Source organism: Cololabis saira, chromosome 1, assembly GCF_033807715.1.
Source record: "Cololabis saira isolate AMF1-May2022 chromosome 1, fColSai1.1, whole genome shotgun sequence".
NCBI lineage: Eukaryota > Metazoa > Chordata > Actinopteri > Beloniformes > Belonidae > Cololabis > Cololabis saira.
The window spans coordinates 10,614,191-10,758,369 of NC_084587.1; the positions used below are offsets into that span (position 1 = coordinate 10,614,191).

The following is a 144,179-nucleotide window of genomic DNA, read 5'->3' on the forward strand; positions in this document are numbered from 1 at the left end:
TGTCCTGCAACGACGCACATTACTTTTCTCATTTAAAAGCGTTACCGCGGCAACGCTAGACACCAAAAAGTGCGCCCACCCTTCATCTGATTGGTTCAGAGGGAAAAAACTTTGAGCCTCAAGCCCCATACTACGGTTTGACGTACATGAACGAAAATCGGTACACACCTGTATTATATCGCAACTTAAAGAAAAGTCTCTTGGCGCCATGGCCGAAATTGAACAGGAAGTCGGCCATTTTGAATTAATTGTGTAATTTTGGCGCAATTAATGCCATTCCTTCGGCAATTAATACGGCCCGAACCGTAACGTGCATCCAGGTGACTTATACCTCAAAATGTGCGTCTCCATCTTGCGACTACGCGCATTACTTTTCTCTTTCAAAAGTGTTACCGTGGCGATGCTAGACGCCAAAAAGCGTGCCCCCTTAATCTGATTGGTCCATATTTGATAGTTCTCCAAAAGTCACCAAATTTTGCATGCAAGCCAGGCCTGGTGATAAATTTGATATTTCATGGTTTGCATTAATGGGCGTGGCAAAATGGCTCAACAGCACCCCCCGGAAAACTTTTCTCTGCCATAACTTTTGAATGGTTTGACATAAAGAGTCATGGGTGGTGTCATGGGACTCGGTATTGAGTCCTTGACCATAATTGGTGAAAATTAGCCCCGCCCCTTCTTTTGATTGGTTGTCCCTATTTCCTGCTATAACTTTTGAATGGTTTGACATGGAGAGTCGTGGGTGGTGTCATCAGACTCTGTATGGAATCCTTGACCTTCATTGGCCTGAATTAGCCCCGCCCCTTCTTGTGATTGGTTGTCCCTTTTTTCTGCTATAACTTTTGAATGGTTTGACATAGGAAGTCGTGGGTGGTGTCATTTCTGATATGCTTATGGGGGGCGGCGGCCGTGAGTGCGAGGGCCCGTTCATCGCTGCTTGCAGCTTTAATTATCTTTGTTTTTGAAGAACGGTCCTGGTAGTGGGTGGAGCTTATGAAACACACCTACAGATGTATTTTTACTTTAGCAGCTCATAGCCACTGAAATACCGCCTCAGTTTTTACTTATATATATACTGTATATATATATATATATATATATATATATATATATATATATATATATATACACACACACACACACACACACACACACACACACACACACACACACACACACATATATATATATATTAGATGTGATTGGTCTCAAATACTCAGTGCAAAGGCAGCGAGTTGAAGAAGTCGACCCGCTCCATCCTCTCTTTCATTCATAGAGAGAACTGAGCCCATAGCCATCCCTTTGAATGTCTATGGTTTCTGGACTGTTAGTTGGATATAAAACAAACACATTTAACAGAGTCATTCTGTAATCTGGTTCATACTTCTGGCTCTTTCCCAACCACTCACTGTATGTTGGCAGAGGAAGGGGAGTCCTTTTTATAGGCTTTCTGTACGTATGCAAAGATAAAATTACTCCAGCTTGTCTGCAGGGACCTTATCTACACTATAGCTGGAGTGGAATGACATTTTTGAGTCTTGTTGGAGGCTTGAAATAGCTATTTATTTTGACGAAGGAAGATAAGTAAACTGTCCAAACAAGTCCCAACATTAACTGTCATTTTTCCTCAAACGGATTCTTTGTTCTCTTTCAAATTCGCTTCAATTTATGTCATTTTGGCACCTTATTAACACTCCTTACCATCTAATAATACATTTAGTTTTCTTTTACTGATCGACTAAATAAAAGCAGATTGATCAATAATAACAATAATCATGAGTTCCTTGTGTTTGGTTTCTTTCGTGACGGCTCTAACGGAGCTACTGTACCAGGGTGTGATGTTTGCATGAACATTTCTACACGGGTATTTCTGTGTGGGAACATGAGTGTGTGTGTTTCAGGGGGAGGTGCGGGGGGCAGCACATGTAGGTGCTCAGCTAAGCCTTGGGAAAATTGTCAGCGGGTATCTGCATGTGTAGAGTTTTAATCCTGTTTGACAGTGAAATGAATTATTCATTCAACAAATTTTATTATTCTGACTCTCAAAGCAGCATCACTATGATACTGATGGCACGCAGAACAACACGGGGACCGCTCGCATAAAACAAATAAATAAGGTTTGCCTCCTTGATTTGTTTAGTTCCATGGATATGAACCAGCAGGCTTTCAGGCTGGTTTCTAAAATGACTTCTGTAAACACAAAAATTTCGCTTTCTCTTTTCTTTTTTCTCAGTCATCATCTTTTTTTTTCTTTTTTTTTTTTTTAAGTAAAGAGGCTGTTGTTTTATTAAAGTGTTAAATAAGTCCTCCTTTGAGCATAAATCCTTCATTAGCCTGAAACTCAAGAGGTGAGCAGGCCCTTTTAAAAGTACTCAGTGTGGGAACTTCTCACCATTCTTTGGAAAGATGCCTTAAATCATTCAGACTCTTTCAGCTTTAAGACGTTGAGGGAACATCAACTTGAAGCCTTTTAAGAGGAAACCACAAAATATTTTGCTCAAAGAGGTAAAATATGGAAAAGGATTAAAGCTTGACTCAAAAACTTTGCACATCTTGTTGTGACTAGTTGTGCATGTGAAGCACATTGAAGAGAATACCATTACAATTAATTAATTGATACTCACATTGTCATCCACCGATTTGACTGCATTTGAAATATAAATTACTGTACTTGTTGGCAGGTGGATTCAGAATTAGACCACTTCGGCTACGTTCACACTACAGCATAAATCCAGATGTTACTATGTACTACTGGATTTTATCATCCGTCTATGGACTGTTGGTGTCATTAAGACAAAAACAGATTTAACCTTTTTTGTCATGGTTTTTGTTTGTTTTTTACAGGTTTTGGTATTTAGGTTCCTGTTTTATTTTGAAACCCTGTGTGTTTCAGATTTGTCTTGACTTCTCTTGTTCCGATCTTCCCTGATTGTTTGCACCTGTGTCTCCTCAAGCCTTCTGCGTATATCTTGTCTTGTCTTGTCTTTCTGTTCCTCCCTGCTGGTTCGTACCGTTTCTAACCTCGATGTGTCCCGTCCGGATTTTGATTTTTCTTGTAAATCCTGCTCAGCAGCGCCCTGGCTTTGTTTGTTTTGAAAATAAATCACGTTTGTTGGGAACTCCTGCCTCCTCATCTCTCCTGCAGCTCGGTCCGACTCAGCCTCAACGGGACATTTTTAAGCCGTTACTTCCTAGCCTGCCCAGCCAAGTGCATTGACTTCTTGAAATCTCTTACTCGTCAAATGGATCCAGTACCCCTTCAACTTACGCCCATGTCCACAATTACACAACAAACTGAAACCAATCATCCATGAGCAACTATTCTAAACAGCCCCAAAAAACTGCAAAATTTCTAACACAGCAAAGCTGGAATCTCCTCCAGTTCTTACTCCACAACACGCCATATTGCTTGTTGCATGTTGATGCTAGTCTGGTTGTTGCTCTGCCTACGTCACATGCTCCATTTCTGATCGGTTGCATGTACATCCAGAGGCAGCTTCTTCTGCAGGCATCGGTTCTGTCCTCGAAAATAACGGTCTAATCCAGGGAAACTAGACTAGTTCTTCATATCAAAGAGGAAAAGAATTGGGATGATTGGCCAGGTGAGTTACCTCCATCACTGTGGTAGACGTAGGGTTGCCACCTTTCGGAAATAGAAATAAGGGACGCCCTGATTTCAGCAGCGCAGGTGCCAAAAGAAAAAAGCCCCCAAACTTCTAAACTGAATAAAAATGTGTTTATTTTTATATAAAATTTTTATATAAAAAAACAAAATGCTTTGATTTCAAGTTTAAAGTGCTTTAATAGCATTGAACTTGCATGACTGTACAGACAGCCAACCATACTAGCAACTGAAATATCCTCCTATGCTACTGTATGTCCACATCAGCCCAGATGTATAACATAGCCTACAGGTGAAGAATATGGTGTAAAAGTTAATTTATTTCAATAATTCAACTAGAATATGGTGTAAAAGTTAATTTATTTCAATAATTCAACTAGACTATGGTGTAAAAGTTAACTTATTTCAATAATTCAACTAGACTATGGTGTAAAAGTTAACTTATTTCAATAATTCAACTAGAATATGGTGTAAAGGTTAATTTATTTCAATAATTCAACTAGAATATGGTGTAAAAGTTAATGAAAATACGGTACAAATCGCGTCCCGTATTAGTTCAATACGGGACGCAACATTTTTTTCTCAAATAAAGGACAATTCCGTATTTTAAGGGACGGGTGGCAACCCTAGGTAGACGGCATCGTTTTGTCGCTGCAAATGACTCAAAAGACTAATTGAAATCCTATTTGAGCAGTGAGACCACTTAGACTGAGATGTGAAAATGTGATTGTAATATCGTGGTCAGAAAAAACTGCATCTCAATGCTGCTGTTGGCTGTTGGAACGCTTGACAAATCCATCTTGACAGGATCTTGATCCAACCGTTTGGATCATTTACTGGATAAACCAGTAAATATTAGCTCACCCATTGGTTTCCTGAAGAGTATTTTGAAGCCTCTTTGTCCTCTTACTGCACGCCGCCACGTTGGCGGGAACTGACGCAGAGCAATCCTGGTCAATCCAATTATCGGTAGAAGGAATGACATTTCAGCAGGAACACACTAAATTCAGCTTAGCTACCACAAATGAGCTAACATAGCTACACTGGCTACACTCATGCTAACCTATGACTCATACTATGTCACCTTACATTTTTTTTGTTTAAATATCTCCCAATTAACCTATAAAATAACCAAATTTTTCCTGTTGCTACCAAAACGACATCCAACAGTCACCAGGTTTATGCAATCGAGAAAGAGGGAGTCCCGTGTAGACGAGGAAAGTCATGTTCATGTTTAACACCATAGACTGTCACTCAAAACTCCCACACCCCTAATTATACATCACTTTATATAACTTTACCTGATAAAAAGTATGAGAAAAAACTACCCTTGGTACAGGTGTCAAGGGTGTGGACTCAAAACTGTTCCTTGAACCGGTTTGTAAATAGGTTTGAAACCGTAACAAGAGGGTCAGTGGATGCAATTGTCTTTACTTCCATAATTGAGCCAGATTAGTAAACTGGATGCAGCTGCTTGATTCTGGATCCTGGCCAGCAGTCTGAACACAGCCTTAGATCTCGTACCCTCTGCCCTCTGAGGCCAGATGCCGACGACGTTCATTAAATACTCATTAAGCTCACACTGGAAAGTCGAGTACACCCAAGCCTCGTTAGACTTCTGCTTCATTTAAGGAGATTTATTCACATTATTTTCCAAAGATCTACTGCAGATTCATCGAGGCAGAAAAGGAAAAGTGATGGAGGAGGAAATAATCAGAGCATTGAGAGGATCCAAACAGCTCAGCTCATATAAGCACAATAAGGGCGGGAACCAAAGTGAACTGAGGTTAATACATGCACCTGAACACAGCACTGGACTAATGGTACGAGTCAACTTATGTAAGCTGACAGAGAAAGATTTAGCCAAATTCACTGAGTATTTGAGGCTGGTTTCTGCCGTGAATTATAAATAGTCCTTGAGTGAGAAGTCCCTCTTGCTCCACAACACCACTGTGCAAACTGATAAATGACAAATGCACACAATTCATAGAAATACAATGGTAAATATGTATAAAAAATGGGGGAAAAGACCGGAGGGACGGTCTGGTGAGCAAATCGGTCACAGCAGAGTGGAGAAATGTTTCACCGTGAAGGCAAATGTGGCAGAAAAAACACAAAAATAACCTTCCCAGGGAACCTGCTATTGGAAGTTTCATGCACGATACATGCCCATCATGCAGGCAGACACGTGCACGCTCTCTCGCCCCGGTCAGCTGTGCGCTGCCTTCGTCATGCATGTGCATACACTGACCAGCGGAGAAGTAGTTGGTAAGCCGGATCAATTCACTACTCACCTAATTAACTCGTTTCTGTAACACATAATTTATGGACTGTGGTGGAGACGTTTTTTACAGAGGAGCAGAGCTGAGACACAAAAGCAAAGACAGAGCAAAGCGAGTGGTCCTTCATATTCCTTCATGACGACACCCCCACCACCCACCCCTCTCTCTCTCAGAACAATCAAGAGCGAGGGCTTCGTTAAGCCCCTTCAGCGGCTCGTAAGAAGCGGGCGGGTGTGGAGAATAAAGTAGCTGGTGTTGGGCCTAAGCTGCTCGGCTACCTGAGGGCTGAGGGCAAGTTAACGTCCACATAAATACCAACTCATTCAGAGCGGAGTACTCTAGCAGTGTCAGTGCTTGAAAACAGTGCTCACCAAAAAAAAAAAAAAAAGGTGTGGCAGAGAGAAAACAGTCGAAGCATCGAACAAAACCGGAGAAAAGGAGGAGGAAAATGTGACAGAGAGGAAAGAGAGGAGGGTAGAGATGAAATGGGATGTGATAACTTCTGTCTTTTTTTTGTTTAATCCCTCTATTTAATCTACAACCTGCACATGCCGTCTATCACAGATCAAACCCACAGCGATGCTACGTCCACAGATCGAACCCCAACTAACGGCTAACGGGTCTCTCTTGCACGAGAGAGGAGGAAAATGGAAAAAAAAAAAAAGGGGATGGAGAAAATAATTTAGGATTAAAAGAAACTGCGAGGGGGTATAAACAGAATCAGTGAGTGTTTGATTCCTGGGGGGGGGCGGAAAAAAAAGCTGTAAGATTGTGTGATGTGATGTGTGGGATGGGAAGGAGCAGAGGCAGCAACAGAAGCGATGGCTGCTGAGCGACTCGCAGGAAGAAAATAAGCACAAATCGAGCATGAAATGGGCTGCACTTTTAATGACTTCAGATGGCCCTTTGTTCAAAAGTGCGGCAAACTGAATTGGTATCGTCAGAACATGCCCCCCCCCTTCCCAAATTACACAAATTTGGGCCAAAATACTAAAAAGAAGCAAAACCAGTGTTACTGTCAGGGCTTAAACCGCTGCAAAGACCTCTTCGCTAAACGGAAAGGGTGGATGAAATGATAAAATAAAATCAGAGACGACAATTAAAAATGTGTGCACTTGATGAGGATGAGAACGACGGGTGAGAAGTGAAACCGTTCCGAGAGGAGACCGAAACGGACTTTCTGGCGGCGCGTCTCTGAGGGCTAGTTTAGTGTGCGAGTGCATGTGTGTGTTAATGTGTGTTTTATGTATACGTAAAGCACACACAAATACACACAGACAGACAGACAGACACTAAACGATAGTTAACCTACCTAGAGTAACATTTAAGAATCCCGCAAGAGTGTGATGCAAAGAAAATGGGTGTGGAGGGACCAAAAAAAGAAGGAGAAGAAGAGGGGGGAAAAAAAGAGTCATTCATGAGGAGTTTCTGTTTAGTTCTCGTTGAAGAAAATTCATCCAAGTTTATAAAAACATCAGACTTTTAGGACAGAGAGAAGTGGAGGATGGAGAAGGAGGAGGAGGAGGAATCGATGAGCGGCAGCTGAGATGAGAAGCGGCGAGGAAAGACGGACAGGAGCGACGTGGCGGGGGTGAGAGGAGGCGGCGAAAAAGAGTGAAAAAGGGAGACGCAAATTAAAAGAAAACTCCCTTCTCCTCTTTTCTCCCAGTCATGAATATATGAAGTTGTTCACCACGTAGATGGAGAAATAGATGAGAAGGCAGATGGCAGAGAGAGAGACTATGTGAAAAGATGAAGCACCTCCCAGCACCGCGATGAGGAATAAGAAAAATATAAAACGAAAGAAAAAATTGAATACTCCGAAGCCTTCCGTTTTTGCTCTGTTAAGTGAAGCGAGGAGGAGGAGGAGGATGGGGGGGCGGGATGGGGAGGGGGGGCAACGCTCAGCTGTACCCCCCTCTCTCTGCAACTGGTCAGTCTTCTTTAATCTCCTGCTCTCCTGCGGACGAGCTGCTGGCGTTTGGCCCGACGCGGCTGTCAGATATCAGGCGGGCGGCATGGCCGGTTGTGCCGCTCTGCAGCGACGCTCGGCGCGGATCCCAGTCACACTTCTGGCTGGCGGAGCGCAACTCCGACGGCACTCGCTCGCTCTCCTCCCTCCGCTCGAGAGAGGAGGGGAGGGAGGTGTGGAGGTGGGTCCCACCGCGGCTCTGTGAGGCGCAACAATAAAGACGGGCTGCTGCAACAATTGTGAGGAAAAAGAGTTTCTTTAAAAACCAATGGCTCCCTCTGTTGTTGCGCCGCGCTCAGAGATGGGAATGAAAACAGGAATCTGCAGGACTTAACGGGAGATTAGTTACTTGGCAGGAGGGATGGGCGGTATGGACTGAAAAAAATGAGGAATTTATCTTTCTTTCTTTCTTTCTTTCTTTCTTTCAGGCTCATATCTTTCTTTCTTTCTTTCTTTCTTTCTTTCTTTCTTTCTTTCTTTCAGGTTCATATATTTCTTTCTTTCTTTCTTTCTTTCAGGTTCATATATTTCTTTCTTTCTTTCTTTCTTTCTTTCTTTCTTTCTTTCTTTCAGGTTCATATATTTCTTTCTTTCTTTCTTTCTTTCAGGTTCATATATTTCTTTCTTTCTTTCTTTCTTTCAGGCTCATATCTTTCTTTCTTTCTTTCTTTCTTTCTTTCTTTCTTTCTTTCTTTCAGGTTCATATATTTCTTTCTTTCTTTCTTTCTTTCAGGTTCATATATTTCTTTCTTTCTTTCTTTCTTTCAGGCTCATATCTTTCTTTCTTTCTTTCTTTCTTTCTTTCTTTCTTTCTTTCTTTCTTTCAGGCTCATATCTTTCTTTCTTTCTTTCTTTCTTTCTTTCTTTCTTTCAGGTTCATATATTTCTTTCTTTCTTTCTTTCTTTCTTTCTTTCAGGCTCATATCTTTCTTTCTTTCTTTCTTTCTTTCTTTCTTTCTTTCTTTCTTTCTTTCAGGCTCATATCTTTCTTTCTTTCTTTCTTTCTTTCTTTCTTTCTTTCTTTCTTTCAGGCTCATATCTTTCTTTCTTTCTTTCTTTCAGGCTCATATCTTTCTTTCTTTCAGGCTCCTTCCTTCCTTCCTTCCTTCCTTCCTTCCTTCCTTCCTTCCTTCCTTCCTTCCTTCCTTCCTTCCTTCCTTCCTTCCTTCCTTCCTTCCTTCCTTCCTTCCTTCCTTCCTTCCTTCCTTCCTTCCTTCCTTCCTTCCTTCCTTCCTTCCTTCCTTCCTTCCTTCCTTCCCACGTACATTGTGCGTCGATTTAACCATAGAACCATAAATCAGTTTTACACAAAAACGTCATCAACGAGAATTTATCGTTTTTTCCACGAAATGACAAATTCTTACTGTGGGGAATTTTTTTGACGGTATATCGTGAACGGTAAAATATCACCCATTCCTACTTGGCAGGAGAGCAGGAGGAGAGGGAGCATTCCACGCACGGAGATTATATCACAATGAGAAGAAGAAAAATCTTTCATTTACTTTTTGAAATTGTGTGAATATTATTAGAAACGTTAGCATGAAGCATATTTTATTCTAAGTAGTAGGCCTATCAATAATGCTCCACTAAGGTGGTGAGTATTAGTGGAAACAGATATTGTGGCATAGAATTGTCAAATTGGTTTAATTCACCGTACGAATTGTCACAGATTACTTTTGTAATACTGTATTTGATCCGGTCTTTGTACGTTTTGACCGTATAGAAACTTAATTCTTGCCATTGTAAGATGATTTTTGAAAACCGTGCAAAGTTACACTAGTGATGGATAAGCCCTGAATGCAGGCATTGTGATGTAGAATTGTCAAATTGGTCTGATTCACCGCACCAATCGGCACAGATTACTTTTGTATACTGTATTTGACCCGGTCTTTGTACGTTTTGAACGTATAGAAACGTAATTCTCGTCAGTTGTGTGAAATAAGACCTGGAAACAGGCATTGTGGCATGGAATTGTCAAATTGGTTTAATTCACCGTACGAATTGTCACAGATTACTTTTGTAATACTGTCTTTGACCCGGTCTTTGTACGTTTTGACGTATAGAAACGTAATTCTTGCCATTTTAATAATGAGATGTACCTGCTGTACTCTACTGCCCTTACTTTTTAACAACTTGTGCTTTCAATTATTTTCCCTCTTTTCTTATCATTTGAGCCTTTGAGCTAGGATAGGCTCCAGCAGACCCCCGTGACCCTGCAAGGGATAAAGCGGGTATAGATAATGGATGGATGGATGGATTCTTATCATTTTATTTGTTATTTACTGTTTAATTGTGTCTTGCCGCTTTTAATGTTGATATAAAGCACTTTGAATTACTTTGTGTTGAATTGTGCTATACAAATAAACTTGCCTTGCCTTATCTAGTGTTTTTTTTGTCAGCCTTTTCAATTTTAGTTTAAGTCTAGTCTTTGGGTGAAGCTATCATTTTAGTTTTTATTAGTTTTAGTCACGTTCATTCTCCTTGTAGTCGTGTCAAGTTTCAGTCGACTAAAAGTCTGACATTTCAGTCTTATTTTAGTCAGAATTGTCCAGGACCATTTTTGTTTAGTTTTAGTTAAAGATTGTATTTAGCCAAACCCCATTTTACAATTCAAACAAGGTTATCTTATTATTATTATTATTATTATTATTATTATATTATTGTTACTTTATAGACTCAAGAATACATTCATCCAGATACAGAAGACTGTAATTTGAGTTCAACATATTTTTCCGCATTTCTCCCCATTTTTTTTTTCTTTTTCGACGACACATTGGGATTTCTTTTCCACGTCTATGTAGCAGAACTAAACCAGAGGAAACTGCTTCAAACATGGAGATTAAGAATCTTTGTTAGAACATTTCGTCTCGTCTTGGTCAACGAAAATGAACACTTGTTTTTATTCCTCTACGATATTGCATTTATATATTTAATTATCGTTATCGTCACATGACCAGCATTTTCGTTGCGTCTCGTTTTCCTCAGGTGATAAAGGTTCGTTGACGACCTTATTATTTATAAAACTGATGGGTTTTGTTGTGTAATTGAACATTTCGAACCACAATTTAGTTTTAGTCTAGTAGAAAACTAAATTTCCATATATTACATACAGTATATATTATACACACACACACACACACACACACACACACACACACACACACACACGCACACAAATGCAGTTTAATTCTTGTTAATTTAACTGTTGTTTATCTTGTTAATCCAAAAGATTTAACACAAATCTAATTGGCATCAGGTCTAATCTCAGATATTTAATTTTTTTCCTGAAAAATATTACTTCAATCTGAATGTGATTGCAGCCACACATTTCAAAAAACGTCCAGACATGGACAACGGAGGGCTTTAAAACTGTGTCACAACCTGCACTCTGCTTCCCCAGTCACTCACTCATTCATCGACTCTGCCACGCCCACACTCCACTCCTCCCTCTGCAATCAGGACTGATCACACACACCTGCTCCTCACCTGCACACACCTGCTGCTCATTAACTCTGCCACTATTTAGTAGAGTGGGGTGCAATTCATCGATGTGTCGATGCATCATGTGACGATTTGGAATCGATTCATTATTTTTTTTTTATTTTTTTTTTTTTAGTTATCCTATCCAGATTCCAGACTGAATAAGCTGCTGAATCATTTCATTTTCAAGAATGCACATTTCTTATTGTTCACTTGAAATATGGCAGATATGTTTACACTAAATACATTTGATGGAAATCTAGTTTACTTGAATTAATGAACTCATTAAATCCAGGGCTTGACCGTTTTCAGGGTTTTCCGCCAATAGAGGGCGCTCTCATGCAAGTGCAGCTTCCCCTGGTCAAAGTTAAGTAAGTCAAAGAGCAAATGTTTACATAGTCATAAAATAAATTATTTTGTGTCTTTGAAAAATACATGTCAAATGTTCAAAAAACCTTGTTATTTACTTAATGAGTGTTGTTAGAGGAACTGAGTTAATTGATTGGCTATTCATTTACAAATGTAGCCACAGATGAAGACAAAATCAATCTTGTATGGAAAAAAGCATTAAAAATCACAATAATCGAAGAATCGTGGCACCAATAATCGAATCGAAAATCGTTATAATCGAAGAATCGAAGCTCCAATAATCGAAATCAAATCGAATCGTGAGGTACCCTTGTTTGCACACCCCTACTATTTAGTCCCCTTTTCCACTCACTCTCATTTTCGGACTGTTCTTAGCCATCTCGATACGAGACTCTCCAGCGTTCTCCGTTCTGACTTCCGTCTGTTTTTGGACTCCTGTTCCCCGGTACCCGACTTTTTCCTCCGAACCTGACGCTGATTACTGCCTGGTCCTGGATTCCTGCCTGCTATTCGCCTCTGATGTGGCAAATAAAAGTGAACCAGATAAACTACCACTGTGCTCTGTCTGTTGCATTTAGATTCTCTGCCGGGCCGTTACAACCTGCTTGCAATTAACCAGGTAAATTGGTAACAGGTGCCAAAACTGGATGATGATATTAGGTTTGGAGTTGAGGTCCTTTCTTGGGAGTGTATAACAAGCCATGATGTTGTTAGGGTCGATCTTTATATCTCTATTATAATATATTATATAGTCTAACAGGTCTTTGTGCCAACTACAAATGCAGGTTAAAGTTCTGCTAAACCGCAGACACATTTGGGCCTAATCTGGGCTACTTTTGGCACTTTTGGCTCAGTTATGGCAGGTGTGTCCCAGAGTTCATAACCTGGGCCAGACATGAGGGCAAAACACTTTCATAAGCAAGTGTTTTGGGGGTTTTTGTTGTTTTAAAGATTTCTTGCCTTTTTATTGACAGTCCATGACAGGAATAAGGAGAAGAGAGGGAAGGAGAAGACAACAAAGCTAGGGATGTAACAATATATCGTGCCACGAAATTTCGCGATACAAAAATGTCACGAAACGTGTCGTGGAGGTGACAAACTGTATCGCGATATTGGATTATTAATATTAATCCATTGTGTTGACTAGAAACGCGCATCCGACCGCGCCTCGACCCGCGGACCAAAATCTTACTCCGCTCAGAAGAAACTAGTACAATTTTGCAGTCCCGTTTTGAGCTCTGAACCTTTACTTATGTAAGGCTGGTGTAGAGTTAAGCCTTACCTTATTAAATTAAACCTTTTTCAGGTCGTGAGTAGGATAAACACGTGGACAACTTCTGCGTGAGTTCGAGTGTACTTTAATGTCCGCTCAACAGCGTAGGATTTTAGAACATCAACACAGCACCTAGTGCCGTACTGTGGCGTATCACTCCGCCCAATCTAAAACAGACTAATCACTACAGATAAACTGACTAGTGTCATTATAGTCCCTGATTTACAGGATATAAAGAATATATTTATAAAATAATGAACCCTGAATTAGCTAAATAACCTTCTTAACAAAAATAAATCTCCTCTTACACTTATAAGGTGAGCATGAATCAATCTTTTTTATGATGTAAAATTGTATTTTTTTATTTAATTTTAGTTGTTAAATTTCTGGAAAAGAAAAAAAGTCAAATCATACATGAGAGAAACTATTCAGTTTGTGGCAAAATATTTTTACTTGTATGAAACTGAAGATGCATAATGCAAACCTGACATTTACTTTTAGTTCAGTTTGTGGAAAATGGTTGGCCTGGCTTTCTCTTTAAAACTTAAACAGTTATAAAGCATTACAAACTGTAACAATAGGGCAAACGTACAGTATTGTTTTGTATTTTGTGTCTTTCAAATAAAAGACTAATTTTTTCCAGTCATATGTTCCTCATTCAAGGTTGTTAAAAAAAAAATACTGCTATAATATCGTATCGTTATCGTGACCTCAATATCGTGTATCGTACCGTATCGTGAGATTAGTGTATTGTTACACCCCTACACAAAGCCAATGTCCATAGGCCAGTACACCGCGAGGACTGCAGCCTCCCTACATGAGGCACCTGCTCAGGTGAATTATCGGGCACTCTGGCACACCCTGGTTCTGACATGTGATGCAGCAAGTGTTGTGAGGTACAAAGGCCCAAAGAAAATGAATCAGGCCATGTCAGGTGGAAATGTGGCCGTGTTTAGGCAGCCACATTCGTCTTGAGGTAATGCCGTCAATCAAAGCCAAATGTGGGCCCAAAACAAATCCCAAAACAGATGTGGGCCAAGTCTGAGTCAAGCATTCTTTACGATCGTCTATCATGCTAAGAAGAAACTCAAGCAAAACTCCAGCAGCTGGTCTCCATATTTCCCAGATGTATACGGACTGTTAAATGAAGTGATGCTTCTCCGTGACGAACATCGCCCTCTTCCAACAGTTTTGACACGCTGCTGCCATTAAATTAAAAATGAGGTAGGTTTTATTGAGAAATGTCTCACTTTTCTGCAGCTGATGTACTTTCTTTATTCTCTTGTGAATAAAATATGAGTTTATGAGCACTGCAAATTATGGCTGTTCTATTTTATTGGCATTTTACAAGTCCAAACTTTTTTTTTAGGTTAGAATAAATAAATATGGTCATTTAAACTTCTTATTGCAATGAGATTATTAGAATTTTTAGCAAAGTATGAAGGCTACAAACATGTCTCACGGTTTCCTACTACATGTGTGAAAACATTTGTGATGTGGACTTTCAACAAATTCATAATCATTTAAATTACTGATTAATTTATAGTTTTCTGTCATAGTGTAAAATGTCACTGGCAGCATTCATTTATTGACTTTGCCCAACCCTTTCTCGAATCCCTGATCCATTAAACTGAGTAATCGTGAGCACTTGAGAGAAAGAAAACAACCTGGCTTCCAAAATAGTCAAATCATTTCAACTCTGGACTGTATTTCACTGAAATCTGCATAAAAAACACATTCAAATACTGAAAGTGAGAAATACTTGTTCGGTGAAAAATATATCCACTGAAATTGGGAAAGAAGTGGTTGTAATGCCAGTAGACACATGCGAACACATACCTCTGATGTCCCCAGTAATGAGGCTGCTGGCAGCAGGTCAGCGGCTTTGCCGAGGGAGTAAGATGACTCAGTAAGATATCTGTTGAGATATGATGGTGCAAAGATGCTCTCGTTACTGGGGACAAAATATTGTTAAAGCTTCTCGTATCCATAAATATATTGCTTTAGACTCTGTTTTCTATTTTCTCTTTTCTTCCAATGTTGACTTTTTCCTAAACACCTGGGTTATCCCATGACATCTCGGTTGACTATTGATCTTTATACTCAACTGCATAACATGTCTGGAAGAAAAAGAGCATCATTCTTCATTCCCATGAACAAAAGTATTTAAAGAGGCAACAGTAACATATGTACCTGAGATGAGGAGATGTGCACAAGCATGTAATCACTTTATAAACCTTGTTTTGTTTTACTTGTGGAAACCTTCTGGAGTTAAAACAATCATTGGTCTCAGTCATCATTCATTAAACTTTCATTAAACTTTCCATTAGGGACAGAACGAAGTGAATCGAAGAACAGATGTCTATGGAAGCCCATTTCTGGCAGTAAAAGAAAAAAATAAGATGAAATCTTAGCCTTAAAAATGAAAATACCCCCACGGTAAGTTTTTTTTTTTTTTTGCCTTTATTTAACCAGGTCGGTCCGTTGAAACACAATGACCTCTTTTCCAAGGGAAGCCTGGCCAAGACAGCAGCATAAAATAAATTACAATTGCAGACACAAGTCACACAACAAAACAACAATTACAAGACATAGAAATGACAACACACAGATAAAATAAGTCATAATTATGACATAAAAAGTCATAATTTTAACTTTTTATCTCATAATTATGACTTTCTATCTCATAATTTCGACTTTTTATCGCAGTGTTTCCCAACCCTGGTCCTCAAGGCATGTTACCCTGCTTCAGCACACCGTGATACAAGTGGCTGTGCCATCAACAGAATTGTGCAGACCTTGATGACAAGCTAATTAGGACCATTAATTAGAATCAGGTGTGATGATGAAGGGAAATATCTAAAACATGCAGGACAGTGGGCCTCGAGGACCAGGGTTGGGAAACACTGAATTTCGACTTTCTATCTCATAATTATGACTTATCGTGGGGATATTTTTATTTTCAAGGCTAAGTTTTCATCTTATGTTTTTTTCTTTTACTGGTGGAAATGGGCTTCCATAGATGTCGGATTCAATACAGCCGAGTAGCACAATTCAGACACGTGTTCAACCTACACGACAGACTACAATGTGCGACGACATGTATTTAACACAATGACCAGCAGACACGGCGGTCAAACAGCTACAAACATTAGGAAAGGCCATATATTCAGCATTATGACAATGTTATCAGAAATAATTAATATTATGACAGCTTACCAATGATGGTTTCATCCAGCGATGGGCAGAAAATCACAAAAAAGGGGGGGGAGTAGCACATTGAACGGTCCAAAATGCAAAAACTTTCATTTTAAAACTTTTTTTTTTAATTATTTCCGAACTATCAGCCGGGTCTTCGTCGCCGCAAACCTTTCAATCACTTTGCTCTTATCAACGGCGAAGTCCCTCTCGATTGAGAGCAAGGAGAGGTTTGATAGTCTGGCCTTATCCATGCTGCCTCATCCTTAAAAAGTCTCAAATTCGATTTTTTGTTAAAATAAGACATTTAAATGTCTTAATTTGTCTTAAATCTCAATCCAAGGGTCTTCATTGTATTCATTAAAGAGTTTATTTCATCGTTTTGAGGAGAATCTCCTGCGGATGTTCTAAATCTGTGTTGCCAGGTTGGGCGGATTTCAGCCCAATTAGGCTGAAAAATATATATATATTTGGGCTGGTTTTTACTAAATATTTAGGAGAAATTATTAACAAAAAAGTTTCCATTATGGCAGAGAAAAGTAGAAACTTACACAATAAACTCACTAATATATTTGCTTTAATCTACTCAATTTTATTGTAGTTTTTGTTTGGAGCCTGAACTTTTTTTGGGCTATTTAGTAATGTGAAGATGAAATGTATTACGCATTTAATAATGTATGGTTTTAACAGAGAATGTAAGATTCGGGCTGGTTTTTCATTATTTCGGTGGGTTTTACGTTGCATTTGGGCTGGAACCTGTCAGATCTGGCAACCTCGACCTCTAGTTCTTATTTTACATTTGCAGAACACACTCCGCCACCTCTAGTTCTAATCTGTGGAGATAATTTACATGGAAGAACACACTCACGTACTTTATAACTGCTAAAATCAAGAGTTCACAGACTAACAACCAAGAATACGGACAGTGTTGGAGAGAATGTGGAAATAGTCTGCTGGCCATTACCATATATTTTGGGAGTGCCCCAACATCTCCACCTACTGGGTTGATGCAGTAACAGCAATTAGAATAATAATTTATTTACAGCTGGACTTTAGTTTCGAAATTATTTACTTAGGGAACAGACCAATTGGGCTGGACAAACAAGATAAGTACTTACTGAAAATACTGCTAACAAGAAGTAAAAAGGCAATAACCAGGAAATGGCTTTGCCGGGAGCGTCCAACAATTTCAGAATGGATAGAAATTGTTAAATTTGTAATTTGTAATAATAGCTTTCTTGACACTACAGCATTATTCTTTTAAGCAATTGGGTTGTTGAATTTTTCTGTCTGTTGCTGACTTGCTGTTTATGTATCCCAGCACAAACATGAAACCTTGGATTAGGTTTGGGTTAGGTTGGGTAGGTTGGGGTTCATTATTATGACGATGTGCCACTGAGGCAGTTGATTCTACATGACATGGCTATTTATGTATAGCTCTAACCTTGACACTATTTTTTATATAAAACCTTTATTCTCTTCGATTAACCCTTGTGTTGTCTTTGGGTCAAGGGAGGGTGAAGGGAGAAAAGAAGGAATGAAGGAAGGGAGAAAAGATGGAAGGAAGGAAAGAAGGAAGAAAGGAGAAAAGAAGGAAGGAAGTAGGAAAGTGAGTAAGGAAGGGAGGAAAGATGGAAGGGAGGAAAGATGGAAGGAAGGAAAGAAGAGAGGAAGGAAAAAAGGGAGAAAAGGAAAGAAGGGAGGGAAGAAGGAAGGAATGGAGAAAATAAGGAAAGAAGGAAGGAAAAGCAAAGTAGGCAATAAAGGAACGAATGACGAAAGGGAGGTAGGAAGAAAAAGGAGTAAAGGAGGGTAAAAAAGGAGGAAAGGAAGAAGGAAAGAGAGAGCATGGCAGGAAGAAAGAAGGATAGAAGAAGTGGGTCATTTTGACCCAAAGACAGCACAAGGGTTAAAGTAGTACCATCACAAATACAGCAGTAAAGTTACTGTATATCACAGTAGGTCCCATATTTGGACTTCTTTGGTGGGTCAACACCTCCACAGTTGAGTCCTGGCATGAAAATGTCCTTGTGACATTAGGGTGAGTGTTTTAGTGGCTATTGTTCTTATATTGGAGTGCATTTTGTTTTAAATCAGCCAAAAACATACTAGTGTGGGCAAGGCCAAGGTGGCCCGGTTACATGACTGACTCCTGGCCTGAAAAAGTTTCCCAGTCTGGCCTTGAACTGAGGGTTTCACCCACTTTTAAACCCAAGGCTGCGTCCGAAATCGCATACTTCCACCGTAATGAGTATGCAAAATGAGTATGCAAGATTTTTTAGTGCGTCCGAAACATTAGAACGTACTCAATAGTAGCTCTATCCATATTCATTCTGGATAAATGTATTAGTGTGGATTGATGGACACTAGCTAAGCAGAAACTTCCCACAATGCAATGCTAAGTGATACGTATATGTCATAAGTATAATAAGTATAATAATATTATTATATAATATTATTATAATATTCGTATATAATAATATTATATAATGTCATCTTGTTTCGGCCAGAATAAACGGGAAAGAGCAGAGCTGCTACTGCTGGTGTGACACGTCACTTCCTCCCAACGGCAGGAAGTGACGTATGCGCTCCTTATAGTACGTCCGAATTAATGCACACTACTGATATTTACTCAAAAGTGTGCCGAATTTAAGTATACTTTTTAGTATATACTTTTTAGTAAGGCATTTCGGACGCACCGCAAGTCTTCTCCAAGACTCCACCCACCCGGCATAAACCATTACAGTTTTTAAAACTTAAACAAACATCATGTGTACCTTTAATCAGGGTCCTCCCCTCTTTTAACAAATCAATCATTCCAACCTGTTTTTTATAATGTTATTTTTTTCGCAGCATTTATTCCCAATAGCACCCAAAAAGGAACATTTAACTTCGTTTACTCCACCTGAACTCCTCCCTGATGCAGGTGGACTCAATCAGCAGCAATCAAGGGTATTTACCAGCTCAGTAAAACCACACTGCTCCATGTGTCCTCTGGCTGGTTGTTGGAGGTTTATTGTCTATACGTGAGGGCTACAGTGGCCATGGGCTCCCCATGGTCACACACTGAGACGGATATGCACATTCATGACAGAGGAAACTACTTTTGTCTCGTCATTTAGGATTTTGTGGGACGACTGGACACAAATAAAAAATCCTGGATTGGTTTGAAAGCTGAATGGTTGACATGGAAACGGGAATATGAATGGAAATGGGTGCACGGATCACCACTGACAACGTAAGACTGTTTGTTTTATAATTTCATCAAATTCATTGTTTCAAATTGTTAACAGGTAAAACAGCAGAACATGTTAACTGTATAATCATTATTTCTGTAACACATTAATTTAATGAACAGCTGTGTGAACTCTTCATCTGCAGTCTGCGAGGAATTTATTTCATAAAAACTCGAACGAAGGTTTGAAGTCTCTTTCATCAGACTTCTTAACAGTTTTTAAATAGTGTATTTAGTTTGTGTTCTGTATTTTTGACCTGTCAGAACAACAGCAGAAAGAATTCTGGTCTTTTCCTCTTTGGTGACTTTAAGAACATTAAACGTGAAACATGTGAACATTAGTATCTGGGATGAAATAAAAGAGCAGCTTCACCACAGAGTTTTCCTGCAGACTAACTGGTTACACCAACATCAACAGACAACCGTTTAAGGTTTTGTCTGCAAAAGTGCTGCACAAACTGGTAAAACAACAGCTCAACTATGACTCCTTCATTCCCAATGAAACATGAAGATTTAGAGACTGAAAACCTTGACAGTGTCTGTGAGGATTCACAGTAGGAATACACTAATGAGCATGTGCAGGGAGATGAAGAACCAGGAAGCAGATCAGCAGGAGAGAAGAGGTTTGTGGAAGATGTGCAGACGGAGCTGCTTTTACTGGAATAAATGAATGGATACCATGTTAGAGTATTTAATGAAGACCTCCTCCAACATTTGGAATCAGACCACAAGTTCCTTGTGATTGTTAAAAAGTGAACATTTCATGAAATTCTTTAAAAGTGTGTAAAACAATTAACGAAGGTGTCAGTTTTATCAGAAAATGAAAATAATCTTGATTTTCATCTCAGTTGAACATGTTTTAATACTTCACAGGTTCTGGGCTGCAGGATGGTCTCAACATCAGTATAGCCTACAAGAACATGCTGCAGTGTGTTGTACTAATGAAGGGAAATGGACACCTTCATATCACACTTTAATAACTGGATCTGTGAGAAGAAAAATTAAGATTTCATTGTTGGATCCTGATGAACTTCAGATAACATTTGGTCACTTGTATTTATTGTGTTTCATGTGTCATTTATAAATGTGGTTATTCTGAACTTCATGTGTACAGGGTAGTGAAGCTGTCATCAGAACTACAGGAGAAGTTGATAACGCTGAAGTAAAATATAATTATTGTAAATAAGTATAAATGCAGCTTTTCTTATCTTTGTTTACTTGTTTAATTTGACGTTTAAGGAATGAAGGGTTGCCAGTTAAAATAATATTCTGTATTCTGCTACATTCACATAAACATTTGTCCTCTTGCTTCATTTTCCCAAAAACCATCAGAAATGATATGAACAGAATGCAAAGTGTATTTCAGGAACAGTGGAAAACGCATCAATAAACAAGGAAACTTGACAACAGTTGTTGGATTCAATGTTTCTGCAGGACACAAAGTCTGAAGTTATAATTTTGTTTGACTCTTGAAATGAGGCAGATTTCCAGCATTGTATCTGTCTTCACTTTAAACATCTGTCCTGGAGCAAGACTCGCCTGCACCAGAGAGGACATGTATGGACTGAGTAAAAATGGAAAAACAGTGAGAAGCTGACACTGGTCCAAATACGATCTGGAAACAGGCAAAAAGAAAAAAAACGACTTAGATGGTGCATCCTCTGTGACTGAAGACTGGAGGGAACTTTGTTAAATGGCTTTATTGGATGAGAAGATAATATTTTATATCCTCTTACAGTCTAGGACTGATGGCAGATTTATGTGATGGAAATCTGAAAATAAAGACTGACAAAATAACCAAATGGTCTTTATGTCATGAAAACCTTGCAGGGGATCAGCATACAATCACAACAAAGTATAACTGTACACTGATGGTTTGCTCCAAGGTGTTGGTGTGTTATATAGACAAAGATTGTGTAAGTAAATGTATAATAATCTATAGGTGGGGTGTAATGCCAAATGTCATCAAGTCTGTAAACAGTCAAGGAAAAAGTTACAATGGCTAGGTGATCAGTAGTTCCTTCCTGGATCCAGATAAAGTTGAACAACAAACAAATGAGCATAAGATAAGATGATTGCATTTCCAACACTCAGACAGTGAGTTCATTCAAAGTACAAATCTGGAATCAAAATGCATCATATAAAGTATTACCATGTATCCGAAATGTAGAATATCTGAAATGTAAATACATTGTTATTTTTCCTAAACTGATTTCCTTAACTAATTCCTAAACAGTTGGTATATCCCTTTAATCCGGCTTTAAACCCGTACAGATGTAATGAACTTATGTGACCTCTTGTACTCCGTTTAACTTGAAATTATTTGCGTCTGAGGTTTAACCTGCAGCTGAAAGTTCGCTTCATCTCACTTGCTGCATCCTCAAAAAATAAAAAATGAATCTTCTTGGAGCTGGTAGGTCTGTGCTCAGGGAAACTGCTGGTAAAACAATCCCTCAGGATGCAACATCCTGATGGGTTCATGGAGTCTTCGTGTGTAAAACAATCATATGTAGAAGGAGTTTGCAGCTCTAGTCATCTGCATGTGTAATTCAGATAAAACATTTGGTAGATTTTCTGATGTGTGATTGATTTCATGACTGTGGGTGTGGGATCATGTGTAGTTTTTGAGCCTTTGGTGATGTCAGTTTTAGGTTAACTACATTATTGGAGGTGACTCTTGAGTTTTGGTTAAATAATATCATACAACAAATTTCAGTCGCTCAACTAGCCTGTTGAAATTCTTTCAAGTTCATGTTCGCATAAACTTATCAGTAATAAATAACTTAAAGTTTCAGCATCTCAATAGTTATAATTTCAAATATTTTAATGATGACAGGATTCAATAGTTGTCCTTTATTTGTTATTGTGAATACATTTTTATTTTTAGGTGGGTGTAAAGTAAGTGTTGTAATTAAATTAATTTTATAAAGTCTGAACTGACTCTGCTGGTTAATGATGACGTTGTAGTGTATTTCCAGTTTCCTGCCATCTTAACTGTGGCTCAGTACAACAAGTAAAACTGTGTTATTATCACGTTGAACTTTGACCTAAATACCCACTTACCATTATTAAAATAATTAAAACAAACAAGAAAAGTAAAAAAAAACACAACACAAATTAATGCCGCAGTTAATACAAGTTCTTCAATTATAATCAAAACTATATCTAGAATTAAATATAATTCTAATAAGATAATACACTTATTTGAAATATATTTCCGAACATGCATCAGTTACCTTCAAGCAGAGATGCAAGATAGATAAAATATAATAACGTCAAAATGCTTAAAACTGAAATTGAAGTGAGATTTCCATTTTTACTTTTGTTCCACCATAATCTTTTATGATGACGTTGGTTGCACAAAATGTGATGATAGACAAATCATGAAATCATGAAAGCTGAACAAATCAGTAAAAAAATGAACATAAAAACAATCTCATTTCCCTTTTTGTGCTACACCACTTCAACCACCAGGTGGCAGCATTTAGTCACTTTCAGAAACCAATCGTTTCACTAGTGGTTTCATCCAAAATCCACTTTATCAGAAAATGAAAATAATCTGGATTTTCAGCCCAGTTTAACGTGTTATTTTAGTTCTGGGCTGCAGGGCGGCTTCAACATCAGTACCACCTGTACTTTGCTGTTTGTTGTAATAATGAAGGGAAATGGACAGAATCACATTACAGTGATAAGAAGAACTGCATCTCTGAGAAGTAAAATCTGTGCTTTCATTGTTGTATCCGGATAAACTTCAGATCTTTAAGGGATCTCAACGTATCGCAAAAATATTTAAATAAATCTTCTCTCTGTCTGATATGATTGCAGCCACAAGATAGCAGCATTTAGTCTCTTTCACAGCGGATTGCAGCACATTTACAAAGGTTTCTTTTTTTAAATTTCGGCAGCTCTGTTAAATGTCTGAAAAGAGCCAAAGTGAAGAGAACAAATGATGTCAGACAAAAGAAAATTCTCCCAGTGAAGAAATGTTGATGTAAATGTCTTGAATTCTTCCTTTATGAAGTTTAAGCTGTAGTCTCTTCTCATTATGACAAACTCTCCATTATTAACCACAGGTTCTGTAACCAGGCATCTCGTTAAGAAGAAAAAACACAGTATGTTTCCACAGTAATAACATAATAATTTACAATAATTTATTGCCTGTATCACTCTGTCCTTGTATGATGATGAGGGACGATGGAGAATGTCCTCTCAAATGGAATTAAAGGAGGCAGGATTTATGAAAAAAATGCGTATACATTTTAAGTTTAAGTTAATAATAATTAGTGATGCACCGAAATGAAAATTTGTGGCCGAAACTGAAACCGAAAATAATAATAAACACTTGGCCGAATACCGAACAATACCGAACATGGTTCTTCGCAGTTTTTCATTTATTTTGCCAATTTTTTCACCATTGCATAAATCAAATAAATTTGATTTAGGCATGCTTCTAAAAGAAAAAAATCTTTTACAAAATTACAAGGTAGAAAACATTTGTTGAACATAAAAAACTGAACATTTTTTAATTTCCCAGCATTTCTTAAATATTCCAGCAGACATTATACCAGCAAAGAACAATAACTTAAAATAAAAATGCATTAAAGCGCTCAGGGTTTTTTATCATTTCAAATGATGAATCAAACTTGTAGTGCTGAAAGACTTTGCAGATGTGCCCCCTCTAGATATTTGAGCAGAACATTCATTGCAAACAGCCATTCTTGTATTATTCTTTGCCACTCTAAAATACTTCCACACTGCTGACATGTTTGCACCGCACCACTTCACTCCACGCTCTTCCACGTTTGATTTCGTCATCTAAACGCACCTGTAATAGATTGATTTATGTTGTTTTGGTTCCACCTGCTGGTGAATGTAAGTTAAATTCTTATGTGGTTAGTTTTTGGTTGGCCAACGCTTTATGTGGTGCGCAACCATTACGGGAGCGTTATGTGGTTAGTTTTTGGTTGGCCAACGATTTATGTGGTGCGCAACAGTTACGGAGCGGCCAGTCTATTTCCTTATATTACAACGCCGTTATTAATTGTTCAGTTTTTTTCCCACTTATTCCACTGAACACCGAAAGTGTTTTTTTGCCATTTTCGGCCGAACAATTTCGGTTACTGAACAATCGGTGCATCACTAGTAATAATGTCAGATGAAGCGTTCCAAACCAAAAAGAATGAGCCCTCTAGTGTATTTCTCCGTTGCCTTGAACAGGCTGTGTGCTGCAAAATGTGCTGCAATTCTGGGCCCGAATTTCCCGCGCTGTCCTGCGGATGTGACGTCACATGACGCTGCATGCGCGTTCTCCCCGTTCTCCCGTGCCGGCTTCACTGTTGGCTGCAGTACCCCCGACGGCCGTCGTGGCGCTAATGAGTCTCATTTCTTATTCTTGCCTCATGCTCCTTTAAAGGCATGTGGACCTGTTTACATTTTCAAAGGGAGGAAAGGGAGGGATCATCCCTCATTTTGATGCGATCAGGTTTCAGGAATCTGTGATGTAAAGAGATGAAAAAAGAGGAAAAGGTCCATGTTCTGATGCCTGTGTGGTCTGTTATTCACTCCGTGTCTTGCTCTCTCTGTGGTGACGATTTGTGATGAATACCTGAAGTTTACCGTTGTGAACCACTAACAAGTTTGAACATGTTACTGCAACATCAATGATTTCTTCACAGTGTCAGCATTACCAGTGTGGCCCTGCTCCAACAGTCTTCACATCGGAGAGATAAGAAGAACATAGAACCTGTGTTATGTGTGGCAGGTATGGGTTTCTCCACACCTAGGTGTGTGTGTGTGTGTGTTAATGCTGCTGTCTTCTCCCCCTCTCCTTCCTCTTGGTTCCTCCTCCACAGGCCGGCAGTCAGTTAGCAATCAGGAGGTTGGGGATAAAGAGGAGGAGGAATATCCTCGTTCTCGCTCACTCTGGGGGCAGCAGTAGCAGGGGAAGGTTTGTTTTGTTTCCTTTATGGGAAAAGGTAACCCTTATTTTTCTTCTGGCCATAATGGCAGAGTTTTCTTATTTTAGTTTATTTTAAAATAAACTAAATGCATGTAAAAAACTAAATCCCGGTGCATGTTGGACTCCGGCATGGCTGCCCTTTGTCACCGGTCCTGTTCATAATTTTTATGGACAGGATTTCTAGGCGCAGCCAGGGGCCGGAGGGGATCCGGTTTGGGAACCTCAGGATTTCATCTCTGCTTTTTGCGGATGACGTTGTCCTGTTGGCTTCATCGGACCGGGACCTCCAGCATGTGCTGGGGCGGTTTGAGGCCGAGTGCGACGCGGCAGGGATGAGAATCAGCACCTCCAAAACCGAGGCCATGATTCTCCACCGGGAAAGGGTGGCGCGCCTTCTCCGGGTGGGTGGAGAAGTCCTGCCTCAGGTGGAGGAGTTCAAGTATCTCGGGGTCTTGTTCACGAGTGAGGGAACGATGGAGCGGGAGATTGACAGATGGATCGGTGCAGCGTCCGCAGTAATGCGGTCGGTGTACCGGACCGTCATGGTGAAGAAGGAGCTGAGTTGAAAGGCGAAGCTCACGATTTACCGGTCAATCCATCTGTACCGGATCCTCCTGGATGCCTCCCTAGGGAGGTGTTCCAGGCATGTCCCTCCTCCCTAGGGAGGTGTTCCAGGCATGTCCCTCCTCCCTAGGGAGGTGTTCCAGGCATGTCCCTCCTCCCTAGGGAGGTGTTCCAGGCATGTCCCCCCTCCCTAGGGAGGTGTTCCAGACATGTCCCTCCTCCCTAGGGAGGTGTTCCAGACATGTCCCTCCTCCCTAGGGAGGTGTTCCAGACATGTCCCTCCTCCCTAGGGAGGTGTTCCAGGCATGTCCCTCCTCCCTAGGGAGGTGTTCCAGGCATGTCCCCCCTCCCTAGGGAGGTGTTCCAGGCATGTCCCTCCGGGAGGAGACCCCGGGGAAGACCCAGTACATACTGGAGAGACTATGGGCCAAATCCACAAACAATAGATTGCACCCGCAAATAGCGCTGTGAATTGCGCCGCATTTGCGCCCGCAATTTGCCCCACTTTAAGGTCCTATTCACAATAGATTTTGCTCTGATGATATGCGGGCGCAAACACGCCCATAAAGTTTTGCAGCTGAGTGCAATTTGTGCCTGTGATCGCAATCAGCCAGGTGGCAAATTATATAAATGTTGCCTTTGCGTCAAGAACACAGTAGACACGAGAATGGCAGAGAGAAAGCGAAAAATGAAATTCACAGACCACGAGTTAAATGTCCTTACCAATGAGGTGCAGAGGCATTCCTCCAAACTTCAGACAAGAAATTTAACTCCAACAGAGAGAAACCATATCTGGGAATCAATATCCCAGTCTGTCAGTGCTGTTGGCTTTTACAAACGCACACCTTCAGACTGCAAAAGAAGGTGGCATGATCTGAAAAGGAAGACTAAAGAAAAAATATCATTCAACAACTCACAAGCATCTGCAACTGGCGGAGGTCCACCACAGGAGCAACAGTTAACCGACATCGAAAAAATAGTGCAGCAAACCCTCCAGCCTGAACAAGTTCTTGGCCTGGAGGGAATTGACACAGGCAACCTTCAAGAATTTGAAGGTGTGTATAGGCTATAGGCCACTATGTTCCCAAAAATGCCTTTTTCTGTATGCAACATATGTCATATGTTCAACTGGGATTATTTTGTTTAAAAATATAACATATTTAATTGTGCCACCCCTTTTTAGATCAGCCTATGCCTGGCCCTTCCTGTACCAACACAGTGGTCACCCAAACTCAGGAGGGCACCCCCCCATCCCACCTCACACCATCCACCTCGGTGCCCAGACAAAATCTGGTCGACAGTCCACCCCCCTCAGTGCCTGTCGATTATGAGGACATCGACAAACTCCTCTGTGCTGAACAACAAAAACAAACTTCTGCACAGGAACAATATGCCAACCCTAAAGGGAGTAAAATTTGAATTGAGAGGCTTGCGACGTGTACTTGAGCCAGTAGCCAATAGCTCACGTCAGCTGGTCGGGGCTCTGGCAGGCCTGACCCAAAACATCTCGGGCTTAAGAGCACAAATGCAGGCCAGCCACAATGAAATGATGGGGTCCATGGGTCGGATAGCTGCTGCGCTTGAGGCCAATGCGTCGGTTATGAGGGGTGAGCCTGAGCCAAAGGTCATGTCAGGAGGGGCCTGCCAGAGTGCCGCGTCCGTCCAAACAACCCGGTGGCAATTAAGAAACAGGAAAGAGAAAAAATAAGAGTGTCATGAAGTTACTAAATAATTTGTTTATTCATTTATATAATGACCTTATTTGTCATTCACTTTGTGTTCTCGTTTTCATTCTCAATAAAAGAGTTTGAGCGGAGCTGTCCATGGTCCTGAATCTTATGTGCTGATTTATAACCTATATAAGTTAGAGCGGAGCCATCCATGGTCCTGACTCTGAAGGCCGAAATACAGCCCAGTGTGACCTTATAATGTGGCTAGTGAATTGCTATTTTCATTGTGTGAAGTTCAATTGGATTGATTGTTTGTTTGTGTTGGCCTTACTGCTAAATTTGCTTTTGTTTGTGAAACACTGCGGTTAGTGGACGACCCGCTTAACTCCTGAGCCACAGCCACCCCGAAACTACTAACAGACTATATTTAACAGACAATTCCACCTTGCTTAAGTCAAACAAGGTGGAATTGTTGCAGAGACGAGATCGTTTGCAACTGAAAACATAGCATATCACTGGAAGTGTTAAGAAATGGAAAACACAGCACAGTACTGGATAGTCAAGTTTTATTTTTATATAATTTTATTTAGCGCCAAATCACAGCAGCAGTTTTCTCAAGGCACTTTTCAAATAGAGCAGGTGTAAACCATTCTCTTTAATTTACAGAGACCCACCATTTCCCAAACATAACGTTGAAATACGGAATACAGCATTTTACTGGAAATAACGTTGAATGATAGTTTGTCTGACATGCCTGCCCTCTTCTGCTCGCACATCAGGCAGTGGGGCAGGTGGCTCCTCTTCATCAGGGTCAGAGTTGTGCTCATCCTCGCGCTCCACAAAGCGCAGACCGGCTCTCATGGCTACGTTGTGGAGGATGCAGCACACAACCATGATCTGGCATACCTTGGGGGGACTGTACAGCATAGCCCCACCGCTACGATCCAGGCATCTGAATCGGCTTTTCAGGATGCCAAAGGTGCGCTCAATCACACAACGTGTCCTGATGTGTGCCTGGTTGTAGGCCGCTTCCCCGTCAGTTGATGGACTGCGCACTGGAGTCATTATCCACGGTTGCAGCTGGTAGCCGCTGTCACCTATTATACAGAAGCACATATTTTTCCCACATTTGCAATCAATATTAAAAGACAAATGTTTTCTATAAACAAACGTTCTTACCCAGTAACCAGCAGTTGTCATCCATGTTCTGCACCATTCTGTGGACACTGCTGTTTCTAAAGATGTAGCTGTCATGCACTGACCCAGGGAATTTGGCAACCACATTCGTTATGACGCTATTTGCGTCGCACACTACCTGGACGTTGATAGAATGAGTGTGTTTTCTATTTCTAAACACATTCTCGTTGTCCCCTGGTGGTACTAGAAGGATGTGCGTACAGTCAATAGCCCCCACAACATTCGGGAAGCCGGCATCATTAAAGAATGTTTGTTTTGTCTCAGCAATGTCCTGTCGGTTTTGGGGGAATGTAATAAATATGCCCACTCTTCGAATAATAGCTTTACGACATCCCACATGGCCCTGCTGACAGATGATTGTGAGAGGCCAGAGACTCCTGCGATGGGTGTCTGGAAGGACCCAGACGCAAGAACCTGAAGTGTGGACACCAGTTTCACAATGCAAGGTACGGCATGACATCTTTGGGTGGCAGGCTCAATGTCATCCTTGATATCGAGTAGAGCAAGGATTGTATGACTTGGCAACCTGTATCTGCAAATGATGTCGCTCTCACTTAATGCAAAAAGTGATATTCTCATTCGAAATATCCGCCCTCTAGCACGCCTGGCATGACGATGCCTTCTCCTGGCTACAATCACTGCTGCCATGATCACTGGGCAATCCGGGCGTGGCAGCCCTTATATACACGCTTCACTTACCACCAGCCGAGTGCAATTTTCCCTTGTCTGTGAGTGAGCAGAGCTGTTTCCAGTGTTCTCCATATTTCACCACACAGATTGGTCCATAATGAAAACTCCAGAGAGCACAACAGCCTCAACTTTCATGTATTTGTACTTCTCTAGTATTTCGCATGTATGACATAAGCTAATGAAATGTCAAATGTTAAGAGGCTGTGCGCATTTACGCACAAGGCACAGCACCAGTAACTTAATTAACACCGGATCGGGATCAGATCAGGATCTGACGGTTATTCATGTTCTGTGTTTTGCTACACACACCTACAGGTCAGCTGTTAAACACACACATTCTAGATTTATATGTTTATATGGTGGAATTGTTTGTAATAAAGCAGCCCCTTACTGTATGGATGAATCCTGAGCTCCGTCCTGTTCTTATTTTTAAATCCGAGATAAGTCCACAACCCCACTTGATCTGACTGTCTACAGTCATGTCTGACTGTAGATTTCACCCTTAATATCATTCAGTATCACACAGGCTTGAATGATATTGAAGAGAGAGAGAAACGGAGACAGAGGGGGAGTGAGGAGTGAGTTTGCGCGCAGTTAATACACGCTTCGAAAAGACGGTATTTGCTCCACTATTTTTGCGTGTGGCAAATAGCGCTGGCCTTTGTGAATTAGACGGTTTTTGCAATGGGGCTTATTTCCATAGAAAGGGGGCAATTTTGCGTTGAATGTATGAATATTACCTAATTTACATGCATACAAATGGCACAGGCGCACCATCATACTATTTGCTTGGCAGCGCAGTTTGTGGTGCAATTCACCCTTTGCGGGTGCTTTGTGAATTAGACGCTCTCTTTTTGTCTCATTTGCACCGGTTTGCGCGGCCGCAAAAGCCGCGCAATCCTTTTGTGGATTTGGCCCTATGTCTCTCTGCTGGCCTGGGAACGCCTCGGACTCCCCTCGGAAGAGCTGGAGGAAGAGTCTAGGGTGAAGGAAGTCTGGGCATCCCTGCTGAGGCTGCTGCCCCCGCGACCCAGGAACGGATAAGCGGCGGACGATGGATGGATGGATGGATAGTTTATTTTAGTTTGAGTTGGAGATTACCAGTAGTCTTGTTTTGTCAGTCGGTTTTAAGTGATAGGTCTACCTGTTTTTTCTTATTTAGTGGGGAAAGTGCATGGTTCGACGGCCCATCGCGTGGCTGGCCCTGTGCTTACCCCTCTTTTGTTCTTTTTGGCCGGGATCTCCATCTCCTTTTGCTTCATTACTTTTGGGTTAACCATGTTCCTTCGCCCTCGTTCCCTCGCCGGCCTGGGATGGGTGGGTCGGGATACCCCGACCCTTGCAGGCGGTGGGTTGCCTCCCTCCTACTTCTCCCCTCTGTGGGGTTGCTGGTGGCCTGGGTTCCGGGTTCTTCCGTGTCGGCCTCTGGTCTCGCGGGTGGCGGGGTTGCTCGCCCCCCTCCCCCACTATAGATACACTTCAGGTGGAGCTTTGTTTGGTTTATTACACACACACACACACACACACACACACACACACACACACACACACACACACACACACACACACACACACACGCATGATCATATACATACACTGGGTTTGTATGTGTATATTTATGTATGTGTACGCATATGTATGCGTATATATATGTATATATATTAAATATAGTAATAATGCACATATATACCCCTTTGGTTTCTACCGTCATGGTATCAATCATTAATATGTGTGCAGACAAGGTAAAAAAAAACAAAAAAAACATGTTCCTTGTTTGTTTTCTCCTCAGAAACTTAAAAACAACAAATCAATAAAATTTGTTTTCAACCCTTGACATCTTTGTGTGGCATCCTTAATATGTTGTGGTCTTATTGAGCCTAATTGTTTTATTGCTTTTATGAGGCCGTAACACAGCAGCCCGAGGATGTATTTGTAGAAGTCCACCTGAACCCAGAACGCTGGTTTTCACCAGAACTAAGAAAGTGGACCACATCACTCCAGTTCTGAGATCTTTACACTGGATCCCCGTATCTCAGAGAATACACTGTAAAATACTTCTGTTAGTTTATGAATCACTGAATGGTTCAGGTTTACCCCAACCCAAATACATCAGAGACGTGTCGTTGCCATATCAACCACCCAGAACTCTCTGGTCTCCTGGTTCAGGTATCCTCTGTGTTCCCAGAATCTGAAACCAAACATGAGGGCGTCAGATTCTACGGCATTCAGCTTCTATGCTACCCAGATCTGGAACAATCTTCCAGAAACTGCAGGAACACTGAAACCCTCAGTTCCTTTAAATCCAGATTAAAAACTAATTTGTGACATATATAAATCTAAATATTATAAACCTAAATGTGACTTCTTTTTTGAAATGATCAAAGATAACATGAAAAATGAAATTGAACTAGCGATGAAACAAATGAAAAATGGAAAGTCCCCAGGAATAGACGGACTTACATCTGAATTTCAGAAACATTTTTGGGATGATATTAGGGACCTAATACATAAAGCTTTTTTAGATTGTGTTCAAGATGGATATTTATCCCCCACCATGAAAACAGGCCTAATAACCTTGCTTCCTAAACCATATAAAGACCTGCTGATGTTGGACAATTGGAGACCAATTGACTATGAATCAGTCATTGAGTCAGATGGTCACATTTTGTTTATAGATTCTTTCAAAGCATTTGATACCGTGGAACACGAATTCATGTTTACAACTATGAAAAACATTGGGTTGGGAGACGGGTTTTGCAATATTATTCAAATGTTTTATAATGACATTTATAGCTATATTTCCCTAAATCCAGGAATGACACCAAGGTTAAAAATTCAATGTGGCATAAGACAGGGGTGTCCGATTTCACCACTATTATTTATTTTATGTACACAAATGTTTGCTCACCTTATTGTAAATCAGCCACACCTCAAAGGAATCAGTATCTTTGGCCATGAATTCCAAATCAGTCAATTTGCTGATGATACAGTTATTCTATTAAAAGATAAATCCTTTATCAAAAAAGCTCTGGATACAATTTCAATTTTCTCAAAAGCTTCTCTTAAATTAAATTTTAAAAAATGTGAACCGTTTCCTCTGTATTGAAAGTATCCCTGTAAAGAATTGAATTGAGATTAAAAATCTCTAAATCACTGGCTTATAAGAGATCTGTCTATTCTAGGTAGAGTCCTATTGACCAAAGCAGAGGGAATATCCAAATGAGTTTATCCGTGTCAATCTCTGTACGTTTCTCTTCAAAATAGCAAAGTCTGTGATCTTTAATTTCATATGGAGAAACAAATCCCACCATCTAAAATGATCCCACCTTATTAAAAACTATGACCTTGGTGGTCTGAAAGCCATTGAATTTGAATCTATGAATGGAATTTTCAAACTAAATTGGATTAAAAAATATTTGGCAAAGCCTGATTCGTTATGGTTCCACAGACCAAGGAGCCCATTCCAGAAAGTTGCAGGGATAGAATTTGTGATGAGTTTTGACTTTGAAATCTATAAATGCCTATCAAATTATCAAACTTCCATAAACAAATTTTGCAGTACTGGAAAATTATATTTAGACACAATTTCACACCACATGCCACCATGTGGAATAACAGGGCCATTACAGTCAATAAGAAAACCTTATTTAATCAACAATGGTATCAGAAAAAGATTTTATTTGTTGTTGATCTAATGGATGAAAATGGCCAATTCCTTCATTTTCATTCATTTATTAAGAAGTATAATATAAATTGCTCGCCCAGAGAATCCATCTCAAAATACATTCATATACTCAAATGTTTCAGTCAAAATTCCGGAACTAAAACTTGATGAAATACACATAAGTGACCAGAAATGTAATAACAAGATTATTGGAAAAGCTCTAAAATGCAAATTATTTTTTTATTTTAACTCACCAGCCAAATTAAAAATTGGAACTGACAAAATAATAACTAATAAATTCTGTACATTTATCAAATGGCCAATAGCCCCAAAAATAAAAGAGATGCAATTTAAGATTTTGAACAATGTATACCCAGCTTTTTTTTTGCTTTTTGGCATCTAGCGTTGCCACGGTAACACTTTTTACTGAGAAAAGTAATGCTCAGCGAGGCACGATGGAGACGCATCTAAAGATATATGCTATGCATCAATTCACTTTCCGGTTCAGCCTACATTAATGGATTAATGGATTAATGTTTTTTTTTTCACCGTGGTAAAAAACCCCATCCGAATGAATGGGGCCATTTGGCATGGATTTTGACAAAAAATTTCCTTAAATCACAGCTTCATGAAATTTGAGTATGTTGAAGTCCACAGCGTGCCGAGTCGGGGAACATTTGTACGATGTCTCTACGATGACCTGTTGCCTAGCAACAAGCATCCAAAGTCAAACAGAAAAAAAAATAGAATTAAAGGTCAATATCGCAAAAACTGTAATAATTGGAATAATGAGGTTGTACGGTCCATTAGTGCCATTCCGGCCGAGTGTTTGAAAGTTTGAACGATGCCTCTACGATAAAGTTCGGCCGAGCAATAAGCGTCGGAATTTTCGCCTTTTTTTTGCTTCTTGGCATCTAGCGTTGCCACGGTAACGCCTATTACTGAGAAAAGTAATGCCCATCGAGGCACGATGGAGACGCATCCACGTTTCGGTTCGGGCCGCATTAACGGACGAAAAAAAGTGCGGAATAAGAATAATAAGAAAAGGGAAACCTTTTTTGTATACCATTATATCGCCTTCATTTTCATGTTTTTCCTCATTTTTTTGGGCGTGTTTTATTTTTTGGGGATTTTTTTCCCCCACATCAGAGCGGGGTCATGCTGTACACCCGCTGGTGTGATGTGGGACTTTTGCGACTTTAGCTTGTTAGCAAAATGCTAGCAACAATTCCCTTTAGGCCATTCTGGACGATTGCAATATGGTCATGCCATTACTTGGCATGACCATAATAATACAATACACAATTAACTGATTACATGTGGTCACATGTTTGATTTGTTAATAGCCAGGTCTTGAGTTTTTTTGTAAAGGTGTGGTAGGTGGCACAGTATCGTATTCATCGATTTCATGTGACGTCACACAGTACTCGCAGCGCCATCTTGAGGACCGACTTTCAGCATGCCGTCTATCTGTTGTGCCGTGGGATGCGACAATAATAAGTCTAAAAAACGGGATTGACCTTTTATCAGTGCTTTTAGTGGGCCGTGGGATATTGTGATGTTTAAATGTTCTTTTATTTTCTTCCTTTCACTCGTGTTGAAAGCCGGTTGAAAGCGCTGTAGGAAACAGTCATGATGAGGAACGGCTGATCCAGTTAGTTGAAATGAGAAGTTATCTATGATTCCTCCTCATTTCACCACAAAAACCACAATAAAGTGGCAGAAATAAATAATATCCTATTATTATATAGGTCCTGGAACCTCGGACGGGAGGGAGAGAAAAGGTCCTGTAAGTGGGGGGGAAAAAAAACAATTAATAACTGCGTGGTGACGCAATCAAACAGCGAACAGCGTGGAATGAGGGGCATGTGGTGTTAAATGCAGCAAACATGTCAGCATGATCAATACTGGGATGTGGGGGGAAAGCAGAGGACACGAGAAATGATCCAGGCTGAGTTGGATTTGGGAAACCGCTGGTGATGGAGACGTCACGGGACGCACCGCGCAGCAGATCGGGAGCGCAAGATGAACATTTGCATTAATAATATAATAAATCATATTTTATGTTTTAATAAAGTTTTATGGTAACATGATGATATGCTTTTACTTTCTAGAGTAGTAACGTTATTGAAAAAGTGAACTGCCTTCTTACTTTTCATTACATAAACGTATCCTGTGCAGGCAATTCAATGCTCATGCTATTCACCAACAGACTGTCACTTACCTTTCCTGTTACCACGAACATTTTTTTGGCCTCCACATGATGAAGTTTGGCATCTTTAACCCATCCTGATGTGAAGTAGCAGTAAGCTTTGGTACTTTAAAAGCTTTGAGAGCTTCGCCGGTGTATGGAGAAGGATTGTGGACCAGGTAAATATCTATGTCCGCAAACGACAAATCTGGCAGGTTTTTGGCAGACTGGAGTGGAGTCAGTAATTGATTAGATATTAGATACGGATCGAAACCTAAAGTGTCAATTTTCTGTAGATACCGTTGCTGTTCTTCGGGAGTTAAGTGAGTTATTAGGTGAGACGTCATATTGGCTGCGCGACGGAAAGGTCCTCGGTCGGTCCTCAAGATGGCGCTGACAACAAAAAATGTCACGTGACTGAAACCCATGAATATCAGTTGGTATGATGTTCCAAAACTGAGTGGCTCTGACTGAAAAACAGGATTGACTGAAGGAGCTGGACCTAAACGGCACAGTACAGTCCCCCCTCTGGGAAGATCTTGAATTTAATTAAAAAGCATAGATGAGTTCAAACATTCCCAACCTTAAAGCCTGTTCCGTTCCCTCTACAATGTCCGTAAGAAATTCCTCTACGTCAGGCACTTGTTGATGAGTTCATCACGGCTCGGAGCCGTCCAATCAGAAACAGCAAGCTGCCTTCTGTCTTCCCCCTCACTTCCTCTCAGTTAGTTAGTCCAGGCAGCACCTTCGCTTCCCTCTTTAGTCTCCTCTTCAGCCCAGTTTTCTCCCCCCGCCCCCTATGCTCCAGGTGCTGCAGTACCCCTCGCCGGGTCGTCAGGCGACACCGGCTGCGGCGCCGGATAGTTGGGTTGGTAGTAGCGGTAGGGGTCTTCGTCCTCGGCCTCGCCGTAGATTTGGAAGACGCTCTGCGGCAGTTGGACTGGAGGGACAGCGCCACCATCAGTGATATCCTCACCCTCTGTGTTGCCAAGCAGCCAGGCAGCGAGCCCACCGTCACCCAGTCAGACGGACGGACAGGGAAAGCCCAAGACAAAGATGGCCGACGCCCGCCACCACAGGAAACAGTGTTTTGGAGGGATTTGTTGGGAAGTGATTGGGTTAGCGGGGAGAGCGGGTTGGAAAAGAAGGTAGGAGCAAGAAACATAGACGGACATGAGTTACCAAGGTTACCAAGGATTATGAAGGTTATTGAGCGACAACCCATATCAGAAATACATATTATCCAGTAAAAATAGCCCCACTGTGGAAAAAAATAGTCCCATCTCTCCAGATGTCAGCTCTGCATGTTGTCTTTTGCTCATCTTTTTTTTTCGGAGTCAGCCACTCCTCAATCCATTCATCCATCGTTAGCCCTCCCCAGAGATCAAAGTTTACCGTAAACATGCCTAATTAATTGTTAATGAAAATAAAAAATAAACTTTAACACCAGTTACTTTTTTGCTACCTGCTGTAACCGTCAAAAAATATGTAACAGTTGGTTGTTGTCATGGATACATTGTTGCTTCCCTGACGCGGAATGATATGCTGTGATAAGGCTTTAGAATAGAAGCCGTGGTATATGCTCATTATACCACAGTTCACAAACAATCACATTGCAGGATTTCACCTTTCTGTTTTATAATGGTATTTTTATGTCTCAGAGAGAGCAGGGAGTGAGGGATGGGGCAGTTGATTGTGTGCATGTGTACGAAGAGGCTCTTTGCAGTAACACAGTAACCAATTGTGGCTCTTAGCCTCTGACTGGTTGGCCACCCCTGCTTTATACCAACTTACGGCTCATGCAGTTTATATGAGGCCCTGCGACTTACACCCATAGTTAGCTGGGATAGGCTCCAGCAGAGCCCCTGAGATGGATGGATGGATGGATGGATGGATGGTATCAATCATGAAATAGTCAGGTCCTTATTACATCAAGAAATGTAAATAAAGCCGCAAACCATGAGCAATGCTGTCAGCATTTAGCATTCTTAAAGTAGAAGGAATAAAACAATTGAAAGAATGGTTTAAAGCAGCAGAATGTAACTTTTCCACCTTAATATAATATTTCCAGAGTCATTGTGATGGTACATCAATTTACACTACTACAATTTTCCACACTACTGGTAAAGCACTACCGCTTTTGTCCAAAGGAGCCGCTAAACTCAACAAAAGCTGAAAGTTACATTGTGCTGCTTTAATTTCTTTAGAAATGTACAAAAACACTGATGGGTGCATCAAATTCCCTGAACACACCCTGTCATTAAAAAAAAGCAGAAAGAAACATGAGATCTGTATTTCACAACTGCTGGATAAATGTGATCACATGTGGAAAATATGATGTCACATTTTATTCAAAAAAATTGAGCATATGTGTTGCCATCCAGAGCATCAAAAAAACACAACAGCAAAAGAGAAAGCACAAAAAAAAGAAAAAAAACACGACGGCAAATTAAAAACACTACGGCAAAAGCAAAGTCACAACGGCTTAATGTAATTGTGATTTTTAATTTGCCGTTGTGACTTTCAATCTAAGACCACCGACACACCTCATAATTTATAAAACTATATTCTCTGTTTGTTAAAAAGTAACTTATATTGGTGCAATAAATTTCTGAAAACTTTGTTTTTTTCCTTATCATAATGATTAACTCTGCGCTGGTAAATGTGTGTTTTTGACTCAGTGTCGTCTGACTTTATCTCACTTTCGCACCATTTGGCGTTTTGTCCTCTTTTGACAAACAGCAAAATGAAATTTGACAGCATACTTTCTGAAATTAATGGATTTGGAAGATTCCAGGTGACACTATTTCTGCTCCAGGCATCCTCTCGATTTACTCTGCCATGCCATTTTCTGCTGAACAACTTCATGGCAGCGGTTCCATCTCACCACTGCGACATCAGGACCCTGGAGGATGGAGAAGTGTTTGGAAATTTATCTCTACAACAGAAACTAGCGGCTGGTATTCCGGCAGAACAAGATGGGACTCTGAGCTCCTGTCAGATGTTTACGCAGCCCCAACTTCAGTACTTGTCAGGCTCAAACAGTAGTGAGGAAGTGGACACTGTGACATGTGAAAATGGATGGGTCTATGACAACAGCACCTTTAAATCTACCTTGGCAACAGAGGTAAGTGGCACTCTACAAATGAGTTATTATTAGCAAAGTTATATGTATTTTGTCAATAAATTAATAATATTTTCTATTGTAACCACACACTTTATGGCACCTTTTGTGTTTGAAACTGTTACTGATGCATACAAAAAAAAGAAATATATATATATAGAGGGAATATAGGGGGAGGGAATACAATTATAATTTTGTATTTAGTATTTAAAACATGACATTTCTGCCATTTTTTTTCAAGAGCCACTACTGCTGTATAGATTAGATATATTATATATTTTCAATGGTTTATTTGCAGTGGGATCTCGTTTGCAGCAGGAAAGGGATGAACAAGGCAACAGCTACCGTTTTCTTCATTGGTGTGATGATCGGCGCACCGCTGTTTGGGTTTCTCAGTGACAGGTTAGGTGTTCAAAGAAAATGTAAAAAATGTAAAGTTTTAAGTACTTAAGGGAAATGTTGCTGTGTTTAGAAAGTGCATTAAATAATTACTTGCATGGAAAATAGCTATTTTGAACTGTTTGGTCATACTTGCAAGATATTGCATCTAACGCTTTTTCTTTAAACAGAGTCTCTCTTTCACCAGATTTGGGCGACGACCAGTGCTGCTGGTTTCTTATCTGTCATCCCTGACCTTTGCAGTTGTAAGCGCATTCTCCACATCATATATAATGTTCATCATCATGAGATTTTTCACGGGGGTGTCCCTCGCAGGAATAAGTATTATCTCCATTGCTTTAAGTAAGAACCACAAATGCTGACTTTTTAAAATTTGTATGTATATATACAGGACTGTCTCAGAAAATTAGAATATTGTGATAAAGTTCTTTATTTTCTGTAATAAAAAAACAAAAATTATTATTAAATTATGGTTTACAGTTTAAGATTAAGATTCCCAGAATATTCTAATTTTTTGAGATAGGATATTTGAGTTTTCTTAAGCTGTAAGCCATGATCAGCAAATATTAAAATAATAAAAGGCTTGCAATATTTCAGTTGATTTGTAATGAATCCAGAATGTATGACATTTTTGTTTCTTTAATTGCATTACAGAAAATCATAATATTCAAATTTTCTGAGACAGTCCTTTATATATACCGGTATATATAAAAATGTACACACACAGACTGCATAATCTGAATTGCTTCATACTTTCGTTCTGCAGATGTTGAATGGTGTTGCATTGAACGCAGGACTTTCGCAGCTGTAATCATAAGCCTTGACTGGACACTCGGAAACTGGTTGCTGGTTGGAATCGCCTACTATGTGAATGAGTGGCGGATGCTCATTTTGGGCGTGTCCTCCCCCCTGATTCTGGCCATTTTCACTTGGTGGTATCAAAGTTGACTTTTTGTAACTGAAATTTGCTTGATGTAGACGGACTGCAGGGTTCACCATGTCGACCCTTTCAGGTGGCTTCCAGAGTCTGCAAGGTGGCTCATGGCAAATGGGAAGGGGGAAGCTGCTCATCATTACATTGTACAATGTGCAAGGATGAATGACAGATCCAAATACATCAGCACCATCACACCAGAGGTATATGTCTTTTACGTTATATTCTTTCACTTTGACACAGTTAACCATGAGATTGTCAAGAATGCGTCCTGATAATGCAAAAGGAGGTAAATTAGAGATCACGAATGAGCGGTGGAACTTTGTCCTGCTTTCTCACAGGCATTACTGGAATCCTCAGAAGATGAAACAGGACATAAGAAGTACACTATCACTGATCTGTTCAGGACCCCAAATATAAGAAAAATTGCAATATGCTCAGGGATTGTATGGTAAGTAATGAAGAGAAAGAATAGCTCAACAGTTTGGAAATGGGCTTTTAATATCCTGCTGAAAATAACATGAAAACAGTGACACATGTACAGGACTGTCTCAGAAAATTAGAATATTGTGATTTTCTGTAATGCAATTACCGGTACAAAAACAGAAATGTCATACATTCTGGATTCATTACAAATCAACTGAAATATTGCAAGCCTTTTATTATTTTAATATTGCTGATCATGGCTTACAGCTTAAGAAAACTCAAATATCCTATCTCAAAAAATTTGAATATTATGGGAATCTTAATCTTAAACTGTAAGACATAATCAGCAATATTAAAATAATAAAAGGCTTGCAATATTTCAGTTGATTTGTAATGAATCCAGAATGTATGACATTTTTGTTTTTTTAATTGCATTACAGAAAATAAAGAACTTTATCATAATATTCTAATTTTCTGAGACAGTCCTGTAGTTATTGCAGGTATAGTGATATGTATGCATGCACATTTATTGTGGTTGCACAAGAACAGACCTTGAGCACAAAAGCGATAGGGTCTACTACACCAGACAAGCCTCCAGCTGAATACTATACAGAAGATCCTGACACAATCCAGTAAAGAAAATAGTGGGATGTAAAATGCAGAAAGGTAAGGCAAATGTGTAACATCCCAAAAAAAGTAGCAGCAATAATGTACAGGAATATCTGCACTGAGTATGGGTTGGAGGTACTAAAGTCAGTCCAGGACTGGTGAAGAAAAAAAGAAAAAAAGGTGAAAAAGGTGCTGTAGGACTGCCAAATCTAGACTGTTAAACTAGTGATGGCTAACCAACCACCAATATTAGAAAACTCCAGAAGAAAAGGTCAGAGATTGATGTAGCAATCCCAAGCAACAGCAACATCAACAAGAAGGAACTGACAAGCAGAGGTGTCAAGTAACGAAGTACAAATACTTCGTTACCTTACTTAAGTAGAAATTTGTGTTATCTATACTTCACTGGAGTAATTATTTTTCAGATGACTTTTTACTTTTACTCCTTACATTTTCACGCAATTATCCGTACTTTTTACTCCTTACATTTTAAAAACAGCCTCGTTACTCTATTTCATTTCGGCCTTTAAGAAAAAACTATCCAGTTAAATTGCTCCATCCGGATAGAGTGAATTTGGTTGTGGTTGTTTCAGATGTTCTTGTCCAGTTTTGTTCTTACATCCGTTCCCTCAGATTCCTGCAACTAAACTTGGATGTACATTCCAATAAAGGTTAGGATAAATGATAACATGCCTCTGAAGTTTGACTTTTTGCACCATTACAATACTTATAGGCAACTAGTCATCATATCTCCTGCTCTCTGAAACACATGTTAATGCTCAATAGTACACATATATGGTTCTTTAATATATTTGCATTATACTAAGATGCATTCATTTTCAATGGCTTTTTCCCCCCTTACATTACTTTTACTTTTATACTTTAAGTAGTTTTGAAACCAGTACTTTTATACTTTTACTTGAGTAAAAAACTTGAGTTGATACTTCAACTTCTACAGGAGTATTTTTAAACTCTAGTATCTATACTTCTACCTGAGTAATGAATGTGAATACTTTTGACACCTCTGCTGACAAGTCATCCCCAGACTGTGTTGTTGTTTTTTTCCCCCACTTCCATTTTTCTAGGTTTGGAGTTGCATTTACGTATTATGGGATAAGTCTAAATATCACAGGCTTTGGACTAAACCCTTACCTCACGCAATTTATATTTGCATTCATTGAAATGCCGATGAAGATTGCTGTCTATTTCGCCCTGGAGAAGCTGGGCAGGAGGTATTGCGAGATGGGAGCCCTGATATCCACTGGTCTCTGTCTCTTCATCAACATCTTTGTTCCAATTGGTAACATTTTTCTTCATTTCTTACATCACACAAGAGCATTTTACTGGATTTCCAGACTTTTATTTATTCCTTTTTTTTCAATTCCCACGACAGATATGTGGCTCTTTCGTACCATTGTGGCAGTTCTTGGAAAATCCCTGTCCGAGGCGTCGTTCACGATAATATACCTCTACACGACTGAACTTTACCCTACAGTAGTCCGGTTCGTCAACAGGAAAACAAGGATGACCTTCCGCCTGGCTGTTACTACTTGCACAGAGTGTTCAATTCATTTGTTTGTCTTTGCTTTTTCAGACAAAACGGATTAGGCTACACCTCCTTTCTCGCACGGCTGGGCGTGTCCATTTCTCCGCTCATCGTGCTATTGGAGGATACGTGGCATGTCCTCCCTGCAGCCACTTACTGCGGAGTGGCGGTTTGCTCTGGTTTAATTGCTTCTCTCCTGCCTGAAACATTAAACACTCAACTGCCAGAGTTAATCGAAGACATTGAGAAACCCAGGTATAATGGAAACAGTCTGAGAGGAACAGGACATGTAATCTAATATCAAATCTGCAGTAACTGGTTAGCCAAACAGTGATCTTCACTGCTAAAGATTAATCCAGTCAGAAGGCACTGTTTCCGCTCAGCAAAGTTTGCATAATGCCTTCTTAGACATTTACGTATTTCAAACCAACTGTTTACAAAGTTATTTCGGGTTGTAATCCATGCAAGGAGAAATGACTGACTGAAGCTTTATCTGTATTACAGGAGACAATCAACAAAGGAGAAGGAGGTCCGATAACCACTAAATGGACCCATATGTTTCCAATCGATAACTTTGTTCACATCACAAATAAACTCTTAAACCCAAGATGTGTCAGTCTGTGGTAAAGGAGGCAGTGGCTCAGGTGGTAGAGCAGGTTGTCCAATTATTGAAGGATTGGCAGTTTGAATCCCACTCCCCCAGTCATCCGTCGTGTCCTTGGGGAAGAGCCTTCACCCCACTTGCCTCCAGTGAGGGCATCGCTGGTGTGTGAATGTGTACGAATATTCCAGTGGTGGTCGGAGAGGCCGTGAGGCCGAGGCGTGGATTGGCTGCCACGTTTCTGTCAGTCTGCCCCAGGGCAGCTGTGGCTACACATGTAGTGTACCATCACCAACTGTCAATGAATAATGGAACCATTGGGAGTGCTGTGAAAAGTGTGATACCTAATCCATATATATATATATATATATATATATATATATATATATATATATATATATATGTATATGTATATACATACTGCCCGACCTCTTGCCCCTTTCATAGCTGATATAGGCTCCAGCACTCACATCTAACTTCTTTCATTTATTTATTTTTTGTATAGATATCTTTATTGAGGGCAATAAAAAAAGAAAAAAATAAGATTTACAATAACAATATAATTTCCCGACCCTTGTTTTTTTTTTACTTTTCATAACATTAATTAAACCAAAATAAATAATAATGATAATAAGAAGAGAAAAAAATAAGAAGAAAAAAAAAAAAAAAAAAAAAAAATAAATAAATAAATACAACAACAAACCCCTCTCCCCTTCCCTCCCTCATATGGTCAATTACATCATTCAAGATCATTTAACTTCTTTTCACATTTGTCTATTGATGAAGCATTGTGACAGCTTGGCCCCCTGCAGGGGCAGGTTGCCCCAGTCCTACCTCCTGAGGGCTTTGAACTGGACTCAACTTCCTATCACACCTTGGAAGTTGCCTCAAACAGACTTGGAGCACTAGAGCACCCCATGGGGTGATTTTCGTCTGTGGCCTATTGTCTCACACAAGTTCCTGCGTCTTGCATCCCTGCTGAGACAGGCACCAGGGGAGTGGATCGGACTTCCAGCCCCCGCAGAGACAAAACCATATAAGGATTTCCTGTTGATAGATCACACCTTTGACTGTCTCTCACTGACTTGTTATTCCTGCCGTTTGTTCTTGTATAAAAAGCTTGTTACAAAATCACTCGATGTCAGCCCACCGACCAAGACACTGCGTCTGTGTAGGTCTGCTGACCGCCGGCTGAATTAAATCTCTCACCCCACAAAGCGGACTTCTGAACTGGTTTGATAAATTCCTCAACACTATCAATACTGGAACAAATGAATAATAAATTAAATAATCAAGTCCTGCCTAAACACATTCATTAATATGATGATCCAGATCATTAGTCCAATAAAGGCAAAAAATAAGGTCAAAGTCTCTAGTTTTTTTTTTCTAACGGAATACAGTGTTTTTTCTGGAGTACTATATGATCCAAGTTCATTGATGCAACTTCTTTCATTTTTAAATTAATATGACTGTGAGTAGTACTCCAAAATAATATGACAAATGGTAAAAACACAAAACTTGCAACAGAATCCATGAATGGGGACATAGTTTTTAGGGGGGAATCATTGATCAGGAAATCAAACTATGACAATCAGACATTGTTTTTATGGATACATAGTTTTATAGATTACACAAAATAGATCACATGTTCAAGGAGAAGGGCTTTCTTATTAAGCTGACGAGTCACAGTGTTTATTACTGAGAAGCACCTGGGAATTCCTCTGCTTATATTGTTCAGAGTAGTACAGGTCGGTCACAATATGATTGCAAGTAACTGGATGGAGAATCTGATTATTTTTTTTTCTATTCAAGATATTTTTATTGAAATTTTCACAAAGTAAAAAAGGTGAAATGCTGCATGTCAATTACAAATATTTTGAGTAGGCATGGGCATGTTAATCATAGCATACACCAGTGTACAGAATATAAAAAACAATTAAACAGTATGAAAAAATATAAAATAGTAACAAAAACAAACTACAGACCAAACTAATCCCTCCCCTGTCACTGCCAGATTACTAATCACAATATGAGGTCACTCTAACATCAAAAGCCTGCACTAGGAATATAAAAGAAATATGAAGTATAGTTCACAGGGTCTGGATCGCTTCTAGAAAAGGTCCCCACACTTTCTGGAACTTATTTGATTGCTGAAGCGAGTATCTAATTTTCTCCAGTTTTAAGCAGGACATGATGTCTTCCAGCCATTGTGCACGAGTAGGAGGGAAGGGATCCTTCCACCTGAACAGAATTGCCCGACGAGCCAAAAGGGAGGCAAAAGACAAAGTGTGCCCCTGTGCAGTGGTTAAAGTGTGCCCCTGTGCAGTGGCTAACTTCCTTCCTCCCTCCATGACCCCAAACAGGGCAGTCAGTGGGTTTGGTTCTAATCTGATTTTAAGCACCAGAGAGAGAGTATGAAATACTTCCATCCAGTACTTGTTTAGACATGGGCAGGACCAGTACATGTGGATGAGAGAGGCTTCTGCTACTTTACATCTTACACAGTATGGACTAATATCTGGGTACATGGAGGATAACTTTGCTTTGGAAATATGAGCCCTGTGTACCACTTTAAACTGAATTAAGCAGTGACGTGCGCACAGGGAGGTTGTATTAACCAGTTTGAGTATGGACTCCCAGGTATCCTCTGATAAGGGAAGCCCTAAGTCCTGCTCCCATGCTGCTTTGAGTTTATCTGTAGGGGCACTCTTAAGATCCAGCAACATGCCATAGAAAGACGAAATGAGCCCCTTTTTGAATGGGTATGTGGCAAGAACTTTGTCAACTGTGGTCAAGCCTATCGATGCACCAGGGCTGGGTGTCTGGGAAAGAACAAAATGTCTAGCCTGAAGATACCTAAAGAAATGTGATTTTGGAAGGCTGAATTTACTACTTAACTGCTCAAAAGATGCCACGGTGCCGTCTATGAACATATCTCTAAAACGAATCATACCCCTCCTGTGCCATTCCTGGAAGGTGGGGTCCTCAAGGGATGGTTTGAAAGAGTGATTTGATGCAATGGGGCTAAGAAGAGAGAAGCTGTGAAAACCAAAAAACTTCCTAAATTGGGCCCAAATTCTAAGAGAATGTTTAACCACTGGGTTTTTGATTGATTTAAGTGAAGGAAGTGGAAGTGAGGAGCCGAGTAGGGCAGGAATTGACAGGTCATCAGTTGGATGTAACTCCATCGCCACCCAGTCAGGGCGGTCAGCGCCGTCGCAGTAGAAGGACCAGAATGCAAGGCAGCGCAGGTTAGCAGCCCAATAATAATAACGAAAGTTTGGGAGGGCCAGACCACCTGCAGACTTAATTTTTTGAAGGTGAGTTTTGTTCAAACGTGGCCGTTTACCCCGCCATAGGTATGAAGATATAACTGAGTCAAGGGACTGAAAAAAAGAACCAGGAATAAAGAGTGGTAAGGTCTGGAAAAGGTACAAAAATTTAGGTAAAATGGTCATTTTAACTGAATTGATGCGACCCACAAGAGACATTGACAGGGGTGACCATTGTGTAAGGGTTTGTTTGGTCTCATTTAACAATGAGATAAGATTCTCTTGGAGCAGGTCTTTGTGTTTCCTTGTCACAGATATGCCTAAATAGGAGAATTTGTCATTTGCGATTTTAAAGGGAAAATTGGAAAGGTCTAAAGCATGCGATTCGAGATTGGTAGGGAAAAGCTCACTTTTGCTGAGATTCAGTTTATAGCCTGAGAGTTTCCCAAACTGACTGAGAAGTGACAGCGCAGGGGGTAATGAGGCCAGAGGGTGAGAGATGAAAAGCAAGAGGTCATCGGCATAAAGCGAGACCTTATGTTCCCTGCCACCTCTCCAGATACCGGACACATCCTCACAAGATCGGAGCGCTGTGGCAAGCGGTTCGATAGCCATGTCAAAAAGCATGGGACTAAGGGGGCACCCCTGACGGGTTCCACGATGCAGATTAAATGGTTTTGACCGTTGAGAGTTAGTACGAATTGAGGCTGTTGGGTGTAAATAGAGAAGTTTAATCCACAGAGCAAAGTTCGGACCAAAACCAAACCTGTCCAGCACAGCAAAGAGATAATCCCATTGGACGCGATCAAATGCCTTCTCCGCGTCCAGAGAGACAACGCATTCAGGGATAGCCTCAGAGGCAGAGTAGATAATATTGAACAGTCGCCTTGTGTTGAAGTAAGACTGCCTACCTTTAATGAAGCCAGTTTGGTCTTCAGATATAATTGTGGGGAGGGCATTCTCCAGCCTATGGGCTAGGACTTTAGCTAGGATTTTAGCATCTGTGTTTAAGAGGGAGATGGGCCTGTAGGAGGCGCATTCAGTAGGATCCTTCCCTTTTTTAGCTATGAGGGTGATGCAGGCCTCCGAAAAAGAAGGAGGGAGGGAACCGTGGCTGAAGGATTCTGAAAGAACTGTAGATAGCAGTGGGGAAAGCAGAGTAGAAAATTTCTTTAGAAATTCCGCCGGGAAGCCATCAGGGCCAGGACATTTACCCGACTGCAGTGAAGAAATGGCTCGAGTAATTTCCATCAGGGATATCGGTTCTTCTAATGTCTTCCTTAGATCTGGTGAAAGACTGGGAATACTAAGACTATTTAAAAAGTCCGCAATCTCATCTCGATCAGTCTGAGATTCCGAGGTGTATAGCTGGGTATAAAAGTCCCTGAATGCTTCATTTATGAGTAAGTGGTCTGTAGTTACATGGCCATTTGGTAATCGAATCTTAGAAATATTTTGTTTAGCCTTAGAGCCTTTAAGTTGGTTGGCTAATAATTTGTCAGATTTGTCTCCATAAACATAAAACCTGGTTTTACTTTTCAGAAGTGACTGTTCAATTGGGTGAGTGGTAAGCAGGTCAAATTTAGTTTTAAGTTCTAGCCGCTTTTTGTAAAGATCTGGGGATTTAGTCCGAGAATATTCTTCATCGACCTCTTTGATTTGGCGGGCAAGGTCTGATCGCTCCCTATAAGATTTTTGCCTCACCCTAGCAGTGTAGGATATAATCTGTCCCCGGAGATAAGCCTTGAGGGAGTCCCAGACAGTTAGACTAGACATTCCTGGAGTCATATTCGTGGATAGGAAAAAGGCTATTTCCGTTTCCATTGATTTAACAAAATTTGTGTCCGACAGCAGAGTTGAATTGAATCGCCACTGTCTGTCTCTCTGAGGTAGGTCAGGAAGGGACATGGTTAGAACCACAGGAGCGTGGTCGGAAATGACAATGCTCTGATAAGCACAGGAATGAACCAGGGGAATCAGTTGATTATCAATAAAAAAATTATCAATCCTCGAGTATGTGTGGTGCACTTGTGAGAAAAAGGAGTATTCTCTGTCACATGGATGTAAAGAACGCCACACATCACAAACACCGTAGTCAGAAAGGAACGCCTGAATAAGACGGGCTGACTTACTTGCTGTGCCGGGGTTGGTAGAGGATCGGTCTAGGACTGGGTCGAGCCAGCAATTAAAATCACCACCCAGTATGAGAGAATATGTATTAAGGTCAGGGAGCAGTGAAAACAGTCGTTCAAAAAAGACTGCATCATCTGAATTAGGGGCATAAACGTTCACAAGTACGACCAATGTATTGAATAATTTCCCAGAAACGATCACGTAGCGACCAAACTTGTCAGAAATCACATTGTGCTGCTCAAATGAAACATCCTGACTGATCAGAACTGAAACTCCTCGGGCCTTAGCTTGAAAGGAGGAGTGAAATCTCTGCCCTGACCACCTCGGGAACAGGCGACTATTATCAGAACTGCGAATATGAGTTTCTTGTAGAAAGGCTATTTCTGTTTTAAGGTGTTTTAGATGTGAGAAGATCCTCTTCCTTTTAACAGGGTGGTTCAGACCCTTAAAATTCCAGCTCACCAACTTCAAGTATCTACTCATAATATCAAAGAAGAAAAATTAGGTGTGCACAATGACCTAGGCAAAAAAAAAGAAAACGGAAAGGAGGTTGAATGTGACCCACATTAAGTAATGAGTTGAAAAGAGTTAATGCAAAGTTTCTGGCAGTGACATATCCCCCCGACCCACCCACCCCCACTAAGACAGCTGCTATAGAAAAATAAAAAAAAGCAGCAAGCTCTTCAAAACAAACAAAGTGCAATAACGCATCTTCCTATCCTACACACTAATAGCTTTTGCTCCCGTATCATGGGTGTATACATATTAACACCTTAAAACGTGTAGATATAAATAAAAAAAAGAAATACCCTCTCAAATCTTGACCTGGAAGTCCCGATATGAGCCCAGAAATATTTGTACAAAAATATAAAATATAAAACGTCCGACTTAAGCAGCGTAAAAGTAAGGTTAACAGCTTACAATTATTACAAAACTTATAGGTAAATCGGAAAAGCTTTTTTTTTTTTTTTTTTTTTTTCTCTCCCTCTTCACCACTTATTTTCCCCCTTCCCTCAAATAGCCAAAAAGAACTGCAAATTAATAATATTTGCAAAAGGGCAGTCAAACTAACAACAGAGAAAATACTGGTTGTCGCGGGGGTACTCACCCTCCCCTCAGAAATAATGTGGCTCACGTAAAAAAAAAGAGAGAGAAAAAAAAAGTCAGTCCGTGAGCGTCAGTGAGCCGCACCGGGCTGCAGGCGGAGCCGTGACAGCCTCCAACGGTCCCGTTACGGCGGGTTTGAAGTTTTGCTGCGACTCGTGATGAATTTGCGCGCCTCATCCACGGAGCCGATCCACTTCCTGGCCCCCCCGGACAGCGTGAGCCGGAGCCGGGCGGGGAAGAGCAGAGCCGGCTTCAGACCCAGCTGGTATAGCTCCGACATGACTCCGCTGTATTCCGCTCGTTGGCTGGCAACTTCGGGGCTGTAATCCTCCACTATCCGGATGGGGTGGCCGCGATATTCCACCTTTCCTCTCCGGCGCGCCTCCCTGATGAGGAGATCTTTCGTCTGGTACCGGTGAAGGCGGAGGATGACCGGACGCGGTCTCTGTCCCGGGGCCGGCTTGGCGGCGAGCGAGCGGTGCGCTCTGTCTATCTCTGGCGGTGACGGCAGCGTATCGTTCCCGAACACCTCACACAGCAGCTTGGAGAAGAAAGCCGTTGGAGACCCGCTCTCGGTAGACTCCGGTAAGCCCAGGATACGGATGTTCTGCCTTCTGCTTCGGCTTTCCAAATCCACCACCTTAGCCTTCAGCCGAGCATTATCATCCCGTAGAGTCGAGCAGATGCCTTCAAGGTCCGTAACTCGCTGGCTGAGGTCTTCTGTGGCGAGTTCAAGGGACGAAACCCGTTGGCCATGGTCCTCTACCGCGAGCCGCGTTTGGTCGAGTTTGGAGTCGAGCTGACTGAAAGTATTTTTGAACTCGGCGGCCAGGGCAGCACGGTGTTCCTCCAGCAACGTGGTAATGGTTAAGGGTTAAGACAGCGCCAGCCTCGTCCTTTTTTCCCGACTTGCCGCTCTTCGAAGCCATCTCGGAGGTAAGTGGGCTCGTTCGAGACAAAAAAAAAAGAAAAACAGCAACAGGGAATCCCTTTTGAAGGAAAAAGTTTGAAAGTTTGAGGGCTTGGTGGTTTAAAAAGTTTGGCACTCACGGGAGCACTCACGAAACACGTCTACTCCATCTGCTCACCAACCGGAAGCCCGAATCTGATTATTTTATCGGGTACTTTTTATCTAACGTAAGTGCCATGAGCTGGGTCCAAGGGCTGAATAGTTTTTTCTCATATCTGTGATCCTTTGAACCTCCCCTTGAACCTGGTTCCCAACTGCAGATAGCAACCTCAGAATTCTTTGTTAAATAATTATTACAGAAAAGAATCTTAAGAAAAAAACACAATCTGCTGCTAGAGAGGTAAAACACGGGCTCAGATGTGTGTTACTACAAATCAATGACTCCAATCACACAACAGATGTGGGACAGGCTAATGCATTATAACAAGTGTCTAGTTTTACTTATCGAGAAGAACATGCAGACACTTGAGAGCTTTCTCTAACTCTTTATGAACCACAACAGAACTGTCGATCCACCATCATGTACACTGGTGCTCAAAAAGGTCATTTTTTGTTTTCAGAAACATTCCTCTTTTTTAATTTATGTTTCTTATTAACAATTGTTTCATGAAAAGATGCAAAAAAAAGTTTTATTTCAACTTCATAGGCAACACAAAGACTCAAGCATGAGTCTTTCCACTTTCAACCACCTAAGAAGGTAAAAGCTTCTATTACAAAGCCCTTCACAGTTTCTTTTATTGTATAGATATCTTTATTGAGGGCAATAAAAAAATACAAAAATATAAGATTTACAATAACAATATAATTATCAATACCCCCCCCCCTTTTTTTTTTTACTTTTCATAACATTAATTAAACCAAAATAAATAAATAATAATAATAATAAGAGAGAAATAAATAAATAAATAAATAAATAAATAAATAAATAAATAAATAAATAAATAAATAAAAATAAATACAACAACACACCCCTCTCCCCTTCCCTCCCTCATATGGTCAATTACATCATTCAAAATCGTTTAACTTCTTTTCACATATGTCTATCAATACTGGAACAAAAATGAATAATAAATTAAATAATCAAGTCCTGCGTAAACACATTCATTAATATGATGATCCAGATCATTAGTCCAATAAAGGCAAAAAATAAGGTCAAAGTCTCTAGTTTTTTTTTTCTAACGGAATACAGTATTTTTTCTGGAGTATATATGATCCAAGTTCATTGATCCACTGTTTGGATGCTGGGGGGTTTTCTGATTTCCAGTTTTTTAGAATTTTTTGCCGCGGTGCCTGCAAGCAGAATTACTTTTTATGATAAGTCATATTTAGCGAACTGATATCTCCCAGTATCCAGACTTTAGGATCAAGAATATAGGATTTTAAAATGTCAGAGATTATTTTGATCACGTATTTCCAGAAAGCATCTATAATAGGACAGTTCCAGAGCATATGGAGTAGATTTCCAGTATTTATTTTACATCTTTGGCACATGGCAGAGACCGCACTATTAAATGTATTTAATCTATAGGGAGTGTAGTAGATTTGATGTAAAATATTGAATTGAATTTGTCTGCATAGCATAGTGTGTGTTTTTTCTAAAAGAGTATACCAATCCTTGTCCTCATATGAACATTCCAGGTCTGCTTCCCATTTTTTTTCATTGGAGATCTGTGGTATAGTGGTAGGTTATTGATAAGAATACTAGATTACAGATGCCCTTCACAGTTTCTAATATAATATAATAATCTATACTGAATTTAGCATGACTAATAATCAGATAACGAATACATAACATTCAAATTTGAAATGCTTTATTATTCCCCAAAGAAAAATGAATCAAGTATTAATGACACTATTGTTGTTATAAACTTGTGTTCCTTCTTCCCAGCAGGTGTTGCTGTTCTCTTCCACTTCCAACCCCAGACCCGTCGAGGAACAACCAAACTCAGGCGGACGGGCAACCTTTCTGAGCTTGGCTGAATAAACTGTCATGTCACAGAGAATTCGAACTTTTGAACAAGCTGTCACTGAGTCCTGATTTTCTGTAGTGATTTTATGTCAAATGGCTTGAAAAGTCAGACCTGTGTCAGGAAAATAAGAATTCCTGTGCAGAATTCTGGGAAAACACCAACCACATTTCTGCCAGAAGGTTGTTTTGAATGAATGAATGAATGAATGAATGAATGAATGAATGAATGAATGAATGAATGAATGAATGAATTTTTATTTCGAACATGTATATAAAATGAAAGTAAAAATAATAATAAAAAGATAAACATTTACATCTTCATATTCACATATGTTCGAAAAAAAGGAGTAGGAAGAAATATACACTTTTTCTAGTTCCTACCCCTTTATAACTCTTATTGCTATTAGTATATCTACACAATATCCATATAAATATAATCTATATAAATACTACGTAAACATGCCTATTTTTACATAATTATCCATATATAGTATATAGACAATATAAATATGACATAAATATTATATCAAAATCTAGAAAATACAACTATTATATACATCTATATAAATGTACACTATATAAACTACATAAATATCCCTATAAATATATATGTGCTACATACCCAATAAATATATAACATATATTACATAATTTTAACTATCCCTCTCAACAGATAATATATACTACATAAATATCCACATCAATATCTAAACATTTTGGATAGGTAAAGAGATAAAAACTAATGTTTGGTAAATTTATTTTTTTATAAGCTTAGCTTCTTGTCCATTTCAGAAAACCCACAATAAGTTAGTGTGGGTTCCAACCTGTTTTGTCATTTCTTTATTTTGTTTTTTCTCCATTGTTTTAAAATCATTGTGGCAGAGATAAAGGACAGTTTGAGAGAATTACTAAAGGCCATAAACTACCACGATTTTTATGCTTATGCTGAGTGCTGTGTGTGTAAACATCAAACCTGAATTCCAGTAAGAATTTTAAGTATTTACATTCATTTTTCTCCACAAACACATCGCTTTTAAAACATTAAATGAATGTTAAGCTGTTTTTGTGACATATAGATTATCACTACATCCTTTTATAGGTCACAGATCTTTCCGTGAAACGGTTCAGTGCTCACCGCTTCTTCCCTGTGCTGCCATCTTTGCAGGTTATTTATTGAAAAAGAAACTTACTTTCCTGATTACAGTGTAGTGAGCACAGCTTTCCGTGAGTAACACACTATTGCATATTTAACATTCTCTCAAACTCACTGACCATTAACCGACAGTGTCTAACTAAAGGAAAAAGACTTGCTGGCCAGGTTTTCGTCCGCTTTACACTGACTTCTGTCCCTGTCAAACCTTTGCAACATTCGTTAGCAAAATGAAGTTCGAGAATGTGCTGGCAGAGATCAGTGGCTTTGGGAAATTCCAGATGAGGACAATCGCCTTGTTGATAATTCCTCGTATGACTTTGCCTTTTCATTTTCTACTGAATAATTTCATTGCAGTTGTTCCCTCTCACCACTGCAACGTGAGCGCTTTGGATGATGGACCGATTTTCGGGAATCTATCTCAAGAAGAGAAGGTCGTTGTTAGTATTCCTGTTCAGCCAAATGGGGATCCAAGCTCCTGCCGGATGTTCCGAGAGCCCCAGTATCATCTGCTTTTTAACGCTGCCAACACCACTGATGTTTCCACGATGCCATGCGAGAATGGCTGGGTGTACGACAACAGCACCTTCAGGTCCACTCTGGCCACAGAGGTGAGTTCTCTGGGTGCATTTTCTGAATGTGGCCGCCAGTTTAACCCTCACGTTTTCTGTTGCTTGTGTTTGCTTCGTAGTGGGATCTGGTTTGTGATAACAGAAGCATGAACAGAGCCACGGCTACCATCTTCTTCATGGGGGTCATGGTTGGAGCAGCAGTGTTTGGCTATCTTAGTGACAGGTCTTAATGCTTTTTACTGCTCAAATCAGACACCTGTTGAGATTTCCATCACTTCATTTTCATATTTTAAATATATATTTTAAAAGATTTATGAAATACAATTAAATTCAGATTCAGAAAACTTTATTTATCCCCGAGGGGCAATTGCAAGACAACTGAGCAGCAAGACGTTGAAAATATCAAATAGAATAAGAAATAAAATAGAATAAACAGATAAATGGGGCATGTCTCGTTATGTACAAAAAAATATATAAATATAAGAATGTCAAAAAAAATCAAATGTAAAAAAAAAAAAACGTTAAAAAAACAAATGTTAAGAAAAAAATGCACTGAAAATAATTGGAAAAATTTTAATTCCTATTTTCAGTCTTTTCTGTTGATTTGGACATTTATTTTGTTATTATATACACATATATATTACCCATAAATAAATGTGAAAATGAAAACATTTCTTGGAAGGGATCACTTATGTGTATGAAATTAATGTGAAGTCTTGCAAAATATTCCCTCACCATGCAAGTTAGGCTCTTGTCTGCTTAAAATATACATCTAACGGAGACAAATCTCTGACTTTCTTCTTCCTAAGTTCATACTTATATATCAACATATGCCATAAAGCAAAATGAGGTTGCATACCAAAGTGTAAGTGATTGAGTTGCAACATACATTTCAAAACTCCTGACTGAATTTATAAACCATTTTTAATTTATTGTAACCTACACCGTGAACATATTAACATCTCCCATCAATGATTTTTCTTAAGTGTTTTTGTGGACTCTGCTCTGTAAATGTATCTATAACTACTTTTGTTTTCTTAGGTTTGGCCGCAAAACAACCCTCATGGTGTCCTACATAGCGACCACCGTCTTTGCATTCTCAAGTGCTTTCTCTACTAGTTTTCCTGCATTTGCTGCCACGAGGTTTTTAACTGGAGTGGCAATTTCTGGAATAAGTTTAGTCTCCATCGTCCTTTGTGAGTTACCTGTCAAAGTTCAACTAAAGCACCATGGCAACAATTTGTTTGATCTGTTAGTAAAGGTAATACTATTAGTGAAATGATCTTAGTTAATGTACTGATTACTGGTAATATCATGACCACCAGTACTTGAGTTGTAAAAAAAAATCAGGGGGGATGGTGGATTTTATCATATGGGGACAGATAATTTGTGCTGATTATAAATAATATAATATAATAGCACTGACCAAAACACCTGCAGAAATACTGCAGGAATGACATAGCAGCAGTTAAATGCAGCCTTCTGTAAGCTTTAAATATCCACTGGGCTTACATCAAATACATCAAAACACAACAATTAAAAAACAGTTTTCTGAACTTATCAATATGCCGCTGTCCTTCACAGGATAAGTAACATGGATCACTGCAAAAACTCAAAATCCTAACAGAATATTTGTCTTATTTCTAGTTAAAATGTCTCATTTTAGTAAAAAAATGTCATTACACTTAAAACAAGACTCATCACTGGAAAGAACAACAGTTTTCACCTGTACAAGTAGATGTTCACTTGAAATAAGTAGAAAAATCTGCCTGTGGAAAAGGATTTTTTTTGCTTGTAATAAGAAGATAAATCTTGTCCCACTGGCAGATTTTCCTACTTATTTCAAGTGAAAATGTACTTGAAACAGGTGAAAATTGACTAAGTTATTTTTCTGGTGTTATTTTTCTGGTGATGACTCTAAATGTTGAAATAGCAGTAAAACCACATTCATTGATGAAATGACATAAGGGATGGAAAGGGGGGATGGCAGTTTTACAGGGGGGATGATTTGGACCGTTTTTATTTCAGGGGGGATGCCATCCCCCCTCATCCCCCCTCATCCCCCCTCAACTCGAGTACTGATGACCACCCTTGTATCCCACATGAGTCCTATATTTTAAATGTGCATAGGTTTTCCATCTGAGTCCCACAATAATACAAAATGGGACCCATGTTCTTCTCAGATTTCAAGCCAGAGCCCATTTATATACATACAGTGGGGCAAAAAAGTATTTAGTCAGCCAATTGTGCAAGTTCTCCCACTTAAAAAGATGAGAGAGGCCTGTCATTTTCATCATAGGTAAACTTCAACTATGAGAGACATTAATTAATTCCTCGGTAAAATAAGTATTTGGTCACCTACAAACAAGCAAGATTTCTGGCTTTCACAGACCTGTAACTTCTTCTTTAAGAGGCTCCTCTGTCCTCCACTCGTTACCTGTATAAAAGGCACCTGTTTTAACTGGTTATCAGTATAAAAGACACCTGTTTTAACTGGTTATCAGTATAAAAGACACCTGTTTTAACTGGTTATCAGTATAAAAGACACCTGTCCACAACCTCAAACAGTCACACTCCAAACTCTACCATGGCCAAGACCAAAGAGCTTTCAAAGGATGCGAGAAACTAAATTCTAGACCTGCACCAGGCTGGGAAGACTGAATCTGCAATAGGTAAGAAGCTTGGTGTGAAGAAATCAACTGTTGGAGCAATTATTAGAAAATGGAAGACAACCAAGACCACTGAGGGGACCTAGTGAATGACCTGCAGAGAGCTGGGACCAAAGTACCGTATTTTCCGCACTATAAGGCGCACCTAAAAGCCTTTAATTTTCTCAAAAACCGGCAGTGTGCCTTATAATGCAGTGCGCCTTATATATGATCATTACGGTAATTTCTGTTACTGTAGTCAGGGGGATTGTGGGTAATGTAGTTGGTGTCGCCGAAGTAATGGCCCTAAAAACGTCAGAAATCGCCACAGACGTTCAAGACAACATAATGGCGACTATGACGAGACGGAGCAAAGCTGGTTTTTATTTTGTTAATAAAGTTTGACATACGGTACTTTTCTTCTTGGTTTTTTTTTTTTGCATTTGCTGTAGGATTTTGTAGCATTTCCTGTAGCGCAGCTCCATCAGGTAGATACGTAACTCAACCCCAGCCACTATTGTGTAGTATTGGTATACTTGGTATACTGTACGGTATTTTACCATATATTTAGTACGCCTTATAATGCGGTGCGCCTTATATATGGAAAAAGTTTTAAAATATGTCATTCATTGAAGGTGCGTCTTATAATGCAGTGCGCCTTATGGTGCGGAAAATATGGTAACGAAGGCTACCATCAGTAACACACTATGCCGCCAGGGACTCAGATCCTGCAGGCCCAGACGTGTCCCCTGTTGAAGCCAGTACATGTCCAGGCCCGTCTGAAGTTTGGACGATGCAGAAGAGGATTGGGAGAATGTTATATGGTCAGATGAAACCAAAATAGAACTTTTTGGTAGAAACACAACTTGTCGTGTTTGGAGGAGAAAGAAAGCTGAGTTGCATCCAAAGAACACCATACCTACTGTGAAGCATGGGGGTGGAAACATCATGCTTTGGGGATGTTTTTCTGCAAAGGAACCAGGACGACTGATCTGTGTAAGGGAAAGAATGAATGAGGCCATGTGTCGTGAGATTTTGAGGGAAAACCTCCTTCCATCACCAAGGACATTGAAGATGAAACGTGGCTGGTTCTTTCAGCAGGACAATGATCCAAACACATCGCCCGGGCAACGAAGGAGTGGCTTCCTAAGAAACATTCAGTCTCCAGTCTCCAGATCTCAACCCCATAGAAAATCTTTGGAGGGAGTTTAAAGTCCGTGTTGCCCAGCGACAGCCCCAAAACATCACTGCTCTAGAGGAGATCATGGAGGAACGGGCCAAAATACCAGCAACAGTGTGTGAAAACCTGTGTCATTGCCAACAAAGGGTATATAACAAAGTATTGAAATGAACTTTTGTTATTGACCAAATACTTATATTCCACTATAATTTGCAAATACATTCTTTAAAAATCAGACATTTCTTTTCATTTTGTCACTCATAGTTGAGATATTCCTGTGATGAAAATGACAGGCCTCTCTCATCTTTTTAAGTGGGAGAACTTGCACAACTGGTCTTTGACTAAATACTTTTTTGCCCCACTGTAAATATATATATATATATATATATATATATATATATATATATATATATATATATATATATATATATATATATATATATATATATATATATATACACAGTGGGGCTGATATTGTGGTCTATTTGTTGCCATGTTCATATTCTGTCATTGTTGTCTTTTGTTGTCGCATGTTGTAGTTTGTCCTCCTTACTTCGCTGGATATGCTTCCACACAGTGACCTCTCTCCATACTTTGTTTTTTCACTGGCTGTCGCTCAGATCTGCAGACGGGTCCTGATATTTAATGTGCTAGATATCTGTCTAGCATCAAGGCTAGATCCTTAATGTGTCATCATCAGCCTCTTTGACGTCTCTATGAGTTGTTTACGCATAATGACTTGACAAACACCAACTACTTGTACATTTGTCTCCAGTCAAGGGTTTTTTTGTTGGTTAAATTGATGATTTGCAATTTGGGTTTAGATTCCTATATCAGGAAGGCGGTTTAAGATTTTTCTTAATTAAAAGAACAAAACAATATTACTAAGCCATGTCTTTAAATCAACTTTGTGTTTTAACCTCAACAGTTAGTTAATGATAAAAATACTGCTCTTCGTAGGTGTTGAATGGGTGGGCATCAAGCATCGAACTTACGTGGGTGTTTTAATGAGCTTGGACTGGAGTTTCTCAACTGTGATACTTCCTGGCCTCGCCTATTTTGTGAATGATTGGAGGAAACTGACTTTTACTGTGACCACCCCGCTGCTGGTTGCTATGTTCACCTGGCGGTAAGGACAAATAAGTGACAATAAGAATGAAATGTCCTCTTCACTTTACTTAACAATTCATAGTTTTGCCGTAGCAAAGTGTTGAATTAATGTTAAAAGGTCTGTTTTTTTTGTCACAGATGGCTCCCAGAGTCTGCCAGATGGTTGCTCAGTAGCGGTAAAGTGGAGCAGGCTCATTTTTACCTTAAACAATGTGCACAAGTCAACCGCAGAGAGGAGTTCATGGCTGACTTAAAGCCTGAGGTACAACATTTCACTCATTTGTGGACCTTATGAAGCAGCAAATATCCTCTTTATAAATCAAAATGTCCCTTATTCTCTCCAGCTCCTGTCCAAAGTCATACTTTCAGATGATGAAAATAGGAAATATTCCTTTCTGGACCTTGTGAGAACTCCCACAATGAGAAAACTGGCTCTTCTCACTGGCATTGTTTGGTGACTATGTCCCTATTATTTCTGAAACTCATTTTACATTTAATGTAATGTAACACATAACAGAAGTACAGGATTGTCTCAGAAAATTAGGATATTGTGATAAAGTTCTTTGTTTTCTGTAATGCAATTAAAAAAACAAAAATGTCATACATTCTGGATTCATTACAAATCAACTGAAATATTGCAAGCCTTTTATTATTTTAATATTGCTGATTATGGCTTACAGTTTAAGATTAAGATTCCCAGAATATTGTAATTTTTTGAGATAGGATATTTGAGTTTTCTTAAGCTGTAAGCCATGATCAGCAATATTAAAATAATAAAAGGCTTGCAATATTTCAGTTGATTTCTAATGAATCCAGAATGTATGACATTTTTGTTTTTGTAATTGCATTACAGAAAATCACAATATTCTAATTTTCTGAGACAGTCTTGTATTGTTGTAACAGTTACACATGGTTTCTTTAAAAGTTTAATCGTTTTACATACAAGTGTGATTATCTAAGCTTTTTTTGTATTCTTACATTTTCTCCTTGTGCATAGGTTTGGAATTAACTGCACGTATTATGGCATCAGTCTGAATGTCCCGGGGTTTGGTGTGAACATTTACCTCACACAGTTCATCTACGGCGGAATAGAAGTTCCAGCAAAAATCTTCATAGTTTTATCTTTGAACAGAATTGGTCGAAGGTTGACTCAGGCTGGAACACTTATTCTGACAGGACTGTGCATATTCTGCAACTTTTTTATCTCCCAAGGTAAATGATTATTTCCGGTTTGTATATTTCTTAGAATGAAAGAGCTTATAGCTGCCGCAACAAGAACATGTGGCAGACACAGTTTCAAAAAAAAGATTAAACAACTGAAAAAACCTTTGTCTTCCCAGATCAGTGGGCTTTAAAGACAACCGTGGGAGCTTTGGGCAAGATGTTCTCTGAAGCCGCATTTACTACTGCATTCTTGTACACAACAGAGATTTACCCAACAGTCATGAGGTCTCGAAAACACATCATTCACTTGCTTCTATTATGCATATGTAGGGGTGTAACAATATATATCGTGCCACGAAATTTCGCGATACAAAAACATCACGATACGTGTCGTGGAGGTGTATCGCGATATTGTGTTATTAATATTAATCTATTGTGTTGACTAATAACGTGCAGTGTATTGGTGCCGACCGCGACTCGACCTGCGGACCAAAATCTTACTACGCTCAGAAGAAACTAGTACCGTTTTGCAGTTCCGATAACGGGACTCTTGCAGGGTTTTAAGCTCTGAACTTTTACTTTTGTAAGGCTGGTATAGTTAAGCCTTACCTTATTAAATTAAACCTTTTTCGGGTCGTGAGTAGGATAAACACGGGGACAACTTCTGCTGAGTTCGAGTGTACTTTACTGTCCGCTCAACAGTGTAGGATTTTAGAACGTCAACACAGCACCTAGTGCCGTACTGTGGCGTATCACTCCGCCCAATCTAGAAACATACTACTACTGAACCCTGAATTACCAAAATAACCTTCTTAACAAAAATAAATCTCCTCTTACACTTATAAGGTGAGCATGAATCAATCTTTTTTATGATGTAAAATTGTATGTATTTATTTACTTTTATTTATTTATTTAATTTTAGTTGTTAAATTTCTGGAAAAGAAAAAAGTTAAATCATACATGAGAGAAACTATTCAGTTTGTGGCAAAATATTTTTACTTGTATGAAACTGAAGATCATAATGCAAACCTGACATTTACTTTTAGTTCAGTTTGTGGAAAATGGTTGGCCTGGCTTGCTCTTTAAAACAGTTATAAAGCATTACAAACTGTAACAATAGGGCAAATGCACAGCATTATTTTGTATTTTGTGTCTTTCAAATAAAAGACAATTTTTTCCAGTCATATGTTCCTCATTCAAGGTTGTTAAAAAAATACTGCTATAATATCGTATCGTATCGTTATCGTGACCTCAATATCGTGTATCGTACCGTATCGTGAGATTAGTGTATCGTTACACCCCTATGCATATGTAAACAACATCTAACCAAGGCATATGGGTGATTTCTAAACAATTCCCAAGACTGGAACAGGTGATGTAAACAGTTGTCGTGTGCTTTTGCTCCCCAGGCAGATCGGATTAGGTCACAGCTCCTTCATGGGCCGTCTGGGCGTCTCTGTGTCTCCGCTGATGATTATGCTCGAAGACGTGTGGTTCCATCTGCCAAATATCATCTTCGTTTCGGTGGCTTTAATCGCAGGACTGTCAGCTTCTTTTCTCCCGGAAACCCGAAACGTCCGTCTGCCAGAAACCATTGAGGACGTGGAACGGACAAGGTATAATTTCAGTGTAATGACAGGAATACCACAAAAAAAAGAAAGCACCCATCTAAAAGATTTAAAATGAAAGAATGCGGATCGATTTGGAAAGGAAAATGTTTTTTTCCCTGAATATTTATTGCATATAGTATCCTCTCCTTTTAATTTTTCCCCTTTTCCCTAAACATTTGCCAATTTTTCTTTTGCTTACCATCCTCCAATCAAATCTCATAGTTACCTACTGTCTTGAAAATCAGCTTAGTTGTTAACTTCTGCCCTTGAACCTTTCAAGTTCCAAGTTAGCAGTTTTCCAATTCGGCAGGCTGTGTTACATATACTGTACATTGGAAATGTTCCAGTAAAGCCTTGTCAAGACATTCAATGAGGAGCGCTACTTTCGGAAATCTTATTTATTTCTTAAAATGAATAAGTGTATCCACTGTTATTCATGACAACAGTGGATACACTGATATTATAGAGGATTTTTTGTGCCAAAAATAAATAAATAAATACATCATTAATTAATTAAAATGGGAATTAAATATATCATTAATTAATTAAATGTGTCATTAATTAATTAAAATTATAATTAAATATGTCATTAATTCATTAAAATACAATTCATTTTAAGTAAAAAAATGTATTATTTCAGCATTTAATTAATTAATTAATTAATGACACATTTAATTATTATTTCGTGTTGTGTGTGAATCATGAAATGTAAAACTGTCAGTTTCAATCGTCAAACTCAGTGGGCGGATTCCAAACACCTGATTGGTTCCCCTGCACATCAAGTCAAGGCAAATCGAATCCACATAATGGATTGTTGCCAGGCTTGTGAACACATTACGATAAACTAGGTGGCGCTATTCACCTCTACGTTGGTTTGGATACTCTACTCCAAAATTTTTACTCTACTCCAAAATTTTTACTTGACTCCAAAATTTTTACTCTACTCCAACATTTTTACTCTACTCCAAAATGTTATTGGAAACCACTGAAGACTCGGTCCTCTAACCACAAATGTTGGTACAGCAAGGTGTACAAAATGTCAAAATCCTACCCAGAGCTGCTGAGAGAAGCAGCAAATTTAATTGAAGAAGCTCTGAGCAGAACTCCTCCGGCTCCAGCGGCTCCGTCACAGCAGATACCTGCTGCTGCATCACGCAACTCTCTACAACACGTAACTCACAGCTGTCATGTTTAGAAAGGCTCCTCTTCTACCTCCAGTTTCAGACCAAAGCAGTGGATTCCACTAGATTTGCGTTAGTCCCGCCCACTGAGTTTGACAGGTGAAACTGATAGTTTTACATTTCATAATTCACACGCAGCAACACGAAATCATTAATTAAATGTGTCATTAATTAATTAAATGCAGTTTTACATTTCATGATTCACACGCAACACAAAATCATTAAATGCTGAAATAATAAATATATTTTTTTAACTTAAAATTAATTGTATTTTAATTAATTAATGACATATTTAATTCTAATTTTAATTAATTAATGACACATTGAATTAATTAATTAATTAATGATATATTTCATTCCCATTTTAATTAATTAATGATGTATTTATTTATCTAATTTTGGCAGAAAAAATCCTCCATATGATATAACCTACCCACTGTCTTTCAACTACTTTGAAAAGCTTTTTTTCATCCCCTCAAAATGTTTCTTCTTCTCCCTCTTCCTCTTTCTGTTTTGTGCCCCCCATAGCTTTCTCTTCTGCCTCTCCATCTTTACTCCCCGTCTGTCATTTGATGTAACGACACGATTTAAAATGGAAAAAAAAAAAAAAGGCGCTCCAGTATATGCTTGATGGGGCGTGCACAGGAACGTCTATAGCAGGGGTCGGCAACCGAAAATGTTGAAAGAGCCATATTGGACCAAAAACACAAAAAAACAAATATGTCCGGAGCCGCAAAAAATGAAAAGTCTTGTATAAGCCTTAGAATGAAGGCAAATGGCGAAAGTCGAAATGTCAAGAAAAAAGTCGAAATATTGAGAAAAAAGTCGAAATGTTGAGACAAAAAAGTCAAAATGTTGAGAAAAAAGTCGAAATGTTGAGAAAAACGTCGAAATGTCGAGGAAATAGTCAAAATGTCAAAGGAATAGTCAAAATATCGAGAAAAAAGTTGAAATGTCAAGAAAAAAGTTGAAATGTCGAAATTAATGTTGAAGTACAATCTCAAGAAAAAACTGGCAATGTTGAGAAAAAAGTCAAAAGGATGAGATTAAAAAGGAAAGGAAAAAGGAAGAAAAAGAGAGAAAAAAAGAAGAAAAAAAGAAAAAAAAAGAAAAAAAAGAAAAAAAAAGGGAAAATAAAGAGGAAAAAAAGAAGAAAAAAAGGAGAAAAAAGGTGAAACATTTTTGAAAAAGCTCCAGGGAGCCACTAGGGCGGCGCTAAAGAGTCGCATGCGGCTCTAGAGCCGCGGGTTGCCGACCCCTGGTCTATAGTATAGTGTGTGTGTGTGGGAAGGGGCGAGAGGAGGGGAGCATAACTAGTGACATGCCACTTATTGATCATATCATTTACACATGCACAAACAGCTGTTCAATACAATAATGTTCAATACCCACTGCATTCAACCTCCTATCTGAAAGCTTCTTCAGCTCTAACTGTTTTGACTGGTGAGGATTTTCAGGCTTTGAAGTTGATTGTTGGACCACTCCAGTCAAATTTGAACCATCCAGGGTCAAACAATCAAGTGGTGAGTGACAAAAGGCGCGTTTCCACCAGCGGGAGTTCCGAGTTGATTTTTCAGGGCCGGAACATTTGCGCGTGTTTCCATTACCAGGAACAGCCCTGTAATGTGGCCTTAGGGAACCTTTACTGGCCAAAAAACAGCGCTGTAGTAGGAGAGAGCCGTTTTTGGGTCTAGAGCGGCTACCTGGTGGGAGGCCTCTGCTGATTGGGTATTCTAAAAGCAGGAAATTACGTTCAGCCCTCTCATGTGAGCTTAGATCATGTGACCACAAATCATTTAAGCATTTGGATGTACATGTGATGCAGTTAGAGTACCTGCAAAAACCGATGACTGGACCAACGAATCGGTTCAGGTCCTGCAGTCATTTCACACCAGTTTAGAAGTACGGCTGGTGGTTTCTTTTAATCTTAATCACTACTGTCGAGGTGTATGATTATAAAAAAAAAAGCAAGTAGCATCCCTTGTTTATGTTTCTTCTCTTCATTCTTCTGCTGGTCTTGCAGTTGCAAGAAATGAACATTACCACCATCTATTAATCGACGGCTCTAATTTTCAGTCCACGGTCCTTGTGTGACGCTACAGTGTAATGGAAACACGCCGGCTGAAGGGGCCGAGCAGACAGTCGACCCTGTAGAGGTTCCTGTCCGGCAGATTTATCCTGAACTCCTGCTGTTCACACCTCTAGTGGCCAGTTTCACTAACCTGGAAATCAGAGGGTTCAGACACAAGACCAGAGGCCAAATGGTTAAACCATATGTACACGCAAAGTCTCTAGGCTTTTTTCAGATCCTGCATTGACAACATTTTGAACAATTTATGTGAAATGAATCCAGAAATTAAATAAATAATACAACAGACCAACACTACAACACACAATTTGAGCAGGAATTAATTATAGTTATTTTTACATTTTCATAAGTACTCATTTTCAGCTGTGCATGGGTGTCTCATTGTCATGTTTATTCCACTGGGGTGGAAACAGTGTTTTTATGAGTAAATTACTAAGGTAGGGATGTGTTTACAATTTTACTTTTTTATTTTTTTATTTTTTACAATTATGACAACTGAGGTTTACATAAGATAATTATTTGTATTAACCGAGTTACTTCCTTTCTGTATATACACAAAAATATATTTTTCACATTAGACCCCAGGTGCTTAAATCTTAGCATGTGAAGCAGATAAACAGCGAGAATTCACAGTTTGGAAAAGCAGTAAACATTTATCAAATAACAAATAATTAAACCTGCACTGAATGGTAATCGGAAATGCAATCTGGGAAACTGAAGAATCAAAAGCAGTCTGAAAAAATGAGAAAAAATAAAATAATAATAAAAAATAATAAATAAATTAAATTGCAAATGAAATAAATAATATACATTTTCACATTTACTTCTTATTTTGTGTATCTATCTTTATTTTTCCATATTTGTTTACCTTTATATGTCTCTCCTTTCATTAACTTTTCTTTACACCACCATTTTCTCATGAGTTACCTTTCTAGAAATGTTATTCTGTTTGTGGAGTGAATTTTAAATACCTTCACATTTTTAGTGAGTTTAAACGATAAAAAGCGATTGTGTTTTCTTTTGCAGAAGACCATCGGTTTCCACCTCTGATGAGATGCAAACAAAGGAGTGAGAGGTTGCAGATTATGTCTGGAATTACTGGAATTTTCTTTCAAACAATTTGGAGTCCATCATTCAACACGGAGGACAACTACTCACAAGCGGAAAACAGTTTTCACTCTTTCCAAGATTGGAGCGTCTGTTGGAGCCTGTCCCAGCTCGAAACAGATGCAAAGGTTTCAAATATTATAGTATTCCATTTTTATGGCATCTAATAAACAAATAAAATTGTAGATGTTAGGCACAATGAGGCCAGAAATAAAGGGGTTTGGCCATTATGTACCATGCCACACATATCACCCCAATTTCCTGTCAGTTTCCATGCACAGTGGTGGAAGAGTAATGATTTGGGATTGTTTCACTTGTTTCAGTCATAGGATCTGGGTATACTGCAGACATTTAGTCAGCCATGAAATCTTGTATTTACCAAAGTATTTTAGAGTTCAAAGTGAGGCCATCGGTCCAACGGCTGAAGCTCGGCTGAAACTGCATCATCCAATATGACAATAATGCCAACCACACAACAGATCTGCATCAGAACAGTTTTTAAAAAAAGACAAAGAAGAAGAAGAACCAAGATGTTAGATGGGTTAAACCCAGTCAAAGTCCTGAACATCACTGAAATGTTGTGATGGAACATTTGGAGAAGTGTGTTGAAACAAATGTGACACTGGGACATGAGTTTGATGAAAGAAAAAAAAAATTGTTTTGAGCCTCTGATACTAAAAGTGATTTAAGAAACTATTGAATCGGTTAATTATTTGCACACTGCTTCTGGCTTAGTTGTTAATGGAATAAAATCAACATATATTAATGCTGTGACGTGTTGTTGTGTCGTGTAGTGAGGGAAATTAAGTCAGGTTTTTAGGAGAATCGTTCACTTTGTGAGACAAGCACCAAATTTTGCATGAACATTGCCTAGTACCTACTTATGCAGAAAAGCCTGTTAGCCACCTGAAAATCCAAGATGGCGGCCGATTTTCAAGATGGCTGTCTTATGAAAGCTAAAACAAGGTTGTCCGTGTAGAACTTGAATTGCTGAACATATTTTATCCATCCATCCATCCATCGTCCGCCGCTTATCCGTTCCCGGGTCACGGGGGCAGCAGCCTCAGCAGGGATGCCCAGACTTCCTTCACCCCAGACACCTCCAGCTCCTCCGGGGGGAGTCCGAGGCGTTCCCAGGCCAGCCGAGAGACATAGTCTCTCCAGCGTGTCCTGGGTCTTCCCCAGGGTCTCCTCCCGGTGGGACATGCCTGGAACACCTCCCTAGGGAGGAGGGCATGCCTGGAACACCTCCCTAGGGAGGAGGGACATGCCTGGAACACCTCCCTAGGGAGGAGGGACATGCCTGGAACACCTCCCTAGGGAGGAGGGACATGCCTGGAACACCGAGGCGTCCAGGAGGATCCGGTACAGATGCCCAAGCCTCCTCAGCTGATTCTCAATGTGAAGGAGCAGCGGCTCGACTCCGAGCTCCTCCCGGGTGACCGAACTCCTCACCCTATCTCTAAGGGAGCGTCCAGCCACCCTGCGGAGGAAACTCATCTCTAAGGGAGCGTCCAGCCACCCTGCGGAGGAAACTCATCTCTAAGGGAGCGTCCAGCCACCCTGCGGAGGAAACTCATCTCGCCCGCTTGTATCCGCGATCTTATCCTTTCAGTCACTACCCATGACCATAGGTGAGGGTAGATGCGTAGATTGACCGGTGAATTGAGAGGTTCGCGTTTCGACTCAGCTCCTTCTTCACCACGACGGTCCGGTACATCGACCGCATAACTGCGGACGCTGCACCGATCCGTCTGTCAATCTCCCGCTCCATCGTTCCCTCACTCGTGAACGAGACCCCGAGATACTTGAACTCCTCCACTTGAGGCAGGACTTCTCCACCAGAAGGCACGCCACCCTTTCCCGGTGGAGAACCATGGCCTCGGTCTTGGAAGTGCTGATTCTCATCCATGCCGCGTTGCACTTGGCCTCAAACCGCCCCAGCACATGCTGAAGGTCCCGGTCCGATGAAGCCAACCGGACAACATCATCTGCAAAAAGCAGAGATGAAATCCTGAGGTTTCCAAACCGGATCCCCTCCGGCCCCTGGCTACGCCTAGAAATCCTGTCCATAAAAATTATGAACAGGACCGGTGACAAAGTGCAGCCCTGCCGGAGTCCAACATGCACCGGGAACAAGTCTGACTTACTGCCGGCAATGCGAACCAGACTCCTGCTCCGATCATACAGAGACCGGACAGCCCTTAATAGAGGGCCCCGGACTCCATACTCACTCAGCACCCCCCACTGAATGACACGAGGGACACGGTCAAATGCCTTCTCCAGATCCACAAAACATATGTAGACTGGTTGGGCAAATTCCCCTGAACCCTCGAGCACCCTGCAGAGGGTGTAGAGCTGGTCCAGTGTTCTGCGACTGGGGCGAAAACCGCATTGTTCCCCCTGAATCCGAGGTTCAAATATTGGCCTTATTCTTCTCCCTGGTGTAGACTTTCCCGGAGAGGCTGAGAAGTGTGATCTCCCTGTAGTTGGAACACACTCTCCGGTCCCCCTTTTTAAAAAGAGGGACCATCACCCCAATTTGCCACTCCACCAGTACTGTCCCCTTCCTCCATGCAATGTCGCAGAGGCTTGTCAACCTGCAGCCATTTTGGAAAATGGCAGCCATGTTGTTGTTTTATTTGCATGGCTAATGGGGGAGGGGGTGGGGGGGGGTGGGGGGTCCCAAGATTATAGTCTGATGTCAGAATAATCAAAATTGGATTTTCCAATCACATTCCAAGTCAAAAAACATATAAAAACGGCTTTTGTGGCAGCCATTTTGGAAAACGGCAGCCATATTGTTTTTTTTGCGTGGCTAACAGGCTTTTTTGAAAAAGGAGACCTAGAACATACTATGTGCAAAATTTGGCGCTTGTCTCACAAAGTGAACGATCGTTTCACTAATGTGCCTGGCTAATGATGCACAAAACTTTGTAGAGAGGATTTTTTCATATCTTCTTTTTTATTTAACATTTTAAAAAAGTACAATGATTACAAATTGAATTATAACATATAAAGAGCATAACTCAAATAAAAAACAAAACAAAAAGCACAACACATTATAACCAGCCAGGGGGGATGAAATTATAACAGAAAGCCAAAACATTTACATACATTTCTGGTTTTCATTGCTTTTGAATTAGTAGAAAAACTAATAGAGTCCAGATACTGATTGAGTTCACAATGAAAAGTAAAAAAGAGGGTTTTTTGTGTAAGAATTTTGATTTGTGGATGTGGAATTTTGCAAGGATAATTAACAAATTAATAATAAATGTTTCTTTTGGCTTTGTTCTAATCGTAACATGGTCAAAAACACCAAACAACACATCCTTTCAAAATAATTTGAAATCAGTTTCAATGCTTTCAGACACAAAATTACACATATCACTCCAAAAGGTTTGAACAATGGGACACAGCCAGAATAAGTGAGTCATTGTTTCTGAATTTGCAGAACAAAAAGTACATTTTGAATCGATATTTCTTTTGAATCTTTTTACAATATGATCCTTTGTAGGATAGAATTTATGAATTAACTTAAAGGAGCATGAGGCTCCTTTTAAGAAATGAGACTCTCTAGCGCCACCCTTTACCACGACGGCCGTTGGGGGTACTGCAGCCAACAGTGACTACGTTTACATGCAGTCAAAATTCGGGTTATTGCTAATATTCCGGTTACTGAAACATTCGGAATATTCAGTTTACATGCGTGAGTAAACAGGGTTATCCCTGTATACATGGTAATTAATCATTCGGGATATCCCAATCAAACCAGCGACGCGCGGAGAACGTGATGACGCAATTCCCGTCATTTCTGCTTCTTCTTCCTGTATCCAAATTCAAAACAAATGCTGCTTCGCGCAACTTTTCTCTCAACTTCATGTAAATCTTGCTATCCCGGTACTTTCTACCGTCTACAAATGCAGAAATGTTCAAAAAGGGCTGGATGGATGAACAGGTGATGATGAGTGGCTGAGGCAGGTGTATGTTTGCGGGGACCCGGTGGTATTTTCCACACATCACCATCGCTGCTGATCTGTGACTCTATGCGCACCCATCTCACACAGACAGTGTAAAAAAAGAAGTGAAAAATATGAACGCTGTGCTTGCTGTTATTCCGGGAGGTCTGACAAAGTCCAACCGCTGGACGTCGGTGTGAACCGGCCGTTCAAAGTGAAGCCTTATGGTTCCGCGTTAAATCGACGCAGAGCCTACGCCGGAGGTTACGTAACCTACGGCGTAGGCTCTGCGTCGGTTTAACGCGGGACCATAAATCAGCCTTAAGGCTGCACCGGCGTGGGAGAGATGGATGACTGAGGGGGAACAGTTTCTCCAGGAGTGGAAAGCAGCACCAGGCAAGTTATGCCACAGTTTGCAGATGGATTGTTGATCCGTGGGCTAAGGTGTCTGCTGGGACTATTTTGCGAGCTTTTGCAAAAGCATTTCGAGGCGCCGCACGGCACGGAAAGAAACTCTGACAGCGAGGAATCCGGACTGGCACAGCTGATTTACCGCAGCTCTTTAATGCAGACACAGAGGATGAGACTTCGATGGGGTTGATTAATGTAAAAACTGAAATAAAGTAAATCAAAATAAGTTTTGCTCCGGCTCTATTTTTAAAAACGCACACTTGCGTGCTTGTGTGTGTGTTCCGCGGCGCGTGTGTAGACGGCGCGCCGTGTGTGTGTGTTTTAAATACACAAATGACACAAAAATGAGGGTATGCCTTTCCACACAGCACGCCGAATGGTCGTGAAAATACGGTATTTATATATGAAACGTCAGAATAGGTCATTTTTTGACGACACCCCAGGGTGCCGCGACACCCCGGTCGAGAAAGGCTGGTTAGAAGAACTTCCTGGACTCAAAAGACCAGGATTCCTTGCGAACAGAGCATGCGCAGAAAACAAATTCCTGTTCCGTTTGGTCGGGATATTCCATTTGGCGTTTATATGACTGAATATTCGGGTTTTAAAGGGGTAACCCAGGGGTAATATTCGGGTTTTTAAAAACTGGAATATGAGCAAATTCGGGTTATTTAAAGTGTTTACATGGCCGTACAAATTCGGGTTATTGCCAATATTCGGGTTTTAAAAGGGTTATTGAGTGCATGTAAACGTAACCAGTGAAGCTGGCACGGGAGAACGGGGAGAACGCACATGCAGCGTCATGTGACGTCACATCCGCAGCCCATCGCGGGAAATTCGGGACCGAATTGCAGCACATTTTGCAGCACACAGCCTGTTCAAGGCAAAGGAGAGATACACTAGAGGGCTCATTCTTTTGGGTTTGGAACGCTTCATCTGACATTATTACTAGAAAACTTAAAATGTATACAGATTTTTTTCATAAATCTTGCCACAATCCGGCCTCAAGCTCCTTTAAAGCGACACTACGTAACTTTTCCACCTTAATATAATATTTCCAGAGTCATTGTGATGGTACATCAACTTCCAACAGGTTTAATGACACCTCTGTCATGGTCTGAGGGGTCTGTATCGCCTCCACTGGCACTATGTAACTTGGAGGAGCATGGTAGGAACCCTGCCACACTACTGGTAAAGCACTACCGCTTTTGTCCAAAGGAGACGCCAAACTCCACAAAAGCTGAAAGTTACGTTGTGCTTTAAATTAAATTTCTTTAACTTTGTTTGTCACCAGGAATTGGTTGGGTGAGAGCCAGACCTTCTTCCAGTTAATATTTTTTACATATTTATTCCAATATGGGATCACGTATGGAACTGAAGAGATATCCCTTTTAAATAAAGTTCTAATTGTTTTATTATTCTTATTATGGTTGCAGGATTTTTTTTATTTCTGTCACATCCACTCCAGCTCCACCTGTCTTTCCCACTCACCTGCCAGCTCCGCCTCCTCGTCCGTCACTATGGTTTCTCCCGCCTTCCACACCTTATGCAAGTCTTTCCGGCACTCACCCTTGGACTTATCACCTTGATTCAACCCTGCCTGTCTCCGTCCTGGTAATCATCTCAGCCTTTTGTTCCCGGACCACGAATTCTGCCTCTGGTTTCTGTTTGCCTGCTCTCTGGGCTGCTCGGCGTTTCTTTTCTTTTCTCACACCAGCTGTTTTCTGGTATTCGCTCTCCTGCCACTCTGAGCCACTGAACTCTGCTCTATTGCCTGCTGTGAGGTTACGTTTAATAAAGACTGTAACTAAACACTCCGTGCCGTTGTGCTGCACTTGGGTCAATAGGTTCAATAGATTACTCAAGATTACTGAAACTCGATGATTTGGTTAAATTACAGACACTCACATTAATGTACACAGCTAAATGTAATGCATTACCAGAAAACTTACAATACATGTTTACTTTACAGTTCAAATAATGAAGATAGTCGTAGAAAATGTAATTTTAAACATTTATTTGCCCGAACAACTTTAAAGCAGATGAGCGTTTCAATTGTTGCAATTAAGTTATGGAATTCATTACATTATTGTAAGAGCCATATTAGTATTGCGTACAATAGTTTATATTTTTCCTTTAAAATGTGGAATTGCTCCTTTAATTATGCCCCTGATGACATCACAGTAGTTTGGCTCAGACCAGATTAAGCAGCCTAAAGAGCAAGACAGTTTTTTGACAATACCTCAGAGTGAATCTTGTAACTTTGTTTTTTGCTTTTAAGTAAAATTATTTTTACTTAAAAAAAGTTACTGCCTTGGAAGATTCTTTTTCTCGTGTCAAGCTTATTGCCACAACAATTATGATTTAAAGGGCTGTATAAACATATCTCAGTTTAAAAAGAAATTTAAAGAGAAAAAAATAGCAATGTATGGATTAAATAGTCAAAATGTATAATACATACGTATGGAGACAGACAATCTATCTTTGATTGTTTTGTTTTTCTTTTCTTGTGATATTAACTAAGTAATTGTGCAGACCATCTGTTATTATTGTTCAATTTAGTTTTGAGGGAGGGGCAGGTATAATAAGATTTTCTTCTTCCTGCTCCTTTCTGGTTATGGAATATGCTTTTGATTGTGTTGTCATTTTACTTGTTTGTTTCTTTTGTTTGCATATTTCCATGATCGGAATAAATAAAAATGAAATGAAATGAAATAGGGTTGGGTTGTCAATATCAAATGATTGTGGCTTATATTTTTGTTCATTGGTCTGTCATCACCAGTTTACCTTTTTGGGGGGGTGGAAATTGAGGAAATGATTAAAGCATTCAAAAATAAAACACACCTTCAGGTGCAAATGTTGATTTATATTAAAAAAAACTGCAACTCTACTGCAAACTTTAATACATTTGTTTATTCTTTATTTCATTCAAAAAATAAAACAAACAATTCAATACAAATACAAATACAAATGTTCATAAATTGTGAATGAAAAGGGAGCAGAAAGAAGAAGATTCTTATCTAATCTGCCCCTTTTTCCAAGAAATAAATTCACAAATAACATAAATTAAAAATAAAAAAAAACAACAACTAAGTAAATAAAAAAATAAAATTACCGCCGTCTATGGGTATGTCAATCAAACTTAACTAACTTATTTCATTATATTTAATTAACATACAGGCTTTAATTGTTCTTTTGAATGTAATGCTTGATTTGGATTCTTTGTTTTCTTTATTCAGATTGTTCATAAACTGATTCCTTTCACAGAAACACAACGTTCCATCAATTTTGTCCTGAATCTTGTTTTTTTTTTTTTTTTAATCTCTGTTCCTTTTAAATTATACTTGCTTTCTCTTTTTTCAGATCTTTACTGAATGTTGATTGGTAAAGTTTTTTTATGAAACATAATTTGCAGAATACTATAGTCTACTAATTCATGAAATTTCAACAATTTTAACTGAAGGAATAATGGATTTGTTGGATTTCTATATCGTTTTCTACTGATTATTCTTATGGCTCTTTTTTGCAGAATGAAAATTGATTGAATATATGTTTTACAGGCATTTCCCCAAACTTCAACACAGTAGGTAAGATTTTAATTTACTATTTAAAAACCGCATTGCACTACAGCATGAAATGAAATGAGATTGGCCTAAGACTGAATATCGAGTGCATCTTGTTTCAAAGTCAGGTTTTTGCGCAATCTGCCCCAGTGCGGTTTGTTTTCTTTTCCTTTAAAAAAAAGTTATCTAGTGTCTACACTCCCGCCGCTCATTTCCATTAGTGGAGTGCGCGCTGCGCGTCCTCATCGTCACCTCAACCTGCTGCTGAGTCATACAGGCTGTGTGTGTCAGAAGAGTCGAGGAGGAGGGGGATAGACTGATCCCAGGTCAGGGAGGCCACGTGACAAAAACTGCTCCCAAATATATTGTATTTCATACTAAAATTAAAATAGACCCATATATGTCATTAATTGGGTAAGGTGAAAAAAAAATAAAACATGCAGTCATCTACATGACTCAAGTGATTCCGGTTGATGGATGATATTGGAAGCAGTACTGGAGTTGAGGGGGGATAAGGGGGGATGGCATTCCCCCTGAAATAAAAACGGTCAAAATCATCCCCACTGTAAAACTGCCATTCCCCCTTTCCATCCCTTATGTCATTTCATCAATGAATGTGGTTTTACTGCTATTTCAACATTTAGAGTCATAGCCAGAAAAATAACACCAGAAAAATGTGACAATTTTCACCTTTTTCAGGTAAATTTTCACTTGAAATAAGTGGGAAAATCTGCCAGTGGGACAAGACTTATCTTCTTATTACAAGCAAAAAATCTTGTTCCACTGGCAGATTTTTCTACTTATTTCAAGTGAAAATCTACTTGAAACAGGTGAAAATAGTCTTTCCGGCACTCACCCTTGGACTTATCACCTGGTTTCAACCCTGTCTGTCTCCGTCCTGGTAATCATCTCAGCCTTTTGTTCCCGGACCACGAATTCTGCCTCTGGTTTCTGTTTGCCTGCTCTCTGGGCTGCTCGGCGTTTCTTTTCTTTTCTCACACCAGCTGTTTTCTGGTATTCGCTCTCCTGCCACTCTGAGCCACTGAACTCTGCTCTATTGCCTGCTGTGAGGTTACGTTTAATAAAGACTGTTACTAAACACTCCGTGCCGTTGTGCTGCACTTGGGTCCGTCAATAGGGTCAATAGGTTCAATAGATTACTCAAGATTACTGAAACTCGATGATTTGGTTAAGTTACAGACACTCACAATCATGTAAACAGCTAAATGTAATGCATTACCAGAAAACTTACAATACATGTTTACTTTCAGTTCAAATAATGAAGATAGTGACAATTTTCACCTTTTTCAGGTAAATTTTCACTTGAAATAAGTAGGAAAATCAGCAAAATAGTGAAAGACCAAAGAAGCCATCAGGTGCCCAGTTCAGAAAAAGAAGAGGAGAAACGGGCAAAAGATAAAGATATGCAGATTTCTATGAATAACGTGAGTTACAGTAGACTATAGGTCCAGGGTGTGAATCTAGCCAGAACCGCCTCTGTGTGAGGTAAAATATTACCTCATCTAAAGTAGTTCAATGCCAAAGGTTGCTCTGTCTGCACTTGTCCGTTATCTACCCCTCAGTGCACAGGAGGAAGTTTTCTTATTTTTTTGTTGGACTCGGAAGAAGGAGCCACAATGAAATTTGAGAATGTCCTTGCTGATATCAATGGATTTGGAAGATTTCAGGTGACGATCGTTGTGATCAGCTTCCTCAGTCGCTTCTCGCTGCCCTGCCACTTCATGCTGAACAATTTCATTGCGGCTGTTCCTGCCCACCACTGTGACTTCAGCTCTCTGGACGATGGCGATATGTTCATGAATCTATCCCATGCCCAGCGGGCGACTGTAAGTATTCCTGTCCAGCAGGATGGGAGTCTGAGTTCCTGTCAAATGTTTGCGGAGCCTCAGTATCATCTGCTGCTCAACTCCTCCAGCACAGCTGATGTGGCCACCACGCCCTGCCAGGACGGATGGGTGTACGACAAAACCATCTTCCAATCTACTTTGACCTCAGAGGTGATCCACTTGAAAAGTGCCTTTATTTATTTCTTTTTATGTTATCTCATCCTTCACATCCAAGTGAATGTATTCGGGTCAATGACGTGAAGCCTATATTTTCTGAAAAACAGATTTTTTTTCAATTCAAAAAAGGATAAAAATGGATAAGAAAATACCATATATATGAACTACCTGTCCCACATATGGACTCACTTGAATTTGACAAAAAATACTAGTTATTTGGGATTTTATTGTTGTTTTAAGCGTCAAAATGTCATGTGGTGCGACCGTCCGCCCATGACTCTTGTTTTGAAAACTTTTTTCGAAATCACTCTAAATGTTTTTAAGTCGATCTTCTGCCCTATCTGGCATGATTTCCAAAGTATCTTGTAGTGTATAAGATTGCAACACATTTGTATTTATATTTCCATCATTATATACAAACAAAGTTTGACTGATGACGTACATTTTATGAAATATCAGGTGGCGCAACCATTAAAAAAACAGCCATTTTTTGTATAATACTGAAAACTTGTAAAAAAGAAAGGTTTCAAGATGTTAAGGAAAGTAATTTCTTTTAATATGAATCATTGTTGCACCACATGACTTTTTTTTAAGGCTAGTGCCAATTCATCTTGACAAAAAACTCTGAAATCACTTAATTTAAAATTTTAATATGAATTTATGTGTACACAGCATTCTTAATGTTTGAACTACTGCAATAGATATTCTTTTTTTATTATTTTAAAATTGACCTGTTGAAAATCCTTATTCGTCATTGACCCATTCACTTCTTTCTGTTTTGTACAAGTGGGACCTGGTGTGTGATAGACGAGGGAAAAACAAAGCAACTGCCACCATCTTCTTCATTGGAGTTATGTTTGGAGCCATTACCTTCGGAAGCTTGAGTGACAGGTATCACTTGACTGTTATGCCTTTAATTTAAAGATGCAGCGAACCGGTTTTTCAACTGCTCAGTGCTAAAACAAACCTGGTCACTTTGACTCTGCAGGTTTGGAAGAAGAATTATGCTGCTGGTGTCCTACGTCACTGGAATGCTGTTTGGTATTGCAAGTGCTTTTTCTACAACCTACGTGATGTTCGCAGTGCTGCGGTTTTTCACTGGATTTTGCATCACTGGCCTCGTCATCGTCTCAACCGTCCTCAGTAAATTTATCTCTGTTTTTGGTTTATACTCATGTACTGTAAATGTGTACATTATTATATTGAATTCACATCATAAGCTTTTGCAAGTGTTAACTAAATTTTGATCCTGTCAAAGAGATGATTTGTTCCTTCTTTGCAGGTGTGGAGTGGGTGGACGTCGAACATAGGAAGCTGGTGGGATTATTCGATACCTTATCCTGGACATTTGGGAATGCAGGATTTCCAGCCATCGCCTACCTTGTGACCGACTGGCGCTGGCTGACTGTTGTTGTTACATCACCTTTGATTTTGGCCATCATAGGTTGGAGGTATGGCTCAGAAGTTTAGATGATCTAGTCCAGGGGTCGGCAACCCGCGGCTCTAGAGCCGCATGCGGCTCTTTAGCGCCGCCCTACTGGCTCTCTGGAGCTTTTTTAAAAATGTTTGACCTTTTTTTCCTTTTTTAAATTTTTTTCCTTTTTTTTCTCTTTTTTTTCTCTTTTTTCTTTTTTTCTTCTTTTTTTCCTTTTTTATTTGTTCTTCTTTTTTCCTTTTTTGCTCTTTTTTTCTTCCTTTTTCCTTTCCTTTTTAATCTCGACATTTCAACTTTTTTCTCAAAATTTCGACTTTTTTCTCGACATTTTGACTTTTTTCTCGAAATTTCCACTTTTTTCTCGACATTTCCACTTTTTTCTCGAACTGCATAACGAAAAAAAAAATCTTCCTCCAGTTATAACTAATATAGATACATGCAGCATGTGTTGCCTTCATTCTAAAGCTTATACAAGACATTTAATTTTTTGTGGCTCCAGACATATTTGTTTTTTTGTTTTTGGTCCAATATGGCTCTTTCAACATTTTGGGTTGCCGACCCCTGGTCTAGTCCAATAAGAGCTGTGCATTTGCAACAAAAAACATTTCCGTATTTTATGTAAAGCGTGCATATTGACACTGGCACATCACTGCTATTGGTACAAAAAGGCTCTCAAATCAAATGCAGGTATATCTGATATTGGCAAAAATCTCATATTTGCATCCCTATTTAGCAATTTCATTACGTTAGATTAAAATGTGTAATGTTAAAAACAAAAAAAGACACGTGGGCTGTCTCCATACACAATTCAGTTCCAGTTTCTGCTTATTCAGGGTCAGATCGTGGGGGGGGAGTAGCCTAAGCAGGGAAGCCCAGATTCCCCTCTCACATTTTGTCACTTCATCCAGCTTGGTCTACATGGGACCGTAGAGCAACTGGTAAATCAAGAGTTTCACATTTTGGCTCAGCTCCTTCTTTACCACAACAGACACCGCACCAATCCACATGTCAATCTCTCGGTCCATTCTCCCTTCACTTGTGAACAAGACCGCTGAGATACGCAAACTCCTCCACTCGGGACATGATCTGATCCCTGACCCAGAGAGGGCAGTCCACCGTTTTCCGGCTGACGACCATGCTTCTCAAATTTGAAGGTCCACATTCTTATCACAGCTGATTCACATTCAGTTGCGAACCGTTCTCTACTGAAAGTCGCAGGTCACGGCCTGACGAAGCCAAAAGAACCACATCATCTGCAAAAAAGCAGAGACCCAATTCCGAGGTCACCACACTGGACCGCCCCACTCCTTGGCTGCGCCTAGAAATTCTGTACTGCTAATATTCCGGTTACTGAAACATTCGGAATATTCGGTTTCCATGCGTGAGCAAACAGGGTTATCCCTGTATACATGGTAATTAATCATTCGGGATATCTGGATCAAACCAGCGACGCGCGGAGAACGTGATGACGCAATTACCGTCATTTCCGCTTCTTCTTCCTGTATCCAAATTCAAAACAAATGCTGCTTCGCGCAACTTTTAACTCACCTTCTTGTAAATCTCGCTATCCCGGTACTTTCTACCGTCTACAAATGCCAAAATGTTCATATCCTTCATTACATTTATGAAGTGATTAGTCTCCTCCTGGTCTTGCGTTTCCCCGTGTTTATAAGAACTTCCTGGACTCAAAAGACCAAGATTCCTTGCGAAAAGAACATGCTCAGAAAACAAATTCATGTTCCATTTGATGGGGATATCTATATCTATATTCATGTTTTAAAAGGAGTAACCCAGGGGTCATATTCAGGTTTTTAAAAACCCGAAAATGAGCAAATTCGGGTTATTCAAAGGGGTTATTGGTGTTTACATGGCCGTGCAAATTCGGGTTATTGCCAATATTCAAGTTTTAAAAGGGTTATTGACTGCATGTAAACGCAGTCAATGACAAAGGCCCTGACAGTAATCACTGACAGTGGAAGGGTTTAGCGTCGTAGTGGGGTGTGTTTTTCTCAAGGAGCACTGGAGGAAGGAAATGGCTCTCCATGTTTTGTTGATATTTTGTTGAAATATCAATGTGATGTAATCCAATAATCGCTTACCCTACCTTTAATATTGCATGGATGGATTAAAAAAATTAAAATAACATAACAAATCATTTCATACCATCATTAGCAATTCTAAAAAACTAAATAAAAAGGTTTTAGCCATCATTCATATTAATCTATGCATGCTCTGGTATCTTCAGGATTTTTTTTAACTTATCTTGCACTTTATAGCCTATAAGGACCAGCATCTGCTATGAAGCACCTGTAATTTCGTTGTTATGAAATATGAACAATGACAAAGAATCTTGAATCTTGATTAAATGTTTTACATGCTGGGATTAAGGACTCAACAGTTTTCATGCGTGTATCGTAAAAGTGTCCCCCTCATGAATTCTTTCTCCCATCAATGACGAAAACCCCATCAGGTGGATGCCAGAATCAGCACGGTGGCTCATTGCAAACGGAAAACTGGCTGAGGCTCAGGTGTATCTGAAGAAATGTGCCAAAATCAATCAAAAAAAAGAATCGATTCCCACACTTGAAATAGAGGTTGGTTTAGTAATATTTTGTAATGCATCTCTTTTTTCATGTCATTGTTTTAAAATGAAGTCCCTTTGCATTTTTTCAGACTCTATCAACTATTGTGGTCACAGCGAAGACAGATCGAACCTATACCTACCTGGACTTGATAAGAACACCTAAGATGAGGAAACTGGCTCTGAGTACTGGTTTATTGTGGTCTGTATCCCCACTTCCACTGTTCTTGATGATTATAAATTATAAAGTTTGACAAGATTTTCATGACATAAAACTTCTTTGTGCCCAGGTTTTGCGTGGCATCTAGCTTTTATGGCATCAGCTTCAACATCACAGGCTTTGGGATGAATATGTATCTCACTCAATTTACCTATGGAATGATTGAAGTCCCAGCCAAAGTGTCGGTTTACTTTTTGTTGGATAAAATAGGACGCCGGAGGATTGAGGTTGGATCTCTGGCGATGTCTTGCGTCTGTCTCGGAATCAATGCGGCCATACCAAAACGTAAGCAGCATCAAATCCAACTGTGACAAACGCCGTTTATTATAGACGGAAAGTCAACAGATTCTTATTCAATATTGAAATAGAGTTATATATATATATATATATATATATATATATAGAGAGAGAGAGAGAGATAGAGAGAGAGAGAGAGAGAGAGAGAGAGAGAGAGAGAGAGAGAGAGAGAGAGAGAGAGAGAGAGAGAGAGAGAGAGAGAGAGCAGATGGATTTAATATAGGGATAGTATGGTGTAAATAAGTTATATAGTTATATTTATATGTTATATAAATATTTATATGGGTATGTGTGTACAAATATACAGGACTGTCTCAGAAAATTTGAATATTGTGATAAAGTCCTTTATTTTCTGTAATGCAAAAATGTCATACATTCTGGATTCATTACAAATCAACTGAAATATTGCAAGCCTTTTATTATTTTAATATTGCTGATCATGGTTTACAGCTTAAGAAAACTCAAATATCCTATCTCAAAAAATTCGAATATTCTGGGAATCTTAATCTTAAACTGTAAGCCATGACATTTTTGTTTTTTTAATTGCATTACAGAAAATAAAGAACTTCTCACAATATTCTAATTTTCTGAGACAGTCCTGTATAAAAATACTCAACTATGTGTGTGTATGTATGTATAGGTAAGTGTGAAAGTACAGTGTGGGAGTATAATTATAGTATAGTTAGTTATTATAAATGCATGTTAATAAATGACTAGTGAATGGGGGTAGGATTAAATAAGTTTACACTTCTTCCCACTCCTTTTTGCACATGTAAATTAAGATATTAAGGGTTAAAGTATGAAATTCAGTTTTTTTTGTTTGCTTTGTTTTGTTTTATCTTTTATTTTTTGTCTTTTACATGTACAAAATAAAAATCAAATCAAATCAAAATAAACAGCAAAAGGGAAAGATCATCTCTTCATGCTTTTTTCTTGCCAGATATGTCTGTTGCAAGAACAGTTGTTGCAGTCATCGGGAAGGGATTTGCTTCAGCATCCTTTTCAACGGTTGTGCTCTACTGCTCGGAGCTGTTTCCTACTGTAGTGAGGTAAAGACGCACCGATGTTGGACTCGCACAGGGGCGAAAATCCCGGGGGGGACAGGGGGGACAAGTCCCCCCCTAGAATAATTTGAGACAGAATTAATAATTTTGGAACAATGCAGTAGTATTTAGTAGTGATGCACCAAAATGAAAATTGTGGCCGAAACCGAAATCGAAAATAATAATAAACAGTAAAATCTCATTACACTAAAACAAGAGTCATCACCAGAAAAATAACTTATTTGACAATTTTCACCTGTTTCAAGTAAATTTTCACTTGAAATAAGTAGAAAAATCTGCCAGTGCGACAAGATTTATCCAATAAGCAAAGAAATCTTGTTCCAGTGGCAGATTTTTCTACTTATTTTAAGTGAAAATCTACTTGAAACAGGTGAAAATTGTTGTTTTTTCCAGAGATGAGTCTTGTTTTAAGTGTAATGAGATTTTTTTAACTAAAAATGAGACATTTTAACTAGAAATAAGACAGATATTCTTGTTAAGATTGTGGGTTCTTGCAGTGTATTATGTCAGATGTGCTGTATTATTGCCACCTTCCACCTAATACCATTGTTTTGTATTGCTCTAAGAAAGCTCTTCTGCCTGTTTGAGATAGAGATGAAAATGTCAAAATGCTGTATTTATTCTCTAAAATGTTACTGTTTATTGTCCCCCCCAACTATGAAACGGGATTTTCGCCCCTGGGCTCGCAGCTTGAACGGATCTGTTTGTTGCTGTAACTTTGTGTTACTGTGTTGCTGTGTCTGTTTCGGGTTGTTTAGGCAGAACGGGATGGGTTACAACTCGTCCATGGGTCGGTTCGGGGTGGCCGTGGCTCCGCTGATCCTGCTGCTGGACGAGGTGTGGCCGCAGCTGCCGCAGCTGCTGCTGTGCGCGCTGGCCGCGGCCGGAGCGCTGGTGGCGGCGACGCTGCCGGAGACGCGCGGCCGGTTCCTGCCGGAGACCATCGAGGACGTGGAGCAGACGGGAACCAGTACGCCTTGACCTCACAAGTTACTCATTGTTCAAAGTGCAACATTAAAGCGCTCAAAGTTCAAAGTGTGCAGTTTATGATTACTCTGAGAGTCTGGCTGTTTTTTTTTTTCTTTTCAGGGGTTATAGAGGCAGATTTTTCTAACCCTTTGATGTCAAAACTTTATTTTTACACCATCTACCAGTTGGATCAAGTCTTGATTGTAAGCAGGGAACCTTAAAAAAAAAAAAAAGATTATGATTATTATTATTCTGAGAATCTGGCAGGTTTTTTTTTCCTTTTCAGGGGTTATGGAGGCAGATTTTTGATTTATATATATATATATATATTATTACATTATCATATATATTATTAGCTTATTAGATTATATTATTTATTATTCATATTATGATTATTCTGAGAATCTTTTTCTTTTCAGGGGTTATAGAGGCAGATTTTTCTAGCCCTCTGATGTCAAAACTTTTTTACACACCATCTACCAGTTGGATCAAGTCTTGATTGTAAGCAGGGATCCTTCAAAAAAAAAAAGAAAAAAAAAACATTTAAAAAAGAAAAGAAAAAAATGATTAAGATTATTTTGAGAAACTTGCTGTTTTGTTTTTTCTTTTCAGGGGTTATAGAGGCAGAATTTATTTATTTATATATATATATATATATATATATATATATATATATAATTAGATTATTATTTATTATTCATATTATGATTATTCTGAGAATCTGGCTGTTTTTTTTTTCTTTTCAGGGGTTATAGAGGCAGATTTTTCTAACCCTTTGATGTCAAAACTTTATTTTTATTTTTTTTTTTACACCATCTACCAGTTGGATCAAGTCTTGATTGTAAGCAGGGATCCTTCAAAAAAAAAAAGACAGTATGTGTATTTAAAATTTTTTAACAAAAAAAACCATTTTGTCTGAACATGAACACTGGATATTATAAGCTGAGCTCCATGTTAATACAGGTAATACAAAGACAAGTTGAAATGTAACAAACTACTGAGAATTAAACATTTTAAGTGTACATAATTTTTTTTTTTTTACGTAAAAGAGGAAATATTGACTAATTTACAACATAGTTTCAAATTTAGACAAAAGGAAAATAAATCAACTCAACAGTCATTTTGGAATGACAGACTTCCAACAATTAAACTTTGCACAAAAATGAAGTCAAAGTTCCTTTATTAAAGAAAAAAGCAAGCACAGATCCTTGTAATGGCTCCACAGTCTCCTAAAGGAAATTCAAGCACATCTAAATTGACGTTTCTCATATTCCTTTAAAAGAAAAAAAGGAAAAAAAAAAAAAAAAAAATAAATCACTGTCGCCAGAACTAACCATAGCTGTTGGTATTTCATTTGACGTTACATCTACTTACAGAATTGACTTTGATGGGGTAGGAGTGGGGAAAAAAAAAAAAAAAAAAAAAAAAAAAAAAAAATCAAAATGCCAACTTTTAAACAATGACACAGAAAAATCTAAAACTCTAATATGCAGTTGTTGTCCAGGACACTTGTTGTCTATTGTTCAGTACTGAGAGTACTCTTTGCTGTCTAGTTTGGCAATAATCCGCTCCAGCTGTCTTTTAGCTTCACATTGTGGGAAGTTGCTCATATCATAGTACTGGGGTGCAATCTTCACTAGCCTGTAACAAAGAGAGGAGAACATGAGTGATCTTGTCAGTGAGACGGCATACTCTAAAACCACTTAGCCTAAATGTGATTTAACTTCACATGGCTGCACACGTACCATTCGGGTTTGATATCTGTGCAAGTGCGGATGTAGTTCTTGGTGGTGAGGACAAATTCATTGTAGAGCACCCACTCGGGCTTGTGGTCCAGGACTGTAGACGGGTGCAGCTGGACCACCTGGTTGTCTTTGACCGTAAGGTAATGGCCTGTGCGCTCCAAGTGAGCCACCTGCAGGAGTAAGAAGAAACGGGTTCCAGCTTTAGCAACATCTCTGGTGAAATTTTCCTGCTGCAAAGACGTCATAGCGGATGCCATTAAGAGCCAATCCCAATACCCCCCCTACTTTCTACAACTAGCCCTAAAAAGAAGCCACAAATGTTAGGGCCTTTGTAATCTTCCCAGGGCCCAGTCCCAATACACCCACTTTTCAGCACTACCTCTAAATTTTGCGTGCTACGTCACTGCGTGGTTTACGTTCGGGTACGTCAACGACTGCGTAGTTACGTTTGCACATACGTCACACCATATCAGGAAGCCGAGAGCCAAAAGCTGTTTTAATTTCCGCTGTAGCGCTGTTAATATGCCACTTTATTAAGTTTTAATATTTTTTCAGGCGTAAAAGTAACCGTTAAGATCCCCAACCTGGGCTCAGTTTATCCAAATAACGCCTGTTAAGAAATTTGACCCGATGTTTTCGGAGCAGCAGCAGCCGGAGTACAGACGTGATCGCTGCTGCGCCGTCGTCCCGGGGGAGAAACCTGCAGCTCTGTGGAGAATTACCGCTGGCTGAAATAAATCATTTAGGAAGATAAATGTTGGTTTAATAGATTAAATCTAACAGTTGTAACTACGCCTGTTAAGAAATTTGCTCCAAAAATTTCTGGGTGAGACCAGCCTGCCGGCTCGAGAGCTGATGTATGGTTCCGCGTTAAATCGACGCGTAGGGTACGGCGTAGGGTACGGCGTAGGGTACGGCGTACGTCGCCGCGTAACCTACGCCGTAGGCTCTGCGTTGGTGTAACGCGGAACCATAAATCAGCCTTTATTCTGGCGAGGTTTGAAAAAGACTTCGCAACAACGGGCAAGCGAGTGATTATATACATTCACTGAGTGAATATTATGAAAGTAAAATATATATTTCTCGCTAGAAATGTAATCAAAATGCATTTTTATGCAGAAACTAACTCAAAATATTGATTTTATTCACTAAAAAATAAGAAATCTCCGCCATGTTTTTTTTTTTTTGATGGAGTCCACAAATGACGACGAAAAGCATTCTGGGAAATTGTTCTGGCCCTCGCTCAGCTAGTGTGTATCTGAAATCCCTCGCTCTGTAGGGCTAGATTGATGCCCCCTAGCCCTCGTTTTCCCCACTCCCCCTAGGTGAAAAGAGGAATTGGGACACCACTACCCTCACGGGAACGCGCAAAATTTAGGGGTAGTGCTGAAAAGTAGGGGTAGTGGGAGTATTGGGACAGGGCCTAAATCAGCTCACCTGCATGAAGAAGCCGGTGCAGAGAGCACGTCGGATGTTGATGTAGTAATCTCTACTTGTGAACTCTGTGCTCCGCCGAGGCAGGTTGAAGCGGTCCATGATCCTGGACAGCTGCTGACGCACGTTGTCAGCAGACATCAGTGAGCGGTAGTTGACAAAGTTGTCATAGCACCACTGATTAGCTTCATGGTCTGGAAAAAGAGATGACAGCGATTGAAACATCTGGACAAGTTGCAGGTTTTCACACTTTCCGAACAAGTACCCACTACTTCATGGTATTCTTAAAAGCAATGCTAAAACTACCCAGTGATGTGCCATATTTTTACAATATATGAATAATACATAAATGATAAGGGGTCTACTAGTTTAATCTAGATCAGGGGTCGGCAACCCAAAATGTTGAAAGAGCCATATTGGATTAAAAACACAAAAAACGAATGTGTCTGGAGCCGCAAAAAATGAAGTATTGTATAAGCCTTAGAATGAAGGCAAATGGTGAAAGGCGAACTGTCGAGAAAAACGTCGAAATGTGGAAAAAAGTCGAAATGTGGAGAAAAAAGTCGAAATGTCGAGAAAAAAAGTCGAAATGTCGAGATTTGAAGTACAATCTCGAGAAAAAAGTCGAAATGTCGAGATTAAAAAAGGAAAAAAGAAAAAAGAGAAAAAAGGAAAAAAAAGAAAAAAAAGAGAAAAAGAAGGAAAAAGAAGAAAAAAAAGGAAACAAAAAGGTCAAACATTTTTGAAAAAGCTCCAGGGAGCCACTAGGACGGCGCTAAAGAGCCGCATGCGGGTTGCCGACCCCTGATCTAGATTCATCTTAATATGTATCTATATTATTTCAAGGGCATAAGGGCATGCAATACTGACTGTTTCCCAACTGCAATAAACAAAAACCCAACACTTCACTACCATTAAAATGTGTGTCAAGTGAGCTAAAAACTACAAAATTAAATAAACAAAAAAAGCCCAACCCCACAGGCAACAAAAGGTTGTGTCAAACTCATAAAAAAAAAAACTAAATCCCCCCCCCCCACAAACTCTGCCAGGTCATGCTGTCATGTTAGTCTACCATAGACAGTCATCTAAAAAACAATTAACTTGATGTCTACAGTGCTGGCAAAGCTGCAGATGCAAACAAGAACATCACCTTTTCCTAGATCTGAGGCACAAACACACAAGATTCACAAGTGACCAAGAAAGAAGCACAAAATCACCTCTCAATCAGCTGTGAAGCGAGGATGGTCACAGGTCACCTGAGCCACAGGCCATCACTACTACTAAACTGTATTTACAGGACTGTCTCAGAAAATTAGAATATTGTGATAAAGTTCTTTATTTTCTGTAATGCAATTAAAAAAAACAAAAATGTCATACATTCTGGATTCATTAAAAACCAACTGAAATATTGCAAAGCTTAAGATTAAGATTCCCAGAATATTCTAATTTTTTGAGATAGGATATTTGAGTTTTCTTAAGCTGTAAGCCATGATCAGCAATATTAAAATAATAAAAGGCTTGCAATATTTCAGTTGATTTGTAATGAATCCAGAATGTATGACATTTTTGTTTTTGTAATTGCATTACAGAAAATCACAATATTCAAATTTTCTGAGACAGTCCTGTATAACCCTTGTTAAAATAACGTTCTTATGGCTTAATGGAGGTCAGCCTCATTTTCCAGTAACACATGAAACAGTTGAGGTTTGAGCCAATGTCCCTCCATTATTTTTGTCTTATTATACTTTGGGAATGCTTATGAAAATAAAATAAAAAAAAACAAACAAAAGGCAAACACTGCTCCTTTAAAATGCAGCTGCTCACTGGCCTAAGTCTCAGCTGTTTCACTGACTGGCTAAATGTGAAAAACACTTTTTTACTCAAGTACCCAATAAGCCAACAAGGAACTAGATATGTGATGGGGCCATTCACAGATAATCCTACAGGACTGTCTCAGAAAATTAGAATATTGTGATAAAGTTCTTTATTTTCTGTAATGCAATTAAAAAAACAAAAATGTTATACATTCTGGATTCATTACAAATCAACTGAAATATTGCAAGCCTTTTATTATTTTAATATTGCTGATTATGGCTTACAGTTTAAGATTAAGATTCCCAGAATATTCGAATATTTTGAGATAGGATATTTGAGTTTTCTTAAGCTGTACGCCATGATCAGCAATATTAAAATAATAAAAGGCTTGCAATATTTCAGTTGATTTGTAATGAATGCAGAATGTATGACATTTTTGTTTTTGTAATTGCATTACAGAAAATCGCAATATTTTAATTTTCTGAGCCAGTCCTGTATGTAACATTTCTGATTATCCAAATGAAAAAGAAAAGCTGGGAAATTAAGATGGCAGCATTTTTGTTAAGCTTTTTTTTTTTTAATCCTCAGTTTTCAGAAACTTATCAAACAATTACTTAATAAAAAATTATTGGGTTTATAAATTAATCGTTTATAGCTACTTATGATGTCTTCATTTTGCTTTCCAGCTTCACAAAGTGTTTTCTGCAGCTTTAACAGTCCATCTAAAAATAAAAGCGGTGCAGAACTTGGGTGGATGCTTACTTTGTTTGAAGGCATGGTAGACATTGAGCAGCGTCAAGTGGTCTCCGTCAATGTGAGCAAACCTCATCTTGGACTCGTCTGCTGCCTTCTTAGCCTCCGTGGGACGGACAAAGCACTGTGGGACTAAACAAGGTTGGTATGGGCCCCAACAAAGCCGCCCATAGGGATGAGTCAAACATTCACAGAAATATGGAGCAAAGCCTATGATGCTAGGGCACTCGACACTGCGCTGGGACAGGGCAGGACCACTCTCTCTAGCAAATGGGAAGTGTGGGGGTGCAGTCTTTTCTCATGGTCATTTCCAACTGTAATGGCTATTAGCTCGTAGAGAAGGGGGGTCATTTAACCACATCTGTAAAACAAGAGTTTTCAAACAACTACAAAGTGTTAGGAAAAACCAGCAATATTTGAACTTTGCAAGAGTCAGAGATTCTACTTTTGATACAGAAGTTAGGCCTTCGGGAGCGTGGAAGCTTAAAACACTCCCAGGCTACACATGACAACGGTACAGCACAATCACACTTAAAAGTTTGCAATACATCAATTCAAAGAAAGAAAACTGGTGCTTTAAAAGGCATCCAAAATAATTAAAGTGGTGCCTGCCCTATCCACATGTTCTGATGACTAAAATAATTATCTGCAAAAAGCTCACTCACTATTCAAAATCAGAGGTGGGTAGTAACAAGTTACATTTACTTGAGTAAGTTTTGGGATTTTTTTTACTTTTAAGAGTAGTTTTGAATCACTATACTTTTTACTTTTACTTGAGTAGATTTGTGAAGAAGAAACTGTTACTCTTCCTCCGCTACATTAGGCTACGTTGAGCTGTTACTTTTCTTTTATCCCTTTTATCCTCGTACGTGTCAATCTCATGACATCACTGGGTGATTCTTTGGGAAAAATGTTTGTTTTTGCATGTTTTGTCACATTTACACAGACTCAAACACACAGAGTTTCTATGAGTTCATGGGCTTGGTCTAGTTCTGCCTGGTTAAAAAAGAAAAGTACAAAGGCTTGAAACTTTGTGCTACTTGTGCTTAATTTATTTTCTTATTCTGTTATTTTATTTATTTTATTATTTATTAAAGTACTTGAATTTACTTTAAGATTATTTCAATTTAAGCTATTTTTTATTTTTTATGAATTTTAATTTATTTTATTATTTCATTGATTTAATTTGCCTGAAGATGATTTTGTACTTTTGTCTGTTTGGTTGTGTTAAAAAAAAAAAAAAAAATCAGACATTACTCAACAGTTACTCAGTACTTGAGTAGTTTTTTCACCAAGTATTTTTTTTACTTTTACTCAATTATTTGGGTGACTACTTTTTACTTTTACTTGAGTCATATTATTCTGAAGTAACAGTACTTTTACTTCAGTACAATTTTGGCTACTCTACCCACCTCTGTTCAAAATAAATAGACTAATTAAAAAAAAAAGAAAAAGTCAACACGGGTGCTTTGATTTAAGTGAATGTTGACTGAGGGGCATCTACAAAGGTTAAAGGATTAGTGTGTCGATTACACTTTACTATCTGGGATCTGATCTTTTAAATGCTACTATTATACATACTATAGTATCAAACATATTAGATGATTTGATCTATACTTATACTGGGCATCCAATGAATTTTCAAATCACAAGTGAACTAAAAAAGCATATTGTCATCACTTTAAAAGAAAAAAAAAAGGTTTTAACCATAAAATACGTTGCAATATGTTTTTCTGAGGACACTGGAGTTTCCTGCACGTGCCACTAGACCTCGCTGCTTGTCAAGCTTAAAACAAGCAGTCACTGCACAATTAAATGCTTTGATTGCTCATAATCTGATAAATTGAGGCAGATGTAAAAGCATTTGAGGAAAAGAAGACTTGAGGCATCCACATTTCATGTGGATTCTTTTTTTTTTTAAACCAGATAGACCTGGCCTAGAAGATGTCGGCCCAGTACTGGGCATTACCTGACAGCATGGCAGTAATGGAGAGGATCTCATTGGAGCAGTTAAACTCGCAGCTCGCAATGACCATCTTTGCCAGCTGAGGATCCAGAGGAAATTCTGCCATCATGGAGCCCAGCTCGGTCAGGTCACCGTCATCGTTGAGAGCTGCCAGATAATTCAGTAGCTCCAGAGCCCTCATTAGTGTCTCAGGAGCTGCGGAAATAGACAGAAAGAGGGGAAAGCACCGGGATGATAAGAAAGCCATGTCTATCAAGTGCAAGACGATTTATTTTACGCAAAACAGCCGATCCAGGACGACTCACCGGGTGGATCCATGAAGTCAAAGTGCACAAGGTCATCAATACCCAGCTTTTTCAGCTGCAGCACAACAGATCCTAAATTGGACCGAAGAATCTCAGGGTATGTGTTGTCCTGGAGAAGGCCAAAAAAATGCACAATGTATTTAATAGGACATAATATCATAACAATATCGATAACATAAAATTAATAGGTAGAGTACATTTGAGTGTTACTTTTGGGCCACATTTTGGCTGCAATGAATCACTTTGTATCAATGACAGAATAATGATTAGGATGTAAGCTGCGTAACGCAGAGGTTTTCAACTGATTTTGTCCCAGGGACCACCATTATAACCAAGAAGCAACTCCGGGACCACTGCTTTTGGGGATGTTTGTTTTATTTTGCACCTTGCTTTTAAATAAGAGTACGGGCATATATAGGTTATTTATTTGCATCAGTGTCTATTTTTATTTGCACCATTTACTATAAAAAAAAAACAGGGGCGCAGCTTCCCCGGGAGGCGCGTCTGCTTCTCGGTTAACGAGCCCCCTTGTCCCGCCACGGAGCTGCCGCGTTATCGCTGTAGGGTACGGCATAGGGCTGCGTCGGTGTAACGCAGCAAACGGTGGTCAAGAGCAGAGACCATTTATTTAATAAATAGCTTGGAGAACAGATGGTGGATTACCTATAGTTCTGTAGTAAGTAAGTAAGGTAAGTGTCGGTGCAAAACCTCATCTTAACGGTCCCCTCGCTGTGGAAACAGCCACCGCTTCTAAACAATGGCTGAAGCTCCAGCCGGCGGAGAGAGTTGTGGGCGTGGTTTCAGCAGCGGAGGCCGGCCTATGGAAATCTGCTCTTTTCGTGACTCACGACGGGAGCAGATTCTAATCGGCTCAAAAAAAAAAAATCACGTGACACTGGGGGATTCTGTCGGGCGGGGGTCACAGACCTTGCAGAAATTCATGGGATTTCGTCTCCCCTCTGCTGGCAGGGTGAGGGGAGACCACTTTATATATGTTAAAACAAGAAAAAACGTGTTTTTCATAATATGTCCCCTTTAAATCGATACTTGGATTTATGTATCGATAATCGTTCCTATACCGATAAAATATCAATATTTTTAACCCACCCCTATTAAACATCTGCAGATATCTGAAGGAACCACAAGGTTCATGCAAGTTAAGATGAAGAGTGGACCTGACCTTGGAATGGCTTAGTCCTCTGACTCTTGTTAGATGCAAATAGCAGCAAGCTGCCACATTTAGTTTTTTGCTCCAGTAAATATTACAGGCTGCTTAACTGCATTGTATTATTTAATAATAGGTAGATATCAGATTACAGCCCATCGTCTCCGTCGACCATTGTTTATTTGTCTGTGTTAAATTTAGTCTTTACTTGGTTACAGCCAGACTTGTGAGGCACAGTCCATGTCTGTTTTTTTTTGTTTTAGATAAAATTACTTTATTTTTACTTTCTTTTCAACCATAACAGGGAAAAACTAACATTTTTCAACTTGCTTAAAAATGATCACCACTTGTCATTTTGACAAACCTATTTCAGTACAATAATGAAATTGATGTGACCAAGTCACATTTATGCTTTTCTCTCCTTTTCTTGGCCCCAGCTGAGCTTACATGAAACAAAATAGATGAAATACTTAAAAATGCCCATCCTATTACTTTGTGCAGCTGGTTGGAAAGTTAAACATAGCTTGAACAGCATTTTCTGCTTTTATCTAAGGACATAAGAACTCTGCTTCTGTGGTCACTTGCCTGCATCTCCGTTTTGTAGGCCTTCTCCGTGTAGAGACGAAAACACTTCCCCGGGCGTGTTCTGCCAGCTCGTCCTGCCCTCTGCTGGGCAGAGGCTTTACTGATGGCCGTCACCAGCAAAGACTCCACTCTGATACGAGGGTTGTACACCTGGACACACATTTGAAATCACGTCAGCCCTTTATGTTTCCAAGTTGTGACAAAAAAAAAAAGGCAACTGCAAAGAAACAATAAAGATGAGAACCACCTTTCAGACATCAAAGACTAAAGGCTCATTCATGCTCCTTTTCTTATGTAAAGAGTTACGTCTGTGTCAAGGGTTCCCATAGTCGCCACACTCTTACTTCCAAGCATCTTTTATTGACTTGGTTGTTAACTCAATTAATCCACTAGTGGGCAGTGCCAAGTTCAGAGATCAATAGAGTATACCTCCATTGACTGATTGTTTCCAAAGCAATTACAATTATTGCTTTTTTTTGTTTATTTGTTTTTGGCAGAGGTTAAATATTTTGGGAGCATCAAATCTCTTGATTATCCTCCATTCACAGTGCAGAACAGCAGCATTTAATCATTGCAAGTAATTAGGGATTTTGGTCCTTTGAGCTGACTTTCCCAGAAAGGTTGGCAGTAGTTTCATGAGACCATTTTTTTTTCAAGATGTTTTTTTAAGTTCCTCTTTGGTCGGGTATTTTACTTCTACAGTCTAGCGCAGGGGTCGGCAACCCAAAATGTTGAAAGAGTCATATTGGACCAAAAACAAATGTCTGGAGCCGCAAAAAATTAAAAGTCTTGTATAATCCTTAGAATGAAGGCAACACATGCTGCATGTATTTATATTAGTTATAACTGGGGGAACATTTTTTTTTCATTATGCACTTCGAGAAAAAAAGTGGAAATGTCGAGAAAAAAAGTGGAAATCTCAAAAAAAAAAGTGGAAATGTCGAGGAAAAAAGTCGAAATGTCGAGAAAAGAGTCGAAATTTCGAGAAAAAAGTTAAAATGTCGAGGAAAAGAGATTAAAAAGGAAAGGAAAAAGGAAGAAAAAAAGGAAAAAAAGAAAAAAGAAAAAAAGGAAAAAAAGAAAAAAAAGAGAAAAAAGAAAAAAGAGAAAAAAGGAAAAAAGAAGAAAAAAAGGAAAGAAAAAAAGGTCAAACATTTTTAAAAAAGCCACTAGGACGGCGCTATAGAGCCGCATGCGGCTCTAGAGCCACGGGTTGCCGACCCCTGGTCTAGGGAGTAACGAAAAGGTGCATACGGTTTTCTATAAATGTTTTTTTATTAACAGTGCACAGAAAAGAAATATATTAGGGAAACACCAAATTAAACAGCTCTGGAGACCCATCAGCTGCATCACAACTCCTTTTGCTCATCACTTTGGTGTTTGCACGTACAAATTAGTCCCGGATAAACCTCCATTTGTATTTCGCCATCTTTGGACTCTCTCCCAAATAACGAGTGATCTCCTCTCAGCTACTTTTATTTTAAGCTGCTTGTCCCCGCCCCTAGGCGACGTGATGCAAACAAACTCACACTCTCTTCAAAAGTTGCATCAATGTCTACAGCTGTTCTCTTCTTCTGCTCCCTCCTCTTCTATGGTTTGTTCCTTATGCTGGTCGCATGTTAGCTATACTGTTCAATGCTGCCCCGACGGTTTCCGGTGTTATTGCTCTGTTTGCAGGGTCAAGCGACGGATCTGCAAGGGCCCTGAAAACGGACCAAATTACGCGCGTAAACGACGGATGAACCGGTCGATCTGTCTGCACATCCATCTTCTGCGTCGAGCATGAATGAGCCTTTAGCAAGCAAGGTGATACAAAGCAGACAAAAGAGGTTGAGTTGGGCCCAGTCCCAATCCCCCCACTACCCCTACTTTTCAGCACTACCCCTAAATTTTGTGCGTTCCCGTGAGGGTAGTGGTGTCCCAATTCCTCTTTTCATCTAGGGGTAGTTGCTTAAACGAGGGGTAGTGGCTATGAATCTAGCCCTAAAGAGCGAGGGTTTTCAGATGCTGACTAGCTAGAAAAATTTCCCAGAATGCTTTACGTCATCATTTGCAGATTGAATCAAAAAAAAAAACATGGCGGACATTTCTTATTTTTTTGTGAATAAAATCAATATTTTGAGTTAGTTTCTGCATAAAAATGCGTTTTGATTACATTTCTAGCGAGAAATATATATTTTACTGTAATATTCACTCAGTGAATGTATATAATCACTCGCTTGCCCGTTGTTTGCGAAGTCTTTTTCAAACCTCGCCAGAATAAATGCTGATTTATGGTTCCCCGTTACACCAACGCAGAGCCTACGGCGTAGGTTACGCGGCGACGCTTGCCGTGCCCTACGCCGTACCCTACGCCGTACCCTACGCCGTACCCTACGCCGTACCCTACGCCGTACCCTACGCCGTACCCTACGCCGTACCCTACGCCGTAGGCTCTGCGTCGATTTAACGCGGAACCATTAATCAGCTCCCGAGCCGGCAGGCTCTTCTCATCCCGAAAACTTCGGAGCAAATTTCTTAACAGGCGTTATTTGGATAAACTGAGCCCAGGTTGGGGATCTTAACGGTTACTTTTACGCCTGAAAAAATATTAAAACTTAATAAAGTGGCATATTAACAGCGCTACAGCGGAAATTAAAACAGCTTTTAGCTCTGGGCTTCCTGATATGGTGTGACGTATGTGCAAACGTAACTACGCAGTCGCTTACGTACCCAAACGTGACCACGCAGTGACGTAACGAGTGGTGTCCCAATCCCAAAGATTACAAGGGCCCTACTCATTTTTAGGGTGAAGTGGTAGTGAGTAAGGGCTAGTGGTAGAAAGTAGGGGGTGTATTGGGATTATCCCTTGGTCTTTCCTCACCTTCTGTTTGGCAAATCCAGGATCAATGACAAACACCACACCGTCGATTGTTAGAGAAGTCTCAGCAATGTTTGTCGACACCACAACCTAAGAAAGAAGCAACAAACTGTCAAACATCCAGAATGATCAGCTGAAATGTCAAAGAGTGGATGTTTTTTTTTAAAAAATAAACTTAAAACAAACCTTTCTTCCAATTGCACCATTGGCCTTCCTTGGAGGAGGCGGCTCAAAGATCCTTTGCTGCTGCTGTGGGGGCAATGTAGAATACAGTGGAATGATTTTGATGTCTCCGACCTCAGGGCCAAGGTCATCCACCTCACGTTTGATTCGCTTGCAGGCTTCATCAATTTCCTAGGGAGAAAAATAAATGAATATATTTGATTAATGTTGTTTCTTCGGGAAATTGACACCGCTGTTTTCAAAAATAATGGCAGAGTGAAGCAAGTTTTACCTCTTGACCTGTGAGGAACATGAGGCAGTCACCTTCGTCTTCCTCGCACATATGAATCTGGATGACGGTGCGGATTGCTGCCTCGAGATAGTCGCGCTCTGGCTCAGGGGTGTAAAAGATTTCTACAGGATGTGTGCGCCCAGGAATAGTCAGCAGAGGGCAGCTGTCAAAATACACTTGGAACTTTCCGGCATCCAGCGTGGCACTCATGACGATCACCTGTGCAGGAAAGCATCGTTGTACACATCACACTATATCAGCATCGTGAGTGTTTCACCGTCGACTTTCAACAGTGAATTTTGACTCAGACCTGTAAATTTAACACGTCTCTCCTATCAGAAATCCTTAGTGATGCACCGAATGTTCGGTAACCGAAATTGTTCGGCCGAAAATAGCAAAAAAAACCACTTTCGGTGTTTATTAATAATGGCGTGTTTAGATGACGCAATCAAACAGCGAACAGCGTGGAGTGAGGGGTGAGCGGTGATAAATTCAGAAAACATGTCAGCATGTCAGATCGTTACTTGGATGTGGAGAAAAAGCAGAGGACACGAGAAATGATCCGGGCTGAGTTGGATTTGGGAAAACGCTTGGTGATGGAGACGGTCACGGGACGCACAGCGCAGAGAAAAGGGAGAGAGCTCAGAGAAAAGGGCCCGTACTACCGATGTGCGAACCCTCACATTCTGATATGATGAGATCCTCCATAACACAGATTTTTACAATTATTATACAAAGCTTGAAATTGCGGAGATCAGCCCCGCCCCACCGCGACCCGATTAACTGGATTTGAACAGGAGAAAATGAAAAAGGACTATGAGAAAAAATACAATAAGTACAGTAAGACAAATTGTGACAAATTGTGACTATTTCACTGCACATTTATTTGATTTATGCAATGGTGAAAAAATTGGCAAAATAAATGAAAAACTGCAAAGAACCATTGTTCGGTATTATTCGGTATTCGGCCAAGTGTTTATTATCATTTTCGGTTTCGGCCACAAATTTTAATTTCGGTGCATCACTAGAAATCATTACTATATACATTTTGTCAAGAAACTGTGATGCATGAAGCTCATTGTTAACTTTCTGAAGTAGTTTTGAAGATGAGAAGAAACTCAAAAAGACAATCATGTTTTTTTAGGTTACTTTGTTGTGACCACATGAAGTCTCTTAAAAGAAAAAGAAAAAACGCATTTGATGAAGTTGAACAGCAGCCCCCTACACCTCGTCGGGCATTATCCCGCTTATACCACGGTCACTTACCAAAAACCATAAATATTAAATAAGTTATTCATGCTTTAATGTGTTTTCAGTTGAAATCATTAGTTTTATAACAAGCCACAGCAGGGCAGCTGAGTGGACTATTTAATCTCTCGTCTGCAGCCGTTGTAACCTGGTAAGTTACACATTTTTTTAACAAGCCATAACCCAGTTTCCTTGGTAACGGGGGATATTCTAGTCCGCTCAGCTATTTTCTTTTCTCTCCTCTTCTGCATCCCAGTCATCAAAATTGTTAAATTCACCAAATAAATTAAAAGAAATGACAAAATCACTCATGTCGCCGCCCTGCGGTAGCCGGCTCTTCTTCTCTGAATCTCCGTTGCCGTGGTTACCACCTGGCAGTTGATCCAGCGCAATGATATTAAAGTTATCAGGCAATTTGACCAAACTTGTTTTCTAGGTGTACGTTATAACTTATAACCTACACCTGCCAGCCAATCAGAATCAAGTATTCACACGGACCGTGATATGAATAATATAAATAATATGTTCCCTAGTTATTATACAAGAAGCAACCAGCAAATTATTGTAACCATTGTGCAAACTTTTTCTTTTTTTTATTTGCAGATTTTCTGTACAAGAAACAGGGGATGCATTTTTTTTCTTTAATTTATTAAGTTACCTGAATCTTCATGATAAACATTTACTATAAATAATTTGTACATCTTTTTTCTCAAAACTGCAACTAGTTACAGCACCTGTCAGTCGCTGAACATCTAGAAATAGACCACTCCGTGTTTGTGTACACAAGCATTTGTATACATAAAATCCAACTGAATATGAATGACTGCACAAATGAAGCTGACTGGGAGAAAATAAATAAATGGAGGTTTCAGAAGACCTGCTTTGCTAGCAAGGTTAAAATTGGGCATCAAGAAAGAAGACAACATAAAGAAAGATACCTTGAGATCAGGTCTTTGCCGGACCACTTCTTTCAGCACTCCCATCAAGATATCTGTAGCAAGCGTTCGCTCGTGGGCCTCGTCGAGAATGATCACACCATATCTCTCCAGTAACGGGTCGTTCATAGCTTCTCTCAATAACATACCATCTGTCATGTACCTCAAGAAATAAAAGTCATGCTTCGTTAGGCTCCAACATTGTCATTCAAAATTAGGCTACTTGCTCTGCAAATTAAAGAGAATGCAGTAATATCCAACGATGACACGCAGCACCACTTACTTTAATATAGTCTTGGCAGAGCTGCAGTCCTCAAACCTAATGGAGTATCCGACTTCCTGACCAAGCATGACATCCATTTCGTCTGCTACCCTCTGAGCCACGCTCATGGCAGCCACTCTCCTTGGCTGAGTACAAGCTACCGCTCGCTTGGGTCCGGGTAACCCCCTCACCATGTCCACACACCACTGGGGGATCTGGGGATGGAGGCAGAGGGTTCTGTCAATTTCTATTGACACAATTCCAGACGCATATAACACAGTTATGTATTTTAAAGATACGACACACTGTGGTGTAGTGCTGCAGCTATCGAATATTTTAGTAATCGAGTATTCTACTGAAAATTCCATCGATTAATCAGATAAAACATATTTTTGTTTAGTTAAAGAGCAATTATAAATATACATAAGATGTTAATTGATATTACTAAGACTAAATTATATAATCCAGTAGGTTCATGGCTGTGCATTTAAAAACCCTGAACTTACACCAGTTGACCAAATTCACTGCCTTCACTCAAAAAACTATGGATCTTACCAAGAAATTTTCTTATTTCTAACCTAAAAATGCCATTACACCTGATAACACACATAACGTAAAAGGTTAGGTGTTTTTCCCACGCGTTTCAATTGAACTTTCATTTGTGTCAAACACATTTTAAGTTCTAGTTAAGTTTTAAGTTAAAGTCTTTATAAGATTTTGAGTTTTGGCAGTGTTCAAAATATAATTCTGAGACCTGTTGTATTGGAGCACATTAGGCTCCAGTGCTGCTTGTTTTATCCACGAATGACTACAGAGCTAAAATTGAAAACTACCCAGCTAGCTTTATTACGTTTTTATTTTTCTGACATTTTCTGCCTTTTCTTTTAGTTAAAACTGTAGCGGGAACAGATGTTTAGAGGAACCTATGTATGTACCGGGTTAGAGGGGGAACATATAGGAGAACGGACCAGAAGAAAATAGAGTGGATTAAAAATAAAAGTTAAGCACTGAGCTACATGTGTCTCCCGTCTGGGCCATTGCAGACTGCCTGAGCATGGCATGTTACTAAAACCAAACATATCCGCCGCCTCTTTCTTCTTCCTTTACCTGCGCGGCGTCAGTGCGCTGTACCATCAGCGCGCTGTGCCGTATTAAACGTACCGGTAGTCCGGGCGAAATACCTGCTTTGAGCTGCAAAATTAAACAATTCCTCGAGGCAGAGAAAATTCCTCGATCAATTTTTTAATCGAATTACTTGAATTATTCGAGGAATCGTTTCAGCCCTACTGTGGTGTCATACTGCACATTATTTGTATTTCCTGATTATTACACAAGCTTTCACCATGAAAGAAAAGCCAGTTCATACCTGTGTTGTTTTCCCGGAGCCCGTCTCTCCTACAAGAACAAAGCTCTGATGACGTGTGATGATATCGGTGAAACTTTCCTTGTACTCCCACACTGGGAGTTGTAACCGTTTCTTAAGGATGTCATAATAGCGCGGCGTGTGCGGCAAGTTGGTAAAAGGATTGATCTGCTGGTGGACAGGCTTGAGGGGTGGCAAGCCTGACACAGCTGTCGTACTGTTGGAGGGGAGTGCAGGAGGCTTTAGGTCTCTCTCCCGGTCTCTGTCCCTGTCCCGGTCCCTGTCTCGATCCCTGTCCCTGGAGCGGTCCTCGCGATCCCGGTCACGGTCCCTGTCTCTCCTGTGAGCATAAGAACAGCACAATATAAACTCTTTGATTATTACTTCAATCATTATGAAGTCAAATGTTGACTTTCTAAACAAACAGTGCAGATTTTCTATGACTTTGATTACAAAATAATACCAAAATATGTGTTTGAGGATGGAAATATATGCAACTTATTTATTTTATAACAAATTATGAACTTAGCAATATATTAAATTGCATCTTCAGTCTCTATCCCAGTTTACAGCAGCAAGAGCTGGCTGTCGTCGTCCTGCTATCCAACTTTTATGTGCTTAGTTTGGCAGCACATTAACAATCTGCACCATCTGCAGGTTTTGGTTAAGTGACCTTGTAGTTCATAGCAGGCACCCAAGAAAGACAAAAGAACTCTTGTCCACAGCTGCATTTCAAGATGGGGAAGCTGGAATCTGCGCACATCACCAGACTCACAAGTAAAGACACAGAATCATATTTTCAGAGCCACAAAAAAAAAACAGAAGTGATGGCAGGTGTGTGGTTGGTTAACGGCAAGGGAACCTTCATGATATCACACTGTTATGGACGACGACATGACCAAAACAATGTGTGAGGAGCACACAGAAAGAAATATATATATATATATATATATATATATATAAAATCATGTGATGTAATCATGCTGTTTGTACTTTTTTTTAAAAAAATGACTGACAAATGAACTTGGCAATGTTATCTGTTGAGAAAAGTTATAAAATAGCAGTATTATTTTACTACAAGAAGAGCAAAGAAGCTTTATACAGTGGGGAAATTGCATTTTTGCAACAGCAAAAAACAAGTGTAGAGAGGGTAAAATAAGAATGCCAAAAGTAAACCAAATATCTACGGTAAATAATAAAAAAATTTGAAAGAATAAACACGTATCTAAATATTCGAACATGCTTTGATGATGTGGCTTTGAGTATGTACAGTATAAAGACACCAATAAATATGAGTATATTGCACTTGTGATGCTTCACATTATAATACAGTATTGGAGATGATCGTATGTATAGGGGTAACTACAGTATGTAATTGCACAACAGTTCATGTAGCGCAGACACATCAAGTATGATACGAGATCATTCAGTTGTGCATTTATTAGGAACAACTAGGAAAAGCAAACGTATGATGCCTATGTCTCCCCCGTATTAAATTATGCTTCGGGGTTCTGGGGATATAAGGAGTCTAAGATTGCAGATTCTATAGAGAACCGAGCTGCTCGCTGTTTTTTGGGTGTTCATAAATTTGCTCCGATTCTGGCCGTTCAAGGCGACATGGGTTGGCTTCCTGGTTCCATAAGACGTAAATGTGAGATCATTAGATTGTGGAATCGTTTACTTAATATGCCAGAAGACAGGGTCAATAAGAACGTTTTTATTTAGAGTAAGTTAAATGGCTCGCCATGGGCTAAAGAAATATTTGCATTATTTGAAGAGGTTGGATTACAGTATATGTATAGTAATAACTGAACCTGTTCAATAACTTCAATTAGTGATAAGTTATTTGCTTTATTTGAGACAAAATGGTTAAATGGTATTTTGTTTAAGCCCAAATTACAAACATACATCCAAATCAAGCATGGCCCTGAACCTTATGTTAAAGCAAACCTAACAAGAAGTCAAAAGTCTTTAATGGCTCAGCTGAGAACAGGAATCCTTCCCTTGAATCTTGAAGTCGGCAGATTTAAAAACATTCCCGAAGATGAAAAGTTGTGTGAATTATGTGAACTTAACGAAGTGGAAAGTGAATCACATTTTCTGTTATATTGCCCTCTGTATGATGGACTGAGAACTCCATTATTTACTGAAATGTCTGTTAAAAACCCAGAAATGTTCTGGTGCTCTGATGATGATAGAATAGACGGGTTGTTTAACTTCAATGTTTTTAAGGTGGCTCATTTTGTTTCTGAAGCCTGGATAAAGCGTCAGGATCATTTATACAGGACTGTCTCAGAAAATTAGAATATTGTTATTTTCTGTAATGCAATTAGGAAAACAGAAATGTCATACATTCTGGATTCATTACAAATCAACTGAAATATTGCAAGCCTTTTATTATTTTAATATTGCTGATCATGGCTTACAGCTTAAGAAAACTCAAATATCCTATCTCAAAAAATTGACTTTAAAAAAAAAAAAAAAAAAAAAAAAGTCATACATTCTGGATTCATTACAAATCAACTGAAATATTGCAAGCCTTTTATTATTTTAATATTGCTGATTATGGTTTACAGTTTAAGATTAAGATTCCCAGAATATTCAAATTTTTTGAGATAGGATATTTGAGTTTTCTTAAGCTGTAAGCCATGATCAGCAATATTAAAATAATAAAAGGCTTGCAATATTTCAGTTGATTTGTAATGAATCCAGAATGTATGACTTTTTTTTTTTTTTTTTTTTTTTTAAATTGCATTACAGAAAATAAAGAACTTTATCACAATATTCTAATTTTCTGAGACAGTCCTGTATGTTTAATTGGTACAGGGTCTGTTGTCTGGCTTTCATTCTTCTTCAGCAGACAAACAGACTCAAAAATACCTACTATCCCTGGGCCATTGGATTGCTAAATAATACACAACAAAACATAACAGGTGTATTTTTTTGAATGATGTTGGAGTGATGTCTAGGTCACAGTCTGTTGCACTTTACCAGACATTGTTTGTATTGCTTTTATGTTTTTCTACTGTGCTTTTCATATTTATTTATTCCTCTTATTTTTGCTTCCTTTGCACTTTGGTGGGAACATCCCAACCAATCTCGTTGTAACCTGAGCACAATGACAATAAAGTCTATTTTGAATGAATGAATGAAAATATATTTATGAATGAAAATATATTTATTTCGGTCAGGTCATTCATAATGTAGACACCAACTGAAAGCATTAGTTCACATAAAAAAAAAAGAGACCTAACCGAAAAGGAATAGGCTGAAGCTATTGCTTATTTACGCCTACCCTTCTCACATGATCAACTTATTCAGATCGCAACATACAAAACATATTAAAATATGTTTCTCCCGAAGCTCATATCTACTTACCCTTATTTTAAACATGCTTACAATTTTACTAGGTAACAATCTGTTGAACACTTTGTACATTATCAATGCTATGTTGTATTCCACTAAATCCATGAATTTAAATGCCCTTAATTTAATAAATAATTCATTTGATGGTTTGATTTATGTTCCTTTTTCTTTTGTGTCTTGTAAGCCCACTCAGGCTGGGCACTTCATGTACATGACCCGTAAATAAAAACTTCAATCAATCATGTATTTACTACATTATTACACTGAAAACACCTGCTGTTATTGTATCAGACTCCACTGAGCCGGACCGGTGTTTAACCCTGGCTCTGTTACAAGCAACAAACACACAACTTTTAACCGGCCTTTGATTGTGTAAACTAACACATTATAGCACTTAGAGACTGAATTCAGCGTATCCTCCGGGGTAAACTGTGGATCTCCCTAAAGCGTTGTTAGCAGCGAGCTAAGTGCTGTTAGCCACACGTGCCTGAGTGCTGCATGCACTGATTACTGCTCCGCGTGTTTTTATTAATAAACCCCCCCTGCAGCTCTGTGTTGATACTGGTGACGACGCTAGATCTGACAGAAATCAAGCTGAGGGACTCTGGTTTTTACGCCAGTGTTGATATCAGTGAGTAAAGGAGGGTTTTGTCCCGGCTCTGGTCAGCTAGCGACACTAGCAGCAGCGGCTAACAGTTAGCCTGTATCTGTTTACACAGACGAGCAGCTTCTCCTACCCGTCAGACCGCTTCTTGTTGGAAGAGTAGTCGTCACCCAGGTCCAGGCGATGTCTTTTAGACATATTTAGATTATAATTTAATTTATCTGTGATGTATTTGTGCGAACACGGATCTACCGGTGCAAAAAATGCATCAAATTTGGTTTCCTGATTCCTTTGCTGTGTCTTCTTCTTTTCGCACTTGTTTGAAGATTCGTATCAGCGCCACCTGCCGTCATGGAGGACGCACTGACTACACAGGTTCCCGGCAGGTTCCCGGTCAGCAACCCGCGGCTCTGGAGCCGCCCTAGTGGCTCCCTGGAACCTTGGAAAAAATGTTTGACCTTTTTTTTCCCTTTTTTTTCTTCTTTTTTAAAATGTTTTCCTTTTTGTCTCCTTTTTTTCTCTTTTTTCTCCTTTTTTTCTCTTTTTTTCTACTTTTTTTTTCTTTTTTCTTCTTTTTCTTCCTTTTTTTCTCCTTTTTTTTCTTCTTTTTCTTCCTTTTTTCTCTTTTTTTCTTCCTTTTTCCTTTCCTTTTTAACCTCGACATTTTGACTTTTTTCTCGAAATGTTGACTTTTTCCACAACATTTTGACTTTTTTCTCAACATTTTGACATTTTTTTCGACATTTCGACTTTTTTCTCAACATTTCAACTTTTTCTCAAAATTTTGACTTTTTCCACAACATTTCGATTTTTTTCTCAACATTTTGACTTTTTTCTCAACATTTTGACTTTTTTCTAAACATTTAAACTTTTTTCCTCGACATTTCTCTTAACATTTCGACTTTTTTCTTGACATTTCGACTTTTTTCTTGACATTTTGACTTTTTTCTCAGCATTTCGACTTTTTTCTCAAAATTTTGACTTTTTTCTCAACATTTTGACTTTTTTCTCAACATTTAAACTTTTTTCTCGACATTTCTCTCAACATTTCGACTTTTTTCTTGACATTTCGACTTTTTTCTCAAAATTTTGACGTTTTCCTCGACATTTTGACATTTTTCTCGACATTTTGACTTTTTTCGCGAAATTTTGACTTTTTTCTCGAAATTTTGACTTTTTCCAAACATTTCGACTTTTTTTCTCAACATTTTGACTTTTTTCTCGACATTCCGACTTTTTTCTCAACATTTTGACTTTTTTCTCGACATTTCGACTTTTTCCTCAACATTTCTCTCAACATTTCCACTCTTTTCTTGACATTTTCGACTTTTTTCTTAACATTTCAACTTTTTCTCAACATTTAGACTTTTTTCTCGACATTTAGACTTTTTTTCTCGACATTTAGACTTTTTACTCGACATATGGCTCTTTCAACATTTTGGGTTGCCGACCCCTGGTCTAGTAGAGGTGATTTTTAGATAAGGATAATTGGGCAACCACCTCTAGGAAAAGCATTATTTATCTCATTTTCTGTTAAAGTCATGACTAGGGTTGCCAACTCCCTGAAAAATAAATAAGGGACACCGAAATTATTCTTGTATGAAAATGTTCATGTATGAAAATGTTTTTGTATGTGCAGAGAATTTTAAACTGGACTTAAATGGACAATGTTGACACCTGTTAACACCCATTAGGAAGCACAAAACTCACGCCTCATGAAAGGATTATGGGTAGACCTATGACCATACCAAGCAATTCAGTTCTGTATATATGAAGAAGATGGACTTCCATGCCATGGATGAATCCATGATATCATTCTGTTGTACTCTAAACTTCTGCTGTTCAGTCAATCCACAGAAAAGTAAAAGCTGTCCAGTCTCTTCCTAGTGGCAAACCACGCCACAACCCGGAGACTGGGTCTGTGTCAGGGAGTTCCGACGGAAAAAACGCCCTGAAACCTCGCTGGTCCAAGCCTCAACTCGTCCTGCTCACCACCAACACCGCTGTCAAGTGTGAGGGGCGTCTAATCTGGATCCACGCATCCCACTGCAAGAAAACAACTCCTCCGCCATGCACCGGAAACCAGCTGGTACCATCTTCTTCCTGGGGGTCTTCGTCCTCACCACCGTCGGAGCCAGTGAAAGAAACAACGCAGGCTCGGACAGCCCAGAAGTAGATGAACTTCAACACCCCAGACTTCGACGACTGGCAGAGGAGCAGGGGAGCAGCGCAGGCCACAGAGGCCCAGAAGCAGATGCATTGTACACGCCAAAACACTCACATCTGTCGCAGGAACAAAACAGACACCCTTGCAAACACCACAAACGAGACCTAACCGTTTACCAAGAGAAAATAACTCCTAAAATATATGAAACACAACCCTCAACAAACACATACCTCCAACTGGCAAAAATGGTTGCTGAAAATAGCCCACACCCTGATAACTGTTATGTGTGTGGGTTCATTCCACACAGCACAAAAGAAGGACTCCCATTAATGACTCTGCCCATTACTTCATGTGACACCTGTTACATTTTGAACCTCAATTCTTCTTATGGGCATTACAACTGTCACAAACCCCCCAAATGAGACAATTGTATTGTGATAAACTTCACACTAGCTGTTATTCCTGCAACACACCAATTCCTCTCACCCTCACCATGATCCCAAAGACATTAAAGTGGTGTGTTGAAGGCAAAGGAACTATCCACCTAGGAACATCAAACTGTGACTCCACATATTCTCCTTCTGAAGAACCGCTTGTCAAGCCTAAAACAAGCCAAAATCCACTGCCCGATTCCATTAAGGATTATAACTACCTTGCTACAATGGTTAATCGCTGTTCCATACCTCTACCAAAAGGATGTTTACTGGATTTGTGGCATTAGGGCTTATGAATATCTTCCAAACGGTTGGTCTGGAATATGTGGTCTGGGCCATGTGGTGCCAGCCATAAGAATCGTTACTGTACCACCAAAAGTTTGCATTGTTAATAGAGAATTGTACACACACACACACAAACACCATGGACAAGATTTTTTGGTGCCCTCGTTCCAAATTACGGAGTCATGGCAGCTTTGGACCAAATAAGGGATTTATCCCATGCAGTTGAAGATTAGCAAAAAAAACCACTGCAAAAGACATGCCTATGCTCTCACAAGAAATGACTGCTGTAGGGATGATGGATTTACTAGCTTATTTGAATTTGTTTTGTTGGCTTGTTGTTATTTGACTTCTGATCACATGTTTAAGGTTCACTTGCAAAATATGTATCACCACTCCACTGTAATTCAACAAAAAGAAAAAAAAAAAATTGATAAAGAATTGTGACAGCTTGGCAGGTTGCCCCAGTCCTACCTCCTGCAGGGCTTTGAAGTGGACTCAAGACCTTTTGAGGTAGCTCCAAATTTCCTACCCAACTTCCTACCCCCCGGGCAGATCCTGCACACCTGGAAGTTGGTTCAAACAGACTTTAATCAAGAGAGCACCCTATGGGGTGATTTGGAGGTCTGTGACAGTCATGCCAAATGTCTGATAATGACATTTGGCCCGATTCACATCCGACCGTAAATTACTTTTTGTCTCTCGCCTGATTCGTGTATTCCTGCATTTTGTATAAAAACCCTTTGACTGAACCCATCTGGGTCGACACACCAAATACAGACTCGATCTGGGCTGGTCATGTCGACCGCCGGCTTACTGATTAAAAACTCTCTATACCACGAGCGGACTTCTGAACTGGTTTTTGATAAATTCCTCAACAGAAGCCATTTGCTGATATATGCAAACTTTAGGGTACTTCATCAACATTGTGATGAAAGCTTTCATAAGCATTTTAAATTTGATGGTCAATATGTCATGAAGGAATTGATATAAAAGTCCGAAATTTACTAGACTTATCCAAGGCTTCATTTATTTATTTATTTATTTTTCAAGGCTTCATTTATAAGCAGTACCTGAAAGTGATAATTGCCAGACTTGTCAATTTTGAGAACATGAATGACCTATGCTAATTGAAACGGCTTGCTAGGACACAGTGGTCACACCAGGTCCTGATAAACCATGCCATTGTAGTTTGAGAACAAAAGAGCTGAAAAAACGCTTTTTGTGGACGAAGGAAAAACTTGTGTTGTTTATTTCAGTCTCTCGTTTCAACAGCCCGTAACCAACGGTAACAGAACACTAACTGAAAACTCATCGTCATCATTAATAACGGCTAGATTCTTGTGAATTCTAACCTACTGAAACTAAACAGTGTCCTGCTAGTGAGTGGCCACTACACAGTTTGTTTTTCGTCTCTTTGACCGTTAACTCCTCATCGCGAAATGAAAAATAAGGCAACAAATTCCCGGGACTAAGAACCCCGCGTCAGACAAGAATAGGACAATAATCTTCCAAAACTCCAGCGAGTTGCTCTCATCACTTCCAAGACGTTTACAGACTGAGATGCCACACAATGGTGAACATCACCATTTCAACATTTTACGAGTTGTGTTGCTGACGCCAAATTCAAAATAAGCCAGTCTTCCATGAAATGGCAAAATGTCTCAGTCTAAAAATCGAATGTGTTCTTTATCAGTTGTGGTGCAATAAATGAGGACTTTTTTTTGAATATTTTGCTGTTTACTTTGAATCCAGGTTTATTCAAATATGCTTTGTAGATGATGAGAAAATCTGATAATGTTTTTATACTTCTCTTTCATCTGTTGTTTCACAGAACCAGACCTGCAAAAACCAGGATGACCCTCATCACAAGGCAGAGCTTGGTTTAGGGGACAGACTGCAGGGTCAGTCTACCAATCCGGCAAAGAAAACTCACCAGTGTGACCAGTGTGGGAAGAGCTTAAAAAAAAACATTTAAAACATCATCGGTATATCCACACAGGAGAAAAGCCTTTTACCTGTGACCATTGTGGGATGAGCTTCAAGCAGACATCACATTTAAAAGTCCATAAGCGCATCCACATAGGAGAAATCTGTGGTATTTGTGACCATTGTGGACTGACGTTCGGAGACCCCAGTAATCTGAAACGTCATCTGTATATCCACACAGGAGAAAAGCCTTTTACCTGTGACCATTGTGGGAAGACGTTCAATCGCCGCGGTAATCTGAAACGTCATCTGCACACACACAGGAGAAAAGCCTTACATGTGCAAAGGGTGTAAAAAGAATTTTCGGTCAATAGCAGTTAAACGTCATCAAGCATCCTGCAAACACAGAGAAGAATCCACTGGTCTGTGAACTGTTTCTGCTGCTCTAAGCCTCCGAAGTTCCACGCCTTATGGAATTAGGAGCTTTTGATGTATATTCAAGTGTGTAAAACCTAAAAAAAGAAAATGTTTTAATTATATTAAAGGGATTGTGACATGAAAAACAAATTTTTCTTGATTTTTTGTGTTTTGTTGGGTATCTTGACATCAATTACACCCAAAAAAAACGAACTTTTAACATTCAGTGTATTGTGTGCTTTCTGGGAGTTTCCGCATAATTATGCAAAAAGGGCGCATCTGGTTGGGTGGCAGCGGACCTATACGTATAGGTCCGCTAAATCACCGCCCCCTCCACCCAGCTCCCTGCCCATCACCTATCCTCTCTCCGCCCACAAGACAAATCACCCGAGCACTGAGCCGCGGGCTGGAGGGAGAGAGACGTCTAAGTCTCTCCTCTCCACCCCGCGCTCTCCTTTTTTTTTCGCCTACGACCTCAGATGGAGGAGCGGGGCAATGATTGACAGGAAAGGGGGAAAAGGACGCGTTTTTCACTGCGCAAAAAACACCGTCATAAAGAAGCCAGGCATGGAGTACTGGAGTGAAGTTTTTCTTGTTACACCTTTTTAGACACATTTGAGGGATATTGGCCAAGACTTTTAATAGTGTTAAAAGCATGTTAAAAATTATGTCACAATACCTTTAAACTGAATTGAGCTCAAAATGTAATGTTTTCTTTCATCAGCAATTACACTTTCTCAAATAAATGTCTTAAAGGGGACATGCATTTATCTTCCGGTTATGACGAGAGGGTTGTTGTCAGAGTCGGAAAGCTCAGCGGCTCTGCGTGAACACCCAGTGATAAACCGAATATAAGAGTTGTTGAACAATGACGGAGGCATCAGTCTTACTCGTGGCTGGAACTCTCTCTGAAGCTTTATCGAGACACACCCATTAATATAACCTCCACATCACATGTCAACTCCCAGATATCTGATTGGCTGTCATCATGTCGCGGCTGACAGCGACTGAACTATGATTTTAACAGTTTTTTATCGGAAACATTGTGGATAGTGAACTGTGTGTGTGGGAGAGCATTGAACTGGGACTTGGCTGTCAATTGCACAGGGGTGGGTGTGTCTTCTCTTGTGCTCTGTTCACAGGTGAACCAAATCCTGCAATCAAGGCTCTCAGGTAGACAGCGGTGATTAAAAAGAGGAAACAGATGCGGCACAGCAGAGGACGTAGAGAGGACGCACGGCAGAGAAGCCAAGGTGCTGGAGGCTGGACGCAGACGGAGATTCCTGCTCGCCTTCCCGGACGCACAGAGGACGCACGGCAGAGAGGCCAAGGTGCTGGAGGCTGGACGCAGACGGAGATTCCTGCTCGCCTTCCCGGACGTGGACAGGACCCTCGGCTTGATCACCGCATCTGTTTGGGAACATCGCTCTCTATTTACCCACATAGAGGGACGGTCTACCCTGGAGCTTGAGAACCAGTGAGTTTTAACTTCTCATGATTCAGTCCACTGATCGCACTCTTTTCCTGCCTTCCAGCCTGGTTTGACTGGCCGACGCTGTTTCTCTCCTGACGGTGAGAGTAGGCCTGGACCCCGCCCCCTCACCTGCCGGACTAATCCCACGGCTGCTTTCCTGGTGCGGGACGCCAGAGCTCCCCCAGCGCACGCAGCCAGGCGCGCAGAGACTGTAGGCCCTGGGTGGGCCAGTACAGACTGTTGGCTCATTGTATGGCCACGGGTTTTTACCACTGACTTTTATCATAGCATTTTTTTTTAAACAAGTGTGTTTATTAATTTTTCAGAGTAAATATTCACATACAACAAATAAAATTCAGGTGCAGAACAAAACTGTCACAATAAGGCTCCTCTTGAATGATACAAACATCATAGGGCAGTAGCATGTGTTATTTACAGTCCAAGAATCCAGATAAACAATCTCTCTTGAAGAAAAGCATTTCAAATAAAAAATAAAAGAAGTGAAAAAGAAATAAACAATCAGACGTTTAATAAATATATGGTAATTTTGCTTGTTGATGGCTTACATACAGGGGGAAACTGCCTCCAATGCTTTCCTCCCCTCCAAGAACACCATAAAAGATCTCCACATACTGTCAAAGATTAAATATTTACCCTTTAACGTGAAGGTGAGTTTTTCCAGTGCCAGCGAATCTGATAGTCCTGCAAGCCAGACACTAATACTTGGCTTAGTAGTGGATTTCCATGACTTTGCTATAGTGTATTTGGCTTGTAACATGCAAAAAATAATCATAGATTTAATTGCCTTGGTGAGGTTAGGGTTAACTGGGAAAATACCCAGAATACAAAGTTTGGGGTCTAATATTAGTTTTACACCTGTAACCTTCAAAATCATATCTATCACTTCACTCCAAAAGGTCTGAATCAGTGGGCAATCCCATAGGCAATGATATAGTGTGCCTTTTCTACCACACTTGTAGCACGTGTCAGGGTTGTTGGGGTTGAATTTATTTAGTTGAGTTGGTGTTACATATATTCTCATTATCCACTTATACTGAAGTAGTTTAAAATGGGTATTTATCGTTTGTGTTTGGGATTTTAAGCAAGTCTTTTGCCAATCCTCAATGGAAATTACTGAATTTAAATCCTCACACCATGCCAATCTTTTCCCATCTGAGGAAACCTTTGATCCTTCCATGATTGATGCATAGAAGCTTGAAGTCAGTCCCTTCTTAGGGTGTTGATTTGTAGCTATTTCTTCTATAGGGCTAAGAGTAGGTATAGATAAAGACTTCTGTAACTTAAATATATAGCTTCTTATCTGCAGGTATTTGAAAAAATGGTTTTGTTGGATGTCATATTTTTGTTTCAGATCAACAAACGACAAGAGAGTGTTGTTGTCAAATAAATCTCCAATTTTACTAAGACCTTTGTTTGCCCAAATTTTGAAGCCCATATCTTTATGGCCAGGTTTAAAATCACTATTTCCCCAGATTGGTGTAAATTTAGATATCACAGGTATCTCACCTTTGTGTTTATGAACCTCATACCATACTAAGATTGTATTCTTAACAAAGGGGTTAAGTGTTGACGCTTTTAATTCTTTTAATTTAGCTGAATATAAGTATAAATTGAGCGGTAGAGGGGAAGACATACTTCTTTCCATACTCATCCAGGACTGTGCCGTTTTTTGCGAGAACCAACAGGAGGCAGTAGTGAGTTGGGCAGCCCAATAATACCATTGGAGGTTTGGGACTTTCAAGCCTCCTCTATCGTAGGGGAGATAAAGCAAAGATAAGCGAAGTCTAGCCCGTCTGTTGTTCCATATAAAATTACAAAACATGCTTTTCATCTTTGAAAAAAAATTAATAGGAGGACTAAGAGGAATGGAATGAAAGAGGTAAAGGAATTTCGGAAGAACATTCATTTTGAGTATACTGATCCGCCCTATCATGGAAATTGGTAGCAATGACCATCTATTAATTGATTCTGAGACTGATTCTATCACTGGATTGTAATTTGTCTCTACTAAATCTACAATTTTAGGAGTGATTCTAATTCCAAGGTATGTGAAGCTATCCCTAATCACCTTGAATGGGGTTTGAACAGAGGGTTTTATTCTTTCTGAATGTTTAAGGAAAAGTATAGCAGATTTAGACTCATTAATTTTGTAGCCGGACAGCTTACTAAAAGAGCTAATGACATTAAACATGTGATGCAGTGATTGTTCTAAATGAGATAAAAAAAATACAATATCATCTGCAAATAAACCTATTTTGTTGTCAGTCTCATTTATTTTTATTCCTATAATATTTTGATTGCTCCTAATAGCAATAGCCAAGGGCTCAATTGCCAACACAAACAAAAGGGGTGAAAGAGGGCAACCTTGGCGTGTGCCTCTAGTGAGATTAAAAGAATTGGATATAATGTCATTTGTTAATACAGATGCTACTGAGTTGTTATATAGGACTTTAATCCAATTAGAGAAATAATGACCGAAGCCAAAACGTTCGAGTACTTTGTGGAGATATTGATGCTCGACTCTATCAAACGCTTTTTGAGCGTCAATCGAGAGCACTGCTGTATCTGGATGTTCTGTCTTTGCATAAACAATATTGAGAACCCTACGAATGGAGTGGAAAGTTTGCCGCCCCTTAACAAATCCATTTTGGTCTGGGTCAGAGAGAAAAGGCAGGTACTTCTCAAGCCTTCGTGCCAGTACTTTGGCAAGTATTTTAGCATCAGAGTTAATCAACGAAATCGGCCGATAAGAATCGCATTTTGTTGCTGGTTTTCCAGGCTTCAGTATTAGAGTTATAAGTGCATTACACATGGACGGAGGGAGTTTGCCGGAGTTGAAGCCTTCTACAAACATATCTAACAGTGGAGATAATAACTTATTCTTGAACATTTTGTAGATGTCGGTAGGTAGCCCATCTGGGCCAGGCGCCTTTCCCCCTTTAAGTTTGTCAATTGCTTCAGATATTTCAGCTAGAGTAATAGGAGAATCTAAATCAGCTTTAGCCTCCTCGGTAAGAGAGGGGAGCGTTAACTGATCAAAAAAATCTTGAAATGAGTCATTAGTCACTGAACATTCCGATGAGTATAACTGTGTGTAATATGCTTCAAATAACGTATTAATTGTTTGAGGGTCTGATGTTTTATCTCCATTGTCAGTGACAATCTCTGTAATAGTTCTTGCATTTTGCTCTGTTTTTAAGCGCCAAGCAAGTAATTTCCCTGCCTTCTCTCCCTGGTCATAATAGGTCTGCTTCAGTCTAATTAATCCTGCCAGGGCTTTATTAGTGGATAACTTATTGTACTTAGCTTTTAAAATCGCTAATTTCTGTTGTTTTTCTTGACAAAAGTTTTCAGTTACTTCCACTTCAAGTTCCTTTATATCTCTTTCCAACTCCAGTATTTCTAGATATTGTTTATTCGATTTATTTCTTGTATATCCCATCATCTGACCCCGAATAAAAGCTTTAAAGGCCTCCCATCTTACTGAGGCGGAAGTCTCTGTTGTATTTAACTCAAAATAGTCATCAATATTCTGACCAGCATAGTCGAGGAATTTGGGATTTTGTAACCATTGTGGCCTAAGGCGCCAGAGTCTTTTCCCTTTGACAACAGTTGTAGTTGAATAGTTAAGCATAAGTAAAGCATGATCGGAAATGAGAATACTCTTATATTCACAATTATTGACATCTGGAGCAAGCAATTTGGACACGAGAAAGTAATCTATGTGACTGTATGTATTATGTGTAGCTGAATGACAAGAATACTCCTTCTTTGTCGGGTTTTTAACCCTCCAAATATCGATTAGGTTAAGCTCCTCCATAAATTGGTGAATTATCTTCCTGCTTCTTATATGGGTTAGATCTATGCCTGAAGAGCGGTCAAATTTTGGGTCAAGGGCGCAGTTAAAATCACCCCCGATTATTATGATTCCCCGAAAAGAAGAAATTTGCAAAAATACATTATTATAAAAGTTTGGCTCTTCATTATTAGGACCGTATAAGTTCACAAGAATCAAGTCTTGGTTTATTAATGAAGCTTGTATAATAATATATCTGCCCGCTGGATCCAGAACTGTCTTTTGAATACGAAGAGGAACAGACTTATGGACAAGTACTGCAATTCCTCTGGCATATGATGAAAAAGAACATGTGACTACTTGACCTGGCCACCTTTTCTTTAAGCGACCTGTTTCATTAGAAAGCAAATGTGTTTCTTGTAAGAAAACTATTTTGGGATCATATTGTTTGATCCGATTCATAACTTGCTTTACTTTAACTAATTTCCTTAGGCCTCTAACATTCCAAGAAATTATCTGAAGATCTAAACTCCTATTCATGTAATAATACTGTGATTATGGCATGGCCCTGATGATACTGTTTTGCCCTTACTGTGAAAAAAAGCACCTTACATTTCAAATACAAGAACATTATAACACAACACAGAACTCTTAACCCTTCCCGCCCCCTGTGATCAAATACACAGAAAAACCCTCCCCACTTGAAGCGACCCGGCTTTGTTCTCTGATCCTTCAAAAAGGAGCAAGAGAGAAAAAAAAATAAAAACAATAAAACAATAGAAAGCGCTCCGATCCCAGTGAATAATAATCATGTTTTCCGTCACCCCCATGAAAGATGCACAAGTGAAAGCATCCAAGCATATTCAACTGTAATGTGCAGGATCAACGTGGCAATATTCTTAACTGTCAAACTGTCAGAGCGTGACTCATCTGACCACTAGGTGGCCAAGACGTGATGTGTTCTATTTTGACATAATGCTGACAGTTGTTTACCCCTCTCGTTGCTGACGGATCCGTTGAATGAATGCTTCCACTTCTTCTGGTGTGTTGAATTGGTGCCGGCTGCCTTTATGAAAGATCTTCATCTTTGCGGGAAATACGAGCCCGAAGTCCAGCTGCAGCTCCCGGAGCTTCAGCTTCACATCGTTGTATTGACGGCGTTGTTTCTGAACCTCCACAGACAGGTCTGGAAAGAACATAACGTGGTGCTCCCGGTACGTCACTTTTCCTTTTTTACGAGCTGCTCTCATCACCCGGACTTTGTCTTGATAGTTGAGGAACTTCATGATGAGAGTGCGCGGGGGTCCGCTCGGGTCTTGTCGGCCGGGCAGCCGGTGAGCACGTTCAATAACAACGGGACTCGGGAACGCGTCGGGTCCGAGGACTTCAGGCAGCCAGGTTTGAAGAAATGCGACCGCGTCTCCCCCTTCAGTTTTCTCGGGCAAGCCGATCAGCCGTAGGTTTGATCTTCGGTGTCTGTTTTCGAGGTCGTCAAGTTTCAAGGTAAGCTCTTGAACCTTCTTTTGAAGGGACTTTTCCTTGCCAGTTAGCCCCGAGATTTCGTCTTCAGCTTTGCAGATGCGGGTCTCAGCCGTGCTTAGCCTCTCAGAGAAAGCACCAATTGCTTCCTTTATCTCTTGGTTAGACGAGACGACTTCGCGCAGTTGGATAGTAAAATCAGCTCTCAACAAACGAATGGCAGCTAAAATATTAGCACCGTTGTCTTGGTGAGCCTCATTAGCATCTTCCAAGTCCACCTCGTCATCCACCAACGCGTGGTCCATGCTGCTAGCTTCATCGTCTTCGTCGCCGTCCGTCGCCAATTTAGTCTGGTTATGTTGCTTCCTTCTTGGCATTTTTGTTCAGAATGTTAACAAGAAGCCTTTGTAGAACTGAGTGGGTTAGTTGAGGGTCGACTTGGCAAAATGGAGGTGCAAAGTGGACACACGGGATCGGAGCTCGGAAACCTGCTGCTGCTCAGGCAGACGCCATAACCGGACTCTCCACTAACACTTTCTCTTATCATAGCATTTTTAATTCTTATTCCTATTCTTATTTGTTTTAGGGGCCACTGACTGACATCCTTATCTGGGGGATACGAGATTGGATTGTAGGAGGGGGGGTTGAAGGGGTTTGGGCCCACCATAGACGTTTCCCGAGACCTGCCTTTAACGGTGTTGCATGTGTGTGTGTTTTGGGAACTTTTGTTGAGTTACCATTGGTGGATGCCTTGACCCTTGCTGTGATCCTTTGGTTCTGAGATCGCTTTCTTGCAGTGCAGTGGTGTATCCAGGTCTCGGTCTAATTCTGGTGGCCAAGCTATTTAATTTGAGCCCCCTCCTCCCGTTGTTGATTTTAATATTATTGGTGGCAGATCTTAACCCCCAGATTTCTTTTACTCCAGTGAGCCGAAAATATATTACTTGTGGTTCACTATTGAATAAAGTGTCGTAACCTTCCACCTGCCTCTGTGGTCTATTGGGGATAGAAAAGAACCTACTGATTGTGACATAATTTGGCGTTGTTGGCAGGATCCCCAATAGACCACTCATACGATACAATGAGAAAAGGCAGGCACAAGCCAGCAGGGAGATCTTCACCCCCAAAATGATCCCAACCTCCAGTTGTCATATGCAGCCATGTTGCTATAGTTCATGGGTGTTTCATTGGTATGCAAGTTCTGTGGGGAAGGTGGGGTGGAGGTTTAGAACAAATGGCGTGCTCAGGTGGAAGCATTCCTGTGAGCACAACGTTTGAATGTACAACAGAGTAGATTTTATATTGACTATTTGGGATGGCCAAGCACGCAGACAGATCTTGCTAATGTCATCAGAAGATAGACATCAATCAGAAAACTCTGGATGTTGGGACTAAAAAGTATGGGAGCAACCATTCTTCGGACCAAGTAAGGACAGATTTTTTTGACTGTAAGCAACTACTGGGGGAAGTCATAGAGGACTTTATTCGGTGAGTCCTTCAAAAGGTGGCAGTGATCCAGTTAACATGGGCCCCGTGAATGTCTGGTGTGCACAGGTTTCCAGAGGGCCAAGGGACGGCCCAGCAAGATGTGAGCTTCAACGAGAGCTCAGATGTGCATCCCCCAGCTACATGTATGTCATTTGAGGCAGCCTGTGATGAGGCATTGGCTCTGGAGCGGGAGTATGCTAGAGGTGAGGATGCCATGGGTTGCCAGGCACAGACTGTCCCACCACCGCTGAGGTCTACACCCTCAGCCCTGGACATGGAGCAGCTCAAGGAGTCCCTCCAGACTGAGATGCAACAGGAGATTAAGGAACGTCCGACCATGCACCGCCATTTTCTTTATGTACTGATGTCGATGTCCCTGACCAGCATGTATCAGGTGGGGTATCGTCTGCTAGTAGCTGCCCAGGGCCTGAAGAAGGCCCCAGTAACTCTACTGCAGGTGTGGGCGAGAGAAACACCCACTTAAGACAATCCCACCGGATTAACTTTGGCATGGGCCCGCTTCGCTTCCGACAATTCTAGCGGCCGGGACGGCCGCTGGAAAAAGCAGGGGGGAAATGTCGCGGCTGACAGCGACTGAACTATGATTTTAACAGTTTTTTATCGGAAACATTGTGGATAGTGAACTGTGTGTGTGGGAGAGCATTGAACTGGGACTTGGCTGTCAATTGCACAGGGGTGGGTGTGTCTTCCCTTGTGCTCTGTTCACAGGTGAACCGAATCCTGCAATCAAGGCTCTCAGGTAGACAGCGGTGATTAAAAAGAGGAAACAGATGCGGCACAGCAGAGGACGTAGAGAGGACGCACGGCAGAGAAGCCAAGGTGCTGGAGGCTGGACGCAGACGGAGATTCCTGCTCGCCTTCCCGGACGCACAGAGGACGCACGGCAGAGAGGCCAAGGTGCTGGAGGCTGGACGCAGACGGAGATTCCTGCTCGCCTTCCCGGACGTGGACAGGACCCTCGGCTTGATCACCACATCTGTTTGGGAACATCGCTCTCTATTTACCCACATAGAGGGACGGTCTACCCTGGAGCTTGAGAACCAGTGAGTTTTAACTTCTCATGATTCAGTCCACTGATCGCACTCTTTTCCTGCCTTCCAGCCTGGTTTGACTGGCCGACGCTGTTTCTCTCCTGACGGTGAGAGTAGGCCTGGACCCCGCCCCCTCACCTGCCGGACTAATCCCACGGCTGCTTTCCTGGTGCGGGACGCCAGAGCTCCCCCAGCGCACGCAGCCAGGCGCGCAGAGACTGTAGGCCCTGGGTGGGCCAGTACAGACTGTTGGCTCATTGTATGGCCACAGGTTTTTACCACTGACTTTTATCATAGCATTTTTAATTCTTATTCCTATTCTTATTTGTTTTAGGGGCCACTGACTGACATCCTTATCTGGGGGATACGAGATTGGATTGTAGGAGGGGGGGTTGAAGGGGTTTGGGGCCACCATAGACGTTTCCCGAGACCTGCCTTTAACGGTGTTGCATGTGTGTGTGTTTTGGGAACTTTTGTTGAGTTACCATTGGTGGATGCCTTGACCCTTGCTGTGATCCTTTGGTTCTGAGATCGCTTTCTTGCAGTGCAGTGGTGTATCCAGGTCTCGGTCTAATTCTGGTGGCCAAGCTATTTAATTTGAGCCCCCTCCTCCCGTTGTTGATTTTAATATTATTGGTGGCAGATCTTAACCCCCAGATTTCTTTTACTCCAGTGAGCCGAAAATATATTACTTGTGGTTCACTATTGAATAAAGTGTCGTAACCTTCCACCTGCCTCTGTGGTCTATTGGGGATCGAAAAGAACCTACTGATTGTGACAATCACATAACATTAACATTTGTCTCTGTATTAATAAACTCTTGTTTATTTATCTTTACTCCACCAACTCCAAATATTAATCACTTTTCTAAGCGAACGACGCGAACGCAGTTCAAACAGCAGGTGTATCCGCCCCTTTAATCTGATTGGTTTAGAGTAAATCGTGTTTTATCCACTGCTCTGCGTCCCCCACGTGGGGTGCGCTCATATGATTGGCTGAAACAAAGGAAGACATCTGATTGGTTGCAGATCCTTCCGTGTTAAAAAAAACGTATTTGTGGATCGAGTCACGTCAGGGGAGTCTCAAAAGTCACACGCAAATCCAGCGCAGCTCACAGACAAAAAAACGTTTGTAAATCAGGTTATATTTGTGTGTGTATCAAAAATACATTTGTGAATGGAAAAGGCCCTCACTGCTCATTCAGACGGAATTACGACGCTGGAGAACGAAGTAGCCACATTGAAGCTGAAGCTGGAGACAACCACCCAGATGAATGAGAAACTGCACTTGGCAGTTGAAGACCTGATTTCGCACTCCAAACGACAGAACCTCCGAGTGGTCGGCATCCCAGAAGGAATGGAGGGGAACGATCCTCGACTTTTTATGATAACTTTGTTGAAGGAGGTAGCCGGAGAGGTTCTGCTGGACACGGACTTGGAACTGGATCGGGCGCACCGCAGTTTGGGTCTGAAACCGACGCAGGGCTCCCGTCCCTTCATTGTCCGCTTCCATAGATATATCCAGAAGGAACTTGTGCTGCTGTGGGCTAAGAAGAACGGAGATGTCTCGTATCGTGGGCATCCTATCAGGATTTTTGAGGATTTCAGCGCCACAATTGCCAGGAAGAGGGCCACCTTCAACAAAGTGAAGGCTCTGCTCTACAAAGACGGAATACGCTTTGGACTGATATATCCAGCCCGTCTGCGAGTTACATTCAACGGTCAGACCCGTATATTTGACACCGCTGAGGACGCCGAAGGTTTCTACCGAGATAGCAGAAATAGACTGGACTTCTATCTCCAAGAGTTAAAGTTGTTTTTTTTTCCCTTTAGCTACCTTTTTTCCTCTCCTCTATGAGGTGAAATGATTAACAGACATTTTGCTGTGTTAAACACTTATTTGAAACTTCTTAATGGAGAGCGGGGCTAACTTTTGTCGAGGTGATTTTGTTCCGATTTACTTATTTGTTTTACTTTGATAACTGATGCAGTCTGCAGTCGGACCTGATCCTTATATTGATATATGAACGGACAGACCGTTTTATGGTTTTATGGACAGACGCGCATAGATTTCGCAGAGCAAACTATCATTGGACTTGGGTAAAATATAATATTTGTAACGTTACTCCATCCGCGTGTGTCTTTTGAAGTGAACCCGCTGTGTTTGTCCTTTTGATAACTGAGTTGACGTTAAAAACTGAAGGGACAAACATTTATTTTCAATGTGATCTGTTGGAGAAAATACTATTGTCCTCCGTTTATGAGACGTTCAACATTGTGGGTGTGGTGTTCTGATGTCTGTAAATTTAAGATTGTCCAAATAACGTTACATCAGTTATTTACAGAATGCAATTGTTTTTTTTCCCTTTTGAAAGATGGCGCACTTATTCCATAAATCAGTGTAGCTTAGCATTTTGTATGGGGATTAAGATATTACAAAAGGTGTATTAATAGTATTATGTTATAAAAGCAAACTAAACCACAGTTAACCGGTGGTATATTATATTTCCTTCATCTATGTTTTAGGATGGGTTTAGGACAAGTATGTAAGTATCTTTTAAGTTTAAAGATGTCAACTAGGACATTTATTTCAGTTGAACTGTGTGTGTGGGGCGGGGGTTATTTTCTGTTTGTTTGTTTTATCTTTTCTTTATAAGAGGAACCATCCATCCATTATCTTACCCGCTTTATCCCTTGCGGGGTCACGTGGGTCTGCTGGAGCCTATCCCAGCTCATTTTAGGTGAGAGGCAGGGGTTACACCCTGGACAGGTCACCAGTCCATCACAGGGCCACATATAAACACACAAACCATGCTAACAATCACACCTACGGGCAATTTTAGAATCATCAATTAACCTAGCATGCATGTTTTTGGATTGGTTGGTTTTTGGACTGTGGGAGGAAGCCGGAGTACCCGGAGAAAACCCACGCAAGCACGGGGAGAACATGCAAACTCCACACAGAAAGGCCCCTGCCGGGCCTGGGAGTCGAACCGGGGACCTTCTTGCTGTGAGGCAACAGTGCTAACCACTAAGCCACCGTGCTGCCTGTTTTATCTTTTCTTTATAAGAGGAACCCTTTCTTTTTATTCGTCATTGCATTTGGTTTGTTGGTGTCACTTTATTTATTTACTTAATCTGGTTAATACACAGGTGCATTAAATCATTCCAAAGGCTGTTATTCTGATTTACTACTTACAATTAATATGGTTCAGGTAGGTGTGCTAGGAACCATCAGGTTTGTAAGCTGGAAAGTCAAGGGTTTGGGTGGGCCCATCAAAAGAGCAAGAGTATTTTCACATCTTAAGAACATGCATACGCCCCTAACTTTGACTGTCCTAATTTTATGACTTCCTTATTCTCATCAATCCCATGCCTGAACTCGCATCATCTTATTTTTGGGGGAAACCTTAATTTAACTGTTAATCCTATTCTTGATAAATCAAACCCAAAAAATGTAACCCCTTCCAATATGGCTAGGACTCTTACTACACTTATGGATCAAATTGGTAGTGTGGGTGTGTGGCGTTTTCATCACCCTACAACAAAAGAGTTTTCATTTTATTTGCATGTTTATCAGACACATTCTCGCATTGATTACTCTTTTTTAGACAAAATACTTATATCCTCAGTAAAATCATGTGAATACTCAGCAATAGTTATCGCAGACCACGCTCCTCTTCTATTAGATCTGCAGTTGCTTCCGAAATGTGAAAAGCGCTCAAATTGGAGATTTAATACTGGTTTATTATCTTCCGATAAATTTTGTAGATTTATTTCAGAAAAGATTTCATTTTTCATACAAAATAATAAATCTGATTCAATCTCTCCTTCGCTTCTATGGGAAACTTACAGTGCCAGAGCAGGTAAACAGAGGAAACAGAGACAACAAGAATTGATGGAAGCAATTTTGCATATTGACAGACAACATTCATCACCTCTTAATCCCACTCTTCAGATGGAAAGACTTAAACTCAAACTGAATTTGATTTCATTTCTACAAACAAGACAGAACTACTTTTAAGGAGAACAAAAGGAACCTATTATGAGTATGGCGACAAGGCTAGCCGACTATTAGCAAGGCAACTGAAGCATCAGTCTGCCTCCAGATCAATCGCACAAATTCGGAAAGACCCTCAAACCTTAATTACAGATCCAAACAAGATAAATAATGTTTTTTCTTCATATTATTCCAATCTGTATAAATCGGAAGCTCCATCTGCGAACACTGTAATGGATACATTTAGATCCTTGCTGGCCGGCTGGATCCCTGCCTACCAAACATTATTTCTACTGACCAAACTGGTTTTTATAAAGGGTCGGCAGTTATCTTTTAATATTTGTCGTTTACTTAACATAATAATGTCAAAATCTGTCACAGAGTATCCTGAATTGGTGGTCTCTATGGATGCAGAGAAGGCCTTTGACCGCGTAGAGTGAGGTTAATTATTTTCAGTTCTTTCTAGATTCGGATTTGGTCAAAAGTATATTTCATGGATTAAATTGCTTTACAGTGCCCCTACTGCAAGTGTAATTATCAACTCTACTCGGTCTGAATTCTTCCCTTTAACACGCGGTTGTCGCCAGGGCTGCCCCTTGTCGCCCATGCTTTTCGCTGTCGCAATCGAACCGCTTTCCATCGCTTTGAAGAGCTCACCGCTCTTCTCTGGTATCAATAGGAATGGGATGGAACACAAAGTCTCGCTTCATGCGGATGACCGGTTGCTTTATATCTCTAACCCTACTGTCTGTATTAACAAGATTCTTGATATTTTACAAACTTTTGGCTCCTTCTCGAGATATAAGTTGAATATTGATAAGAGCGAGTGTTTTCCTCTCAATAATGTGGCTGAACAGATCCCGGCTCAAGCGTTACCTTTTCAACTAACCACTTCCAAATTTAGGTATTTGGGTATTAATATTTCTCATAGTCTCCCTTTAATTTACAAATATAATATTGTGAAGTTGGTCAAAGAGATAAAATCTGATCTTAAAGAGCATATTGCAGGTTAGAATTTTTTCAAAAATTATACCTGACCTTATGTGAAAATGACTATGGGAGAAGTTAATGTAGGATTTAATATGTTTTACAAGACATAAGGGCACGTATTCAGAGGAAAAAGTGGCTGATTTTAGCCATGCTCCTACAAACGCTTTTTTTTTCGAACACCGCGTCATATGACGCAGCACCAGGGAGACGTCTCCACAGCTCTGCCCCATCTGACTGTGCAGACCCCGTACACACGTAGCCGGGTATCTGCTAAACCGAAGATATTTTCCTACGTTTGGACCTGTCATCCACATGAAAACGCAAATAAACGAATGTTTAAAAAAACTCCGGGCAAAGTGAAGATTTTTGAAAACTCCGTTTTAGTAGATGTGTGTAGACAGAGACAGAGAGCAGTTTTGCGTTTTCGAATGTCACATTATGCTCCAAAACAACAACAAATCTGCTCTGAGTCTGACGTCTAACGTGCGACCCAGAACTACAGATGATCCACCATCTGTCCTCCAAGCTATTTATGAAATAAATGGTCTCTGCTCTTGACAGCCGTTTACTGCGTTACACCGACGCAGAGCCTACGCCGTAGGGTACGCGGCGACGCGCAGCCCTACGCCGTACCCTACGGCGTAGGGCTGCGTCGATTTAACGCGGCAGCTCCGTGGTGTGACACGGGGGGACTCGAGCTCGTTACCCGAGAAGGAGACGCCGCTCCCGGGGAATCTTCGCCGCAGAGGCGGCCTGGAGGCCGGAAGACCAGATGATCTACAGGTTTGGAATTATGAATGTGGTCGAAAACGCAGATCTTCGGTTATGTGTGGAAGGTTTTTTTTTTTAACAACGATGTAATGTGGATACAAATTATTTTATAAACGAAGGGGGGGAAATATTCGTTTTTAAAAATACCCGGCTATTTCGGAAGCATTTAATCAGAAAAAAGAGAAGATAATAAGCCTTTTTTCTGTTTAGAAAGTACAAACGTAGACAGATTACAAGTACTCACCCATTTTTAAGGAGTTACTTTCGGAGTTTCTTTCAGGAGCGCACGGGCGGGTGCTGCAGTGAATAAAGGCTGATTTATGGTTCCGCGTAAAATCGACGGCGTAGCCTACGGTGTAGGGTACGCGGCGCACGCAGCGTTCGGTGCGTCGCCGCATACCCTACGCCGTAGGGTCTGCGTTGGTGTAACGCGGACACATAAATCAGCCTTTTAAAAAGCAAGTTTCATCTGTCAATCAAAAGAACGTGGGGGGACTAACGGGTTTCGTAATTATAAGGCTGTGGCCCGTCATATTGGTGTGAATACACATTCACAACCTCTTCAGTGTCACAACTAACATTAAAATCCATTATTTTTCCTATTGTTGAATTCACCGCGCTCCCTCCCGTTAGTCACTTCCGGTTCAACTTTTTCAGATGCGGAAGTAAAATACTCTCACAAAAACAACTCCGGAGGTCACTGTAGAATATATTTATGCGTATTTCAATGAAAATTCAGTTCCTACATTATTTTCCTACACATTGATTCACAGGGGTCTCCAACCTGCAATATGCTCTTTAATAAAGTACAAAACACCCAGAAAGAAAAAAGAGAGAACTCCACCCACACCGACCCACCACCAGTGCTTAATTTGTCAATGAAGAGGTCCCGGAACATCGAGGGGGTACCGGGGGGGGGTTCCGGGGGCCGAATATGAATATAAGTATCACAAACAGGCAGGGCGATTACCAACTGAAAAGAGGACTACTTTACCCCCAGCTTACCAAACAAACTGTCAGCCATTTTCAAGCTGTAGCTTATCTTATATAATTCCACACGTGAAAGAAGTGCACATGAGTCAGAAAGGGTCGGGGTGGTTTACCATCACTAGTCTTGGGTCGGAGAGTGCGATGAGCACGGGCAAGCAGGGGCAAATCAGCCAGGCTGAGGGAGTCCATCAGCAGCTTGTAGTAAATTCTGTTGGGCCACACCTTCAGCCCCTCCGGCACACCTACCAGCCGTACGTTGTTGCTCCTTGCTCTGACCTCCAGGTCCTCACATTTAGCGGTCAGCAACTTGATCTTGGCTTTTAGCGTGGAAACTGTTGAATCCAGTGAAGTTAGCGGGTCACTGTGATCCATGCACACGTGCTGTAACTCCGCAATGGCCTGATTACGGGAGCCAAGTTTCTGTTGCATTGGTTCAATTGCGTGCCTAAGTTCCTCTCTTACCAAGGCAATGTATGCAGCTCACGAGACAATGAGTTTTGACACAACTAACCCCCCCAACTGGTTTAACATGGCCGGAGGTGAACTAAATTGGGCCCACACTCGGGGTCTGTGATCTTCACCTTAATGGGAGCAATAATGTCCATAACATTTAATATTTTAGCATCAAAGCTAGTGACTCAGCGACTGAACCCCCGGACAGGGCAGGTGTTAGAGAGAAGACCTGGTTAAATGTCTCACTGCTGTTTTCAGTTACACACCGTTTTGAGACCACTGCTGTTGAGACATTTGTGTGAACTGAAATTGTCGTCTCAAAGAAAACACAGGAGTGATCAGACACGCCCATATCAGATACAGTAACCTTTAAACTCTATTGTGCGTGGCCTCTGTTACATGCTGAGTCAGCCCAAAGTTGTACAGTGTTACTCAGGTCTCTAGTCCCTTTGTCCTGACGGTTGTCCACATTGATCTTAAAATCACCAACAATAATTTCACGGTCAAAATGAACACAGATCACTGTTGTGTATGGTTGATAACCTGTTATAGGATATACTTAGTTACACCTCAGCCAATCAGGGAGCTGCTGTTACTATGTGGCAGTACGGAAGTGAGGTCATTGAAGCTGGAAGTAAACAGTTAAAGGCAACTCACTCTCTCTATCTCATTATTATAATATAAGGTTATAATAATGTAACAATCACAGACAGCAGTTCACTGAGGTCATCAAAAAAGTCTCCAAGTTATTTGGGGCCTGTAAACATTCAGAAACAGTTCAGAAACAGAAACAGAAACATTCAGAAACAGTTCTGGATGAGGCCTGCAGCTGTAGCGGTAGCTGTAGAGCCACGTATTAAAAAGACTGAAACCTTCCAGGAGTTAACTGCTGACATTGAAATAATTCAATGAATAAGACTGCGATGAACAGTTTCACCCCTGACTTGTTAAAATTAAATCCATTGTTTAACACATCGTTTGACCCTGTATAACGATGTTTGTCACAGTTGGATATTCATCTGCAATTTTAACAATTCTCTTCTTCAGATCATTGACCATATCCCTAGGAAAGCAGAAGACTTTATTGTTCTAATCGCACATCATTTGTAAATCATTTACAGCAGAGTCACCCACAATCAGTGTCTCGGGCTCAGCTTTTAGCTTTCCCTGTGGCCCTTTACAGTCCTGTTTCCTCCCATGTACAGGGGTAGAACTCGTCTGTCTCGTAGGAAGTGAAGGCCAGTTGGTTTCACAGATTTCAGGTTGCTCAGCCCTGCCTGTGATACGTCCTCCCTGTTTTAGGAGACAGGATTTACTCTTTGGTTTTGCACTGAGACAGTTCCAGGGAGGATTATCACTCCATGATTTGTTATAATGCACAGACTTGGCTGTGTTATCTGTGCTCCTTAGCTGTGTGTTGCTTACTCTTAGTGTCCAGAAGCTATCACATATAAGCTCACATGGAAAGAAGGAAAAAATCTGGGAAAAATCTGCATAAAATCAATTACATAAGCAAATCAAACAGAGAGCAAGCAGAGGAAGCGTCTGAACTGTAAAGTAGAATGAGGAGGAATATAGTTTTATTGTACGTACCGCCCAGTCCTGATCTGAACTTTGAACAAATTCCAGTTAATTTAAGATAAACGACAGTGTAAAGGTGAATGTTTGAACAACGAGCTGCAGCCGAAGCTTCACTCCGTCTTATTGATCACATCAACTCTGCTGTTTGACAATAATCCTGTAAATCAGAGGAAGGAACCAGAACAGAGGGAGGAAGGAGGAAAGTTCAAGCGTGACGGAGCAGAAATCCAGTCCGGAAGATTCCTGTTCGTGTCTGAAAGAAGGTCCAAGCGAGTCCATCGGGTTTTCCTCCAACAACACAGCAGAGTCTCTGAAACACTGGTGAGTCCGGCTCATCACATTTCCTGCTTCAAAAGCCTCCACCAACACGACTCTTCACTTCCACTCACACTTCATGTCAGCATCATTCAACACACTGACTCTCATCACTATGGAAGCATGCTCATTTTCCACAATTATTCTGGACAATTTCTAAGTTCCATTCAGGAGTTTTAGATGTATCAAAAGCATATCTCTTTTTTTCTGGTTAATGTCTCGGTTTTAGACATAGAACACAAATCTTTTTGATGACATTACTACCTGGACGCTGCCCAAATACAGTTTACAGTCAGAGATGGTTCAACAATCCTAAATCTATAGACGAATCCGGCGAAACCCGGAAGTCGAGCGGGCCGCCATTACTGCGGTGGCGGCTCCGCTCCTCCGCTCCAGCCCATAGACATATATACGTATGGATCTATTACTCCGCTCCCTGCCAGGCTCTCTTAATGTATTTGTATCATCGGAAAACTCCTGTCCCGTCACGTGCATTTGTTTTGATAGTGAATGAAGACGGGACGGACTGTCAAAACCACTTTTCTGTTTCACCAAGTGAACAGACGGAACGCAAAAAAAAGATGTTAAACTGCTGGAAAGGAACTGGAATTTACCTGGATACCTTAAACAAGGAAGCCAGGGAGCGGTATATGGAGAAAATAATGATTATTAACGGTTTGATCCATATGAAATCACTACTAGTGGAGCTCCGATGAGGATTTACTGCCGCAGTTCTGCACAACCCACGTCTTACTACCTTGTTTAGTGTTTGACAGCTGCTTTGGTAGATGTTTGACTCGCCATGTGTTTCAATAAATTAGTATAATAGTACAACATACAGTACATCTTTTTTATCACTCTTACTTCTCTTTTCTTTTTTTTTATGCTGAAGAGGCTCCGAGACATGAGCAATATTTTTGTTTTCCTCGTGAGATTATTTTTTTCTTCTGCAGCTACAAATAGAGTTAATATTTTTTCCTCAACAAACTAGTTTTATCTGCAGATTGGGGTTATGTATGTATGTATTCTGTATCATCCGGAGCTGAGATAGTTCTGCCCTTCAATTAGAGACCTGTAATTGCGTTTTTTTTCGTCATCGGACGCCAGGCGATCAATAAAATATTATTGGATACCTAAAATTAAACAAAACATACACAGGTAATATTTAATTGTGCAGACATGCCTCGTAAGGAGAGGAGGTGGAGAGAGCTATATTACAGTGTTTAATCATACACTCCCTTATCTCCCTATTCCTCTATTCTTTCCTGCTTATCGCTCAAACAAATCATTATTTATAAATTAACATCAGCATTAATTTAAGATACCTTCATTATTTATGGAAGGCCACTGTCTAACATCATCAATCCAGCTATAATGATGCTGTAGAGCGTCAGGTTACAATAACAGCGCTGCGGTGGCAGATTGACACCTGCCACCGCAGCAATGGCGCCGCCGCAAGATGGCGGCGCACACAAACCGGTCGCCGGATTCGTCTATAGACCCAACCCAGCTTCTGGATGATGTTTAGTTCATGCTGGCACTTTTGAATGACTAAAATACAACCAGAAACCTTCCTGATTAGATCCTGAAAACATCCATGAAGACTTGAGATTCCAGCACAAACAGATGTTGAACAGTTGAAGCTGAAGAGTTTAGTGTTTAACTACAAAAGGATGAACTGATGTGAGTTAGTAAAGAGTTTTCAGAAGGATGAAGACAACGACAGATAAAATCAGGTAAAACAGGCATCATGAAAAGTCAGGTGACAGTAATCAGGAAGAGCCGCAGAACTGGAAATACAGGAAAACTTCAACGTCAGGTGGTTGAGTGAATCAGAAGGTTTGTCAGAGCGACAGAAGAGCTGCAGCAGAGACTAAACCTGTCTGATTCTGGGTTTCTGAGTAAATTCAGACTTCAGAGTTTGTTCTCATCAACTCAGCAGAGAGTCTGGAGATACTGGTGAGTACAGAAGAAAACATTTACTGTGTTTCTGTCAGCCGGACGACAAAACTTCTTCTCTGTTTACTAAATGTTATTCTGGAAAACTCAAACTGACTCTGGTCAAAGAACATGAACGTTTAGAGGAAAATGATTCACATGAAATACTTCATTATTCTTAATAATCTAAACTTGTGTTGATGAAACGTTCCTCCTTTTACTGTCAGACAGGTGTTGTCTGTAAAGATTCATGACATTCTTTGCTCCGTCTGTTTCCTACTCTCTTGTTGTTTTTTCTCTTCTTCTTCCTCTCATTATTGCAGCTTTGATGTTTCACACTTTCTCTTTTGTTTCCAGAGATCCAACATGTCTGCTGGCAGCAACCTGAGATCTGCAGATCAGTTCCTGTGCTCCATCTGTCTGGATGTGTTCACTGATCCAGTCAGCACACCGTGTGGACACAACTTCTGTAAAACCTGCATCACTCATTTCTGGGATGATAATGTTCTCTACAAGTGTCCCATCTGTCAAAAGATGTTCAGTACAAGACCTGACCTGGAAGTCAACACCTTCATCAGAGAGATAGTTTCAGAGTTCAGACGTGAAGCTGAACAGAAATCCAGCAGCAGCAGCTCAGAGCAACAAGCTGCAGAACCAGGAGAAGTTCCCTGTGACGTCTGCACTGGAACCAGACTGAAGGCCCTGAAGTCCTGCCTGGTTTGTCTGCTGTCCTACTGTGAGACTCATCTGGAGCCTCATCTGACAATGTCAGGCCTGAAAAGACATCAGCTGGTGGAGCCTGTGGAGAACCTGGAGGACAGGATTTGTAGGAAGCACGATAAACCTCTGGAGCTGTTCTGTAAGACCGACCAGACATGTGTCTGCATGCTCTGCTCTGTTTTAGACCACAAGACTCATGAGCTTGTTCCTCTGAGAGAAGAATATGAAGGAAAGAAGGCAGAGCTGGAGAAGACAGAGGCTGAGATTCAGCAGATGATCCAGAAGAGACGACTGAAGATTCAGGAGACCAAAGAGTCTCTGAAGATCAGTAACGATGCTGCAGACAGAGAGAAAGCAGAAGGTGTTCAGGTCTTCACTGATCTGAAGGAGTCTGTTGAGAGACGTCTGAAGGAGTTCATGAAGGAGATGGAAGACAAACAGAAAACTGCAGAGAAACAGGCCGAAGACTTCATCAAAGATCTGGAACAGGAAATCTGTGAGCTGAAGAAGAGGAGCTCTGAGGTGCAGCAGCTCTCACGCTCTGAAGATCAACTCCACCTCCTCCAAAGATTCTCATCCCTGAAAGATGCTCCACCCACCAAGAACTGGACAGAGGTCAGAGTCCATCCACCTTCATATGAGGGGACTGTGGTGAGAGCTGTGGACCAGCTGGAGAAGAACCTCAGAGAAAAGATGAAGAAGCTGCTCGCTGAAGTTGAGCTGAGGAGGATCCAGCAGTTTGAAGCTGATGTGACTCTTGATCCTGATACAGCACATCGTAAACTCATCCTGTCTGAAGATGGAAAACAAGTTCAATGTGGTAATGTGGGGAAGAATCTTCCAGATAATCCAGAGAGATTCTCTACAAATCCTTGTGTTTTAGGAAAACAGAGTTTCTCTTCAGGCAGATTTTACTTTGAGGTTCAGGTTAAAGGAAAGACTGGCTGGGATGTAGGAGTGGCCAGAGAGTCGATCAACAGGAAGGGACAAATCACAGCGAGTCCTCAGAATGGTTATTGGACTGTTCGTCTAAGAAATGTAAACAATTACTCAGCTCCTAATTATTTGCCAGTCCGTCTCCATCTCAGTTCTCCTCCTGAGAAGTTGGGGGTGTTTGTGGATTATGAGGAGGGTCTGGTCTCCTTTTATGATGTAAATGCTGCAGCACTTATCTACTCCTTTACTGGCTGCTGCTTCAGGGAGAAACTCCACCTGTACTTCTGTCCTTGTGTCAATGATGGAGGTAAAAACTCTGCTCCTCTGATCATCTGTCCTGTCAATCAAACTGTCTGATCTTTGATGTCATGAGTCTTCATCAACTCTGACTGTTTATTTAAAATGATTAAAGATTCACTCTGATTGATGGAAACAAATGTTCAAGTTCCTCCAAAGTTTTTTAATCTCATTAAAGTGATTATTTTGTTTGATTGATCATATCATCGGCGTTTCTAGCTTCTTTTTAGGGGGGCTACAGCACTGAACCCTAAAAGATATGTTTTATTTTTTGTTGTACGTTTAATAAGCTAAGGAAATGTCAAAACCATATACAGTATATGGATTAAAGCACCCCATCAGCAGCACCCCATGCTACGGAAATGGTGTGTGTGTGTGTGTGTGCGTGCGTGCGTGCGTGCGTGCGTGCGTGCGTGCGTGCGTGCGTGCGTGCGTGCGTGTGTGCGTGCGTGCGTGCGCGTGTATAAACAGACAGACAGAAAGCATCATCATGGACACACGCAGATGCATATACAAAATATCCAGGTTCAGGTAGGAGTGTATGATCACATGGTGTGACTTCATTTCTCGTTGCAACCAAATATTCAATTAGAATGATGTAATATGGATCAATTTATCATTTATTAGATATAAATTATTGAATATTATATTAATTATTATATATATATTATCATATAGACTTATCATATTTGGTTGACAGTTCAAAGAAAGAGAGGAGCAGAGAGAGGACTTTATTAGTAATTTTATTATAATTTTTTATATGAATGTAAGGGGACAGAGAAGGAGCTTACAGACCACAAATAAGAATGCACCTACTTGTGCGGTGTCAAGGGTCATCCACCATGAGTTGCACTTCAATTTGATCAAGAAACCACACTCAGGGTGGTAGCCTAGTGGTAACAGAGGAGGGCTGGAGTCTGGAGGGCTCACGTTCAAGCATTGAAACTGGATTGCAATTGAGTTCAACCACTGCTGAGTCATTGTATGGCAGACTCCTAGTCTGACTGGAAACGGGTCAAATTCAGAGAATAAAATGTCCCCGTTGTGGGATTACTAAGGGAAAAAATGTATTTATGTTTAAATAACTTTTCTCACATTTATTGGTTTACTCAGTGTTTCTTCTACCCTAAATGTGTCATGCTTTTCTTTCACAAATGTGGGAATGATGGTTCAAACTTGTGTTAAAATGTACAAAACAGTGAAGTTTATTTTGCCTCGCCGGCCAGCAAACTCTGAATGCTCAACACGTCTAAAGCTCTGATCCTAGAATCACCCTGTATCATATTTTTTTTTGTTGTACTTCTACCTTTTACCTGTTTTTTGTTCTTCGCTTTTTAAAGGAAGGAGATTTTCCAGTCAAATGTAACATCACGTGATCTAAGTGTAACATCTGCAAGTGTGAATGATCAATACAATATCTGATGGTGGAAAGACTGAAAACTGCTGGATTGTTGAAGTTTTTCCTGAATAAAGCAGAACTCTGTAATCTGTGTTTGTCTCTGATATTACAGTTTTGGTTTTGAAAAGCTCAATTTTAAGTTGCTTTTAAAGTCAGCGAGTGTTGGTTTGATTTACCAAATGTAATCAGCTTACAATGCTGATTGATTCTGTTAGAAATTTGGTCTTGTAGGGGTTAAAACTTGTATAAATATCAACTCTTTTGACTTTCTTTCCACCTTAATATAATATTTGCAGAGTCATTGTGATGGTACATCAACTTCCAACAGGTTTCAAATCAAATCAAATCAAACTTTATTTATATAGCACTTCTCATACACATAATGCAACACAAAGTGCTTAACATAAAACAAATAAACATAAAACTTATTAATGCCCGCCCCCCCTCCCCGCAGACACAAGCACACTCCAATTGACTTAGGTTATACACACAGACACACACACAGACCCACGGTGCAGACATGGCTAGGCACAGAGGATCTAGGTGAGGAAACGGTAACGGGGAGCCGTCCACGCCAGGAGGTCTCATAGCCCGCAGCTACAAGGGGGGGGGCCCTCAGAGACCATCCCGGCCCGGACGGATAGAGGAGTCCACACCACAGCAGTGAAGCCGTGGTGCAGAGCTCCACAACCATCCAGGCCAGAACCACCCCCAGGACGACCCCCTGCAGGCCAGAGTCACTCCCAGCATGGAGGCTCCCCATGAGGAAACACTGGAGATAAAAGCTACAAGAAAGCAGGATAAAATACACTAAAGGAGTTTAAAAAGTATAACATAACATAAAATCCTAAAAGTATGTCTAAAAAGTAAGACATTAAAAACTAAAATAATAAGACAGTAGAATGTATAAAATAGACCATAAATAACGACTAAAATATTTAGATAAAACATGAGATTAAACAAAAATAAAATATGATAAAAAGAAATGGATAAACTAAATATAAAACAGAGCAGTAAGATCCAATAAAAATAAGGGGGAGCATAAGAAATGTAAAAGAGTTAAATGAGTCAGTTAAAAGCCTGATTAAAGAGATGGGTCTTCAGCCTCTTTTTAAAAACATCAACAGTCTCTGCGGCCCTGAGGTTCTCCGGGAGGCTGTTCCACAATCGGGGACCATAAAAACTGAATGCCGCCTCCCTGTGTGTCCTGGTTCTAACTTTTGGTATGGTTAAAAGGCCAGCACCGGAGGACCTCAGGGTCCGTGAGGGTCGATAGGGTAAAAGTAGTGCAGACAAATAAGAAGGCCCAAGACCATTAAGACACTTAAAAACCAGTAAAAGAACCTTAAAATCTCTGTTTTGCCCTGGTTGAGCTGTAGGAAGTTTGCTGCCATCCATGACTTGATGTCTAAAATACAGTTAAAAAGGGCATCAATTGGCCCAGTGTCATCAGGAGACACGGCGATGTACAGTTGCGTATCGTCAGCGTAACTATGGAAGCTGATGCCGTGTCTCCTGATGACGTCCCCAAGGGGCAGCATGTACAGATTAAAAAGAGTTGGACCTAAAATTGACCCTTGGGGAACCCCACGCATTATCTTATAGATTCCTGAGGAACATGTATCCATACTTACAAAGAAACTACGATCAGTGAGGTAGGACGTGAACCAGTTAAGAACAGTACCAGAGAGGCCGACCAGGTGCTTCAGTCTGTTTAATAAAATGTGATGGTCTACTGTTTCGAAGGCGGCGGTTAGATCCAGCAGAACCAAGACTGTGAGTTTTTGGTTATCTAAATTGCACCTGATGTCATTTAAAATCTTTAAAAGTGCTGTCTCTGTACTGTGGTTCATCCTAAAACCGGACTGATGAGCCTCTAAAATGTGTGTTGAGTTTAAAAATTCATTCACTTGATTAAAAACAAGTTTTTCTAAAATTTTACTTAAAAACGGTAAGTTGGATACAGGCCGGTAGTTATTTAAAACATTGGGGTCCAACCCACTCTTCTTCAGAAGGGGCTTCACCACCGCCGTTTTAAAGGCGGCGGGGAAGACACCCGTCTGAAGAGAACAGTTGACCAAATACAAAAGCTGTTCCTCAAAGAATCCATAGAGTGTTTTAAAAAACGGTGTGGGAATGGGGTCTAAAAGGCAGGTTGTGTGCTTTACCTTGGAGAAAACTCTACAAAGTGTCCCCGCATCAACCAAGGCAAAACTCTCCAGTGTTTCCTCAGATAAAAGCACTGATCCAGGTGTGCTAAGAGTTAAAATCTGTTGAGATAAAAGACTGGATCTAATGTCATCAATTTTACCCCTGAAGTGGTCTGCAAAATCCTCACAGTAACGGTATGTTGCTGTTTTATGGGATCTGTTCAGGTTTCCATTTGTTAGAAAATCTATTGTAGAAAATAGGAATTTGGAATTGTTTTTGTTGTTTAAAATTAGGTTTTTGAAATGGGCGGTTCTTGCTTTTTTAATACTGTTATTGTAATACTTAAGGTGTTGGCAAAAAATGTCATGATGAACTGTTAATTTTGATTTCCTCCATCTTCTTTCGGCACTCCTGCAGTTTCTTTTTAGTTTCTTTATTTCCTCAGTTCTCCATGGGGGTGTACGTTTTCTGCTAATTCTTTTGGTTAAAATCGGAGCCACTGAGTCCAGCGTTGTTTTGAGTATTTTGTTAAAATTGTCAACGATAAAATCACAGGGTGCTGGTAAAATCTCTGCAGGAGTGTTCTGTAAAATCTGGATAAAATTTGCAGCCACTTCAGGAGTTGGGTAACGTTTCCTCACCGTTCTCACCGGGGCCTCCCGATGGTTAAGACTGGTGATGTTAAAAAACACGCAGAAATTGTCAGACACAGCCAGGTCCACAACAGAGCACGCACCCAGGGACAGGCCGTAGGTTATGACCAGGTCCAGGGTGCGCCCTCTGCTGTGGGTCGGCTGTGTGACATGTTGCTTAAAATCTAGACAGTTTAAAAGGTTTAAAAATTCTCTAGATACTGGGTCTGAGATGTTGTCTAAGTGCAGATTAAAATCACCAGTTATTAAGATCCTGTTGTAGGAGGTGTGAATAATTGATAAAAGTTCAGAGAATTGGCTGATAAAACAGGTGGAATACTGGGGGGGTCTGTAGACCGTTATGCAGAGAATTGGGGGGTTGCTAAAAACAAAAGTATGATATTCAAATGATGTGTAGCTGTTAAAAGGAACTGCATTGGATGACATAGTGATTTTTGTTATTGATGCAGTTCTGCCCCCTCTCTTGTCCCCCCTGGTGGAAAATAGAAAGTTAAAATCTGGTGGGGAGGCCTCAGTGAGAACAACAGGTGCATCTGTGCCAAGCCATGTCTCTGTAAGGAGAATACAGTCCAGTTTCCTGTCTAAAATCCAGTCATTTATAATAAAAGATTTGTTTAAAAGAGAGCGCACCTTCACCGAACGCACGCTCATCATGGTGCTTTAATGGAACATTAAAAACATAGCTGGATCTAAAAACATTCCTGTGCTTTGTTTTTCTGTGTGAAATGATGGTTTTTATAGTGTGAATGTCCAGATATTCTGGTGACAGGGGTGGTGGTGGTGGTGCACAGGTGTGTGTGGTGTTGGTGTATGTGGTGGGTGGGGGTGAGTGAGATGTGCTCCTATGTGTCTGTGTGTTAACAGTGAGTCATGAGGTGTTGCAGGACTGGACTGTCAAGTCAATGTTCACTGATAAAAGCCGTGACCCCACCTGGTTTGGGTGGAGGCCGTCTTGTTTAAAAAAGCCATCAAATTGTCCACATATGGGATACCTTGGTCCAAGCAGTATCCCTTCAGCCACCGGTGCAGCTGGCGGAGGCGACTGGTGGTGACGTCCCCGTAGCGCGGCGGGGGAAGCGGCCCGGAAATGACCAGTCGCTTCCCCGTGTCCAGCAGGCGGTCCACCATGGCCCTGAACTCCTGCTTCAGGACCTCCGACTGCCGGTATTTTAGATCATTGATCCCGGCCTCCAGGACCAGCGTGGAGGCCGAGCTGTGCTGATCACACAGCTGGAGGGCGGCGGACTCCACATCTTTCACGCGGGCTCCGGGGTGGCAGAAGGTCCGGCCGCCCTGCACCCTCACATGGCGGACCATCGAGGTCCCGACGACCAGTACAGGTGGGGTTCGCTGCTCCGCGGTTCCGGGGACCAGTACAGGTGGGGTGCGCTGCTCCGCGGGCCGCCTGGAGCTGCGCCTCTGGCGGGAGGGGGCCCGGGGTTGGTGACGCCGGGCCGCGGTTGCTCCTGGTCGAGACGGAGAGGCCGAGCCAGGCTGGGCCCGCAGATCCCGGTTCCTGGGCTGGCAAGAGCCACGACCCGCTGATCGGGCCAGTCCCGGCGGAGAGCCGGGACGCGCTCCCATCGGCGGGAAATCCTGCAGGCTCAGGACGTTGAACCTGGTCCCCAGTGGGAGATCCGGTGGCGGGGCAGGGGGAGATGGACGCCTGGTGCCTCTGGTCACCACGGCACAGGATTTCTCCGGCCTGAGCGGCGTCAAGCTCACCGGTGGCTGCTCTTCACCGCCGCTCCCTCCTCCCTGATGGAGCACTGCCACTCCGCGGGACGGAGACAGGAGGTGGAGGGTGCTGAGGATTTCGGCTTGGCTCCCTGCTGGAGCCAGCGGAGCCCAGCGAGTGCTGGTGCTGGAGATCCGGGGGTGGGAGATCCGGTCCATGGCAGGGTGGTATTGTCCATGGCGATGGCCGTCATGCTCCGATCAACAGTACCGGATGCTCTCAGGTGAGCAATAAATTTCGACTGAGTTGTGGCAACTGTGGAGAAATCCATAAGGATTTTGTCCTTCTCCTTTAGGTCAGCTTTCAGGCTCACAATGCTGTCCCTCAGTTTTAGACAGGGCGGGTAAACAGGTCTCACACACCGCTGCCATCTGAATGGTGTTCCGCGTTCCCGCGTTCCCGCGTTCCGCGATCACTTCCGCTTCCACTTCCACTTCCGTATCCGTATCCGTATCCGTCATCAGTATCATCAGTATCAGTCCTCAATAGGTTTAATGACACGTCTGTCATGATCTGAGGGGTCTGTATCGCCTCCACTGGCACTATGTAACTTTGAGGTGCATGGTAGGAACCCTTTGTTTTGGGAGAAATATCACTTAGGTTCGAGAGCGGTCGGCTGTGCAAAAATGAATCAGACACACACTCGCTTTTGCTGTAATGAATACATTTATTAGCAAGCAAGCAGTGCAAACAAAAGACTCACACACAACTGCCCTTTGCTAGGATAACTCTGTGTCAAGTTATCCCCCGCAAATGACAGAGCAACATAGAATCACATAGGGGCTTGGCCTAAACTCTTACCATAACACAGAAGGACTGGGAGAGCCGGAACAGTCCAGGCAGAGTAGCCATTAAAAACCCCGGCTGGGCGTTGTGCACTCCGACCCACAGCAGACTCTCACTGAACTTCCGGCTGCCCCCCGTCTTTATACCTTTCTCGCGGAGGGGGTTGCCCCTTCAACCCCCGCCTGCCAGTTCTCACGCTAAGGCCTGGCCCACACGGGACTGAGCTTCCCGTATGAACCAAGCGCCTCTCTCATGGTTACAATAAACAACAGGTGCATAGCTGATATGACTTTTGAGAATGACGGACATTTCAGGACACAAAACTTATTTTTTCTTCCTTCACCCTTCCACACTAAAAAACTACACATTTTTATGGCTTTGACTGCTTTACAGCATACGTCACTTCCCCCTCCTACCCGAATCGTAGTCCACACGAAAGCTGGGCGGGGCGTGGAGCGCAGAGCTCTGCAGAAGCTGGTGTCATGGCCGAAGCAGCGAAAAAAACGAAGAAAATAAAAGTTTTATCGGAGGAGGCGAAAAAAAAGAAAGCGGGAGAGTAACAAGCTAAATGCCCGGACAAAATGATCTGCAAAATATAAGGAATGGGCATTCAGTTATTCACAGGTTATAAAGTATTTTTTTATTTTGTCAGTAAGTATGTTGGACTACTAATTTATGACGAAGTCCCTCTAAAAAATGTGACAGGAAAAAGGTGCAGTAGAACAAAACCAGAGCGTATATTGTAATTTGGGGCGCATTATCTCGCTGAAACAGGACAGGGGGGCGGGGGTGACATTACCTCTTCGCTATCCATCCTGCAAACGACCGCTGAAAACAGAAAAGTAGTTTTGAAAGTCCGTCCCGTCTTATTTCATTCACTATCAAAACAAATGCATGCGACGGGGACAGGATCTTTCCGGCAGTATGCGCTGGTGCTCATGGGAAATGTAGTGTTCTTTCTGGTAAAGCACTACCGATTTTGTCCAAACTCAACAAAAGCTGAAAGTTACATTGTGCTGCTTTAATGTGATTGGCTTATGAGTAAATCGTCCCCCACATGGGGCGCGTTCTTGTGATTGGCTGAAACAAGGAAGATATCCGATTGATTGCAGATCATTCCGTATTTAAAAAAATACATTTGTGGGTTGAGACAAGTCAGGGGAGTCTCAAAAAATGGACACACAAATGCAGAGAAGTCCACAGACCACAAGCCGTGAGTAAATCAGTTTATATTTGTGTGTTTATCAGAAATACATTTGTTAATCTGGTCCTACGTCCTGTGAATCATCCTGTGCATTTGTGAATATTGAGACTGTTCTAGTTCCGTACCGGTCAGCTGTACTGTTTCCTCCTGAATCAGCAGTCTCACCTCTCCCCGGTGCCGGATCATCAGCGTTCTCACCAGTGATGGCCAGTAGAGGGCGCTAGGGTGCTGACCCACCACACCACAAGAAAAAATACATAAAATAAAATGCTTCAAATTGTATGTATATCATTTTTTTTTAAATGAGCAAGATAAATAGTATACAGTTAGTGAGTAAAACTTTTTATATTCATCTATGATGTCTAAAGTTACTGATTGGGCACATTTTTCCTCCTCGAGGCGGCAAAATCTTCCCCCAGAGACTCTTGTTCTAGTTGTAAAGGTGCAGTTTCCTCTCTTCAATACAAGAGATAGGAGCTTGTTGCTGCCCTGCTGCACCCAAAGCTACGCTACGTCACCTCCGTCTGTCACAAGCTGCAGCAGAGTGAGTTGGAGTTGGAGACGGACAACGGAGGAAGAAGCAAAATGAAGAAAGAGAAAATTAAATTCAACAAAATCACTTAAAACAGCCATTTGAATCATAGACAGATGGAAACTCCTCCCCATTTCCCTAATTGGACGTGTTAATGTAATCTAGATGGTAGTACTCCCCAAATTTCTCCACATATTCCAAAATGTCCCTATATTTCTTACAGCCGCTTTTTTTAAGCAGTTAGACTCCATTATTATTCCCTTTATCTGGGCCGACAAACCCCCTCGCATCTCCAAACTGCACTTGCAGAAACCCAAGACTGTTGGGGGCCTCGGTCTACCTGTTTTCCGGCACTACTACTGGGCCTGTAATGCTAGAGCCTGGGTTTACTGGAACTACACTCCGGCCGTGTCTCGGCAGGTGGGCTCCCTTTGCCCCTCTTGGCCTGAAATCGAATCCCGTGCTGCTCTGTCGCTTACGGGGGCCTCCCTGGCAGCCATTTTATTTTCAGATTTAAATTTGTCCGTTAAACTGTTCAAAAATGATTTTATCTTGCGCAATTCATACAGAATCCTGAAACAAATCAGGAGTGTGCTGGGCCTCAAGTATCTTTCCATTTATGCCCCAATATGTCAGAACCCTCATTTTAAACCAGGTTTGCTGGATAAAGTGTTTATATGCTGGTCGGACAGGGGCTTGTCCACTGTCAAGGATCTTTACGTTAATAACCATTTTGTATCATTTGCACAACTACAAGCCAAATTTGATCTTCCCTCTAGCCATTTATTCCGATACTTCCAAATCAGAGATTTTGTCAGACAGGTATTTCATCAATTTGAATCCATCAACACAATTTTTATGCACTTATGACAAGACTTCCCACCGCTAAACATTTGATCTCCCAGTTTGTAGATCTTTTTTGCTCTGAAGCCCCCTCCTCCCACATTAAGGAAGCTTGGATTGATGATATTGGTGAGGACATCTCAGATGAGCTATGGTCAGATGCACTGGACAGGGTGCAGAAATGCTCTATTAATGCCAGACTTCAGCTCATCCAGTTTAAAGTCATTCATCGCCTTCACTTCTCTAAGACCAAATTGCATAGAATATTTCCCACAGTATCTCCCACCTGTGACAGATGTAAGTCTGCTAGCGGGACGCTTGGTCACCTTTTCTGGGCATGTCCTAAGCTCAGGACTTTTTGGGATAATATTTTTAAGTACTTTAGTGATGTATATAATAGGCAAGTGCTCCCTGACGGTCTTTCTGTGATACTTGGCTGTTCTGAATTTATTCTAACACTTCCCAAAGCACTGCAAACAGCCCTCTTGTTTGGTTTGGTTGTGGCAAAACGACTCATCTTGTGGGAGTGGAAGTCATCCTCTCCTCCATGTTTCAAAAGGTGGTTAAATGACATGGTCACATGTATCTATCTCGAAGAAATTCGTTACACTCTGTCTGACTCCCAGCCTACATTTCTCAAGGTCTGGGGACCCTTCATTGAACACTTCAGGAAGGATAGACCTTTGCCTCGGACTTGATTTCACTTGCTATGAACACTGTGCCTGGTGTGTGATTATCGTGCTCGGATTAACTTGAACTTTATTTTCCCCCCGCCTCTCCTGCTTATACGGACGCACAGCTCTCCCGGCCTCTTGGACAATCCCTGGTCATTTTGAGTATGGTCTGGACTGACATAGCCTTTTGTATCTTTTATACAGCTATATTTGTATATGTATGTGTATATATATTTATGTAACCCAGGTGGAAAATCCAGTTTACTAAGCTGTAAAATAGTTAACCAGGTTAACTAAAGAAACATTTTATTTTTATTAAAATATATTATAAGTTGTTTTATTTTGAGAACATGTACAAAACGATCTACCTCTACAACTAACAAAACCTCATTAGTTGGTTTGATTTATATAAAAAGAGGTGTAATTAGAAGCAACACTAGATGGCAGCACACGTTACATGCAATCCCAACGTCTCAGATGTGACGTCATCGCATGCGCTCTCTCTCTTTGACGCGACGTTGATGAGGACAGAAGCAGCAGCAGACGCTGAGAAATATAAACTCATGAAAACAGTATTAAACAATATTAAACTAACAAAACGTTACACCAGCTGTTGTTAGCTGTGTGTTAGTTGAGTCAGGGGGTGAACCCAGCAGCAGTTGGTGAATGAAAACCACGTTATCCCACTCGGTGAGAAACAGTCAAAAATGTTACTGTGTTTGCTAAATGCTAATTCATTCTAAATACATGATGATGCTAAAATAGCAACCCTGCCTTACACAGGCCAAACCCCCTTGTGAGTGTGTCCAGACGTCGTCGTTGCTAGAGCATTGGATGTGATTCGGTGAGATGTTTTGTCATTGAAATGTTGCTGATGTAAATTACTAGTGTTGAGGGGAGTTGTGATGTAATGTTATTGAAATAAGTGAACCAAAAACGGGATTTATCCCCACTTTTGATTTGTAGGATTTTACTTTCAGATGGAAAGTGTCTTATTTCATTTGTTTTGGTGCTAATGCATTTAAAGGTGCATTCCACCATTTTTTTGGTCTTAAAGGGGCAACTAAGATGTAAAATGAGTGTTAAAAGTGCCTTTTAGGTGCTGTATGTTAAAAAGAAAAGCACTATATGTGTTCTATTTTGCACTAATGTGTCATTTTAAGTTAATATTTTGCACTAATGTGTCATTTTAAGTTAATATTTTGCACTAATGTGTCATTTTGAGTTCATACATGATAAAAAGGTATTTTGATATTTTTCTACGTTGAAAAGCTGGTTAAACTGAAGGAGTTTAATTCATTTATTTTGTACCCAACCAGTTATTGGTTAAAAACATATGCCAGCATATGTGAATATATTAATTCTAAAATTCATTCATTTGGATTAAGAGTTAAAACTAATTTAGAATATTTGGATTCTGCAATACTCTGTTGATATGGATAATTTAAAAGGTTGTACAACAAGAAAAGAATTGAATACAGATACAGAAGGTATTTTAATTCATGAAAGGAATTAGATCATAGACTAAAAGACCTGTTCCAAACTACAGGTCAGGTTTTTGGATAAGGTTGAAGATCCGGACAAGATGGCGAGCCACCACCCAGGACCAAGACCTGCTTGAGAGCTACAGACGGACTGTCTGTGTATGGTATGAATGTCAGTCACCCGACTGGTGCTGACTAGAACGCGTGATTACGAGTGCACTCCAACGAACACAAATTGATGATCCTCCTGTACACGGAGCACAGGAGAGGGACCAGACCGCCGTCTGGTTCTGACCGGTCCAAGTGACCAATAACGAACAGTGACTTGACTGACTTTTTGAATGAGCAGAGCTCGGAACAGTGATAAGAATCACACAAAGACATTTTTCTTTTCTTTTCTTATTTTTGGGGGTTATTTTCATGCCGGCTAATGTACCTATGTCAATTTAATACATGTGCACTGTTTCATATTGCAATTGCTTTAAAAAAAAAACTAAACGAGTGCCCGTTGGTTACTCAACTAAAGCTACTTGTGTCGTCTGATGTGATTGTGTGGTCATTTACAGTTCTACTAGTCCCATAGTAACAGCCCAAACGAACCTAGAAATCTGAAGCGCCCACCGTCGTACACACTGGTCCGTGGTGAGAGGGCTACACAAAGTGGCGAGCCAGCCAGGAGCTAAAAGGTTAAAAAAGAACTGTTGTACAATTACCACACCACATCAGACTTGTGTTTCATGTACTGTATTGACCATTGGTTAATTCGGGTGAATTCAACGAAACCAACATGGATATTCTAATTGAGAACGAAAGTGTCAAGGTTCCAAACGCCGTACTCATTACAGGTCTGTCTAAAACAGATGTAGATGAGGAAATAATTGATCACCTGAACCAGTATGGGTCAATTGAGAGATGCATTAAGTGTCCACATGCACCAGAAACCCTAATCGTAGAATTTCGATTTGGTGTTGCTGTTGAGTCTCTTACGTTGCCATTTTACAGATCCTGTGAAGCAGACTCTAAAATCGTACACAAGGTTGATGCACTAGCTAACGTGTATACTCGTCGTAAAGGCACAGACCTAACAGACAAGTTTTTGTCTGAGCTTAAGAACATGGCTAAAATTAGTGGCAAATCTTTTGAACACGTCTTGCGAGACGGGCTAGCTAGAATAACTGATGTTGTTGGAGAACCAGACGGGGATGTACAGGGTGAAACTGAGGAAAATGTTGATGAAACTGAGAAAAATGAGCCCGACACTTCTATGAACCACAATGTAGATCTTAGTTCTAAAATAGCTGCGAATGTCACGTCAGCTAAATTAGACTCAGAACCCATTCTAAAGCTCCCGTCCGATCAGATAGTGCCACCTAAAGTACAGCATTTAGTTGTAGAGCACATTGTAAAAGCCACTAATTCTTCAGCACATAGCCATTCAAACGCAAGGTTGCGACCCTTCTCAGGCAAGGTACCATGTCCCAACTTTGAAATAGACTATGAAACCTGGAGAGACAGTGTTGAGTTCTACATAGCAGACCC

At 40.4% G+C, this 144,179-nt stretch overlaps 4 protein-coding genes across 5 annotated transcripts; 3 read left to right on the plus strand and 1 right to left on the minus strand.

The window, feature by feature from the left end:
- The first annotated feature begins 38,112 nt into the window (after positions 1 to 38,112).
- Positions 38,113 to 42,942, plus strand: LOC133450781 (solute carrier family 22 member 7-like). Its single transcript, XM_061729659.1, has 10 exons — positions 38,113 to 38,493; positions 38,789 to 38,892; positions 39,077 to 39,231; positions 39,656 to 39,824; positions 39,903 to 40,026; positions 40,165 to 40,274; positions 41,944 to 42,158; positions 42,252 to 42,360; positions 42,453 to 42,659; positions 42,909 to 42,942. Exons 1-10 carry the CDS (start codon positions 38,113 to 38,115, stop codon positions 42,940 to 42,942), a joined length of 1,608 nt encoding a protein of 535 aa, XP_061585643.1.
- A 10,894-nt stretch (positions 42,943 to 53,836) lies between these two features.
- LOC133418297 (uncharacterized) lies at positions 53,837 to 82,853 on the plus strand. The gene is made up of 19 exons (XM_061719192.1): positions 53,837 to 54,217; positions 54,298 to 54,401; positions 55,220 to 55,374; positions 58,967 to 59,135; positions 59,255 to 59,378; positions 59,461 to 59,570; positions 60,114 to 60,328; positions 60,457 to 60,565; positions 61,690 to 61,896; positions 75,534 to 75,642; positions 75,730 to 76,215; positions 77,009 to 77,112; positions 77,210 to 77,364; positions 77,504 to 77,672; positions 80,127 to 80,250; positions 80,330 to 80,439; positions 80,528 to 80,742; positions 81,695 to 81,803; positions 82,577 to 82,853. Exons 1-19 carry the CDS (start codon positions 53,837 to 53,839, stop codon positions 82,797 to 82,799), a joined length of 3,378 nt encoding a protein of 1,125 aa, XP_061575176.1. The 3' UTR covers positions 82,800 to 82,853.
- A 713-nt stretch (positions 82,854 to 83,566) lies between these two features.
- Positions 83,567 to 103,952, minus strand: LOC133458350 (ATP-dependent RNA helicase DHX15). Its single transcript, XM_061738189.1, has 14 exons — positions 103,781 to 103,952; positions 99,681 to 100,017; positions 98,336 to 98,529; positions 98,056 to 98,215; positions 95,870 to 96,088; positions 95,602 to 95,769; positions 95,419 to 95,505; positions 92,556 to 92,705; positions 90,806 to 90,914; positions 90,504 to 90,695; positions 88,544 to 88,666; positions 85,970 to 86,160; positions 84,533 to 84,702; positions 83,567 to 84,428 (listed from the first exon to the last, which is right to left on the minus strand). Exons 1-14 carry the CDS (start codon positions 103,843 to 103,845, stop codon positions 84,311 to 84,313), a joined length of 2,283 nt encoding a protein of 760 aa, XP_061594173.1. The 5' UTR covers positions 103,846 to 103,952; the 3' UTR covers positions 83,567 to 84,310.
- Positions 103,953 to 127,045: 23,093 nt separating this feature from the next.
- Positions 127,046 to 132,662, plus strand: LOC133458416 (E3 ubiquitin-protein ligase TRIM39-like). 2 transcript variants are annotated; one of them, XM_061738319.1, is made up of 2 exons: positions 127,046 to 127,291; positions 129,581 to 132,662. In XM_061738319.1, the coding sequence occupies exon 2, from the start codon at positions 129,590 to 129,592 to the stop codon at positions 131,234 to 131,236; it is 1,647 nt and encodes a 548-aa protein (XP_061594303.1). In that variant the 5' UTR covers positions 127,046 to 127,291; positions 129,581 to 129,589; the 3' UTR covers positions 131,237 to 132,662. The 2 variants fall into 2 exon arrangements, with proteins under 2 accessions (XP_061594303.1, XP_061594387.1); XM_061738403.1 differs by lacking the exon at positions 127,046 to 127,291 and adding an exon at positions 128,279 to 129,244.
- The last annotated feature ends 11,517 nt before the right edge of the window (positions 132,663 to 144,179 follow it).

Excerpts from the sequence above, each read along its gene's own strand:
- LOC133458350 (XM_061738189.1), bottom strand. The coding sequence starts at position 103,845 with ATGTCTAAAAGACATCGCCTGGACCTGGGTGACGACTACTCTTCCAAC. Across the intron at positions 100,018-103,780 it reads AACAAGAAGCGGTCTGACGG|GAGAGACAGGGACCGTGACC; the intron begins GTAGGAGAAGCT and ends TTATGCTCACAG. Across the intron at positions 90,696-90,805 it reads TGACTTCATGGATCCACCCG|CTCCTGAGACACTAATGAGG; the intron begins GTGAGTCGTCCT and ends CTATTTCCGCAG.
- LOC133418297 (XM_061719192.1), top strand. The coding sequence starts at position 53,837 with ATGAAGTTCGAGAATGTGCTGGCAGAGATCAGTGGCTTTGGGAAATTC. Across the intron at positions 54,218-54,297 it reads GGTCCACTCTGGCCACAGAG|TGGGATCTGGTTTGTGATAA; the intron begins GTGAGTTCTCTG and ends TTTGCTTCGTAG. Across the intron at positions 54,402-55,219 it reads TTTGGCTATCTTAGTGACAG|GTTTGGCCGCAAAACAACCC; the intron begins GTCTTAATGCTT and ends TTGTTTTCTTAG.
- LOC133458416 (XM_061738319.1), top strand. The coding sequence starts at position 129,590 with ATGTCTGCTGGCAGCAACCTGAGATCTGCAGATCAGTTCCTGTGCTCC.
- LOC133450781 (XM_061729659.1), top strand. The coding sequence starts at position 38,113 with ATGAAATTTGACAGCATACTTTCTGAAATTAATGGATTTGGAAGATTC. Across the intron at positions 39,232-39,655 it reads TATTATCTCCATTGCTTTAA|ATGTTGAATGGTGTTGCATT; the intron begins GTAAGAACCACA and ends TTCGTTCTGCAG. Across the intron at positions 40,275-41,943 it reads ATATGCTCAGGGATTGTATG|GTTTGGAGTTGCATTTACGT; the intron begins GTAAGTAATGAA and ends CCATTTTTCTAG.